Source organism: Strongylocentrotus purpuratus, unplaced genomic scaffold, assembly GCF_000002235.5.
Source record: "Strongylocentrotus purpuratus isolate Spur 01 unplaced genomic scaffold, Spur_5.0 spur5_scaffold_3, whole genome shotgun sequence".
NCBI classification, from domain to species: Eukaryota; Metazoa; Echinodermata; class Echinoidea; order Camarodonta; family Strongylocentrotidae; genus Strongylocentrotus; species Strongylocentrotus purpuratus.
Window position 1 is genome coordinate 24,419,001 of NW_022145609.1, and position 140,000 is coordinate 24,559,000.

General features: G+C 38.6%; 6 protein-coding genes and 1 long non-coding RNA gene across 11 annotated transcripts; 2 read left to right on the forward strand and 5 right to left on the reverse strand.

Annotated features, from left to right (window-relative positions):
- The first annotated feature begins 19,440 nt into the window (after window positions 1-19,440).
- Window positions 19,441-22,767, forward strand: LOC115919003 (ethylmalonyl-CoA decarboxylase-like). The gene has a single exon (XM_030996725.1). It carries the CDS (start codon window positions 19,483-19,485, stop codon window positions 20,164-20,166), a length of 684 nt encoding a protein of 227 aa, XP_030852585.1. The 5' UTR covers window positions 19,441-19,482; the 3' UTR covers window positions 20,167-22,767.
- Window positions 22,768-24,394: 1,627 nt separating this feature from the next.
- On the reverse strand, window positions 24,395-25,085 carry LOC105441664. The gene is made up of 2 exons (XR_972112.2): window positions 24,752-25,085; window positions 24,395-24,540 (listed from the first exon to the last, which is right to left on the reverse strand). It is a non-coding gene; the product is annotated as an uncharacterized LOC105441664 (long non-coding RNA).
- Window positions 25,086-28,855: 3,770 nt separating this feature from the next.
- Window positions 28,856-33,660, reverse strand: LOC115918996 (L-threonine 3-dehydrogenase, mitochondrial-like). The gene is made up of 3 exons (XM_030996581.1): window positions 33,549-33,660; window positions 31,483-31,749; window positions 28,856-30,595 (listed from the first exon to the last, which is right to left on the reverse strand). The coding sequence occupies exons 1-3, from the start codon at window positions 33,643-33,645 to the stop codon at window positions 30,423-30,425; spliced, it is 537 nt and encodes a 178-aa protein (XP_030852441.1). The 5' UTR covers window positions 33,646-33,660; the 3' UTR covers window positions 28,856-30,422.
- Window positions 33,661-33,726: 66 nt separating this feature from the next.
- LOC587689 (inactive L-threonine 3-dehydrogenase, mitochondrial-like) lies at window positions 33,727-81,931 on the reverse strand. Its single transcript, XM_030995833.1, has 6 exons — window positions 81,717-81,931; window positions 74,293-74,474; window positions 73,279-73,392; window positions 71,913-72,028; window positions 71,224-71,430; window positions 33,727-33,732 (listed from the first exon to the last, which is right to left on the reverse strand). The coding sequence occupies exons 2-6, from the start codon at window positions 74,456-74,458 to the stop codon at window positions 33,727-33,729; spliced, it is 609 nt and encodes a 202-aa protein (XP_030851693.1). The 5' UTR covers window positions 74,459-74,474; window positions 81,717-81,931.
- Window positions 81,932-82,587: 656 nt separating this feature from the next.
- On the reverse strand, window positions 82,588-118,096 carry LOC763475 (coiled-coil and C2 domain-containing protein 1-like). Of its 5 annotated transcripts, none has more exons than XM_030996236.1 (26): window positions 117,870-118,096; window positions 115,694-115,874; window positions 114,928-115,028; window positions 113,804-114,022; window positions 113,285-113,413; window positions 111,852-112,077; window positions 110,906-111,021; window positions 110,212-110,293; window positions 108,574-108,827; window positions 102,797-103,049; window positions 101,871-102,001; window positions 101,194-101,250; window positions 99,876-100,019; window positions 99,115-99,173; window positions 98,457-98,573; window positions 97,692-97,765; window positions 95,398-95,453; window positions 93,300-93,451; window positions 92,805-92,895; window positions 91,802-91,936; window positions 91,204-91,233; window positions 90,753-90,814; window positions 87,026-87,086; window positions 86,136-86,262; window positions 85,569-85,693; window positions 82,588-84,663 (listed from the first exon to the last, which is right to left on the reverse strand). In XM_030996236.1, exons 1-26 carry the CDS (start codon window positions 117,930-117,932, stop codon window positions 84,640-84,642), a joined length of 3,069 nt encoding a protein of 1,022 aa, XP_030852096.1. In that variant the 5' UTR covers window positions 117,933-118,096; the 3' UTR covers window positions 82,588-84,639. The 5 variants fall into 5 exon arrangements, with proteins under 5 accessions (XP_030852096.1, XP_030852095.1, XP_030852094.1 ...); XM_030996235.1 differs by having other exon boundaries at window positions 90,753-90,811; window positions 108,574-108,830; XM_030996234.1 differs by having other exon boundaries at window positions 108,574-108,830.
- A 9,907-nt stretch (window positions 118,097-128,003) lies between these two features.
- On the reverse strand, window positions 128,004-131,515 carry LOC115928674 (serine/threonine-protein kinase mos-like). Its single transcript, XM_030996385.1, has one exon. The coding sequence runs from the start codon at window positions 130,011-130,013 to the stop codon at window positions 128,757-128,759; it is 1,257 nt and encodes a 418-aa protein (XP_030852245.1). The 5' UTR covers window positions 130,014-131,515; the 3' UTR covers window positions 128,004-128,756.
- Window positions 131,516-133,962: 2,447 nt separating this feature from the next.
- On the forward strand, window positions 133,963-139,581 carry LOC115928537. Its single transcript, XM_030995834.1, has 4 exons — window positions 133,963-134,023; window positions 137,276-137,390; window positions 138,367-138,522; window positions 139,393-139,581. Exons 2-4 carry the CDS (start codon window positions 137,352-137,354, stop codon window positions 139,579-139,581), a joined length of 384 nt encoding a protein of 127 aa, XP_030851694.1. The 5' UTR covers window positions 133,963-134,023; window positions 137,276-137,351.
- Window positions 139,582-140,000: the final 419 nt, after the last annotated feature.

Genomic DNA, 140,000 nt, shown 5'->3' on the forward strand with positions numbered 1-140,000 from the left:
GGCCGGGGTGGTTCAGCATTTTGGAGGAAAATATTATATTTTTTGAATAGGCTAGTTTCCCCACAATGAATGTACATACATGCCATTAGATGGATCTGACCCCCATATCCCTTTGAAAGGGGCGTAGGGGCAAATATTGTGAAATTTGAATAAACACCAATTTCAGGCCGAAATGGTAAGGGCCGGGGTGGTTCAGCATTTTGGAGGAAAATATATATTTTTTTAATAGGCTAGTTTCCCCACAATGAATGTACATACATGCCATTAGATGGATCCTGACCCCCATATCCCTTTGAAAGGGGCGTAGGGGCAAATATTGTGATAATTTGAATAAACACCAATTTCAGGCCGAAATGGTAAGGGCCGGGGTGGTTCAGCATTTTGGAGGAAAATATTATATTTTTTGAATAGGCTAGTTTCCCCACAATGAATGTACCTACATGCCATTAGATGGATCCTGACCCCCATATCCCTTTGAAAGGGGCGTAGGGGCAAATATTGTGAAAATTTGAATTATCACAACTTTCGGGCCGAAATGGTAAGGGCCGGGGTGGTTCAGCATTTTGGAGGAAAATTATTTTTTTTAATAGGCTAGTTTCCCCACAATGAATGTACATACATGCCATTAGATGGATCCTGACCCCCATATCCCTTTGAAAGGGGCGTAGGGGCAAATATTGTAAAAATTTGAATTATCACAACTTTCGGGCCGAAATTAGAAGGTCCGGGGTGGTTCAGCATTTTGGAGGAAAATATTATTTTTTTGAATAGGCTAGTTTCCCCACAATGAATGTCCATACATGCCATTAGATGGATCCTGACCCCCATATCCCTTTGAAAGGGGCGTAGGGGCAAATATTGTGATAATTTGAATAAACACAATTTCAGGCCGAAATGGTAAGGGCCGGGGTGGTTCAGCATTTTGGAGGAAAATATTATATTTTTTGAATAGGCTAGTTTCCCCACAATGAATGTACATACATGCCATTAGATGGATCCTGACCCCCATATCCCTTTGAAAGGGGCGTAGGGGCAAATATTGTGATAATTTGAATAAACACCAATTTCAGGCCGAAATGGTAAGGGCCGGGGTGGTTCAGCATTTTGGAGGAAAATATATATTTTTTTTAATAGGCTAGTTTCCCCACAATGAATGTACATACATGCCATTAGATGGATCCTGACCCCCATATCCCTTTGAAAGGGGCGTAGGGGCAAATATTGTGATAATTTGAATAAACACCAATTTCAGGCCGAAATGGTAAGGGCCGGGGTGGTTCAGCATTTTGGAGGAAAATATTATATTTTTTGAATAGGCTAGTTTCCCCACAATGAATGTACATACATGCCATTAGATGGATCCTGACCCCCATATCCCTTTGAAAGGGGCGTAGGGGCAAATATTGTGATAATTTGAATAAACACCAATTTCAGGCCGAAATGGTAAGGGCCGGGGTGGTTCAGCATTTTGGAGGAAAATATTATATTTTTTTAATAGGCTAGTTTCCCCACAATGAATGTCCATACATGCCATTAGATGGATCCTGACCCCCATATCCCTTTGAAAGGGGCGTAGGGGCAAATATTGTAAAAATTTGAATTATCACAACTTTCGGGCCGAAATTAGAAGGGCCGGGGTGGTTCAGCATTTTGGAGGAAAATATTTTTTTTTGAATAGGCTAGTTTCCCCACAATGAATGTCCATACATGCCATTAGATGGATCCTGACCCCCATCCCTTTGAAAGGGGCGTAGGGGCAAATATTGTGATAATTTGAATAAACACCAATTTCAGGCCGAAATGGTAAGGGCCGGGGTGGTTCAGCATTTTGGAGGAAAATATTATATTTTTTTGAATAGGCTAGTTTCCCCACAATGAATGTACATACATGCCATTAGATGGATCCTGACCCCCATATCCCTTTGAAAGGGGCGTAGGGGCAAATATTGTAAAAATTTGAATTATCACAACTTTCGGGCCGAAATTAGAAGGTCCGGGGTGGTTCAGCATTTTGGAGGAAAATATATTTTTTTTTAATAGGTTAGTTTCCCCACAATGAATGTCCATACATGCCATTAGATGGATCCTGACCCCCATATCCCTTTGAAAGGGGCGTAGGGGCAAATATTGTGATAATTTGAATAAACACCAATTTCAGGCCGAAATGGTAAGGGCCGGGGTGGTTCAGCATTTTGGAGGAAAATATTATATTTTTTGAATAGGCTAGTTTCCCCACAATGAATGTACATACATGCCATTAGATGGATCCTGACCCCCATATCCCTTTGAAAGGGGCGTAGGGGCAAATATTGTGATAATTTGAATAAACACCAATTTCAGGCCGAAATGGTAAGGGCCGGGGTGGTTCAGCATTTTGGAGGAAAATATATATTTTTTTAATAGGCTAGTTTCCCCACAATGAATGTACATACATGCCATTAGATGGATCCTGACCCCCATATCCCTTTGAAAGGGGCGTAGGGGCAAATATTGTGATAATTTGAATAAACACCAATTTCAGGCCGAAATGGTAAGGGCCGGGGTGGTTCAGCATTTTGGAGGAAAATATTATATTTTTTGAATAGGCTAGTTTCCCCACAATGAATGTACATACATGCCATTAGATGGATCCTGACCCCCATATCCCTTTGAAAGGGGCGTAGGGGCAAATATTGTAAAAATTTGAATTATCACAACTTTCGGGCCGAAATTGTAAGGGCCGGGGTGGTTCAGCATTTTGGAGGAAAATATTATATTTTTTGAATAGGCTAGTTTCCCCACAATGAATGTACATACATGCCATTAGATGGATCCTGACCCCCATATCCCTTTGAAAGGGGCGTAGGGGCAAATATTGTGATAATTTGAATAAACACCAATTTCAGGCCGAAATGGTAAGGGCCGGGGTGGTTCAGCATTTTGGAGGAAAATATTTTTTTTTTAATAGGCTAGTTTCCCCACAATGAATGTACATACATGCCATTAGATGGATCCTGACCCCCATATCCCTTTGAAAGGGGCGTAGGGGCAAATATTGTAAAAATTTGAATTATCACAACTTTCGGGCCGAAATTAGAAGGGCCGGGGTGGTTCAGCATTTTGGAGGAAAATATTATTTTTTTTGAATAGGCTAGTTTCCCCACAATGAATGTCCATACATGCCATTAGATGGATCCTGACCCCCATATCCCTTTGAAAGGGGCGTAGGGGCAAATATTGTGATAATTTGAATAAACACCAATTTCAGGCCGAAATGGTAAGGGCCGGGGTGGTTCAGCATTTTGGAGGAAAATATTATATTTTTTTAATAGGCTAGTTTCCCCACAATGAATGTACATACATGCCATTAGATGGATCCTGACCCCCATATCCCTTTGAAAGGGGCGTAGGGGCAAATATTGTAAAAATTTGAATTATCACAACTTTCAGGCCGAAATGGAAGGGCCGGGGTGGTTCAGCATTTTGGAGGAAAATATTTTTTTTTTTAATAGGCTAGTTTCCCCACAATGAATGTCCATACATGCCATTAGATGGATCCTGACCCCCATATCCCTTTGAAAGGGGCGTAGGGGCAAATATTGTGATAATTTGAATTATCACAACTTTCGGGCCGAAATTGGAAGGTCCGGGGTGGTTCAGCATTTTGGAGGAAAATATATATTTTTTTAATAGGCTAGTTTCCCCACAATGAATGTACATACATGCCATTAGATGGATCCTGACCCCCATATCCCTTTGAAAGGGGCGTAGGGGCAAATATTGTGATAATTTGAATAAACACAATTTCAGGCCGAAATGGTAAGGGCCGGGGTGGTTCAGCATTTTGGAGGAAAATATTATATTTTTTGAATAGGCTAGTTTCCCCACAATGAATGTACATACATGCCATTAGATGGATCCTGACCCCCATATCCCTTTGAAAGGGGCGTAGGGGCAAATATTGTGATAATTTGAATAAACACCAATTTCAGGCCGAAATGGTAAGGGCCGGGGTGGTTCAGCATTTTGGAGGAAAATATTATATTTTTGAATAGGCTAGTTTCCCCACAATGAATGTACATACATGCCATTAGATGGATCCTGACCCCCATATCCCTTTGAAAGGGGCGTAGGGGCAAATATTGTGATAATTTGAATAAACACAATTTCAGGCCGAAATGGTAAGGGCCGGGGTGGTTCAGCATTTTGGAGGAAAATATATATTTTTTTTAATAGGCTAGTTTCCCCACAATGAATGTACCTACATGCCATTAGATGGATCCTGACCCCCATATCCCTTTGAAAGGGGCGTAGGGGCAAATATTGTGATAATTTGAATAAACACCAATTTCAGGCCGAAATGGTAAGGGCCGGGGTGGTTCAGCATTTTGGAGGAAAATATTATATTTTTTGAATAGGCTAGTTTCCCCACAATGAATGTACATACATGCCATTAGATGGATCCTGACCCCCATATCCCTTTGAAAGGGGCGTAGGGGCAAATATTGTAAAAATTTGAATTATCACAACTTTCAGGCCGAAATGGTAAGGGCCGGGGTGGTTCAGCATTTTGGAGGAAAATATTTTTTTTTTAATAGGCTAGTTTCCCCACAATGAATGTACATACATGCCATTAGATGGATCCTGACCCCCATATCCCTTTGAAAGGGGCGTAGGGGCAAATATTGTGAAATTTGAATTATCACAACTTTCAGGCCGAAATTAGTAAGGGCCGGGGTGGTTCAGCATTTTGGAGGAAAATATTATTTTTTTTGAATAGGCTAGTTTCCCCACAATGAATGTACATACATGCCATTAGATGGATCCTGACCCCCATATCCCTTTGAAAGGGGCGTAGGGGCAAATATTGTGATAATTTGAATAAACACCAATTTCAGGCCGAAATGGTAAGGGCGGGGTGGTTCAGCATTTTGGAGGAAAATATTATATTTTTTGAATAGGCTAGTTTCCCCACAATGAATGTACATACATGCCATTAGATGGATCCTGACCCCCATATCCCTTTGAAAGGGGCGTAGGGGCAAATATTGTGATAATTTGAATAAACACAATTTCAGGCCGAAATGGTAAGGGCCGGGGTGGTTCAGCATTTTGGAGGAAAATATATATTTTTTTTAATAGGCTAGTTTCCCCACAATGAATGTACATACATGCCATTAGATGGATCTGACCCCCATATCCCTTTGAAAGGGGCGTAGGGGCAAATATTGTGATAATTTGAATAAACACCAATTTCAGGCCAAATGGTAAGGGCCGGGTGGTTCAGCATTTTGGAGGAAAATATTATATTTTTTGAATAGGCTAGTTTCCCCACAATGAATGTACATACATGCCATTAGATGGATCCTGACCCCCATATCCCTTTGAAAGGGCGTAGGGGCAAATATTGTGATAATTTGAATAAACACCAATTTCAGGCCGAAATGGTAAGGCCGGGGTGGTTCAGCATTTTGGAGGAAAATATTATATTTTTTTAATAGGCTAGTTTCCCCACAATGAATGTACATACATGCCATTAGATGGATCCTGACCCCCATATCCCTTTGAAAGGGCGCGTAGGGGCAAATATTGTAAAAATTTGAATTATCACAACTTTCGGGCCGAAATTAGTAAGGGCCGGGGTGGTTCAGCATTTTGGAGGAAAATATTTTTTTTTGAATAGGTTAGTTTCCCCACAATGAATGTCCATACATGCCATTAGATGGATCCTGACCCCTATATCCCTTTGAAAGGGGCGTAGGGGCAAATATTGTGATAATTTGAATAAACACCAATTTCAGGCCGAAATGGTAAGGGCCGGGGTGGTTCAGCATTTTGGAGGAAAATATTATATTTTTTTAATAGGCTAGTTTCCCCACAATGAATGTACATACATGCCATTAGATGGATCCTGACCCCCATATCCCTTTGAAAGGGGCGTAGGGGCAAATATTGTAAAAATTTGAATTATCACAACTTTCGGGCCGAAATTTAAGGGCCGGGGTGGTTCAGCATTTTGGAGGAAAATATATTTTTTTTTAATAGGTTAGTTTCCCCACAATGAATGTCCATACATGCCATTAGATGGATCCTGACCCCCATATCCCTTTGAAAGGGGCGTAGGGGCAAATATTGTGATAATTTGAATAAACACCAATTTCAGGCCGAAATGGTAAGGGCCGGGGTGGTTCAGCATTTTGGAGGAAAATATTATATTTTTTGAATAGGCTAGTTTCCCCACAATGAATGTACATACATGCCATTAGATGGATCCTGACCCCCATATCCCTTTGAAAGGGGCGTAGGGGCAAATATTGTGATAATTTGAATAAACACCAATTTCAGGCCGAAATGGTAAGGGCCGGGGTGGTTCAGCATTTTGGAGGAAAATATATATTTTTTTTAATAGGCTAGTTTCCCCACAATGAATGTACATACATGCCATTAGATGGATCTGACCCCCATATCCCTTTGAAAGGGGCGTAGGGGCAAATATTGTGATAATTTGAATAAACACCAATTTCAGGCCGAAATGGTAAGGGCCGGGGTGGTTCAGCATTTTGGAGGAAAATATTATATTTTTTGAATAGGCTAGTTTCCCCACAATGAATGTACATACATGCCATTAGATGGATCCTGACCCCCATATCCCTTTGAAAGGGGCGTAGGGGCAAATATTGTAAAAATTTGAATTATCACAACTTTCGGGCCGAAATTGTAAGGGCCGGGGTGGTTCAGCATTTTGGAGGAAAAATATTATATTTTTTTGAATAGGCTAGTTTCCCCACAATGAATGTACATACATGCCATTAGATGGATCCTGACCCCCATATCCCTTTGAAAGGGGCGTAGGGGCAAATATTGTGATAATTTGAATAAACACCAATTTCAGGCCGAAATGGTAAGGGCCGGGGTGGTTCAGCATTTTGGAGGAAAATATTATATTTTTTGAATAGGCTAGTTTCCCCACAATGAATGTACATACATGCCATTAGATGGATCCTGACCCCCATATCCCTTTGAAAGGGGCGTAGGGGCAAATATTGTAAAAATTTGAATTATCACAACTTTCGGCCCGAAATGGTAAGGGCCGGGGTGGTTCAGCATTTTGGAGGAAAATATATTTTTTTTTAATAGGCTAGTTTCCCCACAATGAATGTACATACATGCCATTAGATGGATCCTGACCCCCATATCCCTTTGAAAGGGGCGTAGGGGCAAATATTGTAAAAATTTGAATTATCACAACTTTCGGGCCGAAATTAGAAGGTCCGCCGGGGTGGTTCAGCATTTTGGAGGAAAATATTATTTTTTTTGAATAGGCTAGTTTCCCCACAATGAATGTCCATACATGCCATTAGATGGATCCTGACCCCCATATCCCTTTGAAAGGGGCGTAGGGGCAAATATTGTGATAATTTGAATAAACACCAATTTCAGGCCGAAATGGTAAGGGCCGGGGTGGTTCAGCATTTTGGAGGAAAATATTATATTTTTTTAATAGGCTAGTTTCCCCACAATGAATGTACATACATGCCATTAGATGGATCCTGACCCCCATATCCCTTTGAAAGGGGCGTAGGGGCAAATATTGTAAAAATTTGAATTATCACAACTTTCGGGCCGAAATTAGAAGGGCCGGGGTGGTTCAGCATTTTGGAGGAAAATATTTTTTTTTTTGAATAGGCTAGTTTCCCCACAATGAATGTACATACATGCCATTAGATGGATCCTGACCCCCAATCCCTTTGAAAGGGGCGTAGGGGCAAATATTGTGATAATTTGAATTATCACAACTTTCAGGCCGAAATGGTAAGGGCCGGGGTGGTTCAGCATTTTGGAGGAAAATATATATTTTTTTTAATAGGCTAGTTTCCCCACAATGAATGTCCATACATGCCATTAGATGGATCCTGACCCCCATATCCCTTTGAAAGGGGCGTAGGGGCAAATATTGTGATAATTTGAATAAACACCAATTTCAGGCCGAAATGGTAAGGGCCGGGGTGGTTCAGCATTTTGGAGGAAAATATTATATTTTTTGAATAGGCTAGTTTCCCCACAATGAATGTACATACATGCCATTAGATGGATCCTGACCCCCATATCCCTTTGAAAGGGGCGTAGGGGCAAATATTGTAAAAATTTGAATTATCACAACTTTCGGGCCGAAATGGTAAGGGCCGGGGTGGTTCAGCATTTTGGAGGAAAATTTTTTTTTTTAATAGGCTAGTTTCCCCACAATGAATGTCCATACATGCCATTAGATGGATCTGACCCCCATATCCCTTTGAAAGGGGCGTAGGGGCAAATATTGTGATAATTTGAATAAACACCAATTTCAGGCCGAAATGGTAAGGGCCGGGGTGGTTCAGCATTTTGGAGGAAAATATTATATTTTTTTGAATAGGCTAGTTTCCCCACAATGAATGTACATACATGCCATTAGATGGATCCTGACCCCCATATCCCTTTGAAAGGGGCGTAGGGGCAAATATTGTAAAAATTTGAATTATCACAACTTTCGGGCCGAAATTAGAAGGTCCGGGGTGGTTCAGCATTTTGGAGGAAAATATTTTTTTTTTAATAGGCTAGTTTCCCCACAATGAATGTACATACATGCCATTAGATGGATCCTGACCCCCATATCCCTTTGAAAGGGGCGTAGGGGCAAATATTGTGATAATTTGAATAAACACCAATTTCAGGCCGAAATGGTAAGGGCCGGGGTGGTTCAGCATTTTGGAGGAAAATATTATATTTTTTGAATAGGCTAGTTTCCCCACAATGAATGTACATACATGCCATTAGATGGATCCTGACCCCCATATCCCTTTGAAAGGGGCGTAGGGGCAAATATTGTGATAATTTGAATAAACACCAATTTCAGGCCGAAATGGTAAGGGCCGGGGTGGTTCAGCATTTTGGAGGAAAATATATTTTTTTAATAGGCTAGTTTCCCCACAATGAATGTACATACATGCCATTAGATGGATCCTGACCCCCATATCCCTTTGAAAGGGGCGTAGGGGCAAATATTGTGATAATTTGAATAAACACCAATTTCAGGCCGAAATGGTAAGGGCCGGGGTGGTTCAGCATTTTGGAGGAAAATATTATTTTTTTGAATAGGCTAGTTTCCCCACAATGAATGTACATACATGCCATTAGATGGATCCTGACCCCCATATCCCTTTGAAAGGGGCGTAGGGGCAAATATTGTAAAAATTTGAATTATCACAACTTTCGGGCCGAAATTGTAAGGCCGGGGTGGTTCAGCATTTTGGAGGAAAATATTATATTTTTTGATAGGCTAGTTTCCCCACAATGAATGTACATACATGCCATTAGATGGATCCTGACCCCCATATCCCTTTGAAAGGGGCGTAGGGGCAAATATTGTGATAATTTGAATAAACACCAATTTCAGGCCGAAATGGTAAGGGCCGGGGTGGTTCAGCATTTTGGAGGAAAATATTATATTTTTTGAATAGGCTAGTTTCCCCACAATGAATGTACATACATGCCATTAGATGGATCCTGACCCCCATATCCCTTTGAAAGGGGCGTAGGGGCAAATATTGTAAAAATTTGAATTATCACAACTTTCGGGCCGAAATTAGAAGGGCCGGGGTGGTTCAGCATTTTGGAGGAAAATATTATTTTTTTTGAATAGGTTAGTTTCCCCACAATGAATGTCCATACATGCCATTAGATGGATCCTGACCCCCAATCCCTTTGAAAGGGGCGTAGGGGCAAATATTGTGATAATTTGAATAAACACCAATTTCAGGCCGAAATGGTAAGGGCCGGGGTGGTTCAGCATTTTGGAGGAAAATATTATATTTTTTTAATAGGCTAGTTTCCCCACAATGAATGTACATACATGCCATTAGATGGATCCTGACCCCCATATCCCTTTGAAAGGGGCGTAGGGGCAAATATTGTAAAAATTTGAATTATCACAACTTTCGGGCCGAAATTAGAAGGTCCGGGGTGGTTCAGCATTTTGGAGGAAAATATTTTTTTTTTTGAATAGGCTAGTTTCCCCACAATGAATGTCCATACATGCCATTAGATGGATCCTGACCCCCAATCCCTTTGAAAGGGGCGTAGGGGCAAATATTGTGATAATTTGAATTATCACAACTTTCGGGCCGAAATTAGAAGGTAAGGGCGGGGTGGTTCAGCATTTTGGAGGAAAATATATATTTTTTTTAATAGGCTAGTTTCCCCACAATGAATGTCCATACATGCCATTAGATGGATCCTGACCCCCATATCCCTTTGAAAGGGGCGTAGGGGCAAATATTGTGATAATTTGAATAAACACCAATTTCAGGCCGAAATGGTAAGGGCCGGGGTGGTTCAGCATTTTGGAGGAAAATATTATATTTTTTGAATAGGCTAGTTTCCCCACAATGAATGTACATACATGCCATTAGATGGATCCTGACCCCCATATCCCTTTGAAAGGGGCGTAGGGGCAAATATTGTAAAAATTTGAATTATCACAACTTTCGGGCCGAAATGGTAAGGGCCGGGGTGGTTCAGCATTTTGGAGGAAAATATTTTTTTTTTTAATAGGCTAGTTTCCCCACAATGAATGTCCATACATGCCATTAGATGGATCCTGACCCCCATATCCCTTTGAAAGGGGCGTAGGGGCAAATATTGTGATAATTTGAATAAACACCAATTTCAGGCCGAAATGGTAAGGGCCGGGGTGGTTCAGCATTTTGGAGGAAAATATTATATTTTTGAATAGGCTAGTTTCCCCACAATGAATGTACATACATGCCATTAGATGGATCCTGACCCCCATATCCCTTTGAAAGGGGCGTAGGGGCAAATATTGTAAAAATTTGAATTATCACAACTTTCGGGCCGAAATTAGAAGGTCCGGGGTGGTTCAGCATTTTGGAGGAAAATATTTTTTTTTTTAATAGGTTAGTTTCCCCACAATGAATGTCCATACATGCCATTAGATGGATCCTGACCCCCATATCCCTTTGAAAGGGGCGTAGGGGCAAATATTGTGATAATTTGAATAAACACCAATTTCAGGCCGAAATGGTAAGGGCCGGGGTGGTTCAGCATTTTGGAGGAAAATATTATATTTTTTGAATAGGCTAGTTTCCCCACAATGAATGTACATACATGCCATTAGATGGATCCTGACCCCCATATCCCTTTGAAAGGGGCGTAGGGGCAAATATTGTGATAATTTGAATAAACACCAATTTCAGGCCGAAATGGTAAGGGCCGGGGTGGTTCAGCATTTTGGAGGAAAATATATTTTTTTTTAATAGGCTAGTTTCCCCACAATGAATGTCCATACATGCCATTAGATGGATCCTGACCCCCATATCCCTTTGAAAGGGGCGTAGGGGCAAATATTGTGATAATTTGAATAAACACCAATTTCAGGCCGAAATGGTAAGGGCCGGGGTGGTTCAGCATTTTGGAGGAAAATATTATATTTTTTGAATAGGCTAGTTTCCCCACAATGAATGTACATACATGCCATTAGATGGATCCTGACCCCCATATCCCTTTGAAAGGGGCGTAGGGGCAAATATTGTGATATTTTGAATAAACACCAATTTCAGGCCGAAATGGTAAGGGCCGGGGTGGTTCAGCATTTTGGAGGAAAATATATATTTTTTTAATAGGCTAGTTTCCCCACAATGAATGTACCTACATGCCATTAGATGGATCTTGACCCCCATATCCCTTTGAAAGGGGCGTAGGGGCAAATATTGTGATAATTTGAATAAACACCAATTTCAGGCCAAAATGGTAAGGGCCGGGGTGGTTCAGCATTTTGGAGGAAAATATTATATTTTTTGAATAGGCTAGTTTCCCCACAATGAATGTACCTACATGCCATTAGATGGATCCTGACCCCCATATCCCTTTGAAAGGGGCGTAGGGGCAAATATTGTAAAAATTTGAATTATCACAACTTTCGGGCCGAAATTGTAAGGGCCGGGGTGGTTCAGCATTTTGGAGGAAAATATTATATTTTTTGAATAGGCTAGTTTCCCCACAATGAATGTACATACATGCCATTAGATGGATCCTGACCCCCATATCCCTTTGAAAGGGGCGTAGGGGCAAATATTGTGATAATTTGAATAAACACCAATTTCAGGCCGAAATGGTAAGGGCCGGGGTGGTTCAGCATTTTGGAGGAAAATATTATATTTTTTTAATAGGCTAGTTTCCCCACAATGAATGTACATACATGCCATTAGATGGATCCTGACCCCCATATCCCTTTGAAAGGGGCGTAGGGGCAAATATTGTAAAAATTTGAATTATCACAACTTTCGGCCGAAATTGTAAGGGCCGGGGTGGTTCAGCATTTTGGAGGAAAATATTATTTTTTTTGAATAGGCTAGTTTCCCCACAATGAATGTCCATACATGCCATTAGATGGATCCTGACCCCTATATCCCTTTGAAAGGGGCGTAGGGGCAAATATTGTGATAATTTGAATAAACACCAATTTCAGGCCGAAATGGTAAGGTCCGGGGTGGTTCAGCATTTTGGAGGAAAATATTATATTTTTTTAATAGGTTAGTTTCCCCACAATGAATGTCCATACATGCCATTAGATGGATCTGACCCCCATATCCCTTTGAAAGGGGCGTAGGGGCAAATATTGTGATAATTTGAATAAACACCAATTTCAGGCCAAAATGGTAAGGGCCGGGGTGGTTCAGCATTTTGGAGGAAAATATTATATTTTTTGAATAGGCTAGTTTCCCCACAATGAATGTACATACATGCCATTAGATGGATCCTGACCCCCATATCCCTTTGAAAGGGGCGTAGGGGCAAATATTGTAAAAATTTGAATTATCACAACTTTCGGGCCGAAATTAGAAGGTCCGGGGTGGTTCAGCATTTTGGAGGAAAATATTATATTTTTTTAATAGGCTAGTTTCCCCACAATGAATGTACATACATGCCATTAGATGGATCCTGACCCCCATATCCCTTTGAAAGGGGCGTAGGGGCAAATATTGTGATAATTTGAATAAACACCAATTTCAGGCCGAAATGGTAAGGGCCGGGGTGGTTCAGCATTTTGGAGGAAAATATTATATTTTTTAATAGGCTAGTTTCCCCACAATGAATGTACATACATGCCATTAGATGGATCCTGACCCCCATATCCCTTTGAAAGGGGCGTAGGGGCAAATATTGTAAAAATTTGAATTAACACAATTTTTGGCCGAAATTGTAAGGGCCGGGGTGGTTCAGCATTTTGGAGGAAAATATTATTTTTTTGAATAGGTTAGTTTCCCCACAATGAATGTACATACATGCCATTAGATGGATCCTGACCCCCATATCCCTTTGAAAGGGGCGTAGGGGCAAATATTGTAAAAATTTGAATTATCACAACTTTCGGGCCGAAATTAGAAGGTCCGGGGTGGTTCAGCATTTTGGAGGAAAATATTATATTTTTTTAATAGGTTAGTTTCCCCACAATGAATGTCCATACATGCCATTAGATGGATCTTGACCCCCATATCCCTTTGAAAGGGGCGTAGGGGCAAATATTGTGATAATTTGAATTATCACAACTTTCGGCCGAAATTGTAAGGGCCGGGGTGGTTCAGCATTTTGGAGGAAAATATTATTTTTTTTAATAGGCTAGTTTCCCCACAATGAATGTACATACATGCCATTAGATGGATCCTGACCCCCATATCCCTTTGAAAGGGGCGTAGGGGCAAATATTGTAAAAATTTGAATTATATCACAACTTTCGGGCCGAAATTAGAAGGTCCGGGGTGGTTCAGCATTTTGAGGAAAATATTATTTTTTTTTAATAGGTTAGTTTCCCCACAATGAATGTCCATACATGCCATTAGATGATCCTGACCCCCATATCCCTTTGAAAGGGGCGTAGGGGCAAATATTGTGATAATTTGAATAAACACCAATTTCAGGCCGAAATGGTAAGGGCCGGGGTGGTTCAGCATTTTGGAGGAAAATATTATATTTTTTGAATAGGCTAGTTTCCCCACAATGAATGTACATACATGCCATTAGATGGATCTTGACCCCCATATCCCTTTGAAAGGGGCGTAGGGGCAAATATTGTGATAATTTGAATAAACACCAATTTCAGGCCGAAATGGTAAGGGCCGGGGTGGTTCAGCATTTTGGAGGAAAATATTATATTTTTTGAATAGGCTAGTTTCCCCACAATGAATGTACCTACATGCCATTAGATGGATCTTGACCCCCATATCCCTTTGAAAGGGGCGTAGGGGCAAATATTGTGATAATTTGAATAAACACCAATTTCAGGCCGAAATGGTAAGGTCCGGGGTGGTTCAGCATTTTGGAGGAAAATATTATATTTTTTTAATAGGTTAGTTTCCCCACAATGAATGTCCATACATGCCATTAGATGGATCCTGACCCCCATATCCCTTTGAAAGGGGCGTAGGGGCAAATATTGTAAAAATTTGAATTATCACAACTTTCGGGCCGAAATTAAAAGGTCCGGGGTGGTTCAGCATTTTGGAGGAAAATATTTTTTTTTTTGAATAGGTTAGTTTCCCCACAATGAATGTCCATACATGCCATTAGATGGATCCTGACCCCCAATCCCTTTGAAAGGGGCGTAGGGGCAAATATTGTGATAATTTGAATTATCACAACTTTCGGCCGAAATTGTAAGGGCCGGGGTGGTTCAGCATTTTGGAGGAAAATATTATTTTTTTTAAATAGGCTAGTTTCCCCACAATGAATGTACATACATGCCATTAGATGGATCCTGACCCCCATATCCCTTTGAAAGGGGCGTAGGGGCAAATATTGTAAAAATTTGAATTATCACAACTTTCGGGCCGAAATTAGAAGGTCCGGGGTGGTTCAGCATTTTGGAGGAAAATATTATTTTTTTTTAATAGGTTAGTTTCCCCACAATGAATGTCCATACATGCCATTAGATGGATCCTGACCCCCATATCCCTTTGAAAGGGGCGTAGGGGCAAATATTGTGATAATTTGAATAAACACCAATTTCAGGCCGAAATGGTAAGGGCCGGGGTGGTTCAGCATTTTGGAGGAAAATATTATATTTTTTGAATAGGCTAGTTTCCCCACAATGAATGTACCTACATGCCATTAGATGGATCCTGACCCCCATATCCCTTTGAAAGGGGCGTAGGGGCAAATATTGTGGTAATTTGAATAAACACCAATTTCAGGCCGAAATGGTAAGGGCCGGGGTGGTTCAGCATTTTGGAGGAAAATATTATATTTTTGAATAGGCTAGTTTCCCCACAATGAATGTACCTACATGCCATTAGATGGATCTGACCCCCATATCCCTTTGAAAGGGGCGTAGGGGCAAATATTGTGATAATTTGAATAAACACCAATTTCAGGCCGAAATGGTAAGGTCCGGGGTTCTTCAGCATTTTGGAGGAAAATATTATATTTTTTTAATAGGCTAGTTTCCCCACAATGAATGTACCTTCATGCCATTAGATGGATCCTGACCCCCATATCCCTTTGAAAGGGGCGTAGGGGCAAATATTGTAAAAATTTGAATTATCACAACTTTCGGGCCGAAATTAGAAGGTCCGGGGTGGTTCAGCATTTTGGAGGAAAATATATATTTTTTTTAATAGGTTAGTTTCCCCACAATGAATGTCCATACATGCCATTAGATGGATCCTGACCCCCATATCCCTTTGAAAGGGGCGTAGGGGCAAATATTGTGATAATTTGAATAAACACCAATTTCAGGCCGAAATGGTAAGGGCCGGGGGGTTCAGCATTTTGGAGGAAAATATTATATTTTTTGATTAGGCTAGTTTCCCCACAATGAATGTACATACATGCCATTAGATGGATCCTGACCCCCATATCCCTTTGAAAGGGGCGTAGGGGCAAATATTGTAAAAATTTGAATTATCACAACATTCGGGCCGAAATGGTAAGGGCCGGGGTGGTTCAGCATTTTGGAGGAAAACATATTTTTTTTTAATAGGTTAGTTTCCCCACAATGAATGTCCATACATGCCATTAGATGGATCCTGACCCCCATATCCCTTTGAAAGGGGCGTAGGGGCAAATATTGTGATAATTTGAATAAACACCAATTTCAGGCCGAAATGGTAAGGGCCGGGGTGGTTCAGCATTTTGGAGGAAAATATTATATTTTTTGAATAGGCTAGTTTCCCCACAATGAATGTACATACATGCCATTAGATGGATCCTGACCCCCATATCCCTTTGGAAGGGGCGTAGGGGCAAATATTGTAAAAATTTGAATTATCACAACTTTCGGGCCGAAATTAGAAGGTCCGGGGTGGTTCAGCATTTTGGAGGAAAATTTTTTTTTTTTTATAGGTTAGTTTCCCCACAATGAATGTCCATACATGCCATTAGATGATCCTGACCCCCATATCCCTTTGAAAGGGGCGTAGGGGCAAATATTGTGATAATTTGAATAAACACCAATTTCAGGCCGAAATGGTAAGGGCCGGGGTGGTTCAGCATTTTGGAGGAAAATATTATATTTTTTGAATAGGCTAGTTTCCCCACAATGAATGTACATACATGCCATTAGATGATCTTGACCCCCATATCCCTTTGAAAGGGGCGTAGGGGCAAATATTGTGATAATTTGAATAAACACCAATTTCAGGCCGAAATGGTAAGGGCCGGGGTGGTTCAGCATTTTGGAGGAAAATATTATATTTTTTTAATAGGCTAGTTTCCCCACAATGAATGTACATACATGCCATTAGATGGATCCTGACCCCCATATCCCTTTGAAAGGGGCGTAGGGGCAAATATTGTAAAAATTTGAATTACCGGTATCACAACTTTCGGGCCGAAATTAGAAGGTCCGGGGTGGTTCAGCATTTTTGAGGAAAATATATATTTTTTTTAATAGGTTAGTTTCCCCACAATGAATGTCCATACATGCCATTAGATGATCCTGACCCCCATATCCCTTTGAAAGGGGCGTAGGGGCAAATATTGTGATAATTTGAATAAACACCAATTTCAGGCCGAAATGGTAAGGGCCGGGGTGGTTCAGCATTTTGGAGGAAAATATTATATTTTTTGAATAGGCTAGTTTCCCCACAATGAATGTACCTACATGCCATTAGATGGATCTTGACCCCCATATCCCTTTGAAAGGGGCGTAGGGGCAAATATTGTGATAATTTGAATAAACACCAATTTCAGGCCGAAATGGTAAGGGCCGGGGTGGTTCAGCATTTTGGAGGAAAATATTATATTTTTTGAATAGGCTAGTTTCCCCACAATGAATGTACCTACATGCCATTAGATGGATCTTTCCCCCCATATCCCTTTGAAAGGGGCAGGGGCAAATATTGTGATAATTTGAATAAACACCAATTTCAGGCCGAAATGGTAAGGGCCGGGGTGGTTCAGCATTTTGGAGGAAAATATTATATTTTTTGAATAGGCTAGTTTCCCCACAATGAATGTACATACATGCCATTAGATGGATCTTGACCCCCATATCCCTTTGAAAGGGGCGTAGGGGCAAATATTGTGATAATTTGAATAAACACCAATTTCAGGCCGAAATGGTAAGGGCCGGGGTGGTTCAGCATTTTGGAGGAAAATATATATTTTTTTTAATAGGCTAGTTTCCCCACAATGAATGTACCTACATGCAATTAGATTGATTCTGACCCCCATATCCCTTTGAAAGGGGCGTAGGGGCAAATATTGTAAAAATTTGAATTATCACAACTTTCGTGCCGAAATTGTAAGGGCCGGGGTGGTTCAGCATTTGGGAGGAAAATATTTTTTTTTTTAATAGGCTAGTTTCCCCACAATGAATGTCAATACATGCCATTAGATGGATCTTGACCCCCATATCCCTTTGAAAGGGGCGTAGGGGCAAATATTGTAAAAATTTGAATTATCACAACTTTCGGGCCGAAATTAGAAGGTCCGGGTGGTTCAGCATTTTGGAGGAAAATATATATTTTTTTTAATAGGTTAATTCCCCACAATGAATGTCCATACATGCCATTAGATGGATCTTGACCCCCATATCCCTTTGAAAGGGGCGTAGGGACAAATATTGTGATAATTTGAATAAACACCAATTTCAGGCCGAAATGGTAAGGGCCGGGGTGGTTCAGGATTTTGGAGGAAAATATATTTTTATGCCTCCGCCACCGAAGGTGGTGCCGGAGGCATCATGTTTTCGGGTTGTCCGTCCGTACGTCCGTCCCGTTTGACCGTTATCACAATATCTCAAGAACCATTTAAGATTTAAACTTAAGACTCGGGAATAGTATTTATCACCATAGGAAGACGATCTGATTAGATTTTGGAGCACGTATGTCAAAGGTCAAGGGTCACAGAGGTCAACTTATGAAATTCCATACATTGAGATTGTTATCATGATATCTCAAGAACCACTCGAGATTTAAACTTCAAACTTAGTGATAGTGTGTATCACTATAGCAAAACAATCTGATTAGATTTTGGAGCATGTAGGTCAAAGGTCAAGGGTCACAGAGGTCAACTTATGAAATTCCATACATTGAGATCGTTATCGCGATATCTCAAGAACCACTTGAGAATTTTCACTTCAAACTTAATGATAGTATGTATCACCATATCATAATATCTCAAGAACCACTGGAGATTTAAACTTCAAACTTAATGATAGTGTGTATCACCATAGGAAGACAATCTGATTAGAATTTGGAGCACGTAGGTCAAAGGTCAAGGGTAACAGAGGTCAACTTATGAAATTCCATACATTGAGATCGTTATCGCGATATCTCAAGAACCACTGGAGAATTTTCACTTCAAACTTAATGATAGTATGTATCACCATATCATAATATCTCAAGAACCACTGGAGATTTAAACTTCAAACTTAATGATAGTGTGTATCACCATAGGAAGACAATCTGATTAGATTTTGGAGCACGTAGGTCAAAGGTCAAGGGTCACAGAGGTCAACTTATGAAATTCCATACATTGAGATTGTTATCATGATATCTCAAGAACCATTGGAGATTTAAACTCCAAACTTGTTTAAATTGCTCTATGGCGGAGGCATCATTTTTGACTGCGCGCAGTCAAAATTCCATCTAGTTATTTTTTTATTCACAGCTTGGTCTTGTTATGGCAATAAATAATCAGTCGCTATTGATAATTAACATTCACTTTTATTCATGAGATATCCAAATTTAATTTGGAGACTAAAAGCTCACTTCTCTGGAGTATATTTATTTCACATACCATTATGTGTTTTTTTTTTGGGGGGGGGGGGGGGGAGTTGGAGCATTTCTTGGACGGAACAAGGATGGAAGTTCTCTGTTTGTAAGTTTTATAATATATGCTTTTTCCTTTATTTATTTTTATTTTTGGGGTCTAATTTCTGTTGATGATATGTGGGAACATGTAGATCCCTTTTAAAATGGCTGCAACTTTTTTTCTTTTCCAGGAAAAATGATGGTGGACTTCTCAGATGTCATCGATGACCTGGAAGTGTGGGAGCATGGCAAGGGTTTCATTCTCCACGGCAACGAAGAGAGTGACCATTTCTGCAGTGGTGGTGACCTATCCGTCTTGTGCGGCTTGGATAAACCTGAAGCCGGGGGAATGATGTGCCTCTTCATGCAGAGCACCCTGGGAAGATTGCGACACCTCCCGCTTATCAGTGTCGCACATGTTCACGGGCAAGCGGTAGGGGGCGGAGCTGAGCTCTCGACGGCGTGCGACTTCCGCCTGTGGACGGAAACCACGCAGCTCCAGTTCAAGCAGGCCATGTTGGGACTCTCCCCCGGGTGGGGCGGCGGTTCGCGGCTGGTGCGCCTTGTTGGACCGCAGAAGGCGCTGCAGCTTCTCGCGGGTTGCCGAACGGTGACAGCTACAGAAGCGCTGGAGATGGGCCTCGCCGATGACGTCTTGCCAAGTAGCAGCGATAGTGTGCAACATGCTGTTGAGTGGTTAAGTCAATACACACGTGCATCTGTAGACATAGTAAACGGCATCAAGGAACTCGTGCTCGCAGCCTCCCACCTACCTCTGGACAAAGCATTAAAGGTTGAGCGTGAGATATTCACCAGTTGCTGGTGCAGCCCAGAGCACGTGGAAAAATTCAAGAATGTTTTAGAGAAATTACAGAAATAAGCCTGTTGACCAACTCAATGCATGTGGAAACCCAGTAATATGGATAAAAATTTGTGATCATAATGATTTCAGTTTGGTTGCTTTCTGAATTAACATCCTAGGCTGCAATATCCTTTCAAATATGTATTTATTTATTTATGTTATTGTCTTCCTTGTAATGGAACAGGTGTGTCGAAACATTTTTCTTGCATCTAGACTGCTAAATGATAGAATACTTACAGTAGTGACTGAGACAGAGAAAAGATTTATTGTGTCTTGCACTGTTTGACTGAAGTGAGTAAATGAACTTAAAGTGTAACAATCATCTAAAAAACTAAACAGAGTACAGCTAGAATGTATAAATCAACCTCAAAAACTTGCAAAGCATTCTATGGGCTAACAGATAAGGAGTATGAAACAAATGAAGTTTAGGATAATATAGCTCGCATGGAACCTAATACTGACTTGGGCTTCGTGTTGGCCCTATTATATGAAAGTGCATGTGGGTGCGTGGCTGTCCAAAAGTCTTACAAGTTGTTTTTATGTTAATTGAAATTGTCGTTTCAACTTGCAAAATCTGTTTACAGAAGTAATATTTGAAGCTCATATTGTGAATATAGTATTATTTTGTGAAATTATGAACGCACAGAACAAATTATTTGTTGATGCATGAGCCCTAGGCACAAACAAAAATAGAATTTGGGGGTCCAGGCTAAGATGTTGGCTGCCCATGTGTCGGGGGCGCCTGTACATGTAAATGTTGAATTCTGCTTTTATAATGAATGTGACATTGTGCCAAATCTTCTGATGTTGTTGTTGTCTAGAAGCTGAGAATGATTTTAACAGAACAAGAAGTGACATGTAAATCAAAGCATGTTTTATGATAGGATGATTGTGGTTCATGTACATCTTCAACTAAAACATATGGGCTCAGAGACTACATGTACTTTAATGTACATGTAAATAGATTATTATTGTTCATGTACATGTATGTTGAAGAATGAAATGATTTGTTTAATGTGACAGAGATTTGCCAAAGACACATCAATGCAAAGTGTAGACAATTTTTGGTTTAACATGTAAAGGTATTATCTTTCTGAAAAACTTTTCCACAAACATAAGCTGCATGTGGCAGTCTAGCTTGAACATAAATGAACATACATGTAGATTATTATTATATGTTGAAGAATGGAATGATTTGTTTAATGTGACAGAGATTTGCCAAACGTACATATACATGTACATCAATGCAAAGTTGCAAACTGTAAACAATTTTTAGTTTTGGTTTAACATGTAAAGGTATTATCTTTCTGAAAACTTTTACACAAACATAAGCTGCATGTAGCAGTCTAGCTTGAACATGAAAGAATGTGCTATTAGTAGTTAAATGATATTTTCTAGCATTGTTTAGGAATATATACATGTATATGTACATCTCCATACATTTACATCTCCATGTACATATGTATCATCTTGAAATACTGTCATGATTATTCAAACATAAAGTGTGCTGAGCAGTGCTGTAGTACGCGTTTTAAAAGATGGTTTGTAAACTTCCGCTATTTTGTTGTGTTCGACTTTGATGCCAAATGCGTCGTATTCAAGCCAAAGCACTAAAATAACAGGAATTCCATGAAAATACTGTAAGATTTACTGGGGTCGATTTTAGGGGTAAATGCTTACTGTACGTGGCAAATTTTTAATATTTTGTGGTGTAGCTTATAGTGGGTGAGGGGGGGGGGGGTCTCTGTTATCTCCTTTCTTGAGTTGAAATAATGAAACAAAAGATCACTTACCAGTATTTTTTGTTTGTAATGATACCTTGACTAAAATCAAGATATATACCCCTCCTTCCCCCCCCCCCCCACACACAATATCAATTTTCTTTTCTTTTTACTTTTAATCTTCAAAATCATGAAGATCTGTGTATGTAGATTATCAGTTGTGTCTTGCAGGCACACTAAAAACTGTGTTACACCCTGCTCATTAAAGTGTAGGGCATTAACTTGCTGTTTGGTGTACAAATGCCGAAGGTTAATTTTTGTTTGTTTACCTCTGACATTCTGAATAACCTGGCACCTGATGTACATGTGATATGACTTTTACTACGCATGGGGCCTCCATTTAACGTTCTATCCAAGTAATGATCATGATGATCCAATTGCGTCATCATGCCTCCAAATATACTAGTCGTATCATCATCAGGAACCTCCATCAGGACAATTTTACTTGTTTGATTATTGAAGGATCATTTTCTTACAAAATCGTAAATCTTAGGTGTTTAACACAATGTACATTTATCTTTAAATTTAATGTACATTTATTCCTGGGAATTGTCACCCTACATCAAAGCTATACTTTCATTTATGTTGTGTTTAATTTTGACGGTCAAAGAGATGATATTGATATGAATTATTTGTGATTGTGGTAATTTTATTGATTTGAATTGAACTGAAATAATTCTTTGCTGGAGTATTTGCATGAAGTGCTGCATGATAATATTATACTTGTTCAAGTGCATTGAGTGTTTAAATGTACAATTTACATGTACATTAAAAGGATTCATTGTCAAGAAAACCTTGTCAAAAGAACTCTATGGTAATACAATCATATGAAATAGAAGATTGGTTGTCAATGCATCTTTATTTTGTCTAATATACATGTATGTCTCTGAACTTACTTTTGCATCATATGTACCATAAATAGGATCTCCTCTTTTTCTTTCCCTTCTTTCAATATCTCTTCTGTCTCTTTTTAACTGATATTCTTTATTTCTTGCTCCCTCATATCTATCACAATCTACTTCTCACTCTTGGGCCCCATTTCACAAAGCCTTTTTTCAATGACAAATGACAAAAATAGATGACAAATCTGCTGATAGCCAATCAGAAGCAAGGATTTCAGTAGCTTGTAACACAAACTGTCATTTGTCACTGATGACAAGTTTTGTGAAACGCCCCCCTGGGCCCCATTTCACAAAACTTGTCATCAGTGACAAATGACAGTATATGAACCGATGTACACATTTCATGGCTAATAATTTGGTTTAAAGGGATCCGTTAAATTTGTCTAACATCCTTTAAAAAACCCTTGATTTAGCTTGTGCTGCAATGATAATTATAAACCTTTAGGTCAGTTAAGAACCCCATGACTTTTACAAGTCGATCCCCTGTCCGATTATCAAGATTTTTATGATTGAAATGCAAAATCAAATTTTGCGTTTGCCAAACGGTTTTCATAACACTACAGTCTATCGGGGAAAACGAGTATGGAAAAAACCGGTCACTAAAAGGTTTTTACTTTTTTGAGGCACTTCTTGAACATTTTGAAGCGCAACTGTTTTTAGGGCTTCAATATAACACCATATCAAAGACACTGATAACACGTATGGCCGTGCATCTCAGATTTAACATTGTTAAACGATCCCTTTTAGAACGAATGCTGACCTTTTGCTGTATTTGGAAAGCCGTTACAAACAAACTTCAACCCTGTTGCGGTTAGACGTTTAAACCCCTTTGTTGACCACCCTGTGCTCTTAAAGGAGGCCTACCTTTTTCTTCCGGAACCAGACAGTTACCTCTATCATGAAGTGCATATTGATGGACAAAATATTATGCCAATCTAAATGTATCAATGACAAAATATTCAAAGTTACAGTTTCACTATTGTAAAAACTTTATAATTAAAACAGAATGGGTTAAATTATTTTCTCTCTATCCCTTTCTCTCCTTCTCTATCTCTCTCTCTCTTTAAAGATAAAGTTGAGTTCTGGTCATGTGATTGCATTGTGAAAGAAACGGTGTGGAATCTATCAGAAAAGGTTGATCATCTAATATAAGTATTTGTGTGTATTGCAAGGTTCTGGAATCATCAAAATGATAAGAAATTTGGCCAAATCTTGGCAAAGTTACAAGCACTGTACACAGAATGATGTATATGGGACTACACGAGCACATGGCGAAAAAAACCTACCCCCCCCCCCCCCCGATTTTTACGATGTTTCACGTCATATTTAGAATATGAAGGCATTTGAAGAGCCATGCTTTTCAGGGAACATGTTTAATCTGATGTTCTTCCACCCTTGCATAATAAGAATGATAACGCTCACAAATTATTTGTTACCTCTTCCCAGAACTCAACCTTCTCTTTAACTAAATGTAGTATGTACATGTTTCACTCTTTCCATGCCTAACAATTTAACTTAAAAAAACGCAGACTAAAAATAGAAAGAGACAGATTAACATGTTAGTAATTTTTTACTCCCACGCATTTAATGTATCCATTTCCCTGTATACAGTGTATATAACATTGCTAAAAATAGGCCGGTGCCAATTTCCTTAAAACCATAGTAAACTAGTCGTAATTTTTTCCAAAATTACCAGCCAACAACACAACCTTTAAAGGCACACTGTCCTACTTGTAGCTACTTGCTCCTACTTGCTCCCTCTATATAGAAAACTTCCCAAATTGGTGCCTGTTGGTCCCCCATGATCCTCTTTTTCTTATGTTAAATGAGAGCTGAGTAAATGAGATAGCCACCTGTCACAGTGACCTTGTTGGCTCGCTGTGTGGTCTAATCCCTTCTAGCTGCAGTAGTAACGCCTACCTTTAAGATTTTTAGAACATGGGCTAAAGTTAATTCAGATGCTTGAATGCTAGACATACATGCAATAGCACATATGGGAGGAATAAAAAAAAAAGCCCCATTAAAATATGCTAAAAATGTAAATATTTCTAGGAAAGAATGGTGAAAATTCATGTTTTTATTATTTGCATAATTATTCTAAGGAGTTTTATACATCTGCTGATATACCTGTGAGTGTATGACAGCCCCTCCCTAGTTCAGTGCGAGTCCAGGGAAAAAATTAATATTTAATTTTCGGGGGCTACTTTTCAAGCTTGCCTGCATAAAAATAACACTCTAAAATTTGTTTTGCATTGAACTCTATGCAAATTTACGGGGGCTCTTTTCTGATTTTCGGGGGCTCTTTTGGGCATTTCGGGGGCAAATTCGCCCTGAGCCCCCGTGTATTTTTTCACTGAGTGCGATATACATTTCATTTCAAATGGCATTACAACTACAATCAATTTGCAAAGAATAATATAATAAAACAATGCTACAACAATAAATAATGAATGCATAACATACCAATTGGCATATTTTCAATAGATGAGAATAAATTGCTCAACAATTTCATTAGGAGTTCCAACTGCAGAGGTAAAGAAGATGACAAGAGAATGAGACTCTTCTTGTTTCTGATCAATATACACAAGATTTTTGTCAGATACAAAAATATAGATATGGTTATCAACTATAAATTTGCAAATATCTCACCACACTGCACGCATGAATTATGTACAATGCCATCAGATGAACAAATCTCACAATATAATCAGTCTCGTGCCAATCAAAACTATACAATTTTTTGTACAGGGTATGATGATGATGCAAACAAAAAATGTGATGGCTGGTAACACAAAAGACATATTTTCTGACAGAGTCTAGGAATAATGAAATGAAAACCACATTATCATTGCCAAGATTCTGCCTAGTGTGTTGCATTTAAAGAAAATTTCATTACTCATTTATCAAACGACAATTATTGTAACCGAAAACCACTTGATCATTGGATCTTAATATCACGAAAGTGCTAGGGCAATAAATATAACACGTATACAACTCTTAAGCACAGGTATACTTTCACACACATAATAAATGAAAATTACAGACCACAAACTCTCTTTTCAAAACATGAAGGCCTCAAAACATGAAGGCCTCAAAATGCATGTACATGTAGATTGAACATGTGTGAGAGCATGGAGATATCTCCACGGTGAGAGCTTATAATGCATCATGCGCCCTGGCTGGGAATGCCCTTAATACGTTACAGACCCTGTTCCTTAAACATTATTGCAGATATTGCGTTTGTAAATTACAGATATGCTAGCAATCAAACAAACAAACATTATTTTGTGCAATTGCAATAACAGAATTTGCACTATAAACTGTTTCCTGTAAAGCACTTTACCAGTAACAAACGAACAAAGGGCTTTAGTATTATCATTACCCCATCACTGGATTCGATGTAGATAAAGTGCCTTTTTTAATACTCGAGGACAAAGTGCTGTGCCGGGCTGGCACCCGCGACCATTGCATACCGAGTTAACTGATTGATCCACTTGACCATGACACTTCTACGACACCTCATTATACAGGCAACCTGAACTCTTCATTACAAAATCGATACACATTTGTTTCCCCATTTAAAGCGATACCGAACTGATGAAATTTCTGCCCTAGCATACCGGTAGTTGTTTATTGCACAGCGCCATCTCATGGTCAACTAAGCAACAGTGTGTAACCCCAAAACTATTCAGCTATAGGGAAGCAGACATGAGTGTTATACAAGAACCCACTATTGTTAATTTTACTATTATTTTACCCCCCCCCCCCCCCTCAAAAAATAAAAGAGACAATATGATATAGTTTTATAACTACCAAACACTAATCAAAGTATACCACATGAATATTTACTCAGTATTTGCATTAAAAAGATAATTGCATTTTCATGTACATGTACAGTTATGTACATTGTGAATTTCTTTGGGTACTCATAACTGAATACAGAATGTATGTACACATAAAATCACTTTCATTAGGTATAGTATATATGAAGTTATCTTAAGCTACACTATACTACCATATTCAAAAGTAATCATTTGTAGAAAACACAATTCAAGTTGGAAATATAATTGTGATCCTAAAAATCTCTCGTATTTTTCATGACAACTGCAAAGATTAAAATTAAGATTACAAATTGCATCCATTCAATACTAAATGGCTAAAAATTATTCCCATTCCTTCCACGACTTCAAGGCCTGTCACATCACAATACCAACATCAGCCTTTGTAGGAAATGGGTGGCACTCATCAATTATTCTTATGAGTTTTCACCAATGACTTCCAGAATACAGTAAATTTTCTACTTACACATATAGAGCGCTTTAAATGTTATTGTTATTGTTGACGTTCAGGTGCGACCAAACCCTAAAAACATTTAAAGACCAACTGCACAAATTTGAAACAGAATTATACAGAAGATTAATATATCGTTCATCATTTACTCATTCTATTTCTACTGTACATGCTGTAATAACAAAACAATGCAACCACTAAAAAATTATTACAAAAACAAAGGAAAATAAAATATATCAATACTACTCTTAATAGAACACATGTCTTCAGCTGAAAATTAACAGTAGATAAGCTGCCGAACAATAAGGCATCCATTCACCAACACAACAATAAACAAGATCGATAAGGTACAATAAATATCTTTGTTACATAGTCAGTTAATGAGATCTTTTGTTGCGTAATATCAGTTCAATAACATCAAATGTTATTTGACTTTTAAAGTCAACAGGACTTTACTTTGTTTTAGCTTGCAACGTTTTACATCCACTCTGGGACGCTTCATCAAGCCAACTAGTCTGGCTTACTTTGAATCACGAAGTCATCGCGTTGGGTCGGGTGGTCGCGTTACCTAATCTTTATTAGTGAAAACATGTCCCTTTATTCACGAAAAGTCAGGGGTAATGTTTGTTATAAATCCCTCTCATCCACAAATGGTCTAGTCCAATGTACCAGGTGAAAACCTTAAAGGTAATACAAAGTTTTGGGAAATTTTGAAAATTGGGTGGATAGTGATTCTTTACAATTTTGATATATTTGGATGCCCCTGTGGATGTATTATAAGCACTAGAAAATTTAGCCCCTAAAACACTTCTGCATTCGAGAAAAATTGAAAATAAAAATTTACCGGTGCTCCCAGTAAATTTTGATGAATTTCAAATAGCGACCATGAAAATCTCAGAATACGTAATTGAGATATATAATTTCCACACGTGAATAGCTAATCGGTCGATTTTAGTCAAGAAACAATGTTTTATAGCTCAATTAATATCTTGACCTTGTGAGGGAGCTATATAACATAAAGAGTTTATTCTTTACAATTTCATAACTTTATAGACTTTATTTCAACCGTGACAACGATCACTGAATATTGTAGGATTGCATATGCTTCCAATGTGTTCATTTGAACCAAATTCATGACCCCATACCAAAACTCTGTATTAACTACATGTATAAGGCAAATCTACAGAAGGTACATGTAGCGTCCTTAACGTGCATCCTCAAATGATCTTCCGTTTTCGTTACACTAAAGGTTGAGTAACGCGACCACCTGACCTGATGTGAAGCCTCGATGAATCGATGTAAGCTGACAACATCTGATGTATCAACTAACTGGATGATCCACACTAGTCACATCACATCAGCTTGATATAAAACATGAGAAGTACTGAACAGATTGTGAAAATAATATTTCACAAAGCTAAATACATCAACATCTGGTTAAGAAAAAAAAGACTCTTTGTGCAATTTTTGGAATACCCTGAGAATAAGTTAATAATAAGTTAAGTTTACAAAGAGATAAATAAGATGGGATGAAAAACATACACGTACAAAGGTGCTCAATGGTATAATAATGCTGAATGCATTGCACTTGATATAATGTAAAGCTGGGATACAGTCTTTAATGTACTTTGAATTTCCCGTTTTGATTAAGAATAATGCAATGTTGAATTTAGATGGATCAAATAATTTAATAAATAATTATAATAACTATGTGTAGTATTGAAAATCTTTAAAAAAAAAAAATTGTAATTACTGTGATTGCTACTTATTATATTTTTCATTCCTCAACTTCTGCTAATTTTGTTTTTAGCAAAAATATTCTGTGAAACAATAAATCAAGAATCACCTTTGACAGTACAAACTAAATGTTAAAACAATTCTTGCCAGGATATATTGCAAATATCACACTATTTTTAACAACAAACAAAAATACCTGAAAACAAAAACATGAATTATTAAAGACCTATGAACATACATGTAAGATGTAAACAGTGTCTGAAGTTCATAAAGAAATCGGTGGCATAAATGAAGGTACCAAATAGAAGGCCATAAAAGTTGGAATACTGTAGAGCAAAAGCGTACAAATACCATTTTAGACATATGACCTTTTTATGTTTTTTGTAACTCAATAATGAAAGATGGATTGGTTGAATTAGGGCCTTTGTTGAATACTGCTAGATGTAAGCTTTACAATGTCTCGTTATCTAAAAACAGAAATTGGGACAAATGAATTTTTCGCAAAGGTAAGAAATTGCAAAACTTGGTACGGTAATGATGTAATTTAGTTGTTAGCTGTAGGTATACATGTTCCCACATGGTTGCAAAAATGTATACAATGCTAATAATATCAATAATAAAGAAAAACAAAACAATCATCCATTCTTTGTATCATAATCCTCTGAAATATTCTTACAGCTACCTCTGTATTAAAAAGTCATGATTGATTGGATAAAATACTCATTATAAATTTCAAGCTGCTTATATATGCAAATAGTCATTTACACACATACACCTGTGTTACGTGCATCTAAATATCAATCATCGTAAAAGATCATACATTGTAAACATATTCCAATTCCAATCCGTTTGTGTGCTGAATCTCTCAACATTGTATACACAGCAGGAAACTAGCAAAAACAGGGGTTCAATAATTGCCTAAAAATCCTTTATCATAATACAATACCACACACCACACATAACTTTGCACAAAACCTTGACACAAGCCACTAATGCCAGAGAAAGTTTTACTGAGATTTTTTCAATGCAATACAATTGTACCGATTGTTCCTCTTCACCCAGTTTTATGGTATATATATCTGTACACAGGTGTGTATAAAACTATACAGTATCCTGTATATGTGATTTAGTCAAATGACAGACTATAATGTTTATTCAGTTAGAGGGTGCACTCATGCCTTTTAATAAATACCTTCCTCACATGTTAAACACCTGAGCAAGCTCTCTTCTGTTCGAGTCGAGAATAGCACTTATATGAACCCTTTACGCATACTGTAACAAAAACAAAAGATTAATAACTGCATAACTTTCGATTCACATGTGATGCCTACCATGTAGAAAATATATTTTTCCATATCAGAAGCACAATAGGAGAAACTCTTGGAACCACTGCATGCCGATTCGATTTCTGTTGCCATGGGTAACAGCATCGCAAAAATGGTGGCAAGGCCCAGGCGCTTCATTACCGAGAATAAAAAGTCGTTACAATTTCTGCAAACTTCCTGAAAAACTATATGTACAGAATACCTTGCATCAGAGAAGAAAATGAATATTTCTTTTCAAATCACTGCACCCCAGAGGCCTTGGTTGTCGATGTCGATGTCGATGTCGAAAGTCCGAGGCGTTTGCCGACGACCTCCAACATGACCTGGACCAGAGCGTCCATGTCGTATTTGTGGTTCCAGTTCCAGTCCTCTCTGGCCTGGGAGTCGTCAAGACGCTTGGGCCAAGAGTCCGCTAGATGAGAGATGAAAAAAGGGCAGAAATATTTTTAATGACAATACATGTACAAGATGATGGTTGTATAATTAATTTACATGCACAAGCGCATGTAAAGCAGGGGTATGATTGCAGGGCACTCAAGGAGACCAGTTTTAATGCTGAATCAATTCTGATTCTTATTTTCAAATGATTCAAGCTTTCCAAAATTTGTATCATAGTTTTTATTGACTATCAAACTTTATACAGATGGAGATTTTCAAAGATAAGTGCGTTGAAGCTGCTAAACTCATCATGCGAGAAGGGTTGACCTCTTTAGACCGACCATTAACAAATGAAAATATTAGGTGATTTTAATAGATCATGACTAAGATCACAACATTCATCTTTAATAATTATGACATCATAAGCAGTTTGAATATTCCACCATTATTAAAAACATTGGTGATTCAAAAGATGACCACCATCACAAACATTCATCTTTAAAGGTATAGAACAGTTTGGGAAACGCCCCCCTCTCCAAAAATGAAATGGAAGCACTTATTACCAATCGTGTGAAAAAATATGTTTTGACTAATACGTGATGATACAAATTTTGCCGGTAAACCGCCTACTAATTCATATATTTGGTAAATTATCATATCTATCCAGTCTGGATAGATATTGCGTAAACGATAGTCCCATATACATCTTTCTGTGTACAATGCTTGTAACTTTACCACGACTGGGCCAAATTTCTTATCATTTTGATGATTCCAGAATCTTGCAGTACACACCAATACTTATATGCTAGATGACCAACCTCTTCTGATCGATTCCACACCGTTTCTTTCACAACGCAATCGCATAACCAGAACTCAACTCTATCTTTAATAATGACAGAATGAATTGTTTTACAATCTTACCGATACTCTGTCTTTCGTCTGGCTGATAGTCGACGGTGAACTCCGGGACGTACTTCTTGATGGCCTTGGCAATCTCCTCCGGGTTAAAGCTGACGGCGTTGATGTTGTACGTTCGTAACCCTAGCAACTCCTCCGGAGCTTCCAGCATCTCGACGATGGCCCGGAGGCAGTCCTTGATGTAGATCATGGGGAGCATGGTGTCTGATCGCAGGTAGCAGTCAAAGTGGCCGGACTGAAGGGCGTGGTCAAATATGGAGACTGCGTAATCTGAGAAAGGAGAGGGGGAGGGGAGGGGGAGGGATGGGGTGGGCGTTAGAGAGTTAGGAAAGTGATTTTACAAACCATAGTCACCAGATTTAATAGTGATAATAGAAGAAATTAATTTCCCAGTGATTGGCTGAAGAACCATTAGAGGATATTACAAAACTTGGATGGAGAAAATCAAAGAAGACATGAGAGTATCAGGGGGGTGTTTCACAAAGACTAAAATCGACTTTAGGTTGGACTTAACTATGGCAAGCTGTTCATGCCACTGTTTGCTCTCACCATTTTACTGACATTGGTCTCTCAAGGGACGTACAAATCATGGACACAAATCTACAGATTTTATATTTTTTGATAATTCATTATTGAAGGAAAAATGCTATCTAAAGATCGTAATGGTGAGAGCAACCAGTGGCATGAAAGGCCTGCCATAGTGTTAAGTCCAACTTGATCTTAGTCTTTGTGAAACACTCCCCTGGGGGGTGTTTCACAAAACTTGTCATCAGTGACAAAGGGCAGTTTTTGTTATAAGCTAGTGAAATCCTTGCTTCTGATTGGTTATCAGCAGATTTGTCACTGATTTTTGTCATTTGTCATTGAAAAAAGGCTTTGTGAAACACCCCCCTGGTCTCATCTAGGTGGATGCTGAAGAACAGAATACAAGGAGAAGGGCATCAAGGAAAAGACATGTCTAAACTCCACAGCAAGGAGAAAAAATGGACTTTAAAATGACGATGATGATAATGACCAAAGACCAATATACTGATAGTACCGGTACTAATAACAAGAACAGTGATACTAACATGGGAGACATTAATAATAATAATGGTGGCTTCTTATATAGCGCACATGTCCGTCATGCAACAAAAATGGATTTGAGGATATCTGTTTTCATCTTGGTTGATGCTGATCACGGGAAGGCTTTGAGAAGGTCATCTAGGAAAAGCTACATCTATTAGTGATTCCACAACAAGGGGAAAATGGACCTTAAAATATTGATGATGAACTAAAAGTAATAATAACAAGACCAGCAAAAACAAATATACTATGATTATTAGATCGGAAAGGTTGGGTCTCAAAGAAACTGGTGGAACTGGTGAAGAGAAGTGGATTGAGATTGATGGGTCATGTGTCGAGAAGGGAAGATAATGAACCTGTGAAAAGAGCATGGGGTTTGGAAGTTGATGTCATAACAGGGCAAGGAAGACCACAGATTTTATGGAATTAGGAGGATGCTTGAGACAAGAAGAAGTGGACGAAGGAAGTGTCATCATGGAGTGAAAGTCAGTAACATACCCTCCTAAGAGGAGAATGCTGACTTCAATAAATGATAATTGATTATAATAATCATGATGATATCCAATTCTCGCTACCCTAACTAAGCTATTGGCCATAGAGGGCAGCACCATCCATAGGTATAATTGGCAAAGGCACATACGGTTCCCGGGTCGAGAACTGGAAAGTCTGATAGAAATTATAGTTTCAGAACCAATAAACTATGGGTCACAGATCATGATGGTACCTACATAGATCTCATCAAATCATCAAGGGAGTTTATGAAACCTGGACAATAGTTTAGTACAACAAGGAATTAGTTGACACTGCTATACATTTTCTATGGAAGCCTGAAGAAACCTCGTCTTATCATCTTCCCCAGTATCGTATCTTTGGGTGTGCTGATACACCTACAACATGGTGGCCTGTACTTCAACAGAAGAAGAAGAATAAGAAGAAGGAGGTTGCCATCTAGAGTTGAACATCGTATTTGCGGTAAGGTCAATTCATAATGCACAAAGACCTACCTGTAGTACCACCCCCTGGAGCTGTGTCGCCAGAGATGACCCCTGGTAACCTCAGAGATCGGAAGTCTACGCCAAACTTGTGATGGTAGTACTGCATAGGAGAATAGAAAGGGAAACCACTTTATATATGAATGTAATGAGTGGTCGTACAATTTTAATGTGAAAGAAAGTAGTTTTACTAGACCTGGGGAATGTTTCACAAAGATTCTAAGACGAACGTAACTCTATAAGTTGGACTAAAACGTTATGGAAAACCATTTGTAGCCTTAAAATAAAAAATATTAAATAGCAAAAATTCAAGTAATTTAGACTTTTCATAACTTCCACATCAAGAACATGAAATCTCCTTGATAATAAAACATATGAATGATTTGAATTAAATAGAGCAATTTTACAAACCAAAACAGAAACAATTTTTAAATTCAAGTTTGATTGTAATCCATCTGTGGGTTTTAATGATAATGCATGCACAAGCTAATTTTGGCGTACATAATGAAACATGTGACCTTTGACCTTCGACCTGGTGACCCCAAAATCTAATCAGTTCATTGGCTCTGCAAGATACATACATGACTTGAGTTTGATAGTAATCTGTCTATTTGATCTCATGATAATGCGATCACAGCTATTGTTGGATACATAAAGACCCCTGTGACCTTTGACCTGGTGACCCCAAAATCGAATCGATTCATTGGCTCTGCAAGATACATACATGACCTGAGTTTGGCAGGAATCCATCAATCGGTTCTTGAGATAATGCGATCACAAGCTATTTTGCATACAAAATGAGCCCTGTGACCTTTGACCTTCGACCTTGTGACCCCAAAATCTAATCAGTTCATTGGCTCTGCAAGATACATCCATGACTTAAGTTTGGCAGGAATCCATCAATCAGTTCTTGAGATAACGCGATCACGAGCCATTTTCGCATACATAATGAGCCCTGTGACCTTTGACCTTGAATCTCGTGACCCCAAAATCTAATCAGTTCATTGGCTCTGTGATGTACATCAATTTCAATTTCAGCCCGAAAAATGTGATAATTCAAATTTTTACAATATTTGTCCCTACGCCCCTTTCAAAGGGATATGGGGGGTCAGGATCCATCTAATGGGATGTATTCATTGTGGGGAAACTAGCCTATTCAAAAAAATATAATTTTTTCCTCCAAAATGCTGAACCACCCCGGCCCTTACAACTTCGGCCCGAAAGTTGTGATAATTCAAAATTTTAATATATTTGCCCCTACGCCCCTTTCAAAGGGATATAGGGTTCAGGATCCATCTAATCGCATGTATGTACATTCATTATGGGGAAAGTAGCCAATCAAAAAAAAATAATATTTTCCTCCAAAATGCTGAACCACCCCGGCCCTTACCATTTCGGCCCGAAAGTTGTGATAACTCAAATTTTTAAATATTTGCCCCTACGCCCCTTTCAAAGGAATATGGTGGTCAGGATCCATCTTATGGCATGTATGTACATTCATTGTGGGGAAACTAGCCTAATAAAAAAATTTAATATTGTCCTCCAAAAATGCTGAACCACCCCGGCCCTTACCATTTCGGCCCTAAAAGTGGTGATAATTCAAATTTTTACAATATTTGCCCCTACGCCCCTTTCAAAGGGATATAGGGTTCAGGATCCATCTAATCGCATGTATGTACATTCATTATGGGGAAAGTAGTCAATAGAAGAAAAAAAAATATTTTCCTCCAAAATGCTGAACCACCCCGGCCCTTACAACTTCGGCCCGAAAATTGTGATAACTCAAATTTTTCAATATTTGCCACTACGCCCCTTTCAAAGGGATGTGGGGGTCAGGATCCATCTAATGGCATGTATGTACATTCATTGTGGGGAAACTAGCCTAATAAAATTTTTTAATATTTTCCTCCAAAATGCTGAACCACCCCGGCCCTTACAATTTCGGCCCGAAAGTTGTGATAATTCAAATTTTTACAATATTTGCCCCTACGCCCCTTTCAAAGGGATATGGGGGTCACGATCCATCTAATGGCATGTACATGTATGAACATTCATTGTGGGGAAACTAGCCTATTCAAAAAAATATAATTTTTTCCTCCAAAATGCTGAACCGCCCCGGCCCTTACAACTTCGGCCCGAAAGTTGTGATAACTCAAATTTTTCAATATTTGCCCCTACGCCCCTTTCAAAGGAATATGGTGGTCAGGATCCATCTTATGGCATGTATGTACATTCATTGTGGGGAAACTAGCCTAATAAAAAAAATTAATATTGTCCTCCAAAAATGCTGAACCACCCCGGCCCTTACCATTTCGGCCCTAAAAGTGGTGATAATTCAAATTTTTACAATATTTGCCCCTACGCCCCTTTCAAAGGGATATAGGGTTCAGGATCCATCTAATCGCATGTATGTACATTCATTATGGGGAAAGTAGTCAATAGAAGAAAAAAAAAAAATTTCCTCCAAAATGCTGAACCACCCCGGCCCTTACCATTTCGGCCCGAAAGTTGTGATAACTCAAATTTTTCAATATTTGCCCCTACGCCCCTTTCAAAGGGATGTGGGGGTCAGGATCCATCTAATGGCATGTATGTACATTCATTGTGGGGAAACTAGCCAATTAAAAAAATTTAGTATTTTCCTCCAAAAATGCTGAACCACCCCGGCCCTTACCATTTCGGCCCGAAAGTTGTGATAATTCAAATTTTTACAATATTTACCACTACGCCCGATTCAAAGGGATAAGGGGGTCAGGATCCATCTTATCGCATGTACGTACATTCATTATGGGGAAACTAGCCTATTCAAAAAATATAATTTTTTCCTCCAAAATGCTGAACCACCCCGGCCCTTACAATTTCGGCCCGAAAGGTGTGATAATTAAAATTTTTACATTATTTGCCCCAACGCCCCTTTCAAAGGGATATAGGGTTCAGGATCCATCTAATCGCATGTATGTACATTCATTATGGGGAAACTAGCCAATTAAAAAAATTTAATTTTTTCCTCCAAAATGCTGAACCACCCCGGCCCTTACAATTTCGGCCCGAAAGTTGTTATAATTCAAATTTTTACAATATTTGTCCCTACGCCCCTTTCAAAGGGATATGGGGGTCAGGATCCATCTAATGGGATGTATGTACATTCATTGTGGGGAAACTAGCCTATTCAAAAAAATATAATTTTTTCCTCCAAAATGCTGAACCACCCCTGCCCTTACCATTTCGGCCCGAAAGTTGTGATAATTCAAATTTTTACAATATTTACCACTACGCCCGATTCAAAGGGATATGGGGGTCAGGATCCATCTTATCGCATGTACGTACATTCATTATGGGGAAACTAGCCTATTCAAAAAATATAATTTTTCCTCCAAAATGCTGAACCACCCCGGCCCTTACAATTTCGGCCCGAAAGGTGTGATAATTAAAATTTTTACATTATTTGCCCCAACGCCCCTTTCAAAGGGATATAGGGTTCAGGATCCATCTAATACATTCATTATGGGGAAACTAGCCAATTAAAAAAAAAAAAAATTTTCCTCCCAAATGCTGAACCATCCCGGCCCTTACAATTTCGGCCCGAAAGTTGTTATAATTCAAATTTTTAAAATATTTGTCCCTACGCCCCTATCAAAGGGATATGGGGGTCAGGATCCATCTAATGGGATGTATGTACATTCATTGTGGGGAAACTAGCCTATTCAAAAAAATATAATTTTTTCCTCCAAAATGCTGAACCACCCCAGCCCTTACAACTTCGGCCCGAAAGTTGTGATAATTCAAAATTTTAATATATTTGCCCCTACGCCCCTTTCAAAGGGATATAGGGTTCAGGATCCATCTAATCGCATGTATGTACATTCATTATGGGGAAAGTAGCCAATCAAAAAAAAAAATATTTTCCTCCAAAATGCTGAACCACCCCGGCCCTTACCATTTCGGCCCGAAAGTTGTGATAACTCAAATTTTTAAATATTTGCCCCTACGCCCCTTTCAAAGGAATATGGTGGTCAGGATCCATCTTATGGCATGTATGTACATTCATTGTGGGGAAACTAGCCTAATAAAAAAATTTAATATTGTACTCCAAAAATGCTGAACCACCCCGGCCCTTACCATTTCGGCCCTAAAAGTGGTGATAATTCAAATTTTTACAATATTTGCCCCTACGCCCCTTTCAAAGGGATATAGGGTTCAGAATCCATCTAATCGCATGTATGTACATTCATTATGGGGAAACTAGCCAATTAAAAAAAAATAATATTTTGCTCCAAAATGCCGAACCACCCCGGCCCTTACCATTTCGGCCCGAAAGTTGTGATAACTCAAATTTTTAAATATTTGCCCCTACGCCCCTTTCAAAGGAATATGGTGGTCAGGATCCATCTTATGGCATGTATGTACATTCATTGTGGGGAAACTAGCCTAATAAAAAAAATTAATATTTGCCTCCAAAAATGCTGAACCACCCCGGCCCTTACCATTTCGGCCCGAAAGTTGTGATAATTCAAATTTTTACAATATTTACCACTACGCCCGATTCAAAGGGATATGGGGGTCAGGATCCATCTTATCGCATGTATGTACATTCATAATGGGGAAACTAGCCTATTCAAAAAATATAATTTTTTCCTCCAAAATGCTGAACCACCCCAGCCCTTACAATTTCGGCCCGAAAGTTTTGATAATTCAAATTTTTACAATATTTGCCCCTACGCCCCTTTCAAAGGAATATGGGGGTCAGGATCCATCTAATCGCATGTATGTACATTCATTATGGGGAAAGTAGCAAATTAAAAAAAAATAATATTTTCCTCCAAAATGCTGAACAACCCCGGCCCTTACCATTTCGGCCCGAAAAGTGGTGATAATTCAAATTTTTACAATATTTGCCCCTACGCCCCTTTCAAAGGGATATGGGGGTCAGGATCCATCTAATGGCATGTATGTACATTCATTGTGGGGAAACTAGCGAATTAAAAAATTTTAATTATTTCCTCCAAAATGCTGAACCACCCCGGCCCTTACAATTTCGGCCCGAAAGTTGTGATAATTCAAATTTTTACAATATTTGCCCCTACGCCCCTTTCAAAGGGATATGGGGGTCAGGATCCATCTAATGGCATGTATGTACATTCATTGTGGGGAAACTAGCCAATTAAAAAAATTTAATTTTTTCCTCCAAAATGCTGAACCACCCCGGCCCTTACAATTTCGGCCCGAAAGTTGTGATAATTCAAATTTTTACAATATTTGCCCCTACGCCCCTTTCAAAGGGATATGGGGGTCAGGATCCATCTAATGGCATGTATGTACATTCATTGTGGGGAAACTAGCCTATTCAAAAAAATATAATTTTTTCCTCCAAAATGCTGAACCACCCCGGCCCTTACAACTTCGACCCGAAAGTTGTGATAATTCAAAATTTTACAATATTTGCCCCTTTCAAAGGGATATAGGGTTCAGGATCCATCTAATGGAATGTATGTACATTCATTGTGGGGAAACTAGCCTATTCAAAAAAATATAATTTTTTCCTCCAAAATGCTGAACCACCCCAGCCCTTACAACTTCGGCCCGAAAGTTGTGATAATTCAAAATTTTAATATATTTGCCCCTACGCCCCTTTCAAAGGGATATAGGGTTCAGGATCCATCTAATCGCATGTATGTACATTCATTATGGGGAAAGTAGCCAATCAAAAAAAAAAAATATTTTCCTCCAAAATGCTGAACCACCCCGGCCCTTACCATTTCGGCCCGAAAGTTGTGATAACTCAAATTTTTAAATATTTGCCCCTACGCCCCTTTCAAAGGAATATGGTGGTCAGGATCCATCTTATGGCATGTATGTACATTCATTGTGGGGAAACTAGCCTAATAAAAAAATTTAATATTGTACTCCAAAAATGCTGAACCACCCCGGCCCTTACCATTTCGGCCCTAAAAGTGGTGATAATTCAAATTTTTACAATATTTGCCCCTACGCCCCTTTCAAAGGGATATAGGGTTCAGAATCCATCTAATCGCATGTATGTACATTCATTATGGGGAAACTAGCCAATTAAAAAAAAATAATATTTTGCTCCAAAATGCCGAACCACCCCGGCCCTTACCATTTCGGCCCGAAAGTTGTGATAACTCAAATTTTTAAATATTTGCCCCTACGCCCCTTTCAAAGGAATATGGTGGTCAGGATCCATCTTATGGCATGTATGTACATTCATTGTGGGGAAACTAGCCTAATAAAAAAAATTAATATTTGCCTCCAAAAATGCTGAACCACCCCGGCCCTTACCATTTCGGCCCGAAAGTTGTGATAATTCAAATTTTTACAATATTTACCACTACGCCCGATTCAAAGGGATATGGGGGTCAGGATCCATCTTATCGCATGTATGTACATTCATAATGGGGAAACTAGCCTATTCAAAAAATATAATTTTTTCCTCCAAAATGCTGAACCACCCCAGCCCTTACAATTTCGGCCCGAAAGTTTTGATAATTCAAATTTTTACAATATTTGCCCCTACGCCCCTTTCAAAGGAATATGGGGGTCAGGATCCATCTAATGGGATGTATGTACATTCATTGTGGGGAAACTAGCCTATTCAAAAAAATATAATTTTTTCCTCCAAAATGCTGAACCACCCCAGCCCTTACAACTTCGGCCCGAAAGTTGTGATAATTCAAAATTTTAATATATTTGCCCCTACGCCCCTTTCAAAGGGATATAGGGTTCAGGATCCATCTAATCGCATGTATGTACATTCATTATGGGGAAAGTAGCCAATCAAAAAAAAAAAATATTTTCCTCCAAAATGCTGAACCACCCCGGCCCTTACCATTTCGGCCCGAAAGTTGTGATAACTCAAATTTTTAAATATTTGCCCCTACGCCCCTTTCAAAGGAATATGGTGGTCAGGATCCATCTTATGGCATGTATGTACATTCATTGTGGGGAAACTAGCCTAATAAAAAAATTTAATATTGTACTCCAAAAATGCTGAACCACCCCGGCCCTTACCATTTCGGCCCTAAAAGTGGTGATAATTCAAATTTTTACAATATTTGCCCCTACGCCCCTTTCAAAGGGATATAGGGTTCAGAATCCATCTAATCGCATGTATGTACATTCATTATGGGGAAACTAGCCAATTAAAAAAAAATAATATTTTGCTCCAAAATGCCGAACCACCCCGGCCCTTACCATTTCGGCCCGAAAGTTGTGATAACTCAAATTTTTAAATATTTGCCCCTACGCCCCTTTCAAAGGAATATGGTGGTCAGGATCCATCTTATGGCATGTATGTACATTCATTGTGGGGAAACTAGCCTAATAAAAAAAATTAATATTTGCCTCCAAAAATGCTGAACCACCCCGGCCCTTACCATTTCGGCCCGAAAGTTGTGATAATTCAAATTTTTACAATATTTACCACTACGCCCGATTCAAAGGGATATGGGGGTCAGGATCCATCTTATCGCATGTATGTACATTCATAATGGGGAAACTAGCCTATTCAAAAAATATAATTTTTTCCTCCAAAATGCTGAACCACCCCAGCCCTTACAATTTCGGCCCGAAAGTTTTGATAATTCAAATTTTTACAATATTTGCCCCTACGCCCCTTTCAAAGGAATATGGGGGTCAGGATCCATCTAATCGCATGTATGTACATTCATTATGGGGAAAGTAGCAAATTAAAAAAAAATAATATTTTCCTCCAAAATGCTGAACAACCCCGGCCCTTACCATTTCGGCCCGAAAAGTGGTGATAATTCAAATTTTTACAATATTTGCCCCTACGCCCCTTTCAAAGGGATATGGGGGTCAGGATCCATCTAATGGCATGTATGTACATTCATTGTGGGGAAACTAGCGAATTAAAAAATTTTAATTATTTCCTCCAAAATGCTGAACCACCCCGGCCCTTACAATTTCGGCCCGAAAGTTGTGATAATTCAAATTTTTACAATATTTGCCCCTACGCCCCTTTCAAAGGGATATGGGGGTCAGGATCCATCTAATGGCATGTATGTACATTCATTGTGGGGAAACTAGCCAATTAAAAAAATTTAATTTTTTCCTCCAAAATGCTGAACCACCCCGGCCCTTACAATTTCGGCCCGAAAGTTGTGATAATTCAAATTTTTACAATATTTGCCCCTACGCCCCTTTCAAAGGGATATGGGGGTCAGGATCCATCTAATGGCATGTATGTACATTCATTGTGGGGAAACTAGCCTATTCAAAAAAATATAATTTTTTCCTCCAAAATGCTGAACCACCCCGGCCCTTACAACTTCGACCCGAAAGTTGTGATAATTCAAAATTTTACAATATTTGCCCCTTTCAAAGGGATATAGGGTTCAGGATCCATCTAATGGAATGTATGTACATTCATTGTGGGGAAACTAGCCTATTCAAAAAAATATAATTTTTTCCTCCAAAATGCTGAACCACCCCAGCCCTTACCATTTCGGCCCGAAAGTTGTGATAACTCAAATTTTTAAATATTTGCCCCTACGCCCCTTTCAAAGGAATATGGTGGTCAGGATCCATCTTATGGCATGTATGTACATTCATTGTGGGGAAACTAGCCTAATAAAAAAAAAAAATATTGTACTCCAAAAATGCTGAACCACCCCGGCCCTTACCATTTCGGCCCTAAAAGTGGTGATAATTCAAATTTTTACAATATTTGCCCCTACGCCCCTTTCAAAGGGATATAGGGTTCAGAATCCATCTAATCGCATGTATGTACATTCATTATGGGGAAACTAGCCAATTAAAAAAAAATAATATTTTGCTCCAAAATGCCGAACCACCCCGGCCCTTACCATTTCGGCCCGAAAGTTGTGATAACTCAAATTTTTAAATATTTGCCCCTACGCCCCTTTCAAAGGAATATGGTGGTCAGGATCCATCTTATGGCATGTATGTACATTCATTGTGGGGAAACTAGCCTAATAAAAAAAATTAATATTTGCCTCCAAAAATGCTGAACCACCCCGGCCCTTACCATTTCGGCCCGAAAGTTGTGATAATTCAAATTTTTACAATATTTACCACTACGCCCGATTCAAAGGGATATGGGGGTCAGGATCCATCTTATCGCATGTATGTACATTCATAATGGGGAAACTAGCCTATTCAAAAAATATAATTTTTTCCTCCAAAATGCTGAACCACCCCAGCCCTTACAATTTCGGCCCGAAAGTTTTGATAATTCAAATTTTTACAATATTTGCCCCTACGCCCCTTTCAAAGGAATATGGGGGTCAGGATCCATCTAATCGCATGTATGTACATTCATTATGGGGAAAGTAGCAAATTAAAAAAAAATAATATTTTCCTCCAAAATGCTGAACAACCCCGGCCCTTACCATTTCGGCCCGAAAAGTGGTGATAATTCAAATTTTTACAATATTTGCCCCTACGCCCCTTTCAAAGGGATATGGGGGTCAGGATCCATCTAATGGCATGTATGTACATTCATTGTGGGGAAACTAGCGAATTAAAAAATTTAATTATTTCCTCCAAAATGCTGAACCACCCCGGCCCTTACAATTTCGGCCCGAAAGTTGTGATAATTCAAATTTTTACAATATTTGCCCCTACGCCCCTTTCAAAGGGATATGGGGGTCAGGATCCATCTAATGGCATGTATGTACATTCATTGTGGGGAAACTAGCCAATTAAAAAAATTTAATTTTTTCCTCCAAAATGCTGAACCACCCCGGCCCTTACAATTTCGGCCCGAAAGTTGTGATAATTCAAATTTTTACAATATTTGCCCCTACGCCCCTTTCAAAGGGATATGGGGGTCAGGATCCATCTAATGGCATGTATGTACATTCATTGTGGGGAAACTAGCCTATTCAAAAAAATATAATTTTTTCCTCCAAAATGCTGAACCACCCCGGCCCTTACAACTTCGACCCGAAAGTTGTGATAATTCAAAATTTTACAATATTTGCCCCTTTCAAAGGGATATAGGGTTCAGGATCCATCTAATCGCATGTATGTACATTCATTATGGGGAAAGTAGCAAATTAAAAAAAAAAAATATTTTCCTCCAAAATGCTGAACCACCCCGGCCCTTACCATTTCGGCCCGAAAAGTGGTGATAATTCAAATTTTTACAATATTTGCCCCTACCCCCCTGTCAAAGGGATATAGGCGTTAGAATCCATCTAATTGCATGTATGTACATTCATAATGGGGAAACTAGCCTATTCAAAAAATATAATTTTTTCCACCAAAATGCTGAACCACCCCGGCCCTTACAATTTCGGCCCGAAAGTTGTTATAATTCAAATTTTTACAATATTTGTCCCTACGCCCCTTTCAAAGGGATATGGGGGTCAGGATCCATCTAATGGGATGTATGTACATTCATTGTGGGGAAACTAGCCTATTCAAAAAAATATAATTTTTTCCTCCAAAATGCTGAACCACCCCGGCCCTTACCATTTCGGCCCGAAAGTTGTGATAATTCAAATTTTTACAATATTTACCACTACGCCCGATTCAAAGGGATATGGGGGTCAGGATCCATCTTATCGCATGTACGTACATTCATTATGGGGAAACTAGCCTATTCAAAAAATATAATTTTTCCTCCAAAATGCTGAACCACCCCGGCCCTTACAATTTCGGCCCGAAAGGTGTGATAATTAAAATTTTTACATTATTTGCCCCAACGCCCGATTCAAAGGGATATGGGGGTCAGGATCCATCTTATCGCATGTACGTACATTCATTATGGGGAAACTAGCCAATTAAAAAAAAAAAAAATTTTCCTCCCAAATGCTGAACCATCCCGGCCCTTACAATTTCGGCCCGAAAGTTGTTATAATTCAAATTTTTAAAATATTTGTCCCTACGCCCCTTTCAAAGGGATATGGGGGTCAGGATCCATCTAATGGAATGTATGTACATTCATTGTGGGGAAACTAGCCTATTCAAAAAAATATAATTTTTTCCTCCAAAATGCTGAACCACCCCAGCCCTTACAACTTCGGCCCGAAAGTTGTGATAATTCAAAATTTTAATATATTTGCCCCTACGCCCCTTTCAAAGGGATATAGGGTTCAGGATCCATCTAATCGCATGTATGTACATTCATTATGGGGAAAGTAGCCAATCAAAAAAAAAAAATATTTTCCTCCAAAATGCTGAACCACCCCGGCCCTTACCATTTCGGCCCGAAAGTTGTGATAACTCAAATTTTTAAATATTTGCCCCTACGCCCCTTTCAAAGGAATATGGTGGTCAGGATCCATCTTATGGCATGTATGTACATTCATTGTGGGGAAACTAGCCTAATAAAAAAATTTAATATTGTACTCCAAAAATGCTGAACCACCCCGGCCCTTACCATTTCGGCCCTAAAAGTGGTGATAATTCAAATTTTTACAATATTTGCCCCTACGCCCCTTTCAAAGGGATATAGGGTTCAGAATCCATCTAATCGCATGTATGTACATTCATTATGGGGAAACTAGCCAATTAAAAAAAAATAATATTTTGCTCCAAAATGCCGAACCACCCCGGCCCTTACCATTTCGGCCCGAAAGTTGTGATAACTCAAATTTTTAAATATTTGCCCCTACGCCCCTTTCAAAGGAATATGGTGGTCAGGATCCATCTATGGCATGTATGTACATTCATTGTGGGGAAACTAGCCTAATAAAAAAAATTAATATTTGCCTCCAAAAATGCTGAACCACCTCCGGCCCTTACCATTTCGGCCCGAAAGTTGTGATAATTCAAATTTTTACAATATTTACCACTACGCCCGATTCAAAGGGATATGGGGGTCAGGATCCATCTTATCGCATGTATGTACATTCATAATGGGGAAACTAGCCTATTCAAAAAATATAATTTTTTCCTCCAAAATGCTGAACCACCCCAGCCCTTACAATTTCGGCCCGAAAGTTTGATAATTCAAATTTTTACAATATTTGCCCCTACGCCCCTTTCAAAGGAATATGGGGGTCAGGATCCATCTAATCGCATGTATGTACATTCATTATGGGGAAAGTAGCAAATTAAAAAAAAATAATATTTTCCTCCAAAATGCTGAACAACCCCGGCCCTTACCATTTCGGCCCGAAAAGTGGTGATAATTCAAATTTTTACAATATTTGCCCCTACGCCCCTTTCAAAGGGATATGGGGGTCAGGATCCATCTAATGGCATGTATGTACATTCATTGTGGGGAAACTAGCGAATTAAAAAATTTTAATTATTTCCTCCAAAATGCTGAACCACCCCGGCCCTTACAATTTCGGCCCGAAAGTTGTGATAATTCAAATTTTTACAATATTTGCCCCTACGCCCCTTTCAAAGGGATATGGGGGTCAGGATCCATCTAATGGCATGTATGTACATTCATTGTGGGGAAACTAGCCAATTAAAAAAATTTAATTTTTTCCTCCAAAATGCTGAACCACCCCGGCCCTTACAATTTCGGCCCGAAAGTTGTGATAATTCAAATTTTTACAATATTTGCCCCTACGCCCCTTTCAAAGGGATATGGGGGTCAGGATCCATCTAATGGCATGTATGTACATTCATTGTGGGGAAACTAGCCTATTCAAAAAAATATAATTTTTTCCTCCAAAATGCTGAACCACCCCGGCCCTTACAACTTCGACCCGAAAGTTGTGATAATTCAAAATTTTACAATATTTGCCCCTTTCAAAGGGATATAGGGTTCAGGATCCATCTAATCGCATGTATGTACATTCATTATGGGGAAAGTAGCAAATTAAAAAAAAAAAATATTTTCCTCCAAAATGCTGAACCACCCCGGCCCTTACCATTTCGGCCCGAAAAGTGGTGATAATTCAAATTTTTACAATATTTGCCCCTACCCCCCTGTCAAAGGGATATAGGCGTTAGAATCCATCTAATTGCATGTATGTACATTCATAATGGGGAAACTAGCCTATTCAAAAAATATAATTTTTTCCACCAAAATGCTGAACCACCCCGGCCCTTACAATTTCGGCCCGAAAGTTGTGATAATTCAAATTTTTACAATATTTGCCCCTACGCCCTTTCAAAGGGATATGGGGATCAGGATCCATCTAATGGCATGTATGTACATTCATTGTGGGGAAACTAGAAAATTAAAAATTTTAATTTTTTCCTCCAAAATGCTGAACCACCCCGGCCCTTACAATTTCGGCCCGAAAGTTGTGATAATTCAAATTTTTACAATATTTGCCCCTACGCCCCTTTCAAAGGGATATGGGGTTCAGAATCCATCTAATGGCATGTATGTACATTCATTGTGGGGAAACTAGCGAATTAAATTTTTTTAATTTTTCCTCCAAAATGCTGAATTACCCCTGCCCTTACAATTTCGGCCCGAAGTTGTGATAATTCAAATTTTTACAATATTTGCCCCTACGCCCCTTTCAAAGGGATATGGGGGTCAGGATCCATCTTATGGCATGTATGTACATTCATTGTGGGGAAACAAGCCTATTCAAAAAAATATAATTTTTTCCTCCAAAATGCTGAACCACCCCGGCCCTTACAACTTCGGTCCGAAAGTTGTGATAATTCAAAATTTTACAATATTTGCCCCTACGCCCCTTTCAAAGGGATATAGGGTTCAGGATCCATCTAATCGCATGTATGTACATTCATTATGGGGAAAGAAGCCAATTAAAAAAAAAAAATATTTTCCTCCAAAATGCTTAACCACCCCGGCCCTTACCATTTCGGCCCGAAAAGTGGTGATAATTCAAATTTTTACAATATTTGCCCCTACCCCCCTGTCAAAGGGATATAGGCGTTAGAATCCATCTAATTGCATGTATGTACATTCATAATGGGGAAACTAGCCTATTCAAAAAATATAATTTTTTCCACCAAAATGCTGAACCACCCCGGCCCTTACAATTTCGGCCCGAAAGTTGTGATAATTCAAATTTTTACAATATTTGCCCCTACGCCCCTTTCAAAGGGATATGGGGGTCAGGATCCATCTAATGGCATGTATGTACATTCATTATGGGGAAACTAGCCAATTAAAAAAAAATAATATTTTGCTCCAAAATGCTGAACCACCCCGGCCCTTACCATTTCGGCCCGAAAGTTGTGATAACTCAAATTTTTAAATATTTGCCCCTACGCCCTTTCAAAGGAATATGGTGGTCAGGATCCATCTTATGGCATGTATGTACATTCATTGTGGGGAAACTAGCCTAATAAAAAAAATTAATATTTTCCTCCAAAATGCTGAACCACCCCGGCCCTTACCATTTCGGCCCGAAAGTTGTGATAATTCAAATTTTTACAATATTTACCACTACGCCCGATTCAAGGGATATGGGGGTCAGGATCCATCTTATCGCATGTATGTACATTCATTATGGGGAAACTAGCCTATTCAAAAAATATAATTTTTTCCTCCAAAATGCTGAACCACCCCAGCCCTTACAATTTCGGCCCGAAAGTGATTATAATTCAAATTTTTACAATATTTGCCCCTACGCCCCTTTCAAAGGGATATGGGGGTCAGGATCCATCTAATGGCATGTATGTACATTCATTGTGGGGAAACTAGCCAATTAAAAAAATTTAATTTTTTCCTCCAAAATGCTGAACCACCCCGGCCCTTACAATTTCGGCCCGAAAGTTGTGATAATTCAAATTTTTACAATATTTGCCCCTACGCCCCTTTCAAAGGGATATGGGGGTCAGGATCCATCTAATGGCATGTATGTACATTCATTGTGGGGAAACTAGCGAATTAAAATTTTTTAATTATTTCCTCCAAAATGCTGAACCACCCCGGCCCTTACAATTTCGGCCCGAAAGTTGTGATAATTCAAATTTTTACAATATTTGCCCCTACGCCCCTTTCAAAGGGATATGGGGGTCAGGATCCATCTTATGGCATGTATGTACATTCATTGTGGGGAAACTAGCCTAATAAAAAAAATTAATATTTTCCTCCAAAAATGCTGAACCACCCCGGCCCTTACCATTTCGGCCCGAAAGTTGTGATAATTCAAATTTTTACAATATTTACCACTACGCCCGATTCAAGGGATATGGGGGTCAGGATCCATCTTATCGCATGTATGTACATTCATTATGGGGAAACTAGCCTATTCAAAAAATATAATTTTTTCCTCCAAAATGCTGAACCACCCCAGCCCTTACAATTTCGGCCCGAAAGTTGTGATAATTCAAATTTTTACAATATTTGCCCCTACGCCCCTTTCAAAGGGATATGGGGGTCAGGATCCATCTAATCGCATGTATGTACATTCATTATGGGGAAAGTAGCAAATTAAAAAAAAAAAATATTTTCCTCCAAAATGCTGAACAACCCCGGCCCTTACAATTTCGGCCCGAAAAGTGGTGATAATTCAAATTTTTACAATATTTGCCCCTACGCCCCTTTCAAAGGGATATGGGGGTCAGGATCCATCTAATGGCATGTATGTACATTCATTGTGGGGAAACTAGCCAATTAAAAAAATTTAATTTTTTCCTCCAAAATGCTGAACCACCCCGGCCCTTACAATTTCGGCCCGAAAGTTGTGATAATTCAAATTTTTACAATATTTGCCCCTACGCCCCTTTCAAAGGGATATGGGGGTCAGGATCCATCTAATGGCATGTATGTACATTCATTGTGGGGAAACTAGCGAATTAAAAAATTTTAATTATTTCCTCCAAAATGCTGAACCACCCCGGCCCTTACAATTTCGGCCCGAAAGTTGTGATAATTCAAATTTTTACAATATTTGCCCCTACGCCCCTTTCAAAGGGATATGGGGGTCAGGATCCATCTAATGGCATGTATGTACATTCATTGTGGGGAAACAAGCCTATTCAAAAAAATATAATTTTTTCCTCCAAAATGCTGAACCACCCCGGCCCTTACAACTTCGGTCCGAAAGTTGTGATAATTCAAAATTTTACAATATTTGCCCCTACGCCCCTTTCAAAGGGATATAGGGTTCAGGATCCATCTAATCGCATGTATGTACATTTATTATGGGGAAAGTAGCCAATTAAAAAAAATTAATATTTTCCTCCAAAATGCTTTTTTGGCCCGAAAAGTGGTGATAATTCAAATTTTTACAATATTTGCCCCTACCCCCCTGTCAAAGGGATATAGGCGTTAGAATCCATCTAATTGCATGTATGTACATTCATAATGGGGAAACTAGCCTATTCCAAAAATATAAATTTTTCCACCAAAATGCTGAACGACCCCATCCCTTACAATTTCGGCCCGAAAGTTGTGATAATTCAAATTTTTACAATATTTGCCCCTACGCCCTTTTCAAAGGGATATGGGGGTCAGAATACACTAATGGCATGTATGTACATTCATTGTGGGGAAACTAGCGAATTAAATTTTTTAATTTTTTCCTCCAAAATGCTGAACCACCCCGACCCTTACAACTTCGGTCCGAAAGTTGTGATAATTCAAAATTTTACAATATTTGCCCCTACGCCCCTTTCAAAGGGATATAGGGTTCAGGATCCATCTAATCGCATGTATGTACATTCATTATGGGGAAAGTAGCCAATTAAAAAAAAAAAATATTTTCCTCCAAAATGCTGAACCACCCCGGCCCTTACCATTTCGGCCCGAAAAGTGGTGATAATTCAAATTTTTACAATATTTGCCCCTACCCCCCTGTCAAAGGGATATAGGCGTTAGAATCCATCTAATTGCATGTATGTACATTCATAATGGGGAAACTAGCCTATTCAAAAAATATAATTTTTCCACCAAAATGCTGAACCACCCCGGCCCTTACAATTTCGGCCCGAAAGTTGTGATAATTCAAATTTTTACAATATTTGCCCCTACGCCCCTTTCAAAGGCATATGGGGGTCAGGATCCATCTAATCGCATGTATGTACATTCATTATGGGGAAAGTAGCAAATTAAAAAAAAAAATATTTTCCACCAAAATGCTGAACCACCCCGGCCCTTACAATTTTGGCCCGAAAGTTGTGATAATTCAAATTTTTACAATATTTGCCACTACGCCCCTTTCAAAGGGATATGGGGGTCAGGATCCATCTAATGGCATGTATGTACATTCATTGTGGGGAAACTAGCCAATTAAAAATTTTTAATTTTTTCCTCCAAAATGCTGAACCACCCCGGCCCTTACAATTTCGGCCCGAAAGTTGTGATAATTCAAATTTTTACAATATTTGCCCCTACGCCCCTTTCAAAGGGATATGGGGGTCAGGATCCATCTAATGGCATGTATGTACATTCATTGTGGGGAAACTAGCCTATTCAAAAAAATATAATTTTTTCCTCCAAAATGCTGAACCACCCCGGCCCTTACAACTTCGGTCCGAAAGTTGTGATAATTCAAAATTTTACAATATTTGCCCCTACGCCCCTTTCAAAGGGATATAGGGTTCAGGATCCATCTAATCGCATGTATGTACATTCATTATGGGGAAAGTAGCCAATTAAAAAAAAATAATATTTTCCTCCAAAATGCTGAACCACCCCGGCCCTTACCATTTCGGCCCGAAAAGTGGTGATAATTCAAATTTTTACAATATTTGCCCCTACCCCCCTGTCAAAGGGATATAGGCGTTAGAATCCATCTAATTGCATGTATGTACATTCATAATGGGGAAACTAGCCTATTCAAAAAATATAATTTTTCCACCAAAATGCTGAACCACCCCGGCCCTTACCATTTCGGCCCGAAAAGTGGTGATAATTCAAATTTTTACAATATTTGCCCCTACCCCCCTGTCAAAGGGAGATAGGCGTTAGAATCCATCTAATTGCATGTATGTACATTCATAATGGGGAAACTAGCCTATTCAAAAAATATAATTTTTCCACCAAAATGCTGAACCACCTCGGCCCTTACAATTTCGGCCCGAAAGTTGTGATAATTCAAATTTTTACAATATTTGCCCCTACGCCCCTTTCAAAGGGATATGGGGGTCAGGATCCATCTAATGGCATGTATGTACATTCATTGTGGGGAAACTAGCCTAATCAAAAAATATAATTTTTTCCTCCAAAATGCTGAACCACCCCGGCCCTTACAATTTCGGCCCGAAAGTTGTGATAATTCAAATTTTTACAATATTTGCCCCTACGCCCCTTTCAAAGGGATATGGGGGTCAGGATCCATCTAATGGCATGTATGTACATTCATTGTGGGGAAACTAGCGAATTAAAATTTTTAATTTTTTCCTCCAAAATGCTGAACCACCCCGGCCCTTACAACTTCGGTCCGAAAGTTGTGATAATTCAAAATTTTACAATATTTGCCCCTACGCCCCTTTCAAAGGGATATAGGGTTCAGGATCCATCTAATCGCATGTATGTACATTCATTATGGGGAAAGTAGCCAATTAAAAAAAAATAATATTTTCCTCCAAAATGCTGAACCACCCCGGCCCTTACCATTTCGGCCCGAAAAGTGGTGATAATTCAAATTTTTACAATATTTGCCCCTACCCCCCTGTCAAAGGGAGATAGGCGTTAGAATCCATCTAATTGCATGTATGTACATTCATAATGGGGAAACTAGCCTATTCAAAAAATATAATTTTTCCACCAAAATGCTGAACCACCTCGGCCCTTACAATTTCGGCCCGAAAGTTGTGATAATTCAAATTTTTACAATATTTGCCCCTACGCCCCTTTCAAAGGGATATGGGGGTCAGGATCCATCTAATCGCATGTATGTACATTCATTATGGGGAAAGTAGCAAATTAAAAAAAAATAATATTTTCCACCAAAATGCTGAACCACCCCGGCCCTTACAATTTCGGCCCGAAAGTTGTGATAATTCAAATTTTTACAATATTTGCCCCTACGCCCCTTTCAAAGGGATATGGGGGTCAGGATCCATCTAATGGCATGTATGTACATTCATTGTGGGGAAACTAGCCAATTAAATTTTTTAATTTTTTCCTCCAAAATGCTGAACCACCCCGGCCCTTACAATTTCGGCCCGAAAGTTGTGATAATTCAAATTTTTACAATATTTGCCCCATATCCCTTTCAAAGGGACATGGGGGTCAGGATCCATCTAATGGCATGTATGTACATTCATTGTGGGGAAACTAGCCAATTAAAAATTTTTAATTTTTTCCTCCAAAATGCTGAACCACCCCGGCCCTTACAATTTCGGCCCGAAAGTTGTGATAATTCAAATTTTTACAATATTTGCCCCTACGCCCCTTTCAAAGGGATATGGGGGTCAGGATCCATCTAATGGCATGTATGTACATTCATTGTGGGGAAACTAGCCTATTCAAAAAAATATAATTTTTTCCTCCAAAATGCTGAACCACCCCGGCCCTTACAACTTCGGCCCGAAAGTTGTGATAATTCAAATTTTTACAATATTTGCCCCTACGCCCCTTTTAAAGGGATATAGGGTTCAGGATCCATCTAATCGCATGTATGTACATTCATTATGGGGAAACTAGCCTATTCAAAAATAAAAAAATTTCCTCCAAAATGCTGAACCACCCCGGCCCTTACAACTTCGGCCCGAAAGTTGTGATAACTCAAATTTTTCAATATTTTCCACTTCCCCCCTTTCAAAGGGATGTGGGGGTCAGGATCCATCTAATGGCATGGATGTACATTCATAATGGGGAAACTAGCCTAATAAAAAAAATTAATTTTTTCCTCCAAAATGCTGAACCACCCCGGCCCTTACAACTTCGGCCCGAAAAGTGGTGATAATTCAAATTTTTACATTATTTGCCCCTTCCCCCCTGTCAAAGGGATATAGGCGTTAGAATCCATCTAATTGCATGTATGTACATTCATAATGGGGAAACTAGCCTATTCAAAAAATATAATTTTTTCCTCCAAAATGCTGAACCACCCCCCGGCCCTTACAACTTCGGCCCGAAAAGTTGTGATAATTAAAATTTTTACAATATTTGCCCCTACCCCCCTGTCAAAGGGATATGGGGGTCAGGATCCATCTAATGGCATGTATGTACATTCATTATGGGGAAACTAGCCTTTTCAAAAAATATAATATTTTCCGCCAAAATGCTGAACCACCCCGGCCCTTACCATTTCGGCCCGAAAGTTGTGATATTTCAAATTTTTACAATATTTGCCACTACGCCCCTTCAAAAGGGAAATGGAGGTCTGGATCCATCGTATCGCATGTATGTACATTCATTATGGGGAAACTAGCCTATTCAAAAAATAAACAATTTTCCTCCAAAATGCTGAACCACCCCGGCCCTTACAACTTCGGCCCGAAAGTTGTGATAACTCAAATTTTTCAATATTTTCCACTTCCCCCCTTTCAAAGGGATGTGGGGGTCAGGATCCATCTAATGGCATGGATGTACATTCATAATGGGGAAACTAGCCTAATAAAAAAAATTAATTTTTTCCTCCAAAATGCTGAACCACCCCGGCCCTTACAACTTCGGCCCGAAAAGTGGTGATAATTCAAATTTTTACATTATTTGCCCCTCCCCCCTGTCAAAGGGATATAGGCGTTAGAATCCATCTAATTGCATGTATGTACATTCATAATGGGGAAACTAGCCTATTCAAAAAATATAATTTTTTCCTCCAAAATGCTGAACCACCCCCGGCCCTTACAACTTCGGCCCGAAAAGTTGTGATAATTAAATTTTTACAATATTTGCCCCTACCCCCCTGTCAAAGGGATATGGGGGTCAGGATCCATCTAATGGCATGTATGTACATTCATTATGGGGAAACTAGCCTTTTCAAAAAATATAATATTTTCCGCCAAAATTCTGAACCACCCCGGCCCTTACCATTTCGGCCCGAAAGTTGTGATATTTCAAATTTTTACAATATTTGCCACTACGCCCCTTCAAAAGGGAAATGGAGGTCAGGATCCATCTATCGCATGTATGTACATTCATTATGGGGAAACTAGCCTATTCAAAAAATAAACATTTTCCTCCAAAATGCTGAACCACCCCGGCCCTTACAACTTCGGCCCGAAAATTGTGATAACTCAAATTTTTCAATATTTGCCACTACGCCCCTTTCAAAGGGATGTGGGGGTCAGGATCCATCTAATGGCATGTATGTACATTCATTGTGGGGAAACTAGCCTAATAAAAAATTTAGTATTTTCCTCCAAAATGCTGAACCACCCCGGCCCTTACCATTTCGGCCCGAAAGTTGTGATAATTCAAATTTTTACAATATTTACCACTACGCCCGATTCAAAGGGATATGAGGGTCAGGATCCATCTTATCGCATGTATGTACATTCATTATGGGGAAACTAGCCTATTCAAAAAATATAATTTTTTCCTCCAAAATGCTGAACCACCCCAGCCCTTACAATTTCGGCCCGAAAGTTGTGATAATTCAAATTTTTACAATATTTGCCCCTACGCCCCTTTCAAAGGGATATGGGGGTCAGGATCCATCTAATCGCATGTATGTACATTCATTATGGGGAAAGTAGCAAATTAAAAAAAAAATATTTTCCTCCAAAATGCTGAACCACCCCGGCCCTTACCATTTCGGCCCGAAAAGTGGTGATAATTCAAATTTTTACAATATTTGCCCCTACGCCCCTTTCAAAGGGATATGGGGTTCAGAATCCATCTAATGGCATGTATGTACATTCATTGTGGGGAAACAAGCCTATTCAAAAAAATATAATTTTTTCCTCCAAAATGCTGAACCACCCCGGCCCTTACAACTTCGGTCCGAAAGTTGTGATAATTCAAAATTTTACAATATTTGCCCCTACGCCCCTTTCAAAGGGATATAGGGTTCAGGATCCATCTTATCGCATGTATGTACATTCATTATGGGGAAACTAGCCTATTCAAAAAATAAAAAAATTTCCTCCAAAATGCTGAACTACCCCGGCCCTTACAACTTCGGCCCGAAAGTTGTGATAATTCAAATTTTTACAATATTTGCCCCTACGCCCCTTTCAAAGGGATATGGGGGTCAGGATCCATCTAATGGCATGTATGTACATTCATTGTGGGGAAACTAGCGAATTAAAATTTTTAATTTTTTCCTCCAAAATGCTGAACCACCCCGGCCCTTACAACTTCGGTCCGAAAGTTGTGATAATTCAAAATTTTACAATATTTGCCCCTACGCCCCTTTCAAAGGGATATAGGGTTCAGGATCCATCTAATCGCATGTATGTACATTCATTATGGGGAAAGTAGCCAATTAAAAAAAAATAATATTTTCCTCCAAAATGCTGAACCACCCCGGCCCTTACCATTTCGGCCCGAAAAGTGGTGATAATTCAAATTTTTACAATATTTGCCCCTACCCCCCTGTCAAAGGGAGATAGGCGTTAGAATCCATCTAATTGCATGTATGTACATTCATAATGGGGAAACTAGCCTATTCAAAAAATATAATTTTTCCACCAAAATGCTGAACCACCCGGCCCTTACAATTTCGGCCCGAAAGTTGTGATAATTCAAATTTTTACAATATTTGCCCCTACGCCCCTTTCAAAGGGATATGGGGGTCAGGATCCATCTAATCGCATGTATGTACATTCATTATGGGGAAAGTAGCAAATTAAAAAAAAAAAATATTTTCCACCAAAATGCTGAACCACCCCGGCCCTTACAATTTCGGCCCGAAAGTTGTGATAATTCAAATTTTTACAATATTTGCCCCTACGCCCCTTTCAAAGGGATATGGGGGTCAGGATCCATCTAATGGCATGTATGTACATTCATTGTGGGGAAACTAGCCAATTAAATTTTTTTAATTTTTTCCTCCAAAATGCTGAACCACCCCGGCCCTTACAATTTCGGCCCGAAAGTTGTGATAATTCAAATTTTTACAATATTTGCCCCATATCCCTTTCAAAGGGACATGGGGGTCAGGATCCATCTAATGGCATGTATGTACATTCATTGTGGGGAAACTAGCCAATTAAAAATTTTTAATTTTTTCCTCCAAAATGCTGAACCACCCCGGCCCTTACAATTTCGGTCCGAAAGTTGTGATAATTCAAAATTTTACAATATTTGCCCCTACGCCCCTTTCAAAGGGATATAGGGTTCAGGATCCATCTTATCGCATGTATGTACATTCATTATGGGGAAACTAGCCTATTCAAAAAATAAAAAAATTTCCTCCAAAATGCTGAACCACCCCGGCCCTTACAACTTCGGCCCGAAAGTTGTGATAATTCAAATTTTTACAATATTTGCCCCTACGCCCCTTTCAAAGGGATATGGGGGTCAGGATCCATCTAATGGCATGTATGTACATTCATTGTGGGGTAACTAGCCTAATCAAAAAATATAATTTTTTCCTCCAAAATGCTGAACCACCCCGGCCCTTACAATTTCGGCCCGAAAGTTGTGATAATTCAAATTTTTACAATATTTGCCCCTACGCCCCTTTCAAAGGGATATGGGGGTCAGGATCCATCTAATGGCATGTATGTACATTCATTGTGGGGAAACTAGCGAATTAAAAATTTTTAATTTTTTCCTCCAAAATGCTGAACCACCCCGGCCCTTACAACTTCGGTCCGAAAGTTGTGATAATTCAAAATTTTACAATATTTGCCCCTACGCCCCTTTCAAAGGGATATAGGGTTCAGGATCCATCTAATCGCATGTATGTACATTCATTATGGGGAAAGTAGCCAATTAAAAAAAAATAATATTTTCCTCCAAAATGCTGAACCACCCCGGCCCTTACCATTTCGGCCCGAAAAGTGGTGATAATTCAAATTTTTACAATATTTGCCCCTACCCCCCTGTCAAAGGGAGATAGGCGTTAGAATCCATCTAATTGCATGTATGTACATTCATAATGGGGAAACTAGCCTATTCAAAAAATATAATTTTTCCACCAAAATGCTGAACCACCCCGGCCCTTACAATTTCGGCCCGAAAGTTGTGATAATTCAAATTTTTACAATATTTGCCCCTACGCCCCTTTCAAAGGGATATGGGGGTCAGGATCCATCTAATCGCATGTATGTACATTCATTATGGGGAAACTAGCAAATTAAAAAAAAATAATATTTTCCACCAAAATGCTGAACCACCCCGGCCCTTACAATTTCGGCCCGAAAGTTGTGATAATTCAAATTTTTACAATATTTGCCCCTACGCCCCTTTCAAAGGGATATGGGGGTCAGGATCCATCTAATGGCATGTATGTACATTCATAATGGGGAAACTAGCCTATTCAAAAAATATAATTTTTCCTCCAAAATGCTGAACCACCCCGGCCCTTACAATTTCGGCCCGAAAGTTGTGATAATTCAAATTTTTACAATATTTGCCCCATATCCCTTTCAAAGGGATATGGGGGTCAGGATCCATCTAATGGCATGTATGTACATTCATTGTGGGGAAACTAGCCAATTAAAATTTTTTAATTTTTTCCTCCAAAATGCTGAACCACCCCGGCCCTTACAATTTCGGCCCGAAAGTTGTGATAATTCAAATTTTTACAATATTTGCCCCTACGCCCCTTTCAAAGGGATATGGGGGTCAGGATCCATCTAATGGCATGTATGTACATTCATTGTGGGGAAACTAGCCTATTCAAAAAAATATAATTTTTTCCTCCAAAATGCTGAACCACCCCGGCCCTTACAACTTCGGCCCGAAAGTTGTGATAATTCAAATTTTTACAATATTTGCCCCTACGCCCCTTTTAAAGGGATATAGGGTTCAGGATCCATCTAATCGCATGTATGTACATTCATTATGGGGAAACTAGCCTATTCAAAAAATAAAAAAATTTCCTCCAAAATGCTGAACCACCCCGGCCCTTACAACTTCGGCCCGAAAGTTGTGATAACTCAAATTTTTCAATATTTTCCACTTCGCCCCTTTCAAAGGGATGTGGGGGTCAGGATCCATCTAATGGCATGGATGTACATTCATAATGGGGAAACTAGCCTAATAAAAAAAAAAAAATTTTCCTCCAAAATGCTGAACCACCCCGGCCCTTACAACTTCGGCCCGAAAAGTGGTGATAATTCAAATTTTTACATTATTTGCCCCTTTCCCCCTGTCAAAGGGATATAGGCGTTAGAATCCATCTAATTGCATGTATGTACATTCATAATGGGGAAACTAGCCTATTCAAAAAATATAATTTTTTCCTCCAAAATGCTGAACCACCCCGGCCCTTACAACTTCGGCCCGAAAAGTTGTGATAATTAAATTTTTACAATATTTGCCCCTACCCCCTGTCAAAGGGATATGGGGGTCAGGATCCATCTAATGGCATGTATGTACATTCATTATGGGGAAACTAGCCTATTCAAAAAATATAATATTTTCCTCCAAAATGCTGAACCACCCCGGCCCTTACAACTTCGGCCAGAAAATTGTGATAATTCAAAATTTTACAATATTTGCCCCTACGCCCCTTTCAAAGGGATATAGGGTTCAGGATCCATCTAATCGCATGTATGTACATTCATTATGGGGAAAGTAGCAAATTAAAAAAAAATAATATTTTCCTCCAAAATGCTGAACCACCCCTGCCCTTACCATTTCGGCCCGAAAAGTGGTGATAATTCAAATTTTTACAATATTTGCCCCTACCCCCTGTCAAAGGGATATAGGCATTAGAATCCATCTAATTGCATGTATGTACATTCATAATGGGGAAACTAGCCTATTCAAAAAATATAATTTTTTCCTCCAAAATGCTGAACCACCCCGGCCCTTACAATTTCGGCCCGAAAGTTGTGATAATTCAAATTTTTACAATATTTGCCCCTACGCCCCTTTCAAAGGGATATGGGGGTCAGGATCCATCTAATGGCATGTATGTACATTCATTGTGGGGAAACTAGCCAATTAAAAATTTTTAATTTTTTCCTCCAAAATGCTGAACCACCCCGGCCCTTACAATTTCGGCCCGAAAGTTGTGATAATTCAAATTTTTACAATATTTGCCCTTAGGCCCCTTTCAAAGGGATATGGGGGTCAGGATCCATCTAATGGCATGTATGTACATTCATTGTGGGGAAACTAGCCTATTCAAAAAAATATAATTTTTTCCTCCAAAATGCTGAACCACCCCGGCCCTTACAACTTCGGTCCGAAAGTTGTGATAATTCAAAATTTTACAATATTTGCCCCTACGCCCCTTTCAAAGGGATATAGGGTTCAGGATCCATCTAATCGCATGTATGTACATTCATTATGGGGAAAGTAGCCAATTAAAAAAAAATAATATTTTCCTCCAAAATGCTGAACCACCCCGGCCCTTACCATTTCGGCCCGAAAAGTGGTGATAATTCAAATTTTTACAATATTTGCTTCTACCCCCCTGTCAAAGGGATATAGGCGTTAGAATCCATCTAATTGCATGTATGTACATTCATAATGGGGAAACTAGCCTATTCAAAAAATATAATTTTTCCACCAAAATGCTGAACCACCCCGGCCCTTACAATTTCGGCCCGAAAGTTGTGATAATTCAAATTTTTACAATATTTGCCCCTACGCCCCTTTCAAAGGGATATGGGGGTCAGGATCCATCTAATGGCATGTATGTACATTCATTGTGGGGAAACTAGCCAATTAAAATTTTTTAATTTTTTCCTCCAAAATGCTGAACCACCCCGGCCCTTACAATTTCGGCCCGAAAGTTGTGATAATTCAAATTTTTACAATATTTGCCCCATATCCCTTTCAAAGGGACATGGGGGTCAGGATCCATCTAATGGCATGTATGTACATTCATTGTGGGGAAACTAGCCAATTAAATTTTTTAATTTTTTCCTCCAAAATGCTGAACCACCCCGGCCCTTACAATTTCGGCCCGAAAGTTGTGATAATTCAAATTTTTACAATATTTGCCCCTACGCCCCTTTCAAAGGGATATGGGGGTCAGGATCCATCTAATGGCATGTATGTACATTCATTGTGGGGAAACTAGCCTATTCAAAAAAATATAATTTTTTCCTCCAAAATGCTGAACCACCCCGGCCCTTACAATTTCGGCCCGAAAGTTGTGATAATTCAAATTTTTACAATATTTGCCCTTAGGCCCCTTTCAAAGGGATATGGGGGTCAGGATCCATCTAATTGCATGTATGTGTATTCATAATGGGGAAACTAGCCTATTCAAAAAATATAATTTTTTCCACCAAAATGCTGAACCACCCCGGCCCTTACAATTTCGGCCCGAAAGTTGTGATAATTCAAATTTTTACAATATTTGCCCCTACGCCCCTTTCAAAGGGATATGGGGGTCAGGATCCATCTAATGGCATGTATGTACATTCATTGTGGGGAAACTAGCCAATTAAAAATTTTTAATTTTTTCCTCCAAAATGCTGAACCACCCCGGCCCTTACAATTTCGGCCCGAAAGTTGTGATAATTCAAATTTTTACAATATTTGCCCCTACGCCCCTTTCAAAGGGATATGGGGTTCAGAATCCATCTAATGGCATGTATGTACATTCATTGTGGGGAAACTAGCGAATTAAAATTTTTTAATTTTTTCCTCCAAAATGCTGAACCACCCCGGCCCTTACAATTTCGGCCCGAAAGTTGTGATAATTCAAATTTTTACAATATTTGCCCTTAGGCCCCTTTTAAAGGGATATGGGGGTCAGGATCCATCTAATGGCATGTATGTACATTCATTGTGGGGAAACTAGCCTATTCAAAAAAATATAATTTTTTCCTCCAAAATGCTGAACCACCCCGGCCCTTACAACTTCGGTCCGAAAGTTGTGATAATTCAAAATTTTACAATATTTGCCCCTACGCCCCTTTCAAAGGGATATAGGGTTCAGGATCCATCTAATCGCATGTATGTACATTCATTATGGGGAAAGTAGCCAATTAAAAAAAAATAATATTTTCCTCCAAAATGCTGAACCACCCCGGCCCTTACCATTTCGGCCCGAAAAGTGGTGATAATTCAAATTTTTACAATATTTGCCCCTACCCCCCTTTCAAAGGGACATGGGGGTCAGGATCCATCTAATGGCATGTATGTACATTCATTGTGGGGAAACTAGCCAATTAAAATTTTTAATTTTTTCCTCCAAAATGCTGAACCACCCCGGCCCTTACAATTTCGGCCCGAAAGTTGTGATAATTCAAATTTTTACAATATTTGCCCCTACGCCCCTTTCAAAGGGATATGGGGGTCAGGATCCATCTAATGGCATGTACAGTATGTACATTCATTGTGGGGAAACTAGCCTATTCAAAAAAATATAATTTTTTCCTCCAAAATGCTGAACCACCCCGGCCCTTACAACTTCGGCCCGAAAGTTGTGATAATTCAAATTTTTACAATATTTGCCCCTACGCCCCTTTCAAAGGGATATGGGGGTCAGGATCCATCTAATGGCATGTATGTACATTCATTGTGGGGAAACTAGCCTATTCAAAAAAATATAATTTTTTCCTCCAAAATGCTGAACCACCCCGGCCCTTACAACTTCGGCCCGAAAGTTGTGATAATTCAAATTTTTACAATATTTGCCCCTACGCCCCTTTTAAAGGGATATAGGGTTCAGGATCCATCTAATCGCATGTATGTACATTCATTATGGGGAAACTAGCCTATTCAAAAAATAAAAAAATTTCCTCCAAAATGCTGAACCACCCCGGCCCTTACAACTTCGGCCCGAAAGTTGTGATAACTCAAATTTTTCAATATTTTCCACTTCGCCCCTTTCAAAGGGATGTGGGGGTCAGGATCCATCTAATGGCATGGATGTACATTCATAATGGGGAAACTAGCCTAATAAAAAAAAAAAAAATTTTCCTCCAAAATGCTGAACCACCCCGGCCCTTACAACTTCGGCCCGAAAAGTGGTGATAATTCAAATTTTTACATTATTTGCCCCTTTCCCCCCTGTCAAAGGGATATAGGCGTTAGAATCCATCTAATTGCATGTATGTACATTCATAATGGGGAAACTAGCCTATTCAAAAAATATAATTTTTTCCTCCAAAATGCTGAACCACCCCGGCCCTTACAACTTCGGCCCGAAAAGTTGTGATAATTAAAATTTTTACAATATTTGCCCCTACCCCCCTGTCAAAGGGATATGGGGGTCAGGATCCATCTAATGGCATGTATGTACATTCATTATGGGGAAACTAGCCTATTCAAAAAATATAATATTTTCCTCCAAAATGCTGAACCACCCCGGCCCTTACAACTTCGGCCAGAAAATTGTGATAATTCAAAATTTTACAATATTTGCCCCTACGCCCCTTTCAAAGGGATATAGGGTTCAGGATCCATCTAATCGCATGTATGTACATTCATTATGGGGAAAGTAGCAAATTAAAAAAAAATAATATTTTCCTCCAAAATGCTGAACCACCCCTGCCCTTACCATTTCGGCCCGAAAAGTGGTGATAATTCAAATTTTTACAATATTTGCCCCTACCCCCCTGTCAAAGGGATATAGGCATTAGAATCCATCTAATTGCATGTATGTGCATTCATAATGGGGAAACTAGCCTATTCAAAAAATATAATTTTTTCCACCAAAATGCTGAACCACCCCGGCCCTTACAATTTCGGCCCGAAAGTTGTGATAATTCAAATTTTTACAATATTTGCCCCTACGCCCCTTTCAAAGGGATATGGGGGTCAGGATCCATCTAATGGCATGTATGTACATTCATTGTGGGGAAACTAGCCAATTAAAAATTTTTAATTTTTTCCTCCAAAATGCTGAACCACCCCGGCCCTTACAATTTCGGCCCGAAAGTTGTGATAATTCAAATTTTTACAATATTTGCCCTTAGGCCCCTTTCAAAGGGATATGGGGGTCAGGATCCATCTAATGGCATGTATGTACATTCATTGTGGGGAAACTAGCCTATTCAAAAAAATATAATTTTTTCCTCCAAAATGCTGAACCACCCCGGCCCTTACAACTTCGGTCCGAAAGTTGTGATAATTCAAAATTTTACAATATTTGCCCCTACGCCCCTTTCAAAGGGATATAGGGTTCAGGATCCATCTAATCGCATGTATGTACATTCATTATGGGGAAAGTAGCCAATTAAAAAAAAATAATATTTTCCTCCAAAATGCTGAACCACCCCGGCCCTTACCATTTCGGCCCGAAAAGTGGTGATAATTCAAATTTTTACAATATTTGCTTCTACCCCCCTGTCAAAGGGATATAGGCGTTAGAATCCATCTAATTGCATGTATGTGTATTCATAATGGGGAAACTAGCCTATTCAAAAAATATAATTTTTCCACCAAAATGCTGAACCACCCCGGCCCTTACAATTTCGGCCCGAAAGTTGTGATAATTCAAATTTTTACAATATTTGCCCCTACGCCCCTTTCAAAGGGATATGGGGGTCAGGATCCATCTAATGGCATGTATGTACATTCATTGTGGGGAAACTAGCCAATTAAAATTTTTTAATTTTTTCCTCCAAAATGCTGAACCACCCCGGCCCTTACAATTTCGGCCCGAAAGTTGTGATAATTCAAATTTTTACAATATTTGCCCCATATCCCTTTCAAAGGGACATGGGGGTCAGGATCCATCTAATGGCATGTATGTACATTCATTGTGGGGAAACTAGCCAATTAAATTTTTTTAATTTTTTCCTCCAAAATGCTGAACCACCCCGGCCCTTACAATTTCGGCCCGAAAGTTGTGATAATTCAAATTTTTACAATATTTGCCCCTACGCCCCTTTCAAAGGGATATGGGGGTCAGGATCCATCTAATGGCATGTATGTACATTCATTGTGGGGAAACTAGCCTATTCAAAAAAATATAATTTTTTCCTCCAAAATGCTGAACCACCCCGGCCCTTACAATTTCGGCCCGAAAGTTGTGATAATTCAAATTTTTACAATATTTGCCCTTAGGCCCCTTTCAAAGGGATATGGGGGTCAGGATCCATCTAATTGCATGTATGTGTATTCATAATGGGGAAACTAGCCTATTCAAAAAATATAATTTTTTCCACCAAAATGCTGAACCACCCCGGCCCTTACAATTTCGGCCCGAAAGTTGTGATAATTCAAATTTTTACAATATTTGCCCCTACGCCCCTTTCAAAGGGATATGGGGGTCAGGATCCATCTAATGGCATGTATGTACATTCATTGTGGGGAAACTAGCCAATTAAAAATTTTTAATTTTTTCCTCCAAAATGCTGAACCACCCCGGCCCTTACAATTTCGGCCCGAAAGTTGTGATAATTCAAATTTTTACAATATTTGCCCCTACGCCCCTTTCAAAGGGATATGGGGTTCAGAATCCATCTAATGGCATGTATGTACATTCATTGTGGGGAAACTAGCGAATTAAAATTTTTTAATTTTTTCCTCCAAAATGCTGAACCACCCCGGCCCTTACAATTTCGGCCCGAAAGTTGTGATAATTCAAATTTTTACAATATTTGCCCTTAGGCCCCTTTTAAAGGGATATGGGGGTCAGGATCCATCTAATGGCATGTATGTACATTCATTGTGGGGAAACTAGCCTATTCAAAAAAATATAATTTTTTCCTCCAAAATGCTGAACCACCCCGGCCCTTACAACTTCGGTCCGAAAGTTGTGATAATTCAAAATTTTACAATATTTGCCCCTACGCCCCTTTCAAAGGGATATAGGGTTCAGGATCCATCTAATCGCATGTATGTACATTCATTATGGGGAAAGTAGCCAATTAAAAAAAAATAATATTTTCCTCCAAAATGCTGAACCACCCCGGCCCTTACCATTTCGGCCCGAAAAGTGGTGATAATTCAAATTTTTACAATATTTGCCCCTACCCCCCTTTCAAAGGGACATGGGGGTCAGGATCCATCTAATGGCATGTATGTACATTCATTGTGGGGAAACTAGCCAATTAAAATTTTTTAATTTTTTCCTCCAAAATGCTGAACCACCCCGGCCCTTACAATTTCGGCCCGAAAGTTGTGATAATTCAAATTTTTACAATATTTGCCCCTACGCCCCTTTCAAAGGGATATGGGGGTCAGGATCCATCTAATGGCATGTACAGTATGTACATTCATTGTGGGGAAACTAGCCTATTCAAAAAAATATAATTTTTTCCTCCAAAATGCTGAACCACCCCGGCCCTTACAACTTCGGCCCGAAAGTTGTGATAATTCAAATTTTTACAATATTTGCCCCTACGCCCCTTTTAAAGGGATATAGGGTTCAGGATCCATCTAATCGCATGTATGTACATTCATTATGGGGAAACTAGCCTATTCAAAAAATAAAAAAATTTCCTCCAAAATGCTGAACCCCCCGGCCCTTACAACTTCGGCCCGAAAGTTGTGATAACTCAAATTTTTCAATATTTTCCACTTCGCCCCTTTCAAAGGGATGTGGGGGTCAGGATCCATCTAATGGCATGGATGTACATTCATAATGGGGAAACTAGCCAATTAAAAAATTTTAATTTTTTCCCCCAAAATGCTGAACCACCCCGGCCCTTACAATTTCGGCCCGAAAGTTGTGATAATTCAAATTTTTACAATATTTGCCCCTACGCCCCTTTCAAAGGGATATGGGGGTCAGGATCCATCTAATGGCATGTATGTACATTCATTGTGGGGAAACTAGCCTATTCAAAAAAATATAATTTTTTCCTCCAAAATGCTGAACCACCCCGGCCCTTACAACTTCGGCCCGAAAGTTGTGATAATTCAAATTTTTACAATATTTGCCCCTACGCCCCTTTTAAAGGGATATAGGGTTCAGGATCCATCTAATCGCATGTATGTACATTCATTATGGGGAAACTAGCCTATTCAAAAAATAAAAAAATTTCCTCCAAAATGCTGAACCACCCCGGCCCTTACAACTTCGGCCCGAAAAGTGGTGATAATTCAAATTTTTACCTATTTGCCCCTTCCCCCCTGTCAAAGGGATATAGGCGTTAGAATCCATCTAATGGCATGTATGTACATTCATTGTGGGGAAACTAGCCAATTAAAAAAATTTAATTTTTTCCTCCAAAATGCTGAACCACCCCGGCCCTTACAACTTCGGCCCGAAAAGTTGTGATAATTAAAATTTTTACAATATTTGCCCCTACCCCCCTGTCAAAGGGATATGGGGGTCAGGATCCATCTAATGGCATGTATGTACATTCATTATGGGGAAACTAGCCTATTCAAAAAATATAATATTTTCCCCCAAAATTCTGAACCACCCCGGCCCTTACCATTTCGGCCCGAAAGTTGTGATATTTCAAATTTTTACAATATTTGCCACTACGCCCCTTCAAAGGGAAATGGAGGTCTGGATCCATCGTATCGCATGTATGTACATTCATTATGGGGAAACTAGCCTATTCAAAAAATAAACAATTTTCCTCCAAAATGCTGAACCACCCCGGCCCTTACAACTTCGGCCCGAAAGTTGTGATAATTCAAATTTTTACAATATTTGCCCCTACGCCCCTTTCAAAGGGATATGGGGGTCAGGATCCATCTAATGGCATGTACATGTATGTACATTCATTGTGGGGAAACTAGCCTATTCAAAAAAATATAATTTTTTCCTCCAAAATGCTGAACCACCCCGGCCCTTACAACTTCGGCCCGAAAGTTTTGATAATTCAAATTTTTACATTATTTGCCCCTTCGCCCCTTTCAAAGGGACATAGGGTTCAGGATCCATCTAATCGCATGTATGTACATTCATTATGGGGAAACTAGCCTATTAAAAAAAATATAATTTTTTCCTCCAAAATGCTGAACCGCCCCGGCCCTTACAACTTCGGCCCGAAAGTTGTGATAATTCAAATTTTTACAATATTTGCCCCTACGCCCCTTTCAAAGGGATATAGGGTTCAGGATCCATCTAATCGCATGTATGTACATTCATTATGGGGAAACTAGCCTATTAAAAAAAATATAATTTTTTCCTCCAAAATGCTGAACCGCCCCGGCCCTTACAACTTCGGCCCGAAAGTTGTGATAATTCAAATTTTTACAATATTTGCCCCTACGCCCCTTTCAAAGGGATATAGGGTTCAGGATCCATCTAATCGCATGTATGTACATTCATTATGGGGAAACTAGCCAATTAAAAAAAATATATATTTTCCTCCAAAATGCTGAACCACCCCGGCCCTTACCATTTCGGCCCGAAAGTTGTGATCACTCAAATTTTTCAATATTTGCCACTACGCCACTTTCAAAGGGATATAGGGTTCAGGATCCATCTAATCGCATGTATGTACATTCATTATGGGGAAACTAGCCAATTAAAAAAAAAAATATTTTCCTCCAAAATGCTGAACCACCCCGGCCCTTACCATTTCAGCCCGAAAGTTGCGATAACTCAAATTTTTCAATATTTTCCACTTCGCCCCTTTCAAAGGGATTTGGGGGTCAGGATCCATCTAATGGCATGTATGTACATTCATTGTGGGGAAACTAGCCTATTCAAAAAAATATAATTTTTTCCTCCAAAATGCTGAACCACCCCGGCCCTTACAACTTCGGCCCGAAAGTTGTGATAATTCAAATTTTTACAATATTTGCCCCTACGCCCCTTTTAAAGGGATATAGGGTTCAGGATCCATCTAATCGCATGTATGTACATTCATTATGGGGAAACTAGCCTATTCAAAAAATAAAAAAATTTCCTCCAAAATGCTGAACCACCCCGGCCCTTACAACTTCGGCCCGAAAAGTGGTGATAATTCAAATTTTTACCTTATTTGCCCCTTCCCCCCTGTCAAAGGGATATACATGTAGGCGTTAGAATCCATCTAATGGCATGTATGTACATTCATTGTGGGGAAACTAGCCAATTAAAAAAATTTAATTTTTTCCTCCAAAATGCTGAACCACCCCGGCCCTTACAACTTCGGCCCGAAAAGTTGTGATAATTAAAATTTTTACAATATTTGCCCCTACCCCCCTGTCAAAGGGATATGGGGGTCAGGATCCATCTAATGGCATGTATGTACATTCATTATGGGGAAACTAGCCTATTCAAAAAATATAATATTTTCCCCCAAAATTCTGAACCACCCCGGCCCTTACCATTTCGGCCCGAAAGTTGTGATATTTCAAATTTTTACAATATTTGCCACTACGCCCCTTCAAAAGGGAAATGGAGGTCTGGATCCATCGTATCGCATGTATGTACATTCATTATGGGGAAACTAGCCTATTCAAAAAATAAACAATTTTCCTCCAAAATGCTGAACCACCCCGGCCCTTACAACTTCGGCCCGAAAGTTGTGATAATTCAAATTTTTACAATATTTGCCCCTACGCCCCTTTCAAAGGGATATGGGGGTCAGGATCCATCTAATGGCATGTACATGTATGTACATTCATTGTGGGGAAACTAGCCTATTCAAAAAAATATAATTTTTTCCTCCAAAATGCTGAACCACCCCGGCCCTTACAACTTCGGCCCGAAAGTTTTGATAATTCAAATTTTTACATTATTTGCCCCTTCGCCCCTTTCAAAGGGACATAGGGTTCAGGATCCATCTAATCGCATGTATGTACATTCATTATGGGGAAACTAGCCTATTAAAAAAAATATAATTTTTTCCTCCAAAATGCTGAACCGCCCCGGCCCTTACAACTTCGGCCCGAAAGTTGTGATAATTCAAATTTTTACAATATTTGCCCCTACGCCCCTTTCAAAGGGATATAGGGTTCAGGATCCATCTAATCGCATGTATGTACATTCATTATGGGGAAACTAGCCTATTAAAAAAAATATAATTTTTTCCTCCAAAATGCTGAACCGCCCCGGCCCTTACAACTTCGGCCCGAAAGTTGTGATAATTCAAATTTTTACAATATTTGCCCCTACGCCCCTTTCAAAGGGATATAGGGTTCAGGATCCATCTAATCGCATGTATGTACATTCATTATGGGGAAACTAGCCAATTAAAAAAAATATATATTTTCCTCCAAAATGCTGAACCACCCCGGCCCTTACCATTTCGGCCCGAAAGTTGTGATCACTCAAATTTTTCAATATTTGCCACTACGCCACTTTCAAAGGGATATAGGGTTCAGGATCCATCTAATCGCATGTATGTACATTCATTATGGGGAAACTAGCCAATTAAAAAAAAAAAATATTTTCCTCCAAAATGCTGAACCACCCCGGCCCTTACCATTTCAGCCCGAAAGTTGCGATAACTCAAATTTTTCAATATTTTCCACTTCGCCCCTTTCAAAGGGATTTGGGGGTCAGGATCCATCTAATGGCATGGATGTACATTCATTGTGGGGAAACTAGCCTATTCAAAAAAATATAATTTTTTCCTCCAAAATGCTGAACCACCCCGGCCCTTACAACTTCGGCCCGAAAGTTGTGATAATTCAAATTTTTACAATATTTGCCCCTACGCCCCTTTCAAAGGGATATAGGGTTCAGGATCCATCTAATCGCATGTATGTACATTCATTATGGGGAAAGTAGCCAATTAAAAAACTAGATGGAATTTTGACTGCGCGCAGTCGAAAATGATGCCTCCGCCATAGAGCAATTTAAACAAGTTTGGAGTTTAAATCTCCAGTGGTTCTTGAGATATCATGATAACAATCTCAATGTATGGAATTTCATAAGTTGACGTCTGTGACCCTTGACCTTTGACCTACGTGCTCCAAAATCTAATCAGATTGTCTTCCTATGGTGATACACACTATCATTAACTTTGAAGTTTAAATCTCCAGTGTTTCTTGAGATATTATGATATGGTGATACATACTATCATTAAGTTTGAAGTGAAAATTCTCCAGTGGTTCTTGAGATATCGCGATAACGATCTCAATGTATGGAATTTCATAAATTGACCTCTGTGACCCTTGACCTTTGACCTACGTGCTCCAAAATCTAATCAGATTGTCTTCCTATGGTGATACACACTATCATTAAGTTTGAAGTTTAAATCTCCAGTGGTTCTTGAGATATTATGATAACAATCTCAATGTATGGAATTTCATAAGTTGACCTCTGTGACCCTTGACCTTTGACCTACGTGCTCCAAAATCTAATCAGATCGTCTTCCTATGGTGATACATACTATCCTTAAGTTTGAAGTTTTTACATCTCCAGTGGTTCTTGAGATATCATGATAACAATCTCAATGTATGGAATTTCATAAGTTGACCTCTATGACCCTTGACCTTTGACCTACGTGCTCCAAAATGTAATCAGATTGTTTTCCTGTAGTGATACACACTATCACTAAGTTTGAAGTTTAAATCTCCAGTGGTTCTTGAGATATCATGATACCAATCTCAATGTATGGAATTTCATAAGTTGACCTCTGTGACCCTTGACCTTTGACATACGTGCTCCAAAATCTAATCAGATCGTCTTCCTATGGTGATACATACTATCCCTAAGTTTGAAGTTTAAATCTCAAATGGTTCTTGAGATATCGCGCTAACAAACTCAATACAAGGAATTTCATAAGTTGACCTCTGTGACCTGTGACCTTTGACCTACGTACTCCAAAATCTAATCAGATCGTCTTCCTATGGTGATAAATACTATTCCCGAGTCTTAAGTTTAAATCTTAAATGGTTCTTGAGATATTGTGATAACGGTCAAACGGGACGGACGTACGGACGTACGGACGGACAACCCGAAAACATGATGCCTCCGGCACCACCTTCGGTGGCGGAGGCATAAAAAAAGAACCCCCTTACCTCTCCAAGGAGTTCGGCATGAACCTTGGCCACACCATAGATTGTCCTGGGCCTCTGGATCGTGAGGTCGGGGGTCAGCTCGCGGGGTGACTGGGGTCCGAACGCTCCGATGGTACTGGGACAGAAGATGCGGAGGTTGTACATCTTGGCCAGCTCCATCACGTTGTGAAGCCCCTGGATGTTGACTTTGATGGCCAGTGGGACATTCTAGAATTGCCATTAGATGATAGAAAGAAAAAAATAATTGGACAAACATGTACGCTTTTAAAGCCTCACCGTACAACTTGTAGCTAATTGCTCCCTCTATATAGGAAACAATGCCTAAGTGGTGCCTGTTGGTCCCTCATGATCCTCTTTTCCTTATGTTAATTGAGAGCTGAGTTGATGAGATAGCCACCTGTCAGTGACCACGCTGGGTGGTCTAATCCCTCCTGGCCAAACTAGGACAGACAGGCTTTAAGAATCTCCTTGAAGAATATATGATAACATAAATCTGACATTTGATGCAAAACTACATACTTTACATGTATTTAATGTACATAGTGTTAGAAGTAAACATAATTATTTGAACAGAATTTAAAGTTTATTTATACAAATTTCATAAAAATGTCATACATGTACATGTCATAATCATATTCAGGTGACATATTTATGTGATATTCACACAATATTCATTATGATATCCATACCTGTTCACCAACAGCACTAAGAACTGCACTAAAATGGACCATCCAGTCTATACTCTCATTGACAATAATCTCCTGAAGGTTCCTGAAGTCCAGCACATCAACAAAAGCATATGGACCTGCAAAAACAAACATTGCACACGACATCAATTTATGATCAAATGGCCAGCGCAGGTACATGTAGTAAAGACCAGTATTGGAAACGCCCCAATTTAAAAAAAAATGAAATGGAAGCTCTCATTACCAATCATGTGAGAGAATATGTTTTGACTAATACATGATGATAAAAAAATTGCCGGGAAACCGCCTACTAATTCATATAATTTGGTAAATTTGTTTCTCTCATGGTCTGTGAGAGATATAGGGTAGTCCCATATACATCTTTCTGTGTATAGTGCTTGTAACTTTACGAAGAATGGGCCAAATTACTTATCATTTTGATGATTCCAGAACCTTACAGATGCTAGATGCTAGATGATCAACCTTTTCTGATCGATTCTACAACGTTTCTTTCACAATGCAATCGCATGACCATAACTGGTCTTTACCTATAATGAATATATCATACACTGAGAGGCTTCGGTTGAAATTGATGGATTCTCTGAAGTGACTAGAATGGTACAATTTTCAGTTTATTGCTGTTTATTCCAAAATGGGTAATAGACTTATTGGAGATTAGACCAAATAGCTATTAGGCTAAATGGTCATTAGACCACATGATAAGTAGACCAAATGATAAAGTAGAAGAAAAAAACGTACAATAAATTTTGTTATATAAGTATAATTTATGTGTTTTTCTTTGTATTCATTATAATTATGTGTTTTTTATGTACCAGTAAGTATTATTTGATTAATAAACATTTTTTTTATTTTTTAAACTGATTATTAGACCATGTGGATAGTAGACGGGTGGGTGTAGACCATATGGGAAAAGACTAATTGGGGAGTAGACCAACTGGTTGTAAACCAACGGCAGTTCACCCAATTTTCTTAGGGGTGCAGTCTCAGAGAAAATAAATTCGTCAAAAAAGTTGTGCAATACAAGTTTGAGCATTGATATCTCTCTCGTTGCTGTATTATCATACTTGAATTTGGTATCATTGTGAAAGTGAAAACTTGCCTTGTTATTGTGAAAAGTGAATTTTTCCTGTGTTTGGAAGATGGATTTGTGTTTAATTATATCGAGGGAGTTGATAGCAATGCATTTTGTAATATTTCACCTTTGACTTGGCCCCATATTCAGGTGTACAGCATTCCATGATTACATAATCATTACAAATGGGGCATCAATGTTAAGGGTACAATATACCATCATGAAGTGTACTTATTGCTTGATCGATTCCGCCCCTTGAATTCACAATTTACAAACCTGCATCAACGATATGCCTGGGAGGTTTAACGATGTCCGTCAGAATGACATTGTCACGCCCGTATCTCTTTCTGAGCACCTTGGCTAGCCCCTGGCCTAGCTGTCCAAGACCACCTGGAAAATAAATCAAAGTGGATGCAATTAAAGGGAAGGATCAGACAGTATAAAGCTTGTTCATAACAGCGGAATGTAATTATTGTACATAGCAAAAGATCTGGAAGTGAGATATATGTAATATGAATGGGTCTAGAATTCTGAAAGACTCTAGCTGTCAGAAATGAAATATGAAATACATGTAGATGAATTATAGAACAACGGAAAGCTCATATGCCATAGATTACAATCATGTCAATTACGGTATATACTATTTCAGTGTCTGTCAGAGGACAACCTGCTAACAGCTCTCTGAAAACTCAAAATCTAAAGCTTTGAGAATGGGAAGTTGTCGACCTATTAACTAGCTTTCGACTTGATGACATCATTTTATGTGAAGTATCCATATATACAATGACTTTGCATTAATTAAGCACGGCCCATCCCCTCATATACTTAGGCGAGCCGACCTTTGTTGCCTGCAGTTGCTGTGCATTTCCACATTTTAAAAAAAAGGTGTTTTTTATTTTGTTGAATGTGGCATACCCTGTCATATCTGAAAAAGCCTTTACAGGGGTGATAGTGAGCACTAAAAAAAAAATAGGTTTTTTGTTTTCCCCTCAACCACGCCCCCCTTGAGTAAAAAAAAGAAGAGGATTCGCAGGGAAAAAATGGCATTTGACATTCCCCCCTTTCGAGTAAGAAAATTGGGGAAAAAATAGGGCAAGATTGGGGAAAAAATAGGGCAAGATTGGAAAGAATAGAGAAAATATGAGGGAAATCGGGAAAATCAGAATAAAATAGAGAAGAAAAAAAAATTGGTAAAAAAAAATTTAAAAAAATCGGGAAACCGATTTAAATCAGGTTTTTATCAGGCCTGCCTTAACAAAATACAAGTCAATATTAATAATTGTTACTCACCCGTAATGAGGATTCTGGGTTGGTCTAGACTACCGATGGGAGAGTAGGATTGACAGTAAGACGTTGTCACCGAAAGGAAGCGGATCTGGGGCGCCCTCACACTGCTGGTGTGGAGAATCTTTTTGGCAAACGTTCGCAACGTTGACCTCCACATTGTTGATGTCATGCTGTAATAGGGGTATCTGGAAGGAAATTTAGTACCGGTAAACATACATGTACTGTATTAAAATCAGAGGCATTTACAAGATGAATTTTTCAAAATGTGTAAATTATGTAAATGATATAGAAATTTTCATGGCAAGAAAATGAGTTGTTAATGGCAAAAATTTGGCTTTGTGTCAATTGTTATGATTTATTAATAAATGTTGCAGCATACATGTAAGATTTTTCAAGAATTCAAACCACTTGCTAAATTTGCAAATGTTTTGTGCGAATGAAAGTTAAGGTATCTTTAAAAGTTGGGTTAAATCATTACGTAGACTTTCATTTCTCTGTCTTTTGTCCGCTGAACTCCGTCTGGACAAGCATCCGGCCCACATTTTGTGGTTAGGCTCTCAAACTTTAATTCAGAGCAATAAAAAATATATACCGGTACCAAATGCATGAAAAGGAAGAGCAAAAATTTCTGCACACACTGTGCTCATTTTTATTCAGTTATCACATTGCGTTTGACACAAGGAATTTTGAGAAGAAAAATAAAAGGCCTTAAAATCTTGACATTGGCAAATGTTAATACATGTACACAGTGTAGGTTCAAAAGCATTGTTTTCCATAAAAATTGTCCACTTTTTCAGCTTTTCAACAAAATGAAAACTTGTGTATAATGTTTTCAGAGACACTTCATTTCATTAGAACAATGCAGCATCAAAAAAAAAATATCATTGTTGCCAATTTGAAGAATATGAGATCATTTCAGCCCTAATAAAAATTGTTGTTCTGAAACTTGAAAGGGTTCATAATTAATTTGTTTTGGAGATGGCCTCAAACCTGCTGACTAAAGGAAATCTCTCTTTGCTACATGTACTGTATATATAGACTTTATACAAAATGTATTTACAGGGAACACCAAGTTCTACTAGGCAATGGAATAAAAGAGAAAACTACCATTTTATTATTATTAGTTGTAGTACATGTAGTAGAATTTTGTTGTTATTTTACAGTTTATTTTTCAAGTACATGTATGAGGACTATTGCAAGTAGTCTAGGAAGCAGATTATACTCAATCCCATTCAGCATGTACACATGTACAGTGTAGATCTGTTTACTTGGTGTCTACACTGTTCAAGACTTTGTGTACATACATGTATACATCTGTATTACTGTAATCTGTATTTGATAGTAAATGCATTTACCAAATACACAAGTTTATCATCCCTCTAGAAGATAGTGCTTATATCCATTTGTTCAAAGATCAATCCTTGCTTTATACAAGTTTACTCATAATACAAGCTGTTGTAAAGTACAATGAACTACAAAAACCAAACAACTCCTCAGCAGAAGCAAGGTACATACATGTCACTATGAACATGACTGACAAAGAAAGCGGACAAAATATACAGTTCCTCGGGTAGATAAAGGAACATCCCTTCACTGCTATTACATGTATGTAAACATGTGTAGAACAGGTGAATATGCTTGTGACACATTTTTACATAATAGCAGTGAAGGGATGTTCCTTTGTCTACCTGAGGAACTGTATATTTTGTCCGCTTTCTTTGTCCGTCATATTCATAGTGTGTACAGCCTAGTATAATCCCTCTCTGGATCTTTAACTTTCACATGTAATAAGATACAATGGCCTACATGTATAGAAATGTGTGTATTGTATGGTTTAATACCTAGGGTATAATATAGGAAGGTGAAAGCATCTCTCTACCGAAGATAGTTCTTTAAAATTCTGTAGACATTTATTCAATCCTTACTTCATATACCTACCAACCTGAGACAAGAGAAATTAGGAGTAAATTTTTCTGGATGGACTACGAGGTCGCGAACCACCGAAGGATTGGGGTAGTAGCCCGTAGATTGGGGGGGGGGGGGGTACACAGGACTTTAGGGTCTATTTTTTTTCTCTCCATTTTAATGGTGCAAATGGGCCTTTTCCTTCAACCTTTTCGCCCCACACATAAACAATTTTTGAAATGTGAACACTCACAAAACTACATGTTTCACTACCCACCTCAGTTAGGAGCCCTATTTTGCAAAGGTATATAGTAGTAGTAATCCAAAATAAATCTGAGGAAGTCCGGTAAATAACAAGCTTTCACGATCGCAGTCATCACACAAGCATTGAAGAAAACACGCCAATGTATACAGTGTTTATGCACGGCGTATCAACTGCACATGTAATATAAATACACGTGGGTTATACGCAGGTATGAATAAACATCCCCAAATTGCTGATGTGAGATGCTTGTAGGATACTTTACAGGACAGAATGGACATTTTGCCATTGAAAATGGCGGACGCACACACAAAATATTAATTTTAAAAAAATTATTAAAAAAAATAAAAATAAATTAAAATTTTAAAAACTCTGAGTTTTGAGGCATGCACTCGGAATTCGGAGTTGGTATGAAAAATGCGGAGAAACTCCGCCTAAATCGGGGTGGTTGGCAGGTATGTTACTTTACAGTACAAGTTTACTCATACATGCACATGTACATTTTACAAGAAAAAAGTAATGGAGAGAGAGAGGGAGAGAGACAGGAGGAGAAAGTGAAAACGAGAGAGAAAAAAGAGATGAGCGAGAGGGGAGGAAAAGAAAGAGATAAATCAGGAGAATGCCCCTTTTTACAGTACTACACAAATGAATCATAAGCTGAGGCTACAGCCTACACAGTCCGCGGTTCAAGTCCCACTGCAGCACTAATGTCCTTTGGCAAGACATTGATCTGCAATGTACATTTGCCACTCTCCACCCAGGTGTTAAATGGGTAACCGAAAGGATGTGAAATCTAATGTGCTGGGATTAGCAAGTGTGCGCTTGTAAAAATGACGCTTGGCTGGAATGCTCCCCAGGGAGTGGAGAATGTGCATACATCGCGTGCGTGTAAGCCTGAATCCGATGACCGGGGTAATCTATTTGTAAAGCGCTTTGAGAGGGCCTTTGGTCCTGAAAAGCGCTATATACAGTAAGATCTACTGTACTACTACACTATAGTGTATTCCTTTCTGGGTACGGTTATTGATTGAACTTTGAAGCCTTTTTTGAAGGTTATTCATTTCACATTTACTAAGAAGAAACATACCGGTATACAAAGGCTGTAGAAATGTGTGCATTGTGAGTCTCCCTGGGGGGTAAAGGAGGTGTCAGCTACAGTGTATATACCAGGGAGTTGGAACTCCCTGGTATACCAAGGGTGCGTTCAAGCGATTTTTTTAAAAGCTTGAATCACAAATTAAAACGCCGTTAAAAAGCAAGATTACTGCAGGAGAGCGTTCAAGCGATTTTTCATCAATGCTGATTCTCGCTCGTCTCAAGCCCAGCCACTGCTCATCACACTGCGCAGTTTGACCTAAGGAAATATAGGTTAACTTCGTCACATGCTTTCTGAATCACGATACAAAACACATCTTTTTCAGCGTTTCATGTAACACGTTTGTTTTTACGACTGACTAAAAATTGCTTAAAATCGCTTGAACGCAACCATCTCTTAAACTAAAAGTCTTTGAAAACCGTGTTCCTAGGGTGAAAAAAGTGTTGCTTGAACGCCCCTAAAACATGCAATGCTGGATTAGGCAATGAACAGTTAGTTTCTTTGACCTGTACAATAAACATTGTACAGGTGCATGAAGTGGATAATGTCACTTCGCCGGTTGACCTTGACTTTCCATACAGGTTCATACAAAGTAGGCCTCGCTTTGAAGGTCTGTCTCTTTACAATGTACTTAGAGTTACATATCTGTGCTGATGTGAGCTTAAAAGTAAAGACCAGTATTGGAAACGCCCCAATTTCAAAAAATGAAATGGAAGCTCTCATTACCAATCATGTGAAAGAATATGTTTTGACTAATACATGATGATAAAAAATTTGCCGGGAAACCGCCTACTAATTCATATATTTGGTAAATTTGTTTCTCCCATGGTCTGTGAGAGATATAGGGTAGTCCCATATACATCTTTCTGTGTATAGTGCTTGTAACTTTACGAAGAATGGGCCAAATTTCTTATCATTTTGATGATTCCAGAACCTTGCAGACGCTAGATGCTAGATGATCAACCTTTTCTGATCGATTCCACAACGTTTCTTTCACAATGCAATTGCATGACCATAACTGGTCTTTACCTTTAAACTATTTACTACATGTACATTAGACTGAAATGCATTTCATTTTATGAATGTTAAATGAATAGAAAATGTTTGTTTAATACAATATCAGGTATTTCTGAATCCATTTGTTATTATAAAACCAATTAACATTTCAATGGAAATGTGGAAATAAATAAAAATTCATCTCATAAATGATTGGAGAAGTAATGCTGTTAGTATACTGTACAATATACAATTGAAACTGTGCGGAAGGATTAAGAGTCCTGTTTCACTTTGAAACTCAACCACAACCAGGACTTTCTTCATCCTGTGGATTTCCCAACTTGAGCATGACATTATAACCTTCAGGACAGGATTTATTTGATTACATGTTGCTCTTCAAATTGGCAACAACATTTTGTTATCGTTTACCAGTAGTGCTACATGTACGTACCGTTGAAATGAATTCTAATCTCTGCATGCGGTTTAAACTTTGTGAAAAAATTGAAGTGGCCAAATTTTAATGTAAAGCAATGAATTTGAACCTCTCTGTGTTTCCAATTTAAGGTTTTAAAAGATAAAATAAAATTCCTGAAATCTAATGCAATACGATCATGCAAAAAAAATGGATGCAGTGTGTGTAGACTGTAGAAAAGGCCTTTCTACTCATGCATCTGATATCTTAAAGGCGCGTCTTCATCATCTCGAGATTGCCAAATAGCCCGCTATTTCTGATTTGGGAAATAATCCCGAAGTTACAAATTGCGTCTTCATCAGCTCGAGATTCGACCTCGAAACTTGTAACTCGACCTTGAGAAATTAGCTCGAGATATTTTGCTCAGCGTTAGCGCGTATTGCGAATCTTTGGTCTAGTGAAGATGCACGGGACAAATAGCTGGATATTTTGCCAAATAGTGGGATATTTTGCAAACTATCCCAAGATATCTTGGAATTGACACCGCCAAATTTTCTTGTGAAAATAACATTCTTCTTACGGTACTCAAAATTTGATGAGATTTTCAGGACATTCTTACCGGTACACTCTAGAATTTAAGGAATAAGTGGATGAGATTAGCAAAAGGGTAAATTCTTGTCAATTTCAAGTGAAAAGTTGAGGGTACAGACATCGGACTCTCCTTCATACATACATTGTAACCTTCACATATTAACCTTCACATATTAACCTTTTCAACAACATACATGTAATCAACATCATACTCATCATACAGGTATCAGTCATACACCACATTGTTTAAATAAGACCAAGTCTGAGATCAATTAATTTAACAACATCCTGTTTTCTATTACAGGGAATAAGTGATGAAAATTGAAAAGGATGTGTATAGTACATGCACGCGGTACCTACATGTATATATTTGTATAGACAGTAAGGCAGTAAGTATATAAACAAAAAAGTTTGAGTTCTGGTAATGGGAAACCATGGTACTAACCTACTACAATGTAGGTATTCTTTCTCTTTTTGGTTTTAATGAATGGACTAAATGTGTTCAGACAAATTTGTCTTTCATTTCCCCATTAAGGCCATCATCTGTCTAAAGTGGCCATGTGTTTGTCTCCCTCAAATTTTTTTTTTTTTTTGTAGAACCTGTCTAGAAAGGCCACCTATCCACAGTGGCCACTCTCTCTATTTCCCTTGGGTTACATGTACATACCTGCCAACCACCCCGATTTAGGCGGAGTTCCTCCGCATTTTTCATACCAACTCCGAATTCCGAATGCATGCCTCAAAACTCCGATTTTGTTTAATTTAATTTTTTTTTTAGTGTAATGCACTTGGAGAGTATATAACTATTATGTTTGTATTTCGAAATGTAAAGCGCCTTGAGCACGTTCATGTGAAGGCGCTCAATAAATACCAATATGTATGTATGTATGTATAAGACTAAAGCATAACACAGCACTGATAACCAGATCACGCCGACATCCGCGCTTGCGCTCATAGAAGATATACACAGCGCAGCCCGAACGTGATCGTTAGTTACCCCCCCCCCCCCCCCCAATCTACGGGCTACTACCCCAATCCTTCGGTGGTTCGCGACCTCGTAGTCCATCCAGAAAAATTTACTCCTAATTTCTCTTGTCTCAGGTTGGCAGGTATGCATGTACCTCGATAAACAGATTTGACATATATAGAGGTTAGACCTAGATGATAGATCTAAATTGTGTTTGTACATGTACTTTGTAGGCCTCAAGGCATTTCTGGATTTTCATGATTTGCAGACGGATCACCTCAAAAAACCTCCAGTCATCATGGTCATATAATAAGTATGCAGATTATTATGATATTTCTACCTCTACAACTTAAATGTTGCGATCTTTATTTGTTCTTCCATCTTTTTTCTTTTTTCACAGCTTACAGGATGACTTCCTTTTTGCGACAGCTTACACTTTTGGCTAATTCCCTTTCAATTGGAGTTCATTTATCAATCTATAATTGAATTTTATGAGGAAGATCCGTGAATATAGTGTTCATTCAAAACAAGCCTCAAAATGTCATCTTATATTTCGAGCTTATTCATGTACATCAATCTAGATGATAGATCTAGATCTAAAATCTCCAAAACCTTTTGGCTTTATCATTTTATTATTATAGCCATCTGTTTCATGTCAAACGATAGACTCTGCTTTGCACCCACAATTTGAAGCTTAAGCCTAAGACTTAGAGCACTGCACCGGCATGTCATTTTTGAGAAATGCAAAGTCAACATGAAAACATTTTATGATCTAGAATCTACTTCCTGGTACCATCATATTTATATTCATAAATTATATTTTCTTTTCTCAAAAATGACATTGTTCTTAGTAAAAACTTACTCAAATTTTTATGACTTTGGGCATGCATAATCTTTGCAATAACGTGATTAATATAAAACTTAAAAGCAACCATTACGGGTAAGTACACAAAATCATTTAATAAACTTAAGTCGAATAATTTCAGCTTCAGCAGTCAGCTTCATTATCAAAAACTCAATCAAAAAAAGCATGTATGCACCGAGCGCGAGCTCACCGGCCGGCGCGCGCTGAGCCTGAGCGACGGAGCTGAGTCGGACACCGGGCGGACTAAACCCCAAAAAATAAAGTAACAAAGTATTGAGTCTAGAGTCTGTATTTCCCTTTCAAGACTTCATAATATAATCACGAAAAGCTTACCAAAGTAATAATCTCGTTCGAAAGAATACTGTTTCCTTTACAGATTGAATAATTCCTGATACAGCACCGGAATTATGTCCCACTCTACGGAATTCACAGTAACAACATTCGCACTTTCACCGCGAGTTACGTTACTACATGGAAAAGCACCGAAAATATTGCCATTGACTGCATGCGCTGCAGCATGACGTACTTTTACACACGTAAACATGTGTACTCGCTGCGCTGTAGTCGAGTCGAGTCACATGACGGCCAAGCCCCCGAAAACGGACCAATTATGTGCGAGAATTGGACCACACCGCCTGGCGCATCTAGTCTGAGTCGAAGTTTTATTTTTAGAAGTCAACAAAGTAAAAAGTATAGGTATAGACCTCTAGCGCATAATTGGGGTAGAAAATATTGAATTGTCTTCTTCTTCATCTCCTTGGAATCTTATTTTCCCTTCTAAACCTAAAGGCGGGGTGAGGGTGGTATTCTATTTATTCCAATAGAACAAGGGCCAAAAAGCCAGTCTGGATAATTTCTCTTCTTTCGTTCTTTCTCTAGCTCACAACGCATCGTTTCATTTCTCTCATATGCATTCTTTTCTCTCTCTCTCTTTCTCACACACACATTGCATTAATTCTCCTCATATTCCGTTATGTATCTCTCTCTCTCTCTCTCTCTCTCTCACAATATTGCATTTATTCTCCTTTTATTCTCTCATATTTTATTATTGTTCTCCTATTCGGTTAAAACTAATTCTTTTTTTCTCTATCTATCACAATAACCTTTAATTTTTATATTTGATAAGTTTCTAATTTTTCTACAATATAGATAGATCATGACATATGTAAATGATTCCCGGATACATATGAATTTAATACCAATGTTTCCTTTATTTGAGATCTTTGAGTCAGGATCTCACTTTTATTTGTGATCATTCCAACAATAAAGCATTCATCTAAGTATACTATTTATTAAAAACATTTTTTTGGTTTAAAAAAGAAGAAAGAGTGTAAAGCCTGTTAAATATTGCAACAACAATAATAGAAAAAAACCATTACCGGTATACAAAAACTTAAGACATGTGTTAATTGAAATTAGAATTTTTTAAAGTAAACAGACAAGCAGACAAATGAAAAATAAATGAAAATATACCGGTAAGTGTAAAAGCAAATTATGAAAGACAATACAATACTTTTAACGTTATATTCTATGAACATGATTTGTATATCTGTTATACATAAATATGAATCAAATATACTTATTCCACCGTGTGTCAAATCAGTCGAAATCATGCCTTGAACAAAAAATAATAAGAGAAGAACCCTGACATTGAGTGATTTCAAGTTGGGTGTTTAGGGCTGGTGTTAGTGTTTAATAAACAATAACACCAGTCCTAAACACTGAAATGGAAATCAGCTGGTGTTAAGGCTTTGACCTCTGAATATCGTCAACTTCCGGTGGCTAGTACGTGTTATTGATTTAGCATATTGTCGTCTGCTTAACCGATCTTTTTGGTTGGTGTTAATATTTTGCGTACAAATGTCCTATTCACTAACACTAGCCTCTAGGGATTAAGCAAATGTTGATTTCCAGTTCGGTGTTAGTGTCCAGCTATCAATATTGATATCGGTATCAGGCTCTTAAATTCATCAGCAAATTTTTAGCTTGATTTAAGAGCTCTTGACTGCTCTAAACACTAACACCCAACTTGAAATCACTCTTCTTTTTATATCATAAAATTTATGGGGGGAAAAGTGCTTGCAGTGTTGAACTTATGTTGTAAAACTAGCTAGCTCTGCTCTGAATAAACTGTGAGCGTACAACCATACTTTGGTCCATATCTAAACATAAATTTACAAATTTCATTATTAAACTGAATTCATAGATGATTCTAAACTTTGTATAAATCCTATAACCAGCTCATATTAATTTACTAAAAATTCTCTGTCTCATTGAGGCACAATAAATAAACTATATTTTATGACATAAATAAACAATCTTTGGCAATCCTATCAAATTCATGATTGAGTGTCTTACATTAATGGTAGAAAACTAATATCACAACTTCCGAATATAGAAGATCTATACAACAATATACAAGTAAAATATTGGTATCATTAATATGGCATCAACATAAATTATGTGTTTCATATACACATAAACTAAAATACAGTTTTAACAGCTATCACAAGAATTCATGGAAAATCTCATGAAAGTGTTGCAAATAAATACATCTCTCTGGATTATATGAATATAATGCTTTAAATGAAAAGAATATACAATGGAACGTTGATATAAAGAAAAAACAAGGTACAAGTACAAGCCTGCTCCTTTGTGTTTTTATTGTTTTCAACCCTTCTGAGCCATGTAGGAGAACTCAAGTTACAAAAGAGATTTTTTGTAGTTGTACCTTTCCCCCAGCCAGGCAACAGAATCCTGGATTTGTCACTGTCCCTAGAATAATTTACTTGTTTAAAGCCCTTCTGCACTAGTTTGGCCAGGAGGGATTAGACCTCCTAGCTCTCAATTAACATAAGAAAAATGGGATCGTGGCGGGACCAATGGTCACCGCTTAGGCATTGTTTGCTATAAAAAGGGCACAACTAGCTAAAAAGTAGTGCATTGGGGCTTTAAGGAGGGGGGAAGGATGAGGGAGGATGGGGAGGAGGGGGAGGGAGGGGAGGAGGGGAGGGAGAGAAAGAGGGGGAGCAGGGACTAACCAACCAGGTTTTCTTGAAACAAAGTTTAATGTCTGATTTTTTCTCTCTAAAATGCAGCTAAAATCCATTCACATATGAGTTAAGAAAATGACCATGACATCTGATTCACAATAGGGCACTATCCAAACTCTCTTCTTGCTCCCCTTAGGATTCATGGCAACTACTTCCATAATGTTTTCATCCGATGCAAGATGCTTCAATCAAACCTTAGCGCTCTATCTTCTTGATAATGAAGCAATCTGGAAATTTGAAACAAAGCACATGTTCAAAGAATAGCCAAGTTAGAATACCAGTATTCTAAATGTCTTATTATATGCACATATAATCACAGTAAAACGGTTACAGACTAAGCAAATCTTAAAGATATTCTTTCAGGAGTTCCTGGGATCAATGCTTCAGTCTGCACACATAGTGCTGGGTCAATAAGTGGTATTTGATGGTGTACAAACTTCACAAACTTCACACAGGTGTAGGTAACACAAGTAAAATGACCGATATAAATTACTGATTTCAGAAATTGTTGCATTTGCATTTGGAGGTTTTGATGTGTACTGCATCAGAGTTTGGTTGCACCTGTGTCAAATCTCTGTCCATGCCCTAATTTCAAGAACAGATATGAGCGACCTAAAAGTAATCAAAAGATATGTTGTCGACAGTGCTCTATACATTTTTAAAAAATAGGAGGGAATTAACCGAAGAACTAAAAAAAGAAGAAGATGTTGTATTGCCCTTTAGGTGCCAGGACCTGGGTCGGTCAGTTGGGTTTCCTACTTTTTTTCCCCCTTGACCGTCGCCTAAATAACTGAAAAACGGGAACGTCGCCCAAAATCTTGCTGGTTACTAGCTGGTGCAGTGCATGGTATACACACATACACGAGGCTGGGTCTACTTGCATGTTTACGCCAGCAGGATTTTTAAACTTGGGCAGAAGATGGGTAAGAATTTGGGAATAATTTGATGATTTTATGCATTTATATCCCATTTAAACAAACAAAATATATATTTTTTTATTATCATTAAACATTTTTTTCTACAAACGGTATTATTTTTTAAAATAGATTTTAAGACTTTTGGGTCGGTCCCGAAGGGCAATACAACATCTCTTTTGTTATCGCCTAACAAGAAATCTTGTTGGTGAACTTACTTCAGCATCCACAAGTTTTCTCCTGGTCATGAACATGGATGCTTTGTCCTTCTGACCTGCCTGGAGTGACTCTTTGGCCTGGGCTAGAAGGTTTGGTGACAAGGCTTGTAACCTTGAGACATAGGCTGTGGGTCAAAGGTCAAAGGTCAGAGTGAGGGTTGGCGAGTTATGGTTGTGGAATGGGCATGGGGGAGCATGGAATGGAGCATCTCTTTTGCTAATAGGGACATAAATTGGGAGACAGTCTTTATAAATTTCTGTATTGGTAAAAGTTAATTATTTTAATAAAAATAAAAAACAGAAAATTAAACATGGTAAAAAAAAATGCTGGTGGTAAATTTCAACAGTGTTAAGTTTGATAGTGATAATCTCTATCTTTTCTTTTATCAATTTTTTATTTATTTATTTATTTATTTTATTTTATTTTATTTTATTTTATTTTATTTATTTTTTTTTTTGGGGGGGGGGGGGGGGGGGACACACAGTGAGAAACTGGTTGAAAGTGACATATAGAATTTCAATGCCCCATAACTCAATTGCTTTATGTGAACAGCCCTAGTACCATACCATATCTAGCCTGTGATCCGCCTTCCTTCAAGAACGTCTGTAGCTTCTGTAATCTTTCTTGAAGGGCCTTGTAGCTCATGATAAACTCATTAGGGACCTGCTGCTTGTGCGCTTGCATGTCACCAATCTACCGTGATAACGAGATATATTATTCAGATATTTAATGTTTAAAACAAAGGAAGTTGGTCTAAGGTCTAAGTTTTCATTTGTTAATCATGGTCTTTTGGGAAAATCATGGCCATCAAAGCAACTTCGTCAGAGATATAACATATAACATATAACGTATAAATTATCAAATCTAATAGAAAATGTCATAATTATATCAATTCATGGCAAAGCGTAGCATCCCCTTGCCAGATACAAATGGCCTATTTAAGTCAGAACAAGTTACCGCCATTTAACTATCCTTTTATATTACTGGACAAGGAAGAAAACCACATTTAGGATACACAATTATATTTTTTTGAATATTTAATGAGCACTTACCTTTCACCTACATACTACGAAATCAAACTCAGGCTGTGTTTTGATATCATGTACCTTCACATTAAACTTCATTAAAATCTGCCAAATTCGGGAAATAGCGGGCTAATTTGCGCCTGTCCGAGCTAGTTTGTGATGAGCGTATCGGTCTGGTAAAAATGCAATTTCGAGCTTCGGGATAATATCCCGAGTCTGAAAATAGCGGTTATATGGCAAACTCAAACTGATGAAGACAGGCCTATTCAGTTTCATCTCATAAATCCATCAATTAATCATTCAATCATCATCATTTTCACATTAACCAGCATCTATATCACTATCATGGTGAACAAACACGCGTCAGTGAAACAGAAGCTGTACTACATGCAGATGAAAGTTTTAAAAAATAAAAACACAAGCGAACTGACCTTTTTCTTGAGCGTTCCAATCTCCCATTTGAGTATTTCAACGCAGTCAGTAGCCGATGTTCTAAGGGAACAATAAACAGAGATTTTCTGATATGGACAGGAAAACAAGTACATGTATTCAGATGAAAAAGAAGATATTTTCTTGGCAGGGGGGGGAAGAATGTCTACTTTTAAAGATATTGATTATTTTACTACCAATGTCTGAGAGTCAATATTTCCATCATGGAGTTGGGTGGTGGGGGTAGGGGGTGGGTGGTGGGGGGGGGGAGACCCTCTCTTGGTCTATTCCCATATGGTATACACCCAGCCTGTCTACTACCCACATGGTCTAATAATCATTTTGTCTAATTATCATTTGATCTAATGACCATTTAGGCTGATAGTAATTTGGTTTAATTTCCATATAAAGTACATAGAGAATTTTGTATTATGCGCTACATGTATATAAAAAAGACTTTGTTATTATTATATGATCTAATCTCCAATTAGTCTACTTCCCACTTGGTCTATTGTTCGTTTAGTGTAATAAACAGTTAGTCTCATTCTCGGTTTGTCCAATGCCCTATTTGTCTACCATCTATAACTTCTAATGAGAATTTGATAATTGTTTATGATCAAATTAGTATTAGACCATATGGATAGAAGACAAAATGGGCATTAGACAAACTGGGTATTAGACTGATTGGAAAGAAGAATAAATGAGCAATAGACCAAATGGGTAGTAAACTTATTGGAGATTAGACCAAACGGCTATTAGCCTAAATGATAAGTAGATGAAATGATTATTAGACCATGTGGATAGTAGATGGCTGGGTGTAGACCATATAGGAATGGACCAATTGGGTATTTAGACAAATTAGTTGTAGACCAAACGGCAATAAACCCCTCTCTTTGCCTGAAAATTAGGCATGACATTTCATTGATTAGAAGCAATGCAATTATGATTAACAAAAGAAGGATGGGTCTGAATTCATTGGATTTCAACAATAGCTGTTCCTTTCATCGCTTTGTTGCTTTTGCAGAAAAGGCCTTCAAAGATTTTGTTTTTAAATCCTGCTGTGCAACAGAGAGAGGGAGAGAGAGAGAGAGAGATAAAGATGGGGAGGGAAAGAGTATTAAAAAGCAAGAGAGAGAGAGAGAGAGAGAGAGAGAGAGGACACACAGGAAGAATACAGAGATACATGTAGTATAAAAAAGTATAAGGGTATGACAAAGAGTACTAATAAATGTATTAATTTTCATAAAAGCAACATTCGTGAAGAAAGCTCTGAAAGTAATGAGTTGTTTAAGAGGTTGGAAGAAACTCTTTAGATGCTCATTCATGTTAGATCCAATTTTTCACATGACACCACACTAACTGATTAAAAAATGGGGCTGTTTCTTGATTTTGTTTTCTTTACCAAAAACATACTTTATTCAACTTAATAATGCAAAAAGATACAGACATTCTAGTACTGAATATACAGTACAAATCAAAGGCAGTGACACAAGATATATGATTAAATAATCGTAAGTTTAAAATGATAAATAAATATATATTAAGAATGGTTTATATATACTCCCAAACATGTAACTTTACAAACTATTTTGTTGTTAATTTATGCTCAGTCAACGTAAACTAAAATGCGATTCTTAATTCTATCTTCTTTCTTCATCCACCAACAATTTGTTGGTGTCATCCTACTCCTGTACCTGTGAAATCTTTCCTTTAATTCCTAAATTCTTTAAACTATTTTCAACTATAATGCATGTATCTCTCTCAATGATTGAAAATACATGCAGGCCTTCATGTGATCGTATTTGCACAAAAACTGATGATTTTTTTCTAATTTGTTAGGATCATAAAAATCTGGAAAAATATAACACAGAGGAGACATTTTTTATGAACCAATAATTTTGTTTAAAACAAATGCACACATCTACTAGCAACAATCAAATTCACTCGAAATATAAAGACATAAATGTTCAAAACATGTGGAGATACAATCATTGTTTTTCCATCAATTCTCCCATTATTTCAATTTTTCAACACTACATTATGACCCATGTATATTATTTTCAGAGACATTACATTTATTTTAACAATGTAGCAATTATGAAAGAAAACTACTACTGTTGCCAATTTGAAGAACAATGTGTGATCAATTTAGTCTGAACAATAAATGCTGACCTGGCAGGGTTAAAGGGATCCGGTAACTTTCTCTCAAATTCTGAAACAAAATTCTGGATTTAGCTCATGATGCAATGAAAATTATAAACCTTTAGGTCAGTCAGGAACCCCATGACTTTTACAAGCCGATCGCCTGTCTGATTATCAAGATATTTATGATTGGAATTACAAATTTTGAAAACCGTTTTCATGACACTACAGTCAATTGGGGGAAACGAGTATGGTAAAACCGGTCACTCAAAGAATTTTACTTTTTTGACGCACTTCTTGATCATTTTGAAGCGCAATTTTTTTAAGGCTTCAATATTACACCATATCACAGACACTGATAACACATAGGGCCGTGTATCTCAGATGTAACATTGTTAAACGATCCCTTTAAGATGTATAGATGGGATCTATATTAGCACATGCTTTATCAAGATATTCCTCATTACATATTTCAGTTCATATACTCTATACCTGCTATAGAAGCATGTCAGTTTTTTTTTTCTTCATATACAGCTACAATGTATTAACCATCATTTTGACTCAAATAAAAAAATACAAATACACTTTCTGATTGAAAGACGAATATGTTAATTTTTGTTGTAATGGTAGCAGCTGCAATGTCAATGATGATGTCTACACTTTGCTACCTTCAAAGTCGAATCTGTGGTGTGTTTTTTTAATATACATGGTACCAGTTACAAAGTAAAATAGTTTTGATTCCCATGTAAAATACAAGTACAATTTCTGATTAATAGATTTGTTTTTGTTTTTAAAGTTTAATAGCAGCTGCAATGTCATGTTGATGATGTATGCAATCTCTCATTAAAGCTAGGTGATCTCGCATACTTTGGAATCTTTCTTTCTGTGTGAACATACAGGGACATTACAGGGAGCAAAAAAACATGAACAAAAACACAAATTACACTCATGATACTTTGTGTCTGTTGTATATTTGTTTTTATATTCTAAAAGCACAGCACACCCAAAAAGATTATCCCATTTCAGACAACTCTTTGGAATGAAATGACAAGCAAAATGTCTGCTTTGAGAAAAAGGACTTTGCCTGGTCAAATAACAACCATGTTTTACATTTTACATAGGATTTACATGTACAGTCAAACCTGTCTTAGCAGCCACCTGTCTATAAATGCCACCTGTACATAGTGGCCATGCATTTTGTCTCTCTCTAGTGAGAAATAAGTTTGTAGAACCTGTCTAGAAAGACCACCTGTCTACAATGGCTACTTTTTCTGTTTTCCTTGGGTGGCTTTTATAGACAGGTGGTCCCATCAAGAAAAAAAACCTAGTCTCTCAGAGATTTTCAAGATATTTCAATTATGTATTTTCTGATGTTCATTTTTTTTCCCCCTGAACTTTTGAATGAAGATTTAAACCATGGGTTAAATTTAAACCTCCTTTGTGAATTCAGGCCATGGTCTTTCCATTCAGTTGGTTGCTAAAACAGTTTTCATTAGACTTGTAATGTAATGCCAGCCTGTGAATATTAGTTCCTGGATCGGTTTAAAGGAAGAGATTAAAATAGAAATAAATTTTTAAAAAGCTTACCTTTGTACGCTTCCAGACGACCTGCCACCACCTGAAGATGATTTTGATGGAGATTGCTTCTGCTTGTACATGAAACAACAAACAAAAATGATGGAAATTAATTGTCAACGTTTTAAAAGAAATTGCAATAGGAATTCATATTGAATTTCTGAAATGTTATTTCTCTCTGATTGAGGTCCTGAAAGATAATATGAAAAGTAATATAATGATTATAATACTAACTTAAAGCCTACCTGCACTAGTTTGGCCAGGAGGGATTAGACCTCCCTGCAAAGTCACCGACAGGTGGTTATCTCATCAAATCAGCTCTCAATTAACATAAGAAAAAAGGGACCATGGGGGAGTCGGGACCAAGGGTTACGGCATTGTTCGCTATATAGAGGGCGCAAGTAGCTACAAGTAGTGCAGACAGGCTTTAAATCCAAAAATAAAAACCGATAATGAAATTTACCTGAGAAGCTGCAGCTGGAGGGCTTGATATCTGGGTGTGAGACACAAAACAAAATCATAAGTAACTACTTATACTACGTGTAAAACTGTATGTATACCGAATCTCAATCGAACCCTAAAAATGACCAATCAGTGCCAAGTTTGACAAAAGCAATGAAAAGCTATCTTGATAAAATCAACATTTTTAATGACTATTTTGGTCATTAGCCAAAGAATAGTAAACAAATAATACACATCAGTGAGGGCTTTCGTAAGAATTACCCACACAAGGTACCTTTGGAAGAGTCTAACACGCCCGAGGCAATAGCCAAGGGTGTTTTGACTGTTTTGAAGGTACCAAGTGTGGGTAATTTTAATAATGCCTGAACAAAATGATGTGTATGATTTGTTTAATAAGATGATGTTTTATTTGTTTTATGACATAATTTTACTGAACCGGAAATTAGTAAAATTACGTGTTAGGCAGAATAAATGACAGGTCACGTGTACGCTCTGAACCAGTTGTTTGATTAGGATCCGCTTCACCATCTTATAATACCTTTAAATAGTAGCTTACAAAACTAAATATAACCTGACGCAACAGCATCTTTGTCACATACCTTTGTTTTCTTATGAACGCTGTCGATGATAAGCCATTTCTCCTTCACAAAGTCTTCCTTCAACCCTGACAGGGGGTGGTGAAGGCGAACTTTGACCTCAATCTTTCCTCCGATCTCTCTCCTTCCATCCATCAGCTTGCATTTTGAAGAGAGAGAAAAAATGTAACTTTAGATGAAGCCATGAAAGATTCCTCGTGCAATATATCTTGCTGTGTTTTCCACAGTTATTCATGTAAATGACAAGAGTACCGGTATAGATAAGGATGCTGTCCTTTTCTTTGAATCATGAACATTTTAAGATCATTCAAAGCTGTTTTCAGCAACCACCACTACTACCACCAGCATCACCACCACAACCATTGAATACAGTACTACTACTACTAGTACTACGACCTACTCCTGCTACTGCTACTACTGGTACTTCTGCTACTTTTGATACTGCAACTACCTACTACTAATACTGCTTCTGGTACTGCTCTTACTACTTCTAACACGACTGCCACAACCGCCCCATCCATTACCACCACCGTCAGTCCATACCTGCCAGCATTTGAAAATAAGAAATCTGTACCTTAACCCGATCGCACGGCCTTACCATGGCCATGTATGCAAAGGCAGTGTTACTGGCAATACGTGGTAAATTTGTACAAAAAAGCTAATACAAATTCGTTGCTCGATCGTGCAGCCATTCAACGCACGCAATACGCAAACTCTCAAATCGCGGCACAAGGTAAAACAAGCCAAATTCTGCTTTTGCATTCTTTTGTGAAAAAAATAGGAAACAGGAACAGTTGGCTGGTATGCATCATCACAAGCACCACCACCAATATTTAATATCATTACTAATACCAATACCACCATCACCACCACCACCACCACCACCACTACCACTTTCTGTTCTATTACAACATCACTATTACTATTATACCAATACATGTACTACGTCTACTACTATCCACGCATTCAATGTCCTTGTGATCATTTCCAAACTCGGTATACTTACCGGTACTGATTCGTGCAGTTCACATTTGTTCTCTAGTTCGGCAAGTTTGAGGCTGGCTGTTCCTAACGTCTTGTGTCCTCGTAATAAGCCTCTGAATGAATGAAAGAACAAAAGAACATATCAAAGGGTCATTAATGATCAATGGATGAGCGAAATTGCCTTAAAATACCTTTCAAAGTGCTAAAATGTGGAATATTGATAAATTACCCGAGAGTTTGTGGGTTCAAATCTCATCTTTAGTGATGGCTGAGTTGAAAGACGTTCAGCTCCCTCTTTCTCTCTCTCTCTCTCTCTATCAAGCAAACAAAGTACATATGAAATACTAAATACTAAATTATCTTCTCTCTAGTCTGCCACCGCTATCTCTCTCTCTCTTTCTTTCTCTCTCTCTCTCTCTCTCTCTCCCTCTCTCTGCCTCTCTCTGCCTCTCTCTCTCTCTCTCTCTCACACACATTACACTGTCATTATCTAGAGCAGTCAAATAAAGATACTAACTTGCTGTAGATGATTTCAAGTTTGATTGCCTTCCTTTTGATGGCCGAGTTGAAAGTCCTGGAGCTGCGGTTGATCTCCACGGTGTAGCTCAAGTTGTACTGGGGATTATCGGCTCCTTTCGCCCATCCTGTCTTATGGGTCGGGGGCTCGTCCTGGGCGGATTGACAAAATTAAGAAATAAAAGCTATCAGGATAAATGCAAGGTTGGAAAAAAACATTGTGACACCGTAGAGGTGTCGTAGTCGAGCAGTTTAACCCTTACTGTACTGGGCTATTTCGAGCACTCTCTGACTGGGGGGGGGGGGGGGGGGGGGGGGGGGGGGGGGGGGGGGGGGGGGGGGGGGGGGGGGGGGGGGGGGGGGGGGCCTGGGAGGCCCCTCTATGATCTCGGCCGTCGAATGTCCGATGAACGCGAAAATTTGCATGTTTGTAGATATTTACGTAAGGAACAAGATGGTATAATTAGTTTTTTCCTAATATGCAAATTTTTGTCGTTAAAGCCTAATTAATTATGCAAAATGCTAATTTTATGCATTTTACAGAAAACTCTACATATTTGTCCGTAGACTTGTGAAGAATCTTGAAAATGTATTGAATAAATGTTTCCTTCATCTCAAATTCATGAGGTTTCATTATTTCTATGATATTTGAAAATGCATAGGTTAATTTGCATAAATTATGAATACGCAAATTACGCATTCATGAATATCTAATCTAGAAATATACAGGGAACTAGAATCATTACAAAAATTGTCAGACTCCACTTTTGTAACGTTGAAACTTCTTTTCTAACACAAAATAGTTATTTGATGTAATTAATAATGATAATTTATGCAAATTTAATGCGATTTTCAACTATTTATTTTCTTATGTATTTCATTGTTTTTTATTTCTTATTATATCTATTGTTTTATTTTTAATGTATTCTTTTGTTCTGAAATACATCAAGTTACTTTGAGAAACATATAAAAGCAATTTGATATCAATTCATATCTTCACATTTCTGCTTGTACATGAATATATGCAATTATAGCACTTTTTTTATGACATGCGCATACTAATTATTATGTAACACCTTACAGGTATATCCGATTTTGACGAAAATGGTATCAAAATGGTATCAAAAAGACTTGAGGGAAAAAAGTCATGAAACGACAATTCGAAATTCCGAGCGGTTGCGGCGCGATCTCTGAAAATGTCGAGGGGGGGGCCTCCCAGGCCACCCCCCCCCCCCCCCCCCCCCAGTACAGTAAGGGTTAAAGAGAAGGTTGTGTTCTGGGGAGAGGTGACAAATGATTTGTTAGGGTTATCAATGTTATTATGCAAGTGTGGAAGAACATCAGATTAAACAAATTCCCAGAAAAGCATGGCTCTTCAGATGCCTTAATATTCTAAATATGGCATGTTACATCATCAAAATCGGGACAGATTTTGTATGCCACATGTTCGTGTAGTCCCATATATATCTTTCTGTGTACAGTGCTTGTAACTCTACCAAGACTGGGCCAAATTTATTATCATTTTTATGATTCCAGAACCTTGCAGTACACACCAATACTTATATGCTAGATGATCAACCTTTTCTGATCGATTCCACAATGTTTCTTTCACAATGCAATCGCATGGCCAGAACTGAACTTTCTCTTTAAAAAACTTGACTAGAGATGCATGTATGAGCCCCAGTTAAGCACTAATGTACATTTGCCACTGTCCACTAAAGTGTTACATGGGTACCGTTTGGAATGTATTCCTTGAATGCTGTGAGCAACGAAAAGCAGTTGCCTAGCCAGAGCCGGAGTAATATTGGAGCACCTTTGAGCACCTTCCATGAGAATATGATTGCTTTGGAAGCATCAACTTTATAATTATTTTGGGTGTGGTGGGGTATATTTTTTTAAGTTAAAAACACTTGAAAAATGTTTTTATTTGAATCTGCATTTTCTTTACATCATCACTCAAGACTATCTGTGCATTGGTACACAAAGTAATGTAAAGCAAGCACACCTGACTTGCATAATGCACTAAGAGACTTTGGTGGAAAACGCTTTATAAGCACCGTTTGATTATTATTATTATTATTATTATTATGATAACTTACCGATGGATAAGGAAATTCTGCTTTTATATAGGTGTCTATGTCCTTTGAATCTTTTTCTAAAAATGAAATGACAAAAATAGAATCAGAATCATAATAACTTGGAATTTCCTGTGTTTCATTAAAGTATACATGTAGAAGATTGACACAGTTTCAAACATGTAGCTCATCTTTATAGGAGAACCCAATGGCGCAATAATCTGCATCTGTGACAAATGAAATTTTTCTACTTCTCTATTCCTTGCTTTTAAACTGTCTTCATTTATCCCCCTCCCCACTCTCTCTCTCTCTCTCTCTCTCTCTTCCATCCCCCCCCCCCTTCCCCTCTTTCTCTCTCTTCCTCACCCCCCCCCCCCCCCCTTCTCTCTCTGGCTGAACTTATTTGTAATCAAGTTGATCTCAAAAGTTTTAGATGGTATGGGGCATAGAGTAATGACAATCTATGAATGGCATTATTGTTTAGAAGCATGATTAAATATCAATTATATGTGACCCGGCACCACAAAACCACCAAAATGTCGCAAAAAATTATTTTCCTGATTTCATCTGATTATGAAAGAAGAAGTTCTCCTCATTAAAATGGTATATTACTTGTCCAAATTGAAGCTTCCTAACCCTTTCAATTTAGTGAATGAAAAGAGCTGGTGAGGGAGGTTACTGGTATTAAATTGTGAGAAAGAGAGCTTTAAAGTTTGGGGCTATTCAAGCATGCGGAGCAAGCAAACCACAGGGAAATCAATAGAAGGGTGAATCAAAAGGCCATAGCAACCACTATGAAGAGATTTTCAGATTAGGCTGAAAGTTGGCCTGATGGTCAAACATAGTCTGTTCATTATGTTTCTGAGGTTTCAATGTGTGGACTTAAGTCTTTCAAAAGTTATTATGTTGTAAATGTATAGAGTTGTAATTGGACAGATTAAGTGAACTGCAACATAGTGCCGAGACACCTGCACTAGACAATGCCTATTCATGGTGGACCCGGAGTCTTTTTGTTCCCCCTTACATAACACTGCTTGTCACCTATCTTGTTTTGTATACATCTGGGCAATTATTTGTAACCACATTATCAGGAATTCTCTCGTCGCTGTCTTGCCCGAAGTGTTCAGTAAGCAAAGCTGTAAGGTTGGCCTGATCCCCCGCAGCTAGCCCCCGCATCATCGCTTCGTTGACCGCCCGAGCTACCCGGGCATCTGCGTTGGTGCACCCCGGTACCATCCCACGGCTCTGCTCACGTACAAAACCTGGCATTGTAACGACGTTGTAGACTTTTTCGCAACTTGTCACTCTCAAATGTATAAAAATTTTATACATTTGAGATTATATGATTATATTTAATATAATAATGTTCTTACTCTTGATCAACAAATTCTGGATATGTGATGTACAATCAAGCTACTCGAAGTCGTTAACGGAGAATATAAGACGAACGCAAATCTGGAACTCGGATGTGAAAGCGGATACAAACAAAATGGCGCGCCGCACTGATTGCTATAACGGACCAATCACAGCCCGCGTAGCACGACCCGTTAGCAACGACCGACCATTTCCGGACTACCATAATTTCGCTCGGGAAAAGTGATCAAATTTTGGAAGAGACCGAAGGCTGTGCGAAAAAAACTGGTCTAGAAAAACCGTTTAAAACACATCTTCTACTATGTTTTAGACTTCCAAATTTTGATACTAGGTACAGAAAAGACCACTCTTTCAGAAAATGCAAAAAAACAAAAATCTATTTTTTTCACCTAAATTGACATTTTAGCTGATTACGGAGAATCGCTGGTTGCGACTTTTTGTTGGTTTTGTGGTGCCGGGTCACATATGTAACAGGGAAGAAGACATGCAGGTTTTGTGGGGCGTTTAACAAAACTTGTCATCAGTGACAAATGACAGTTTTTGGCATAAGATGAAATCCTTGCTTTTGATTGGTTATCAGCAGAATTGTCACTGATTTTTGTCATTTGTCATTAAAAAAAGCCTTTGTAAAACGCCCCCGGATTATTTAGTTCCCCGTTTCCAAATCCAGGCAGTTAAAGCTGGTGTATTGCCGTTTAGTCTACAACCAGTTCGTCTACTACCCATTTGGTCTATTCCCATATGGTCTATACCCGGCCCGTCTACTATCCACATGGTCTTATAACCATTTGGTCTAATGACCATGTAGGCTAATAGTCATTTGGTCTAATCTCCAATAAGTCTACTACCAATTTGGTCTATCGCTCATTTGGTCTAATTTCAAGTCAATCTAATTCCTAGTTTGTCTAATACCAACACATCTGGAGCATTTTTTTTTCTCTTACCATTGGGACAGTGCAGCTGCAATCCCTGCACAATGGTTATCTCAGCCTCATTCTCTTTGACATCTGGACAAAGTCTGTTTGACAGAAAATAACAACAAGAATAATAAATTGATAGGTAAGAAATGATACTCTTAAGTGCTGTAAAGACACAACGTTGCGATTGTGTGTATCCTGCGCAGTACTTTTCATTGAAATCTGTATTACAAGAACCATAGTTTAAAGACCACCTGGAAATAGAGACCATTTTTCTAACCTCACTTGAACCACATCATGTACTATTTTACAGTATCATAATAATGTATTAAGCTTAATTGACAAAGACAAGGGCCTGTCCTATAAAGAGTTGCGATTGATCCAAATCAAATGCAAGTCCTCAATCAATGGCAAGTTTGCAGTCTCCTAATGTATCTCTTATGTACATACTACTATTGGGTCGAGCGACTCGCACTGAATTGACAAGCTTTTTCCATTCAGTTCTACTCTCCATGATCTTTGGGAGTTCCTGCCTTGGCAGACAGGTGTCTTTTCTACCTGGACATTGCTGGGCGACCTCTGGTGCGTTTGCCCCTTGGAGGCTCCCAGAAGAGCATTTGTGAAATGATTTCATTCTTGCTCCTCCAGCAATGACCAGTGAAATACCTGTGATTAATATCAATTGTTTATAGCACAGGGTCTAGACCATACAAAAACATTGATTACATGAATAAATAAATAATCAAATAATGCTATTACGTATATAAATCATTAAATATTCTCTAGACTGACCTGACAGAGGGCAGTGTTCTCTGCTCATAATGGTGCCTGGGTAAGGCTTCCCCTCTCGACTGCTTGGAGATCAACAAGTCGAGATCCTGTTGACAAGAGTCCTGAAATTCTTGAAACCTGTCCACAACAAAGCAAAATAGTCTTGATATTAAAGATACTATGTCCCTTTTGAAGCCAACATCAAATTCTGTAGAACTTTGCAGGAATTATGAATATGTCATGTATGTCCCATTTGTGAAATTTAAACATTAGCAGTGTCCTAGTATTCAAATTATGCAAGGAAACCCGTTTACTTGCTAGACTTCATTGTCAGACACTATTGAGTGACTGAATGACATCTTTTTTCATTTGGTAATAACATAGGTACAAAGGACATTAGTGCTGTGTCATATCAAATGCGTGACCCTTGAACTTTAACACCAGTGACATGTACATGTATAAACCTAAATTGCTTTTTTCAAGTTTTTACTTGCTCTCATCAAAATATGATGTTTCATAAAACTTGTTATCAATAACAAATGCTAAATTTTCAGAACAAATTTGCTCTCAGCCAATCAAATGCCACGATTTCAGTAGCTTGTAACAGTTATTGTACCTTGTTCTTGATAACAAGTTTTGTGAAACAGGGCCCCGAACAGTAAAACCACACATCACTTACCTCTTTTCTGATTTGATGTTGCCCAGTTTTCCATACACCTTGGCATTCCCTTCACATACCTGTGAACGAGAAAATATAATTAATTAATTTCAAATGCATGCTACGGACACTGTACATGTATGTACAGTCAGATCTGATTTAGTGACCACCTGTATAGAAAGACCACACTTTTTGTTTCCCTTGAAAATGGTTTCTCATTGCAAACTGTAATCAATAAAGGACCTGCACATAAAGACCACCTGCCGGTAAAGACCACTTTTCATGTTTCCCTTCCCTGCTCCTTGCTTCTGCAATTGCGTTTATGTATCCCTCTCTTTTCTCCCTCTCTCTCTCTCTTTCTCTCTCTCTCTCTTTATCTCTCTAATTCCCTCTCTCTCTCTTGCCCTCTCTAAATAGCTTTGAGCTTTCAATCTCACCTTTTACCAAGGATATGTAAAGTTTAACCTAGCTTTCTCTTTCTCTATCTTTATGTTATTCTCTCTCATACATTCTCATTCTCCCTCCCTCTCTCCTTACCTTTCCTTTCTTCAATTCCCCTTTCCCCTTCTCTTTCTCTCACCATCCCTCTCTCCCCAAATTCAACACCAATCATCACAGCACTAAAATCTGAAGAATGCATTAATTCTCACCTCTTAAACTAACTCTAAAGCCATTTTCCTTTCCCCTTCTCTTTCTCTCTCCTCAAATTCAATAATTATCATCACTTCACTAAAAACTAAAGAATGCATTCATCTCAACTCTTAAAGAAATCGCTCACAAACCTCAATTTGTTTTTGCAGGGTGGCAATCAACCTTGCGTACACTTCCTGAGCGTTGCCATCGGCAACCGTCTCAAAGCCTCCTTCCGGCTCCGGTGATGTCGGAGGGGAGACGGCTTCGGGCTCCTTTTGAGGAACCTTAGGTATCTATCGAAAATACATAAGATAACATGAGACAGACTTACAAAAACAACAAATTTGAAGTTTAAGAAGTCTAAATAAAGAGGGGGTGGGGGTACCATAATGGCTCCAAAAAGATCCTTTTGAGGAACCTTAGGTATCTATTGGAAATACATGATAAGATAACCTGACAGACTTACAACAACAACAGCAACAAATTTGAATTTTTAAAAGTCTAAATAAAGAGGGGGTGGGAGTACCAAGATGGCTCCCAAAAGATCTCAGAGCAGATTGCCTGGTTATTGATGAATGACTCTAGACCTACTTCAGAAAGGGATCGTGTAAAAACATAACAACAATAATTACAATTAAATGTATGACGTGTAACAAATACATTTCTGTAGAGAAAATAGAAATTCATGATATATTTATCGAAGAACAGAGAAACTCTCCACCCAGGTGTAAATGGGTACCTGTCATTCACTGGGGTAATAATACTTACAGGGGCCTCAGGAAGAACAGCATTGAAGCTGATGAGGCTACCCTGGGTATACAAAATTATTGTTATTATTAATCTACATTTGCCACTCTCTACCCAGGGGGGGGGGTGTTTCACAAAGATCCTAAGTTGAACTTATCTCTAAGTTGGACTTAAAAAATATGGAAAGCCATTAGCATCTTTGAAAATATTTTGTAAAAGTTATTTTGAAAGGCATTCATTGTTTATTGAAATCATTCATATTTTCTATCATCAAGGAGATTTCATGTTCTGGATGTGGAATTAATAAAAAGTCTAAAATACTTGAATTTCTGCTGTTGAATATATTTCATTTAAAGACTCTGATGGCTGTCCATAATTTTTAAGTCCAACTTAGAGTTAAGTTCTACTTAGGATCTTTGTGAAACACCCCCCAGGTGTTAAATGGATACCGGTAGGAAGGAATTCCTTGAACGCTGTGAGCGCCAAAATCGGCAGCCTAGCAGAGCCGGGTAATATTCGGAGCTCCTTGAGCACCTTGCTCGGTGGATATGTGCGCTATATAAATATCCTTTATTATTATTATTATAAGAACAGAGGTTATGGGTGAGATCCTCTAAAGTTACGACAAGGAGTTGCAAATTTGTGTATGATCTATTTATACAACTTTGAAATTTCATAATTCTCTTGAATTTTTGATTGAGGGAAGACTTGTTCACTTACTGAGTCGAGATTGACAGGCAGGCCTCCTTCAGCAGCACTTAACATGTGCTCGATTTCCTGATGAAAAAATTACAAAAATAATCATTTCGTGTGTAGAAGGGTGGTGCATTTGATGGATATAATTGAGGCAAAATTGATGATGATGATGATGATGATGATGAAAGGGATAAAAAACATACATGTCAAATGAGATTTGGATTGGTAAGGGGGACAATAATGATGATGATGATGATGATGATAATGATGATGATGATGATGATGATGATGAAATTGATAAATAAACATACATGTCAAATGGAATTTGGATTGGTAAGGGGGACAATGATGATGATGATGATGATGATGATGATGATAATGATGATGATGATGATGATGATGATGATGGTGGTGGTGATGACGGTGATGGCGGTGGTGATGATGATGATGATGGTGCTTGAGATCTAAAATCTCAAAGATTAGGATGACGATGGTGATCACAATGATGATGATGATGACTATAAATGTTGGTGTTGATAATAAAGAACTGAAAAATATTCATCTAAGAGACTTTCCCCTAATATATAACTATATTTTCCCCAAAGTACTTTAACAAATATTTAACAACGATTTCTATCATCATCATTAAATATTCTCAATAATTGCACCAAGAATTTGAAAAGCAATAGTTGATGAAGTACCTTAGCAATCTTGAGTAACCTCTTAGCCTCATATATATCTCCGCTCTTCTTGGACTCCAAGGCCAGCATTTTAAACTGTTTTATCCTGTCCTTCAAGACGACGATGTTCCGCTGGTACATGTTCTCTTTAGCTGCAAACAAGCCAATGAAAAGAAGATGTAAGATGACTTAGGTATTAAAGAGGTACAGTGAAACCTGTCTAAAAAGAATTGCGTTATCCTGTCCTTCAAGATGCCGATGTTCTCTTTAGCTGCAAACAAGCCAATAAAAAGAAGAAGTCACATAAACTAGGTAGAGACATTATTATTAGTAGTAGTACAGTCAAACCTGTTTATAAAGGCCACTGGGAGAGACACTTGATATAGAATTCTGATTGGGTCACTGAAACTGTTTATAAAGGCCACTGGGAGAGACACTTGATATAGAATTCTGATTGGGTCACTGAACCTGTCATAAACTGACAGAACACTATTGATGATGAAAAGGGAGACAGAGAGAGTGGTCACTGTAGACAGGTGGCCTTTCTAGACAGGTTCTATGACACACATTTCTTTTTTGAGGGAGATAAAAATACATGGCCACTATAGAAAGGTGGCGTTTACAGAGAGGTGGCCACTAAGACAAGTAAAACCAAAAAGTGTACAAGAAAGTCGAAAGGGGAACGAAAAATATGCACAAACTATGTCCATTTTCTTTGCATGATCATATTGTGGTTAATGCCAGGAATTCTAAAAAGGAAAATAAGCATTCAAATCCTTTTTTTGTATTGGAAAGTCTCTACCCATGTATAATGTTTTCAGAGATGTTTTTTATTAACACAATGCAGCAATAAAAGAAAAATGTTATTGTAGCCGATTTGAAGATCAGCATGTGATCAATTCAGCCCTTTAAAAAAAATTGCCCGGAAAGGGTTAATGCCTCTTCACCTGACATCTGCCTCGTTGGTGCTGGAGGCCTTGAGGGAGCGGGCCGGGATGCTTGAGGGGCACTAGCCCCCGCCGCTGCCGTAACTACCGGGGCAGCTGCAGGGGGTGCTGCTGGGGCAACGGCTTGGGCTACTGGTGGGGCAGTCTGGCCACCGGATTGAGAAGGAAAGGGAGGGAACTCTGGAAGAGCGGGTAGCTCGGAGAGATCGACTGGCTTGCCCAACTTCTGTTTCCTCATGGTGTCTTCATATTGCTGTGTGATGCGAAAGAAAATTGTCGTAATTTAACAGCAGAGTTTAGTATCTTATTCAAAAATTAAATTACAAATTGTTGTACCTCTCTACCAAGAACAGAATAAAGTAAATGCATGTATTATAGATAACCATTCAAATCTTAACTTGGCAACACTTAAAAAAAAAAAAAATCAGTTTCCCATATACAGTGTAAATTGACCATTTTTAGAGTAATATATGTAGGTTATCCCAAAAGAGTATATATTCTGCCCATGTATTCAAACCTTTTCATCAGAAACATATACCTACACTTTGTTTAGAAAAATTGATTGAAAAAAATATCATTACTGTGTTGATAATTTGAAGGAGGAGAAAAGCCAAATCAACAAGTCAACGCAAAGCGTAGCATCCCCTGGCAGGGTACAAATGGCCTATACATGTATATGTACGTCAGAACAAATAAGGTGTTTTTGCATATTTAATGAGCTATGACCTTTCACCTTTGACCTACATACTCAGAAATCGAACTTAGGCTGTACATGTATTTTGATACCATGTACCTTCCTTTTAAATTTCATTAAAATTTGTGAAACATTACTCAAGTAATTGAATGGAAACCAGATTCGCATATTTAATGAGCTATGACCTTTGACCTACATACTCCGAAATCAAACTTAGGCTGTGTTTTGATACCAAGAACCTTCATATCAAATTTCATTTAAATCTGTCAAACATTACTAAAGTTGTCGATCGGAAACCAGATGTGTATTTTTTTGCATATTTAATGAGCTATGACCTTTGACCTTTGACCTACGTACTCCAAAATTGAACTTAGCCTGTATTTTGATATCATGTACCTTCATATCGAATTTCATTAAAATCCGTCAAACATTACTGAAGTTATCGATCATAACCAGATGTATTTTTTTGCATATTTAATGAGCTATGACCTTTGACCTTTGACTTACGTACTCCAAAATCAAACTTAGCCTGTATTTTGATATCATGTACCTTCATATCAAATTTCAGGAGAAAATGCGGGCAATCCTCTAATTTGAGGGAGGAGAAAAGCCAATAAATTTTAGCTTTTACAAATAGACCGGGAGCCAGGGGGGTCAACCTAGCTGGGAAGGAAACCAATTTTCATGTGCACAGATGTGAAGATCACATAGCTCCACATAAAAAATTGACCGTCTGGCATGTTCTAAGTGGTGGGTGTGGCCAGGGGGACGCCCCCCACCAAAAAAGTGGCCCTTTTGACGACAAAATAGTATTTTGTAAATAACATTTTAAGAAAACCTTGAACCACTATGGGTTTGGTGTCATTATGAAAGAGAGTTAAATTATCTACATTTTGATACCAATTTCAAAGAATTTGGGATTAATTAAAATCGCAAATTTAAGTAAAAAACATGATTTTTGTGATTTTTTTTCAAAAAATTGAATTTTATAAAAAAACATTATTTTCCATAAATCGAAATGGGAAAATTGAATTTTTGAAAAACTTTTTAAATCTTGAGCCAAAAAGGTGCTTTATTGTAGATATTCCTCTGGTTTTGGCCAGTATATCTGTATATTAACTGGACAAGTGATTGGACATTTAGTAGTGCAGAAAGTTCAAAGGATTTAGAGCGCTGAGTGCAATAGATCAGTTCTTCTCCGTACTCTGGGATGTTTCAGGAAATGTGGACATTGGCAGTTCCCCCCCCCACCACCCCCACCCCGCCCCCTCCAGCCCCCCTGACTTTAAAAAAAAAGTATGTTAAAGAGAAAAAGAAAGAAAGAGAGAAAGAAAGAATGAGTGACCTGCCGGTGTCACAAATGTGGTATCAAAATATGCTCTTCTGACCGTAATTATATACCTAAAACCCCTGAGCTTCCGGGGGCTCCACACCCTGGACCTCACCAAGGGCCCTAAGACGGGTCCCTGTCTGTTCATCTGACCATAATTAAGTGCCTTAAACGCTGAGCTTCATGGGACACAGCCCCCTGGACCCTACTTCAATTAGTGACCTGCCAGTTTCACAAATAAGGTATCTAAATATGCTTATCTGACCGTAATTTAATGCCTAAAACCCCTGCAGCTCTTGAGGGCTTTGCCCCTTGACCCCGCCGGGGCAAAGACACTGGACCCCACGCCAATTTACGCTGCACTCGCTCCGCTCTACCTGATCGTTAATACTCCACTTTGAAAAACGTTCCGCGGGGCCGGCATGTAACGTGTAAGAGTGAGGTTGGTGCAGATTTTTCTTCTGCTCCCCAAAAGTTTTTGCTCATTACGCCACTGCCCCTGAAAGGTGCGCCCCTGGAATGTTTGCCCCCTCCCCCAATCCCAAACTGCTTCAGGTGCACCTGGGTGGGGTGTTTGTCAGACGTCCCTAAAATACCCTAACCTCAATATTGAGCTAAATCAGCTTGAAAGGAAACCCCAATGGAACCTATATGAAAATATTCGCCACAGGCCAGCGATACACAAATGGCCATTGCCACACGATTTAAATGGTGGGGAGTGACTGCGAGACACCCTTTGATGCTAGATATAGATTGTTGAGAGAAACCTCGCGGGACTAATGTGAAAGGCAAATTGTACTTAGGTTTAAATGTCCCTTTCCTGCACTCCTTCCTGATATGAATACGATAAAAATTAAGAGCTATATACCTTACGATTTAACTTAAGTCTTGTGCTACTGTAAAAGTCAATGACAATCTTTTTCGAACTCTACTTATCTTTACCTAGGCCTGTACAGTAATTATTGTTATTGGGTTATTAAAATTCGCAAAACAATGTCCAACCAAATGCTTTATGCAACGCCTTTAACCATTTTATTTCTAAAGGCAATATCACAACGCAACACATGTTTTCAACATCAAGGAAAAATCCATTTGAGATCAAATAAAGCAATATTAAATCATGTCCATATCTAACTCCAGGAACTCCTGGAGTTAGTCCATATCATGCATAATTTATGTCCATTTACGTACCAAATAATTTGCCCGAAATATTGTGCCTACTTGAGTTGGATCGTATATGGTACATACAGGCGCGGATCCAGGATTTCTTAGGGGTGGGGGCCCAAATTTGAAATTAATTTGAAATTTAGTGTGCTGAAATTTTAAAATCGTGAAGGCCAATATTACGCTCAGTGGGTGAGGGGGGGGGGGCACTAAGAGAGCACTAATTTATTTTTTTTGGCCCTCGAAAATGTAAAAAAATCGCACCCCCCCCCCCCCCTTGAGCGCCAGTGGGGAGGGCCTAACTCCTACAAAAAGTTAAAATTAACGTGTTTTTACACATTTTTTTCCCAGGGCAGAAAGGGAAAGAAAAAAGAGAAAGAGAAAAGGCAGAGCCCTCAGAGGCTCAGGGGTTTATACATCAAATTATCGTCGGATGATGATAATTTTATACCTTATTTGTGACACTAGCCGGTCACGAATTGGCGTGGGTTCCAGGGGGCGGAACTCCCGGAAGGTCAGGAGTTTTGGGCAATAAATAACGGTCATATAAGCATTTTTTTTATACCATATTTGTGACACTGGCACGACACAATTTGGTGTTGGGTCCAAGGGGCGGAGCCCCCAGAAGCTCAGGGGTTTTACACATTCAATTATCGTCAGATGAGCATATTTTTTACCTTATTTGTGACCCTGGCAGGTCATAAATTGGCGTAAGGTCATGGGGGCAGAGCTCCCGGAAGCTCAGGGGTTTTGGGCAATAAATTACCGTCAGATCAGCATAATTTATACCATATTTGTGACACTGGCAGGACACAAATTGGTGTTGGGTCCAAGGGGCGGAGCCCCCAGAAGCTCAGGGGTTTTGGGCAATAAATTACTGTCAGATCAGCATAATGTTATACCATATTTGTGACACTGGCAGGACACAAATTGGTGTTTGGTCCAAGGGGCGGAGCCCCCAGAAGCTCAGGGGTTTTACACATTCAATTATCGTCAGATAAGCATATTTTTACCATATTTGTGACACTGGCAGGTCATAAATTGGCGTGGGGTCCAGGGGCAGAGCCCCCGGAAGCTCAGGGGATTTAAGCATTAAATTACCGTCAGAATAGCATCCAGCCGTCCGCCTTAGGGTCCTAGATGGGGTCCAGGGGGCAGAGCCACCGGAAGTCAAGGGGTTTTAGGCATTTAATTACGGTCAGATGAGCATATTTTGATACCTTTGATATTTTCCCCTTTTATTTCCTCCTTTTATTTCAAATTGATCTCAATAGTAGTTGTGAAACTTTCTCTTTGAAACACACAAAGACAAAAACTGAGATTCAATCGAATCAAGTAGTTTCATAATGTTCCTTCAATGTTTGTACTGAATTACTTTATCACAATAGGGATTGTGCAGAGTATTGGGTGCTAACAAGCATACACGTGTTTGTAGTCAGGCAAAATAAGCCATTTAACCAAACATGGCGATATTATATTATATTATATTCATGTTGATCGATGCACTAACTTTTGGGCAAGATTATGACAAGCGACTGAAAGGGGGCGGGGTGGGGGTGGTGGGGGGGGGGGGGGGGGGGGGGAGAGGGAACTGCCAATGTCCACATTCCTGAAACATCCCAGAGTACAGGAGAAGAACTGATCAATTGCACTCAGCGCTCTAAATCCTTTGAACTTTCTGCACTACTAAATGTCCAATCACTTGTCTAGTTAATATACCGATATACTGGCCAAAACCAGAGGAATATCTACAATAAAGCACCTTTTTGGCTCAAAATTTATATTTCAAACACTTTATCACTCATTAAAATTGTTATCAGAATGAAGAGTTTTAATTATCCATCTTTTGACGCCAAATACATGGTGATTAGAGGTTTTAGTTCAAAGTTATCTTTAAAACTTGATGTAAACACACCAAACAGGTCCTTAATACACTAATGCACGTATATGCATACAGTTTATACACATGTGGGCAAAATGTTGTTTTTGTGGAAATCAAATCCATAACTTTGGATTGGTATAACTTTTTATTGAAACAATATATAAACCTCTCCTTCGCATAGGTTATTGTCGTTGAACGTAAGCAAATTCCTGGAAAGTTTTTAAAAAAATCAATTTTCCGATTTTGATTTATGGAAAATAATGTTTTTTGATAAAATTCAATTTTTTGAAAAAAATCACAAAAATCATGTTTTTTACTTAAATTTGCGATTTTAATTAATCCCAAATTCTTTGAAATTGGTTTCAAAATGTAGATAATTTAACTCTCTTTCATATGACACAAAACCCATAGTGGTTCAAGGTTTCCTTAAAATGTTATTTACAAAATACTATTTTGTCGTCAAAAGGGCCACTTTTTTGGTGGGGGGCGTCCCCCTGGCCACACCCACCACTTAGAACATGCCAGACTGTCAATTTGTTATGTGGAGCTATGTGATCTTCACATCTGTGCACATGAAAATTGGTTTCCTTCCCAGCTAGGTTGACCCCCCCTAGCTCCTGTACTAAAACCCAGAAAATGCGGGCAATCCTCCAAATTGAAGGAGGAGAAAAGCCAATCAAAGCCAATAAATTTTAGCTTTTACAAACCTTAACAATGCGTCCAATCCTGCGAGCCTTAGAGTCGTTATTCTCTTCCTTTGCCTTGTCCACCATGCTCTTATACTTCTCTCGTCTCTGAAGCAGAGCCTCAAGGTCCGTCTTGGGACTGGGATAGCCCTGGTCTGAGCTTGCCGATGGACCTGGACCAGGAACAGGAGCTTGACCAGGAGCTGTGGGTGCAGGAGCTGTGGGTGCAGGAGCTCGAGTCGGATGTGGAGCAGGAGGTTGCCTAGGAGCTGCCGCTGCTGATGTGGATACAAAGGATCAATTAGTTGATGCTTGATGATCATAAAAAGCATGGGGAATGTCAGAAAGAAGAAAGCAAGGATAAGTTCTTCCCTACATATACATAATGTCAACAAATACATTTGTCTTGGGACTGGTGTCGGGCCTACTTACCTTGATTTCAGTATAATGCTCATTACACAGCCCCTATACATTTTCTACCAAAATCGTTGGGCACACGTCATTTATTTGTAATCTTGAACATTCACTGTAAGTTTTGTTGGATTCTGTGAGAATTTATTTTCTATCATTACCAGAACTCAAGCTTATCTTTAAAGGTAAAGACCAGTATTGGAAACGCCCCAATTTCAAAAAATGAAATGAAAGCTCTCATTACCAATCATGTGAAAGAATATGTTTTGACTAATACTTGATGATAACAAATTTGCCGGGAAACCGCCTACTAATTCATATATTTGGTAAATTTGTTTCTCTCATGGTCTGTGAGAGATATAGGAAGTCCCATATACATCTTTTTGTGTATAGTGCTTGTAACTTTACGAAGAATGGGCCAAATTTCTTATCATTTTGAGGATTCCAGAACCTTGCAGATGCTAGATGCTAGATGATCAACCTTTTCTGATCGGTTCCACAATGTTTCTTTCACAATGCAATCGCATGACCATAACTGGTCTTTACCTTTAAGAAAGAAACTGTCTGTACGCAATTGGGAAAGATTGATTATGTGGAACATAAGAATTGCTTTATACTGTGCAGTTTTGGAATGATCAAAATTAAAAATGACTTGATCCTATGGAAAATCACATAGCACTGCTCTCATATGTTGGTATATGGGACTACACACACGTGTTGTTTGAATTTTTGTTTCAAAATTTTCATCGATTTCTTGTCATATTTCAAACATGAGGGCATTTGTAAAGCAATCCTGTTCAGGAGGCGTCCAACTCTGAAATTCGTCTAAACTGACGTACACAAAATGAGAAATTTCACAAATTCTTTTCCATTTTTACAAGTATTCAATCTTCTCTGAAGAATTTCTATGATATTGGATGGCTTTGAGTGTGATACAAGAATATAATGCTCGAGCTATGACACTATATTCTTGTATCACACAAAAACAAAGCCATATAATGTTATTATTACCTATATCAGGCTGACTAGCGAAATAACAAAATTTGACTTACCTCGATAAATATGGTTTTTGTGTGATATCGATGTCTATATTGATATCGATAGTTGAAGTTCCTGGATGACTGAGCAATACGGAAGCAATATTGGTCAGTCATCCGGGTACTGCGCTAAAGAAATTGGATACACTGATTTACTGTACCACTTGGAAGCCTTATATAGATAATAATTTAAATTACGTTTGATGATTACCTGGTTGTGGAGGGGGACCGGGCATCCCACTGAGGTCAACCTGCTGACCCGCTTCCAGTGCATTGATAACTGCATCAAATTGCTGCGGAAAAGAAGTAAAAAGAGTGGTACATCCTAATTTAAGTTACTTCAAGACTGGCATTTAATTAGCAACTACCCAGGGTTACCAGTATTCCATGATAAGAAAATTCTCTGACTTCACAAATGGAATTTCAAGATACCAGGATAATAATTTCAACTGAAATGTATTTGTATTTTGGTTCAAAATTTCTTAAAAAAATTATGTAACCATAGTCGAAACAAAACTATTTCATGACTGGAAAAAACAGGAAATCCTTTTCCAGATTTTCTGAGATTTTTTTTATTGTAGCTGGAAATCCCTGAACCTCAACTGTATTTTTGATAGATGATGAACACCTAAATAATTACACTCTATTTTGGGGCTCAAAAATATTGTTTCATATACAAAGCAGCATTCTTGAAATGAATGAAATTTGAACAGTTAGATCTTTGCTTGCTGTTCAATGTTTAATTAAACTTTGCCATGAGGGTAGCGTTCCAGTTTCAGGGAGAAAAATTAAGCCACATTTTTAACAAACAAGAAGTTAGAAAGCACTATAAATGATCATTTCGGCCAGGATTTTCCACTAACAGTATGGACAAGTTTAATGATTCTCATTTTAATATTCCTCACCTTAGCAACCTTGAGATGTTCGGCAGCAGTCTTTATGTCACCTGACCTCTTGGCAAGGAGGGCCGCCATTTTGTATTGATCTCTCTTCACACTCAGTAACTTCAATTGATCAGCATCTGGTCACAAAATATAAGAATGATGACATTAAATTACTATCTTAATTTACAGAGAGAACATTTTTTTGTCATTACTCTGTTTATTGTAAGCCCCTATAGCGCCCCCTTTGGGTGGACAAGTTGCACATTTTAAATGTCTGCATTATTCTAATGACTTTCATGAGCACCTATCCAGTATTCAATCTCTATGCCTTTTACAAATTTGGTACAAATGACTTTCGTCTGCTCATGTACAGACTGTATCTACGAACGGCTTATCCTATGCTGCTGTTTAGGTTGTTATTCTCTATATATCAAAGTGGAATATTCATTTCAGTATCTGGTCGTTGTACTTATTCAAACAACAAGAGTTTTTATCTCAATTACTATTTGATTCAGAACTTTAAAGATAAAATTGAGTTCTGGTCATGCGATTGCATTGTGAAAGAAAAGGTGTGGAATCGATCAGAAAAGGTTGATCATGTAGCATAGAAGTATTAGTGTGTACTGCAAGGTTCTGGAATCATCAAAATGATAAGAAATGTGACCGTGTAATGGTAAAAGTAACAAGCACTGTACACAGAAGGATGTATAAGGGACTACACAAACATGTGGCATAAAAATGAGGTCCTCATTATTAAGCTGTTACATGTCATATTTAGAATATGAAGGCATTTGAAGAGCCATGCTTTTCAGGGAACATTTTTTTCTCTGATGTTCTTCCACACTTGCATGATAACAATGAAAGCGCTCACAAATTATTTTTCACCTCTCCCCAGAACTCAACCTTCTCTTTAAGCCATGGCTAGCACAACAGATGTTACACTAACCCTTTCCCATATTGAATTTACCTGTACTTTTGCTTTGTGCAGGATCTGGTCGCTCTACTATTGCTGGGGGAGAGGTTGGCTGTGTCACTGCTGGTGCCCTAGGTGCAGGCACTGGTTGATGCTGCTGCTGCTGCTGGGGAGGAGGTTGTTCATCAGCTGCTGGTTTAGGTACAAAGACATCAGGGGAAATCTCCTCCTTATCAACAGGTTTACCCAGTTTGACTTTCCTCAGCATATCTGTCAAGGTCTTCAGAGGTTGAAAAGAAAGATAATAGATCAAGAACTCCCTCATTTCATTAAAAAAGTTTACTTAATACAGGACCCGGTTCCCACAGATAATAACAAATATTCTTGGAAAATCTTCCTACCGTGTACCTATTTAGTTCACTTGGGTTGAGAGTAGCAAGCAATATTTAAAGAGTAGAATAACACTTGAAATGTCTTGCCGAAGGGTGCCCTTTTGGATTTGCAGTATTAAGACTGAAATTTCCACACAATCATATACCGTAATTAACGTTGTATAAACCGCCCTCGTGTATTAACCGCACCCCTCTTTTTCGCCCTTAAAAAAAAAATAAAAAAATAAAAAAAAAACAGTAGAGGACCTAGGATAGAACCTTGTGGTACGCCATGTAATAGAAGAAAAATTGAAGGAATTATTTTTATCAACTACATATTGAAATCTATCAGAAAGATTACTTTCAAACCAAGATGACAGACAAATTTGAGTGTTGTTCTAGTTTCCGAGTGGTGAGTCAACACACCGATTACTGAGCTGGGAGACATTGCCGTGTATAAACCGCACCCCCGACTTTGAATTTTTTCGGCGGCAAAAAGGTGCGGTTAATACACCGTTAATTACGGTATGTATTTCATTTTTTAAAATCAGTTTCGAGGGACTGTATTCTGAATTCGGGACTTATACTACTGCCTCTCTTAACTTCATGTATACATAGCCAGCTTTGCACAAAAGTTAAAATGTAGATAAATTCCAATTGTTTTGACAATTAACATATTTTCACTATTAAACACAAAATACAACACACATGTAGTTTTCAGAATACCTTTCCAGAGTACTTTTCAAGCTTTCCACAGCTAAATAGCTCACTACCCCTCTGTATTGTTCTCACTGGAACTATTTATCATGAGGAGTGTTTCACAAAGACTAAGATCAGCTTTAAGTTGGACTTAAATACCACAGGCAGTTCATGCCACTATTTCCTCTCACCATTATGATCTTTAGATTTTATCTTTTCCTTTAATAATGAATTATCAAAAAATGTAAATTCTGTAGATTTGTGACCATGATTTGTACGTCCCTTGAGAGATCAATGCCGGTATATAGTGAGAGGAAACAGTGGCATGAACTGCCTGCCATAGTTAAGTCCAACTTAAAGTCAATCTTAGTATTTGTGAAACACCCCCTGTTTAGTGGGTAAACACAGCTTACTCACCTTGAGTTGACGTTTGTATCTCCTGACCTTTGACCCCTCCCCAGCTGCCTCTGCTGCGACAATGGCCTGCTGGTACGATTGGGCACGTTGCTGGAGCAGGGTGTTCATATCAGCTGGTTCCGAGGGTTTCTAATTGCAAGAGACAACGTCAAAAGAAGGTACAAGTTCATGAAATAAAGTGAACTCTGGAACAATCTGCTTTCACTTTATTCCCCAATATGAAGAAGGAGACGGTGTGTGACTAAATTGCCAATTTGTGATTTGCACAAACATAGTGATTTCATATTTCAACTTTCTTACCATTGGTCCGATTTATGTCAACCTTTCCCTCATTGTGTTTGCTTTTGCAAAAATGAATTCATTACAAAGGTTGGATTGACAAAGGTTGGATTGCCTTTTACCCCGTTGGCTACTGACTTTCATTTGTCCCATAGGCTTAACACAGGGACCACCAGGTTCCCGTAAGCAAAGGGTTAAATAATGTAAAGACCTGCATCACAGGCAGGTATCATACTGTACCTGTGTTTGGGATGGACTTGGTGCTGCAGTACCAGGACCTGGTTTTCTAGCTGGCGAGGGACTTCTGTTCACACTGGATGGTCCTGGCCTCAGCCCTGGGGCGGGACTAGACTCTGGAGCAGGGCTGGGCTTAGGGCTAGGTCTAGTTGCCATCTTTGGACTTGGGACAGGAGGAGTGAGGGTTTCTGACGATTCCTGTGTGATGTCCTCAAGCTCAGCCTGCATACATTGGAACAAAGAAATATGCCATCAAGAGCCAATCCATTCAAGACAGAATTTTTAAAAGAGTAAATTGATCAGGCTTTCATCCTCAAATCAGCAAAACTGGCATTTCCTCTTAAAACCAGATGTATCTAGTGCATCAAAAAACATCAACAATGGCAGAAACTATGAAGAATAGCTGCAAAACGGCACTGATTTGGGACTTGTTTAAAATTTACAGATCTTAAAGCTAACTTCCACTGAGAAAAATTCAGGGCCCGTTGCATAAAACTGACCATTGATGGTAAATTTGCAATCAATGGGAACTACCATGGTAACAGGGAACAACAGTCAATCAAAATCAAGGTTTCCATAGCAGTTACCATTGATGGCAAAGTTACCATCAATGGTGAGCTTTTATGCAATGGGGCCCTGGTATCAAACACAACATAGCAGCACAACATAAATCGACACACTGTCTGGAGAATTATATGCTCTCTCTCTACTCGTGTCTCTTTACAAATGTAGATCTTCATGGCTATGAATCAACAACTGGGGGGTGTTTCACAAAGATCCTAAGTTGAATTTATCTCTAAGTTAGACTTATCAATTATGGAAAGCCGCTGGCATCTATTAAATTATTTTTTAAAAGTTATTTTAAAAGGCATAAAATGTTGATTCAAATCATTCATTTATTCTATGATCACAGAGATTTCAGTTTCTTGATGTGGAATTGGTAAAGAGTCTAAAATACTTTTTTGCTTTTTAATATGTTTCATTCAAGGCTACAAATGGTTCTCCATAACCTTTAAGTCCAACTTAGAGTTAATTTGACTTAGGGTCTTTGTGAAACACCCCCCTGTTGTGCTAAACCATTAAATCTTGGATATTGTATCGAACCATATTTGATGCTTCTCACTTACAAGTAGGAGATCCTCATCTTCGTCATCGTCATCGAGATCATCATCATCAATGTCCTTCATTGCTTCGGCAGCCATTGCATCAATGTGTTTGATAGCATCAACTAGAAAAGAAGAGCATTATAAATCATGGATGCAAAACTCACTATATTCAAATAAATAGTAGTCTAGAGTTCAAATGTAGAGTTCAAGTGATGATAAGAATACATAATAGGCCTGGTTTCACTAGCCTGAGATTGCCAAATATCCCGCTATTTGAACTATCCCGATCACAAACTATCCAGCTAATTTGCGTCTTCATCAGCCTGAAGTTGCAATTAGCGGGATATTTGGCCGGGACTGTCATCCCAAGATATCTTGGGATAGTTTGCAAAATATCCCACTATTTGGCAAAATATCCTGCTATTTGTCCGGTGCGTCTTCACAACACCAGATGCAAGACTCGCACTATGCGCGAACGCTTGCAAAAATAAAAAAACCTTAAACTTGCAAAAATCTTTACAGATGTAATATTCAAGCTCACATATTTGTTAATATAGTATTACAACAAGGAACTAGAGTCTTCTAACATACAGAGCAAAACAATTTTAGTGACTGGTACCCTTTTTTATAAAATTTTGTGAAACAGTGACAAATGATAGTTTTTTGTTATAAGCTAGTGAAATCCTTGCTTATCAGAAGATTTGTCACTGATTTTTGTCATTTTTCATTGAAAAAAATGCTTTGTGAAATGGGTACCAGTGTAGTCACTTCAGTCTGAGATTTATACCTGTCTTATTCTGCTTGGCTGGAGCTGGAGCTGGTCTTCGTTGCCGGGTGATCTGAGGGGCGTCGTCATCTTCCTCTTCGAGCAGGGCGGCTAGCTCGGCCTCCAGGGCCTCATCGGACACACCCACCTCAGCATTGACAGCATAGGCCGATAGGTCAGGCATGCCAAACATGTCTGTGTTCTGCATGATGGACAGGTCAAGTTTAAATTTGTGTTAAAACTCACAAAGAATTATGAGATGTTTTTTAATCTATCAATTCTATTTTGAATGTTTTGGGTTAAATGAGCTAGATTTACATCCATCATCAGTGCGAGACTGCTAGTGCACTTTCCCACAAGGCGTGCTTCATTCCATCACACGCAAGTTATGTGTAGAGTCCATGGAGCGGGAATGAGAACACCTATGCGTGTGACCATAGTGACGAAATGAAGCACATGTAGTGAAAGTATGAAAGTACATGAGTGTCTCCATCATCATCATAGCCGCTTCAAAAAGACATACCCTTATTTTTACCTAATTATGGGATGTGCTGTAAAATATGGGAAACTATCTCCTGTCCTATTTGAGAAACTGTCATTGAACTTGACTGAAGATTAAGCCTATTTGGGAGACAGTCACCCATTTGATTTGCAGATTTGGCCTTTCGGGATTCCAATTATGTTGTTATTGTTAATTTACACGCCACATTTAGAACACGAAGGCATAATTTGAACTTAGTTGAAGAGCCATGCTTTTCAGGAAACATTTTTTATCTGATGTTAGGCAAATTCATGCAAAAAAATATATTAAAAAAAATTGACTTGAAAACACATCAGACAATTAGTCTGAACCGAGTCAGGAGCAAATTTGAAGAAATTATATTTTTAAATGTTGTAAAACCAAAGATATAAGAAGAAAACTGACCAAGTATCTGTACTAAAAATCGTACATGTAAAATTGGTCGTATACATTCGACAGCTGAAAATGACGCGCACGGTTGCATTACGTGCGTTCTCGAATCCAAAATCAAACTTCACACACACACACTCTCGCCATACCGCGAATGGTCCTTCGTGGGGAGCTAGCCGGCTGAGAGTTTGCAGCAATACCAACGCAGCTTCGGAGCTCCGCAGAGCGCCATTTTAGCGGGACTCGGAAGGGTTCGCGTGGGAAGGCAGCGGCCTAGCTTTTTGCCCAAACAACGCTAGATCGGCTGCTGGCAAAATGAAAATAACTAAGATCGAGAACATCGTCGGTTTTCTTAACTTTTCAGTGAGATAATTCTGAATTCTAATTGAGACTATATAATCAATTGAATCGACAAAGAAACCTCGGTAGAACTCTTATAACTATACAAAAGCTTGTTTATTTCTTCATTTGACATTTTGTTTTCGACCATTTTTTCGTGCGCGAGTCAATGCAAACTATGTATTACCAAACTTTCAACACGCAAGGAACGGGAACACTCGCGGACCTCGTATCAAATTTGTTGCAAAAAAAAAATTCAAGTGTGATTTTGAAGCAGTGTAGAATATTGGCGCTGCAATGCGCAGAAATATACTTGAAAGAAACTTAATAAATCATACCTGAATTTTCAGAAAATCGTATTTGTATTAGTGTATGTGACTTGTTTATAACTCAGATTTTATGAAGATTTGTCAGGAAAAAATTGTCAATTTTTTCCGTTTGGTGGTCATTTCTAGGCTAATATTTAAAAAGTTACTTCAGTAATGGGCCCGATGTTTCTCTTATCACACTCGCATGTTATTTCTACATAGATTAAACAAGGATGGTTAAGGGTAAGACCGGATAACATTATAAAAAAGATATATCCTTCCAACCTCCCATATCCAAGTTTTGGGCTGATTATTGCCGACCCACCGCAGCAAGGCCATTCAGATTGTCGTACGCGAGCGAAGCGCCCTCTAGTGCCCCATGAATGTGCCTACTATAGTATAGGTCTACTGATGTTCTTCCACACATAACAATCAATGACAATGCTCACAAATTACGTTTCACCTCTTCCCAGAACGTGGCCTTCTCTCTAAGTTTAAGGCTTATCATAATGCAGTCGAGTCCACCCAGGTATCAAGTTGCAGAGCTAACAGTTAGACGTAGACTTTGCATACATTTTCAGACTCACACTCACTCACACTCACAGACAGTCTCGACACATTCGTTTCTGTGTAAACATACCGTTTTTCGAACTTGATCCGATTTTGGCGGTGCGTTATTACTTTTCTTCCCTCTTCCGAACATGATGCAGGGATATTAAATCTAATATGATGATAAAATGCGTCAACAATGTAGAAATACTGCGTACATCAGGAATTAATAAATTGTTGTCGTTGTCGGCAAATCTGCATGACAAATTTCAGTCTATTTATACGCATTACCGACTCCCAAATAATAAGCAATGCAAAATGCCCTTCCCACTCTAGTCTTTGAGCAATGCCAGATGTTTATTATTAATATCACTATACATTTTAAACATATAAAATGTAAAATGAGAACAACTCATCATTTTTCAAAAGTTTTATTGAATATTTAAATGGCTTTAAATTCAAAAAATTGTTTTAAGTATTTCTTTTAAACAGTCCATTCTTGAATCACAATACAGTGTAATTTCACATGGACTTGAAAAAGACTAAGTAAAATAAAACGCCAGGGTGGGGTCATCGAATTGGGTGGGGTACAGAACCATGGTCTATGGGTACTGGGTTGGGAGGTGTGCCTTCGGTTGAGGGGGAGGGGGTGGGTGGACGTGCCCCCCCCCCCCCGAATCAAATGGAATTAAAAAACAATATTTTAAAAAAGCTGAGAGCGAGGGGAGAGGTGAAGGAAAAGGTAAAAGAATATGAGATTTTACATTTTTTGTTGTTGATCTGATTTGATTTGATTTCATCTACATCTAAGGTGGTACTAGACAGGACCAATTGGTATATACGTCCAGATTTCCGTGGCATCGCAAACTGTCAACAAACATCACAACTGATGCAAAGTTCAAAAAACAAAATAATAAGGTGCTCATAAAATGAGTGGGTTGTAGACATCTAATTTATAGATGAAGTAGAGCCACATCGACGCTCTATCCCGCCTGTGTACAGCTGGGCTGAGTGGTCATTCTGCATGTAGCTCCAAACAGGCGCGTACGCAGGGGGGTGTTTGGGGGGTTAAACCCCCCCCCCCCCCTTTGGTATTTTTATGTGTGTAAACCCCCCTAACAAATCCCTAAACCCCCCCCCCCCTCCCCCCCCCCCCCCCTTGGATGTTTTTTTTTTATTTTATTTTTATTTATTATTAAAAAATTAAAAATTAAAAAAAAAAAAAAAATTACCCCCATGGCTGACCTAAGAAAGGTGACCTTACCCCCCCCCCCCCCCAACGGAACAAAATGTCAAATTTTCAAATTTCGAGACAAAAAAAAAAAAAAAGTGTCCTCTTACCCCCCCCCCCCCCCCCCCCCCCCCCCCCCCCCCCCCCCCTTGAAAAAATCCTGCGTACGCCACTGGCTCCAAACATTGGTATTGAAGGACTTGGCCGATGTTGACTCTTTGATGATGGTGGCTGGTAGTCGATTCCATTGCTGAATGGTACGAGGATAGAAGCTGTTCTTGTATGCTTCGGTCCTGGCAGAGTAGTTGATGTACTGGCTTGGTCTCTGACTACGGGTGACTGGTCTGTTGGGGTTGTTGGCGACTGGGATAAACTTCTCTGGGATGGTAATCGGGAGTTCATGAGAGTTGATCTTGAACAGCATGGTAAGACGTGCAACTGTCCTCCTATCTTGAAGTGAAGGCCACTTTTTCCAAATATAACAAGTAATAACTGAATAACAATTAAAGAACATATAAACGTAAGGTAGCATATAAAATATACAAACAATAATAACTTCATGTCAAAATGTCATTTACATTTTCTCAAACCATGAGAAACAATGCATTAACCAACAGACTAGGGGAGGATCCACGATTTCGTTATATATGAGGAGGCACAACAATTCTAAAATTTGGTGAGACGATCAGAAGCGGGAAAAAAACCCAAGATCGATTACCTCAAAACTGGTGGGGCATTATGTGTGTGTGTATTGGGTTTTTACAGACGTGTATCAATCAGATCGGATTATTTACGTCTGGGGGACCGACCTTTAAACGTCACCATCCGAAAGACGTGACTCAGTTTCGAACCTGCGTCCTCGGCTGAATCAGTTTGTAACTTCCACTTTTAGCTGGATTACAGGCGCACGCCACAACGCCTGTAGACTGAAAGTCGCTTTGATTTTTTTTTTAAGGGGGCACACCCGCCTCCAATGAATAAATAAATTAATAAATCATTCCTCCACTGGAAACTACCACGAACATACTGCCCGGTCAGTTGAAAAAAAAGGGGTGGCTGTAAAACCAGAAGAAAACAATTAGAACGCACCAATAGACTACAATGACTTAATTGGACTGATTGGGGGAAAAGGCAAACTCATAACAAATGTTTAATTTGAAATTATTTTAACCTAGCCAGTGTTGACTACTGAATAATGCAATTCTCATTGGAGCACAATACAGGGACCACTTGGTTGCATAGGGCATAGGGTTAATATATTTTTTTTAATACAAACAAAAACTCACCCACCCCCTATCCAAACCAATCCAACTGGATGTAGACCAATAAAACGGCACATCAAAACAGTAGGGTCTATATGGATTAAATTAAAGGTATAAAAACCAGAATCCTACTAGTATTATAGCCAAGCCTACTTTGGTTTGATAATGGTTTGAAAATGGTTTGAAAATAGGGGCAAAACCTATTTTAGGTTTGAAATTTAGGTAGAAACCAATGAAAACAAGTCAACTCTAATTCAAATGAATTGAGTACTAGTAAAAAAATAAAATAAAATAATAATAAAAAAGTATGTAAGGCCAAATGATAAAAATAACGAATTTTTCGTCCCCGTCCGCCTCCTTTTAAAAAAAAACAATTTACTATTCAGAAAAAGCCCCCCCCCCCAAAAAAAAAAAGAGGCTGTGTTGTACATTTTGTATAAATAGCTTCAATAGATAATTCAAGCTGAACACATGTACATTTTTCACTTTTTTTGAATTTTGAAACTTCTTTAGCAAGTGGACTAAAATAATACAAATCATTTGTTTTGTCATACATTGCATCAGTTTATCAAATATAGCACAGTATCTGTGAATAAAATAATATACCTTGGCCAGCTATATTTAGCATGGCGGCCATCTTTGAAAAAAATGTCAACAAAAATCGAAAAATGATAAATAGTAATGCCTTGCCTTTTTTGAAAAAAAAATCTGGACGAGAAACTCGTTATGTTTGTTATTTGGCCTAAAAATCTAAGAGTAACTACGACACCGTCTTGCGTATAGAGCCAAGGCAGGTACAATCAAGGATTTTTATCTCTCAATACAACCTGCCGTTTACTAGTAAGTGGTTTAGCGCCCCCTCGTGATCGTGTTATTACACCCCTCTTTCTCTCTCTCTCTCTCTCTCTCTCTCTCTCTCTCTCTCTCTCTCTCTCTTTCCCTCTCTCTCTCTTTTGAAAATACATAGTAATGATGCTCAGTTATATTTTCGGGCGACAATAGACCTGTTTACTATTAACATATTCAAATTCATAGGTGTTTCTTTCCTGGGGAATTAGTGACGAGTTATTCTATATGAACCGGTTATTAATGAATGAACCACAATACTTGGAATCCAGTCTACATACATTACGTGTAGCTATGTCGGACAAACCTCGGACAAACTTTCGGGCTGTCAAGAACAACCTTTGTTTAAAAATGCATAAAATTTGAATATGGTAGTAAACTGGTCTATTGCTATAACGGGCTTCATTTCGTCAAAGATGTATATGGTTGAGGTTTGAGTTGTAAATGCGTTTTATGTTATAGGTTTACGGTTAGAGTAAGTGTTAGATGTTAGTATGTGTTGGTCCAAGGTTGAAGTTAACTTAGAAATACGGTTAGTTGATTTGTCAACGGATAATGAGTGTCGTACAACTGCTAATATTGCCTCTTCTATTAAATTAATTTCTTGTTTGTGACAGAGCTTAATGACCTAATTTATATAGCTATCAAATTTTGGGTGAAGGAGCACCTACTCATGATAGATAATTATCTTTATTGCTAACGACTGCTGTTTTCTGCGTAACTTTTCGGGGCGATGAGCCTGAACAACTTTCCTTTTACTATCAGCATAATAAGATCCCCCCTCCATATATATATGACTCTTATTTCCACGGAGTCAAATTTCACTCTAAATGGCGTCAGCTGGGAGTCAACTCTATTCCTAGTTAAAGTGACACGGATTCCGAATCAATTTGACTCGGATTGTGTGGCATCAGCTGAGAATTGACTCAATTCAGAGTCAAAATGACTCCTTTTCCGTGTCACTTTAACTAGGAATATATACTTTCAAGCGAGACACACAAGATAAAGTACAAATATAAAAGAAAGTCCCACATGCCCCTCCCCCTTTAATATTATCCCCGGCACTCCAAATCCCCTTTCCACCCTTCTTCATAACCTCGCCTGAAGACTGCCATAATATAGCTCTGTCTGCTGGTCTAATGAACTGGTCAAAAGGGGTCCACCATGTACTCTAAGTACAGGCATGTAGACGATAATGATTCCATCGTAGAGAGAGAGAGAGAGAGAGAGGGATGTAGAAAAAATTAATGAGAAAAAAATGAAAGAAAGAATTAACGACGATGAAGAGAGAGAGAGAGAGAGAGAGAGAGAGAGAGAAGCAGCAAGACTTGTTAAATAATGAGGCAGGGAGAGAAAGTGTCAAGAGAGATAGAGCGAGGGGATAATATAAGAAAAAAAAAAGCAAGAGAGAAGGAGAGAGAGAGAGAAAGAAGGAAATGACAGATTATATTCTATGAAACACAAAAGGAACTGAGGCACGCAGAGGCAGAGCGATATATAAAAGAATAGATTTAAAACAAATCATATTGGCAGACGGGAAGAAAGAAATGGAAATGAAAAAGCACTAGGCCAATTCTAGGTTCAGAATGAACTGAACGAAGAGACAGAATATTAGAAAGAGGATTGATGAGGACATACGAGTAGAATAATGATAATAATAATCTAACGTTTTTGTACAGCGCATAACATTGCATGTCTCTGTGCGCTTTACAGAACAGCATACAGAAGGAGTGGAATTAGTGCATATTTATTTTGAGATATTAAAAAGAGCTAAATAGATATGTTTTCAAATTACTTCTATATATATATATATATATATATATATATATATTCATCTGCATGGCATTTTTAATAGTTCGTAGACCTGGAAGATCACACATGGGTTGTTTACATGTTGGGCGAGAAGGGATCAATACTGTTTAAAAAAAGACAACACAGCTGTCGTTTTCCACAAGTAGGACAGGGTCGAATAATTTTAGATCGTGAGAAAGCCTGGTGACAATAAATTGTATACGCTAGTTGTTCCGTCGTCAATTTTCGTACAATTACCGAATTCCTAAAACTTCAACTCTGCACGGACCGAAAGCTGCACCTAACCATAACCCTAAATCTAATCTAAACCCATGCAGTTGCAATCCCTCCCTCAGGGGCGGCGATCCCGGGGGACGGGGTAGGGGGACACGGCCCCTCCTAAATATTTTGAGGGGGGATAGATTTGAAAAAGTGCAACCAAAAACTAATAATAATGCAAAAGTCTTCTCACTCGGTCGCAACGCTCCCTCGCATAATATCCTTCAAAATGTACAAGTAAATATTTCTTGTTTTTATACTATAGTTTTTCTATGTTTAATACAACAACAAAAAAAATCAAAAACCTGTGAGGGGGTAGTCTATTCCGGCACCTTCGCCCCTCTCGTTCACGTTGCTCCCTATCCCTCGCATTTCGCCCCCCAGGGGCGGATCCAGCCGGTGGCAGGGGAGGGGGCCCAATTTGTGAGAAAATATTTATCGGCGAAACAGCCGGCCGAAAATTCGCTCAGTGGGGGGGGGGGGGGGGGGGGGGGGGGAGGGGGAGGGGGGAGGGGGACGGCGGCGGGGGAGGGGGGGGGAGGGGGGGGGGTAGTGAGCACTATTTTGTTTTTTTTTGCCCTCGAAAATATGAAAAATCCCTCACCCTTGAGCGCCAGGGGTGGGGGCCCATCTCCAAAATAGGTTTAAATTAACGTGTTTTTACACGTTTTTTTTTTATCCGCTACTGTTGCCCCCCCCCCCCCCAATCCTATATAGAAAATCTCTGAAAAAATAAAGCCCCGAATAAATGTCGAAGAAGCAACATTTATGTCGGCTCAACGTCGAAGCATACATGTACGTCATAATGCAACAACTAATTTAATCATACCCTTACCAATAATTTTATTTTTTAACGTATGTGAAAAATTGAGTTGTCCCGGGACCTGTCTTATCAAGAGTTGCGATTGATCTTGCAGGCCCCTATATCACTTATGTACAAAGTTGCGATTAATGGCAACTGCTTATATGACGGGCCCCGATTTGTGTTTCTTAAAAATGTGACCTACTAAAGCTATCATAAAGATATTCAACAAAGGTCACAATTTAACAAGTCCATCTTTCATTTCGTTTACGAAAAACGGACAAAAAACACAATCAAATTTACAAAGGGTATGAATAATTTAGTTTCTATATCTGTACATAGACTGCTATGTCCGCTGACTATGTTCAGAGCCTTTGATCAGGAGAGTTTGGCCAACCCGGATCAAGTTTGGCACAATACGGCGAATACTGCTTTGTTGGGCAAGCACAAAACAAAAAAGAATATACGCCATGTTGTGACCAAGGGAAACCAAGTTGGCCAAACTCCTTGTATAGATGGCTTTGCATGGCTATATACTAAAGGGCGCCAGCACAGCACTGGAGTCTACGATGTTGCTATTCTTGAGTTTAATAGATCATTGTGTATCAAAGAAGTCATTGGTTGTTGTATGTGCAGCAGTGGCAATGGCATCGGGGGGGGGGGGACGACTTGGTAAATGAAATGCAAATTAACAAGGCCACTGGCTAATGGGAGGGTGCGTAAGGGGGTCTGATAATTTATTGGGGTGGGGCACAAGACCCCCCGTCCCGTTTCACGCTTTTTTCATTGTAAAACGGATAAGAGTATATTAATGTTTATGAATGCATTCTTTTATAAAGAATGACATAAATGCGGTATTTTCAAAATTAAAATTCAATTCATGAAACCCACCGCCCCTCTTTATTCCACATGTTCATTAGCTCATCTTTTTCTCTTTCATCTTTCCTTTCTATCGCTCTCATACTTTTTGCTATTCAGTCACAATCCCATTTTACTCATAATTATATAGTACGGTTTATTAACGGTACCTGAAATTGGAGACAAAATAAATTATAACAAACACTTTTTATAGAAAATGGTATTCGATTTAATAAACTCATTCGTGTAACAAAAGCCAACAATATAAACAATAGAAAATACAAAACATGAGAAGCTTAACAACAACTACACATAACTAGGAAAACGGTTTGGAACAAACGTTTTATCATTTTGATTAAAAAGGCACTTCGTCCGTTAATACATGTTCTAGAATAATTTTGCAAAAGATTTCACTTTTAGAATTGCCGTATATTTTATCTTATTTGCCAATGCTCAATATCTAGTTATATTAAATACTGTCAAACAAAGGCCTATTTATGCATAAGAGTAGAGTAATTTCCCCTAAAGTGGTGTAAAAAGCTTATTGAGAGACATGGTGGTATTGCAAACCGGAGACAATTAATACAAATAAAATTCCTAATCGTTCGTTGGCATAATTAAAAATCTAATAACACAGGTGTTTGACCTAACTGCATAATATCAGCCACTCCGAAGCAATATAAATTATACAGTCAAATGAAACCGAGTTACACGATTCAGTTACCATGGAAAGGATTGAACTAAAGCCCAAAAATAACATATACTGAAGAATAATTTTTCCCACTGGATTGAGTTAAGATGAATTACGCTAATAATTAAGTATGTATTAATTAGCATGACATTGTTTAAATATTATTTCGATACGTCAGAATTAAAAGTTAATCGTCGTTTTTACACTCTGCTATGTATACCCTTTAAAACCAGCGTAAATGATTTTGATATCATTATATAGCTCTTGTAACGAGATCAGACAATTTTTTAGCCAAAATTCGCCCACGTAAAGTGATAGAGTTTCAGTCATAATACATCTCTCTCCTTCTCTCTCTCTGTCTCTCTCTCTCTCCCTCCCACTCTCTCTCTCTCTCTCTCTCTCTCTCTCTCTCTCTCATGTATTATCAAGTAACTAGCATCTGTCCATGGTAGTTACAAGAGTGTGTTTCTCGGAAAGATACTCGAACCTGAGGCTGCCACTACCAGCAATAGTGAGATTTGGAAGGTTACATACATACAGAAGCTGCGTTTAATCACATTTACACGGCCATTTATATTCTGACTCAACCGGTTTCATAATTGAATCATGACTGTGTATAATCCTATAGGGTGTGTCCATACGAAATGAGAGTCTACGTAATGATGTTTCACGTCGTATGGACAACATCATGTGAGTTGACGTTATCAAGTTAAATTTTGTACCATTTACATGTGATAGGGTATGTCCATACGAATGAAGATCCTATCCCAAGATGTCCGATATCGTATGGATGATCGTGCGCCAACATCCCATGAACATACCGTATAAACACATCTTATGGTCACGTCATATATGGAAAGCAAAACGCTATTAAATGTAACACTATACCAGTCAGAATATGAGAACGTGTAGACATGACCAAACCAGGACAAAAAAGTAAGCACTATTCATATCCTTCATCGCGTGTATTGAGTTCATTACAATCATATACACATATTTCACGTTGCACACGATTCCATCGTTACTTGCGATAACCCAAAAGACTGTCAAGAAAATAGGTCTTTACAACTTGATTTAACCAGTAATCTATCTTAATATCACGAATGCCACTTTTGCTGGGTATAATGTCACTCTCAGATGGGCATGAGTGTTTAGCGGACTATAGCTTTGGAGTGACTGAAGGCTCGAAATTCAAACTATAAATGGGGACGAGGTTCGAACCAAGTTCCTTGTGGGCACTCAATCTCTGTCAAAAGAATCTTAACTCATGATAGACAATTTATTATAGAAACAAACCAACCATTTTGAAGAAAAAACCTTGACTACATTCAAAGATGTTAGCCTGGCAAAAGGGCGCTTTATACCAATGTCCCAATAGTTTTGGAATTGGAAATCACCATTAGAGCCCTCCTGACAGCTTCACACCTTATATATACCACAATTCTAATTAGCATGCCTCGTTTTACTTTTGCCATGACAACATTTTAAGATGACATATTGTTTAAGCGAGAAATTTGACATCGCATAATCTCTCAAAAGTGTAATAACAACATTTTTCACAGCATGATTAACGGGGAAATATTTGTTTACGATTAACAATTTTTTCATTTTTTTTTCTTCATTTTTTTCCTCATTGAATAGATTATACGTATACACATATGGTATAAAAACGACAATTTAGACGAAATTGAAAACAACACGTCCTTCAATTGCAAATAAAACGAGATGTTAAAAATATAGATTGCTTCACGCATTACTATGCAAATCGTAATATTGATTTGTATGTTGAGGGCCTAGGATATAGTCCCCGGGGAAGAGGGCTGCTCACAACTGTCAATATTTTTGTTCAATTCAAGCAGATAGTCTGTTGATGTATTATTGAAAGGTTTTAATTTGTGCATAGTTTATTTTAGTAAACCGATCATTGTATTGAATTTGAATTCGATTTGCATTGAAATCTGCTCTGGAATTATTGTTCAAAAACACATGAGTTTTCTTTCGATAAAGGGTCGATTTAAAAGATTATTCAGATATATTGCATAGAGAAAACATTTCCACCTCAAAATCCCTCTTCAAAAGAACAGATTCAAAAACAAATGTTTTATACTGAAACCAAAAGATAAGTAGACAAAGTAGTATTACTGTAAGTAGCATCTCTCTAAAGTGAGATATGAAAATGAATTAGAGAGTAAACGATTAAGCATGGGCAGACATCGGGTTCTACTATTTAGATTTTAAAAATGCACGAAAGTGATCTGCTGTAGTGCCTACACTGCAAGAAATGGTGTTGGAAAAGAAAGTTGGAAGACCTATGACCACCATAAGACAAATGCTCGAGAGATAATCGATTTTGGAAGACTTAAACCTCAGGAAGACATAATTTTGAATACAATATTTGTATAATTCAAAGGACAGATTTACAAAACAGAGTAACGTGTTGATATTTCATAGCGTTTAGGGGTGCCTCTACTAGTTGATTTTAAATACAGTAGTCACTGGTAACATTATTATCTTTATATAGAAGAACATCAGGGAATTCGACATTAAATTATTCATGTTAGTCATTATCACAATTAAATCTGAGGCACTTACTGAAGTGGTTCATGAAAACCAACCCTGATTGTGACGTCATGGTTTTGTATTCATCATCACGATAATCATGAAATAGATATACCCGGATTTGCCTCGATCTGCCGGCGCCTGCTTGTTTGATCGATTGAATCCATTAGCGATTTTAACTACAAATTTTTAGATTTTTCACAAATAACAACGATTAAAAACTCTCGAAAGAGAAGCGTAATGTATCACGTATACTTATAGGGTACTATATGGCAGTTGCTAAGGAAGGGTGATATCATTAAAAACTCAGAATGATTAGCTAATGAAAATGAATATCATTGAATATGTCATTAATGTCATTAGTACAATCGATTGATATATCACAATAAAAAAGATATTACGTCGATAAGAAATGTTTTTAGACGTATAGACCTGCGCAAGTATGTTGGAGAACCTATAGTATTTTGAAGACTCAAATCGCGGTTGACGACAATGGGCAGTTCAATAGATGTCACCGGATGAACTGCAACTAGCCAAAGATGGCATCTCAAGGATGTTAGATGCGACGATAAAATATTGCTCTGGAGCACCAAACTTCAACCATCAATAGCTGACATTCACCAACTGGTAGATGGGAGTTCGGCTGCCGGCACAATCGTTCAAGCGACGTCGTCCACACCGAGTCGCATCTCCAGCTCTTTCAGTAACTCCCTGGCAGTCGGTCTGTCTTCGGGTTGCTTCGGCCAGGCCTTCGTGATGAGCCGACGATACCAGTCGTTTTCCGTCTCGTTCTCGTTGCCGGGAAGCTTCGGGCGCATGTCCTTGGCGACGACGCCGAAAATGACGACGTGATGATTCTCCCCAGCGTATGGCGTCTCTCGCGTCAGCATCTGCCAAAGTGTGATCCCGAACGAATAGATGTCGGCTTTGGTCGTCGGCGCGTCACCACACAAGAGCTCCGGGGCGCGGTACCCACAAGTGCCGGTCAAGTACGACCGATTCGTAGGGCTTCGAAGACCTTTGCCATTTGACCCAAAGACCTGCTGAGAGCATCCGTAATCACACAAGCGACATACGTCATAATCATCTACAATGATATTTGCTGGTTTGACGTCCAAGTGGGCGATGTTATGTGCGTGGGTGTATTGTAAGGCACGGATGATGTGAAGAGCAAAATTTGCACGGCGTGCCAGCGGTAACCTTTCGGATGGTTCATTGATCAGTTGCTGTAAATTCCTCTTCCCCGCGTACTCCATGATGATAAAAGCACCAGCCTCGAAATCCTCTACGGCACTTGTGGCTAGTACATTGACGATGTTCTCGTGCTTTAAGTACAGGGCGTTGACTTCTGCGCGAAAGCTCTGCAGCATGGCTTCAGCGTTTTTCCGGCGTGGTCGTAACACCTTGACGGCCACTCGTCGACCGCAGTACTTCCCAACAAACACCGATCCAAAACCACCGCTGCCGATCAAACCTTCGACCTGAAAGTCGTCCGTAAGAAGATCTCGCGGCCTCACTGAAACAGTATCATTATTATTATCCGAGACACAGTGGTATGTTGTCCTTGACGCATGCTGATGCGTTATGATCCTAAAGTTTGTATTCATCATCGACTCCTCCATTTGAAATTCAGTATCTCCTTTTAAAATAAAGGCACTCTGCAATCCCACCGGTTTATTCCTCTTATTTGAATCTCGACAATATACCTCTGCTGAGTGATATTCTCTGGTCTTTATCACACAGTCGGTATGTCTTCTTCGTTTGAGGCCAAACGTCTCTGAATCACAATCCCTCGTCGCTAAAAGATTTTCCGTGGAAATTGTCCGCTTCGTGCGCTGAAGGTACGCCTGGTAGATCCGCAGAAAGGCGAAATGCCGAGACAAAAGCCTCAGTATCACCTCAAATATTTTCGTCATTGTTCTTGTCAGCTGCGAGCTCCAATAAGTCGAATAGCAAGGCACAGCAATTCCCTCGCAATTGTCATACCAATCAAGAGAGTGTATAATTGATTGTTAAGAAAATCTCGACATTTTGCTATATGCAAATGTATGCTTCTGTTCTGCTTAACGCTGTATATAAACATCGACAGGTGCGTGAAGTGGTCTAGACTCAATTGATTTATTTAAGCCTGACCTGGGGAACCAGGTGTTATTTTGTTCGAAAGGGAGGTGCTGTGTCTATTAGCATGATTGCTGCGTAGATCGAAGAAGAAAATAATTATGAAAATACTCCGCTACAAAGTATGAAGGCAGATACTGTAACCCTGTAAGTACTGTCCTATTATCGATGAAAGTTTGATCACATCCTATCCCGCATCCAATGGATCTCCAGACAAAGTTGAGGAATAGTGTTTCACAGCCCCAGTGACATTTCGTTACCCTCGAACGTCGCTATAACTTGCCAGGACATGAGAGCAATAAAATAAGCCACCGGCATAATCCATGTTATTCCAAATATAGGCCTTAAGTTGAACTGTTATATGTTTTTCCTAGAAAGCAAGGCCAATCTGGGTGCATATTATGAATTATAAAACGTTAAAAATAGTTAATGTACTGAAAGGTATATCTCTCAAGTGTACCGTACTTCAACATCACAGGTGAAAATGAGATCATTCATAAGTTATGAATGAAACAACTTACGTTAGTAGCTTTCAGGTTTTTACAAAACATAGCACTTGAGTCAAGAAAAATCCCTTATCGAAGAATCCCTCAAAATTCCTTGTCGACCGAAATCCATCAAAAGTCTTTATACTGCTTTTAGTACAATTTGTCCGAGATTCCATTTGCACAAAACTAATGAATTCATTTCAATGGCATCATAACAAATTTGTTGGTGCATATTCTGCTCGGTGTATCTAAAGTAAATGACATCCGAACTCGGATCTTTCTTGAATAATTATGAAGAAAGAAAATCGTTGTGCAAAAGCGAACCACTGTGAATGGCGAATGAATGATGCCCGAATCCGTTCCGGGTTAAGAGTTTTACAGATCCGATTGAGATTCTGCTTCTTTTCTCAAATCAAAGAGTAAAGTTGTCACGAAGAATTTCATAAATGTTACGATTTTGAAGACATGCTCGTTAATTCCACGGTCATCGTTAAGGGTTGTATTTTTGGAGGAAAGCTCAGGAGGTGGCGGATTCCTTTGAAACGGTACAATACGGAGCTGAGTTCGATCCGCAACAGGATCCACCTATTTCCAGATCCGAAGAATATCGTCCAACAGAATTCCCACAAATTAGACCTGTCGTTTTTGACAAACGACGAGTATTCAACACGGATAACACGAAGTTTTATTTGGTATTGGTTGCTGAACAGCAGTCTTATATAGTTTCCAGAGATGATACTTGCTGCATGACTATAACAATGGCATGTATACTATTCCCTTCATACCGGTACCACACATCCAAACCCACCACCTGACTGGAGTGTACTAGTAAGGGGAGGCACGTTGTTATAATGTGTGTGCATATTTTCTTTCTCATGCGGTGTATTTCAATATTGATCTCCCCGGCATAAAAGTAATATAGTGCTGAATATTAGCAAGGCCCACATGACAGGCATATACCAGCATAAATTATTTTTTTCATCGACCATATGGGATCAATTACAGGTGGAGTATAAGTGGCATGTGCTATCACTCGCTTGGTAATCTACAATGATTTTTTTTAACGAAGATGTCCCAACATGTTATGGGTATAAAAAAGGTGGGGCGTGGGCGATTATTATTCAGCGATTATAATTATAATACAGTGGCGGCACCGTCGTTCATAATTATAATACAGAAGCTGACTGGTAACTTGGAAAGTAAAATTTTTTGATCGGGGGAAGGTAAATAGAGAGAGAGAGAGAGAGAGAGAGAGAAAGAGAGTAATAGAGAGAAAAGGGATAGAGAGAGAGAGAGAGGTGGAGGGGTGGACGGGGGCTTTGTCCTTCTCAGGTGCCACCTCTCACCACTGTTTTCAACAAAAGGAAGATCGTGTGTATGTGGGAGGGGGGGGGGGGGAAAGACTTTATGCAACCCCAACCAATGCATCTAAATATATTCTCATGAAAACGACGTATTGGTTTTAATAAGCAAAGATAAGTACAGGCTAAGATGAAGCGAATCATTGAAAGAAGTAATGAGGCCGAGGGAACAAAACAAAACAAATTCCGGAAAAAGAAGATTCTGTTCAAAATTTCAAATAATCCCCCCTTTTTTTTAATGCGATAAAGTGCGTAGTTCGTATAAGTCAGAAATGAGCATTGACAGGGGGGGGGGGGGGGGGGAGTGAGTACTATTTTTGTTTTTGACCCTCAAGTTAAAAGGTAAAATTAACGTTAAAAAATGTAAAAATACACATTTTTTCCCCCGGGGGGGGGGGGGGCCGGGCCCCCGGGCCCCCCTGGATCCGCTACTGGTATACAATACCGGTACTAATGATCTTTCATGTTTCCTTCTCTTTGGGTATTTAATCTGGCATTGTACAGTCGGATCCCTTCAGCAAAACGTCGCCCGCGCTCTTACTGGAAAAGAGAAAAATTAACCTGGTGAGGGATAATTGAAAAGTAAGACACATAAGAAGAAGGAGGTCGGGGGGGGGGGGGGTTAGTTTATTTGCATTCCTTTCCTCGCCCGCGACGGTGAATCTGGAAGGACCTAAGGAGTCGCTAGATTCCCGAAAAGTGCCCCTTGGGAAAATTATATGCCTGTCCACTGTTTTCTGATAATAATCATGATTAGGGATTGCCTTACCTGGTACCATCCTAATTTCCTCTTAATATTGTTGTATTAAAAATACAAAAAAAGTGCAGGAGCGGATCCAGGATAATCCAAGGGGGGGGGGGGGGGGGGGTGGGGGCGTAAAATGTACGAAATTGCCGCGAGCGCCAAGCCTTTACTTTAAGATGCTCATACTATTTCGGAATGCGTTAACCGAACATTTATGTAAATATTTCTTGGCTTTTTTCCTGCTATTTTTGATCGGAAGGGGAAAAAAAGCGCCCCTGGATCCGCCCCTGAATCCGCCCCCTGGACCCGCCCCTCTGTTTGAATGATTTTCATACGCAGGGCTAAGGAGCAGTTCAAGGTGGCTCTTTATGGGAGCCTTTGATATCATTTCCTTCTTACCAAATCAGGGGGGTGTTTCACAAAGATCCTAAGTAGAACTTAACACTAAGTTTGACTTAAAAATTATGGACAGCCATTGGAGCTTTAAAATGAAATATATTCAAAAGCAGAAATTCAAGTATTTTAGACTTTTTATAAATTCCACATCAAGAACATAGAATCTCCCATGATAATAGAAAATATGAATGATTTGAATCAACATTTTATGTCTTTTAAAATAACTATTAACAAAATGTTTTCAAGGATGCTAATGGCTTTCCATAATTTTTAAGACCAACTTAGAGATAAGTTCTACTTAGGATCTTTGTGAAACACCCCCCTGGCTGAACTGTACCGCATAGAGCTGTATATAACGCTTTACCCTTATCTAGATGCTGAACAGGCATTGATGTATTACCATAGAAGTAGAAGGCTGTTTGCAGACGGTCGATCAATCGCCTGTAACACATTTTATGTGCAAAAGGTACGCGCGCTTCATTGGACCAAAGTTTTAGACTAAACCATTATTTTATAGGGGTGCTATTTCCTGCGTAGTTAGAATCCACCCAGCTTTTGAGTCATATGGATTTTATCAGATACTGTAATCTTTATTTTTTTTTCATAAATATGTTTTCTTATTATTGATAGATTTTTTAATATAAAGTTTTATTTGAAATAAAACTTCAATAGCATATCCCTTCAGTTCACATTTATTGATCTACCTTTCTCAAACGAAAGTGTTACCGGCCTTTATAATCTCAAGATGGCTGGCGATGAAAAATTGTGAGTCAATTTGTCAAGTCTCAAGCCCGATTGTTTGCCGAAATGCAGAGTTGGTAAGTAAGCCCTGTCGTTAAAAGTAAATGTATTGTATTGTTATATACTATGATTTTTCATATTGGTCTAACAAGAGATTTGTAAATGAATAGGAATATTGTATTTCTGTTGAGTGGGTATCACTGCTGACTGTCGTGAGATGAAGGGAGCTAGACGAGCTGTGATGGATGGGCATGCGCAACCAACGGGGTGTGCAAGGAGCACAGCCAGAGTTTCGGGCAGCGCCAGGCCAGGCGCATGCTAGCTGCAGATGGTTGTTGGAGTCGGTGTGTGTTTGTGTGGTGGAGTCAAGCGCAGAGCCCCTCCGGCTATGCAAATATGCACAAACCTCGCTTGAGCCTTGAAAGGAAAAATCCACACAGGCGTCAAGTTGGTTTAAAAAAAAGCATAGAGTTTACAAATAAGAGAATCAATTAAGTTTAAGTTTAAGACAAAAATTCTGTGCAGGGACCAGGATGAAGGGGTCAGAAAAGAATAAGCAAAACGTCACGCACGTTGCCACACACACACTGACACAGTTTCACTTTCACTTCAGTTTCACTCAGTTTCAATTTTTTTATTGGCATCTAGCCTCTCTAACCCTAACCCTATTTTATTATGTTTTATTATTATTAGATAGATCTACATGATTCTAAGCTGTGCCTGTAGGCTGTAGTCTACCCATTTTTGTCAATTTGGGTGGCTGTCGCAAAACTGAAGCCTGAACTTGAAGGAATTCCCAGAGTCTTTGCAAATTGCAAGCATGATGTGTGTGCCTGCATGCGAAATAAGTCGTTCCTATCTTCATGATGTAGCCAAATTTATGGACAGAGCAGGCCTGATAATTATTCACGAGTTTTAATTTTTTTGATTTTTTTTTTCTTTCTGATCTACTGTTACCCCCCCCCCCCCCAACTCCGGGAACGAAGGGACAAAGAAAAAGATCTGCCCGTATTGACTTTACACACCGGACTTATGCTGAAAGGGGGGGGGGGGGTGCTGGGAACATATTCTAGATGATCTGCAATGAAACAAAGTCCAAAGCAATGGGCAAGAAGAAGATGAAAAAAAGAAGATCTAATTCTGAAATGAAAGTAGGTCTAGGCCTAATTCATTGATTCAGATTTGAGAGCCTGACTTAAAAACTTAAATAGTAGACCGTAATACTATTTGCAGTGCTCATTATCACCCCTGATACTATATCTACCGTTACCCCCCCCCCCCCAACTCCGGGAACGAAGGGACAAAGAAAAAGATCTGCCCGTATTGACTTTACACACCGGACTTATGCTGAAAGGGGGGGGGGGGGGTGCTGGGAACATATTCTAGATGATCTGCAATGAAACAAAGTCCAAAGCAATGGGCAAGAAGAAGATGAAAAAAAGAAGATCTAATTCTGAAATGAAAGTAGGCCTAATTCATTGATTCAGATTTGAGAGCCTGACTTAAAAACTTAAATAGTAGACCGTAATACTAAAGTTACACATTTTTATGCCTCCGCCACCGAAGGTGGTGCCGGAGGCATCATGTTTTCGGGTTGTCCGTCCGTACGTCCGTCCGTCCGTACGTCCGTCCGTCCGTACGTCCGTCCGTCCGTCCGTCCGTCCGTCCGTCCCGTTTGACCGTTATCACAATATCTCAAGAACCATTTAAGATTTAAACTTAAGACTCGGGAATAGTATTTATCACCATAGGAAGACGATCTGATTAGATTTTGGAGTACGTAGGTCAAAGGTCACAGGTCACAGAGGTCAACTTATGAAATTCCTTGTATTGAGTTTGTTAGCGCGATATTTCAAGAACCATTTGAGATTTGAACTTCAAACTTAAGGATAGTATGTATTACCATAGGAAGACGATCTGATTAGATTTTGGAGCACGTATGTCAAAGGTCAAGGGTCACAGAGGTCAACTTATGAAGTTCCATACATTGAGATTGTTATCATGATATCTCAAGAACCACAGGAGATTTAAACTTCAAACTTAGTGATAGTGTGTATCACTATAGGAAAACAATCTGATTAGATTTTGGAGCACGTATATCAAAGGTCAAGGGTCACAGAGGTCAACTTATGAAATTCCATACATTGAGATTGTTATCATGATATCTCAAGAACCACTGGAGATTTAAACTTCAAACTTAGTGATAGTGTGTATCACTATAGGAAAACAATCTGATTAGATTTTGGAGCACGTAGGTCAAAGGTCAAGGGTCACAGAGGTCAACTTATGAAATTCCATACATTGAGATTGTTATCATGATATCTCAAGAACCATTTGAGATTTAAACTTCAAACTTAAGGATAGTATGTATCACCATAGGAAGACGATCTGATTAGATTTTGGAGCACGTAGGTCAAAGGTCAAGGGTCACAGAGGTCAACTTATGAAATTCTATACATTGAGATCGTTATTGCGATATCTCAAGAACCACTGGAGAATTTTCACTTCAAACTTAATGATAGTATGTATCACCATATCATAATATCTCAAGAACCACTGGAGATTTAAACTTCAAACTTAATGATAGTGTGTATCACCATAGGAAGACAATCTGATTAGATTTTGGAGCACGTAGGTCAAAGGTCAAGGGTCACAGAGGTCAACTTACGAAATGCCATACATTGAGATTGTTATCATGATATCTCAAGAACCACTGGAGATTTAAACTCCAAACTTGTTTAAATTGCTCTATGGCGGAGGCATCATTTTCGACTGCGCGCAGTCAAAATTCCATCTAGTTTAAACTTGACTTGAGTGTGATGCACAATTTTGAGTTTAGTCTAAACGTGAACTCGACCTCTAGTTCTAGATCTATAATAAGTCTACTCAACAAAAAAATATTAGATTTTAGATTCTACTTTCTAGACCATCTCCAAGATCATAGATCTAGATCAATTGAATTTGTTTCTTGAAAGAAGAAAAAGGTGTAACGTTAGATCTAGAACCTCCAGAGCCTAGATCAACTCCTAATTTGTCTTCCTTTAGACTTTGACGTTATAGACTTTTCTTTACCTTTATCGACTTTGACTGTGGCGTAACAACTTGCAAGTGAATGAGGAGTTTTCTATGTCACCTTATTTGCCGACAAGATTCTAATCTAGAGTCTGTATTTACTGACAGATTTTCGTGCACTTACAGTACAGTATATAGGGGAGGGCTGGTGAAATGCTCTAGCTACCGATACTTCCCTGCTTTCCAATGATAATTAAGGACCTATTATCATATCAGTTTATTTTTATTTTGTATTTTTTTACCCCTTCACAGTACAGGTGCTGATATTTGCACAACCCATTTCTGACTCGCCACCTCACTTTTGTAGCTCGATATACTAGAGGGCTCTTCAAAATGCCAGTTAGCACTACTTCATACAAGGCTGGAACAATGGTAAGTGGTCTATGCAGTGTTGATTTTCAGACATGTAACCGTATACAGTACATGACATTGTACTCTTTAGATGTTATGATTTGGTACTTCACCATGTCAGATGATAATAAAATAAATAAAGGCCTCTATCATTTATACTGAAACATTACATCTGATGAAGAAACAAAAGGAGAATAATAGCATGTGGTTGAAGAAAAAAATCAAAGGAAATTTAGAAATTTGCAGATGTTGAGGAAAATTTAAATTTGCTTGTCCACATATCCATAATAAAAATCATGGTAAAAGCACATAGAATAGATGAATTAAATAATGAATATTAAAGGAAATCACTCTTTCATTCCTCATGTAATGCGTCAAATACACAAGCCAGATAATGACAATTTTCATATCATTCCAAATTTTACACTGTCCATGATATTAATGAATACAATTTTCTATTGCTGATGGGACAGTTCTGGCCAGTTACCAACTTTCTCTGGGACTTTTTTGTTAAGGATGATTTTTTGAAAAGGATGATTTTTTGAAAGTGCATTTTTATTATTATTTACATATACATGTACATGTATGTACATTAACAAAATAATTATCTATTGTATTATGATTTTACAAATGTTGAGAATATTTCAATTTTTCTAACATGATATTTTTATTCACCTAATTAGGTAGAACTCTGTTCTAACTAACATGTTCTACTGGAACCTGTTTCTAGTTCATTGTCATCTAATCAAAATTCTGTAGGTTTTTGTATAACAAGCACATGTTGTCACAGTAAAACTTCATTGATATAAAGTGTATTAATAATAATAATAGTTGTGGAGTCTTTTATAGCGCTCATATCTGGCACATTGCCACTCCTGGCGCATCATTATTATTACCCTGGCTTTAGCATGGCTGCCATTACAGTGCACAAGCATTTTTTGAAGTTCTTTTTATTTGAAGTAATGATTGTCCATGCACCCCTCCATTTTCTCACTAGCTGGAGGCTGCTGTGCTCTGCGACCAGCATGGTCTCTCCTACTTCAAACGCATCGAGAGCACGCTACAAGATCTGAAAGGGAGCAGCCAAGATCAACCCAGTGAACAGACATGCAGTGTGGAAATGATGAGGAAACTGATCACCACCATACAAGAAGTATGTATAGTTTGGTGTTAAGATGTGTATTATATTAAATCCCAAAGCATTGGTGATCTGCTAATCGCTCTGGTGACAATCGCTCTGGGCATCGTTTCACGATACTGTCATAAGTGCAAGTTTCCCAACAACCCATTCAAAGTCTAATACACATGGTTCAATGGGATGAGGGCAAACTTGTACTTATGAGGGCATCGTGAAATGATGCCCTAGGCTTTATTTAATCACAGATATAGGGTTAGGGTTAGAGTTAGGGTTAGAGTTGTGTTTAATGTTAAGCTTAGGGTTAGGAGTTAAAATAAGGTATAGTGTTTGATCCATATTGCATTGATGATCATTAGATTGTGCTATTGCTTCTTTTTAGTAGTTGTAGCAACTGCCATGCCAATATTTCTGGCGTGTTCTGGTAACAGTTTATGAACAAAGATAGTTGTGCTGATGATTTGCTGAAGAATGCTAGGTTTTCTCAATTTCGTTGCAGCAACCAGAGGTTGTGCATGGCAGAAGTAAATTATCTCAGATGGCTTTTGAATCCTCAACTCTTTCTGAATAAGGCCATTAAAAAAAATATACATGTTTAGCGTCCCCGCCCGCTTCCTTTTTGGGGGCCGCCTCCTATTTTTTTATTTTTTTTGAAAGAAAAAAACTTGAAAAACACTGCTAAAATGGTTCTATTTCTTATTTTAAAAAAGAAGAAAAAAAACATCGGCAGCCATCTTGATAAATAGCCCGACTGTCAGGGAAAATGTACCTAGCGGCCATTTTGAAAAAAAAAAAAAGGGCCTCCTCCCTATTTTTTGAAAAAACAGGTCGCTAAACATGTTTTGTTTTATTTGACCTAATGCTTTTGTTGCTTTCTATTTGTTGTAGCAACTGCCATGCCAGAGGTTCTGGCAGGTTGAAATCATGGTGTTGGTCATCAAACACATTGCAGTTTCTACACAGGAAGGAGAGTCAGACAATCTCTCTGTGCTCTTGGACAATGGACTCACTGAAATGCTAGGTAAATGTACAGATAAAAAAGGAGATGTCATCTGTTTAGAGCTAGTAAGGGGTTAACTCATAGCATGCCATGAGGCTGCATGCACGCTACCGTTATAGTGCTTTGTACACGCAAGCTAACCATTGATACACTGCCATGTGATTGCAAGGGCGCATTCGTAATAGCAGTTATTGTTCATGCTTATTGGACCGCTATTCATAGAACCATTGCGTTAATCAGATTATCTCCAAAACAACCTGGCAACGGGGGGGGGGGGGGGGGGGGGGGGGGGGGGGGTTTGGGGCTTGGCACAATGGGGATTAGCCCTGTGGCACGATAAGAGTTAAAGGGAGATGTAGTCAGTTTCCATGTGCAGTAGGTCATAACTCGCTGACACTAGACTTTGCGTAAATTAATGGGTGTACAAGTCACGCACACAGCAACCCGTGGTCCCGTCAAGAAATACCCCCTAGTCCATCAGAGATTCTTCTTGTGA

Coding starts and splice junctions, on each gene's coding strand:
- LOC115919003 (XM_030996725.1), top strand. CDS start 19,483: ATGATGGTGGACTTCTCAGATGTCATCGATGACCTGGAAGTGTGGGAG.
- LOC115918996 (XM_030996581.1), bottom strand. CDS start 33,645: ATGCAGTACTACCATCACAAGTTTGGCGTAGACTTCCGATCTCTGAGG. Junction 31,750..33,548: donor TCCAGGGGGTGGTACTACAG/GTAGGTCTTTGT, acceptor CTCCTTTCTCAG/ATTACGCAGTCTCCATATTT. Junction 30,596..31,482: donor AGACGAAAGACAGAGTATCG/GTAAGATTGTAA, acceptor TCTCTCATCTAG/CGGACTCTTGGCCCAAGCGT.
- LOC587689 (XM_030995833.1), bottom strand. CDS start 74,458: ATGACATCAACAATGTGGAGGTCAACGTTGCGAACGTTTGCCAAAAAG. Junction 72,029..73,278: donor CAGGCATATCGTTGATGCAG/GTTTGTAAATTG, acceptor TTGTTTTTGCAG/GTCCATATGCTTTTGTTGAT. Junction 71,431..71,912: donor TTAGTGCTGTTGGTGAACAG/GTATGGATATCA, acceptor TGGCAATTCTAG/AATGTCCCACTGGCCATCAA.
- LOC763475 (XM_030996234.1), bottom strand. CDS start 117,932: ATGTTCGGAAGAGGGAAGAAAAGTAATAACGCACCGCCAAAATCGGAT. Junction 115,875..117,869: donor CGGATCAAGTTCGAAAAACG/GTATGTTTACAC, acceptor TCCATCATGCAG/AACACAGACATGTTTGGCAT. Junction 115,029..115,693: donor AGCCAAGCAGAATAAGACAG/GTATAAATCTCA, acceptor CTTCTTTTCTAG/TTGATGCTATCAAACACATT.
- LOC115928674 (XM_030996385.1), bottom strand. CDS start 130,013: ATGACGAAAATATTTGAGGTGATACTGAGGCTTTTGTCTCGGCATTTC.
- LOC115928537 (XM_030995834.1), top strand. CDS start 137,352: ATGCCAGTTAGCACTACTTCATACAAGGCTGGAACAATG. Junction 137,391..138,366: donor CATACAAGGCTGGAACAATG/GTAAGTGGTCTA, acceptor TTTTCTCACTAG/CTGGAGGCTGCTGTGCTCTG. Junction 138,523..139,392: donor TGATCACCACCATACAAGAA/GTATGTATAGTT, acceptor TATTTGTTGTAG/CAACTGCCATGCCAGAGGTT.